The 119,449-nt window shown below is 39.5% G+C and overlaps 6 protein-coding genes across 9 annotated transcripts in view; 2 read left to right on the top strand and 4 right to left on the bottom strand.

The window, feature by feature from the left end:
* Window positions 1–1,434: 1,434 nt before the first annotated feature.
* On the bottom strand, window positions 1,435–3,581 carry LOC140944036 (N(G),N(G)-dimethylarginine dimethylaminohydrolase 1-like). Its single transcript, XM_073393141.1, has one exon. It carries the CDS (start codon window positions 3,526–3,528, stop codon window positions 2,710–2,712), a length of 819 nt encoding a protein of 272 aa, XP_073249242.1. The 5' UTR covers window positions 3,529–3,581; the 3' UTR covers window positions 1,435–2,709.
* A 7,543-nt stretch (window positions 3,582–11,124) lies between these two features.
* On the bottom strand, window positions 11,125–23,630 carry LOC140943479 (uncharacterized). 2 transcript variants are annotated; one of them, XM_073392570.1, is made up of 7 exons: window positions 23,551–23,630; window positions 23,408–23,480; window positions 23,035–23,128; window positions 14,620–14,733; window positions 13,766–13,877; window positions 13,304–13,449; window positions 11,125–12,814 (listed from the first exon to the last, which is right to left on the bottom strand). In XM_073392570.1, the coding sequence occupies exons 1-7, from the start codon at window positions 23,590–23,592 to the stop codon at window positions 12,703–12,705; spliced, it is 693 nt and encodes a 230-aa protein (XP_073248671.1). In that variant the 5' UTR covers window positions 23,593–23,630; the 3' UTR covers window positions 11,125–12,702. The 2 variants fall into 2 exon arrangements, with proteins under 2 accessions (XP_073248671.1, XP_073248673.1); XM_073392572.1 differs by lacking the exon at window positions 14,620–14,733.
* A 1,687-nt stretch (window positions 23,631–25,317) lies between these two features.
* LOC140944866 (uncharacterized) lies at window positions 25,318–32,867 on the top strand. The gene is made up of 5 exons (XM_073393970.1): window positions 25,318–25,540; window positions 27,046–28,379; window positions 28,865–29,074; window positions 31,039–31,331; window positions 32,085–32,867. The coding sequence occupies exons 1-5, from the start codon at window positions 25,318–25,320 to the stop codon at window positions 32,800–32,802; spliced, it is 2,778 nt and encodes a 925-aa protein (XP_073250071.1). The 3' UTR covers window positions 32,803–32,867.
* Window positions 32,868–33,196: 329 nt separating this feature from the next.
* Window positions 33,197–51,027, bottom strand: LOC140944249 (tubulinyl-Tyr carboxypeptidase 2-like). The gene is made up of 11 exons (XM_073393382.1): window positions 50,612–51,027; window positions 40,962–41,050; window positions 40,328–40,384; window positions 39,899–39,973; window positions 39,475–39,552; window positions 37,290–37,383; window positions 36,286–36,331; window positions 36,087–36,166; window positions 34,710–34,793; window positions 34,140–34,231; window positions 33,197–33,539 (listed from the first exon to the last, which is right to left on the bottom strand). The coding sequence occupies exons 1-11, from the start codon at window positions 50,846–50,848 to the stop codon at window positions 33,482–33,484; spliced, it is 990 nt and encodes a 329-aa protein (XP_073249483.1). The 5' UTR covers window positions 50,849–51,027; the 3' UTR covers window positions 33,197–33,481.
* A 106-nt stretch (window positions 51,028–51,133) lies between these two features.
* Window positions 51,134–69,450, top strand: LOC140944248 (uncharacterized). 3 transcript variants are annotated; one of them, XM_073393381.1, is made up of 17 exons: window positions 51,134–51,354; window positions 51,657–51,733; window positions 53,789–53,899; window positions 54,350–54,535; window positions 56,017–56,215; window positions 57,547–58,212; window positions 59,056–59,099; window positions 61,245–65,171; window positions 65,459–65,580; window positions 65,740–65,903; window positions 66,002–66,105; window positions 66,182–66,281; window positions 67,104–67,185; window positions 67,810–67,924; window positions 68,224–68,325; window positions 68,405–68,694; window positions 69,202–69,450. In XM_073393381.1, the coding sequence occupies exons 1-17, from the start codon at window positions 51,237–51,239 to the stop codon at window positions 69,323–69,325; spliced, it is 6,531 nt and encodes a 2,176-aa protein (XP_073249482.1). In that variant the 5' UTR covers window positions 51,134–51,236; the 3' UTR covers window positions 69,326–69,450. The 3 variants fall into 3 exon arrangements, with proteins under 3 accessions (XP_073249482.1, XP_073249480.1, XP_073249481.1); XM_073393379.1 differs by having other exon boundaries at window positions 59,056–59,159; XM_073393380.1 differs by having other exon boundaries at window positions 51,135–51,354; window positions 59,056–59,159; window positions 69,205–69,450.
* A 1,522-nt stretch (window positions 69,451–70,972) lies between these two features.
* Window positions 70,973–119,449, bottom strand: part of LOC140942823 (tRNA (32-2'-O)-methyltransferase regulator THADA-like) — an 86,337-nt gene continuing 37,860 nt past the window's right edge. Inside the window, exons 11-46 of the mRNA XM_073391829.1 lie at window positions 117,412–117,494; window positions 115,413–115,492; window positions 115,015–115,080; window positions 112,441–112,561; window positions 112,098–112,167; window positions 111,557–111,747; window positions 110,814–110,897; window positions 110,658–110,726; window positions 95,147–95,222; window positions 94,540–94,712; window positions 93,759–93,914; window positions 92,957–93,064; window positions 92,207–92,336; window positions 91,841–91,998; window positions 90,386–90,756; window positions 87,724–87,857; window positions 87,434–87,621; window positions 86,741–86,850; window positions 85,442–85,574; window positions 84,997–85,057; window positions 84,373–84,437; window positions 83,470–83,592; window positions 82,607–82,698; window positions 82,181–82,270; window positions 81,686–81,811; window positions 81,318–81,437; window positions 80,829–80,877; window positions 80,406–80,521; window positions 79,636–79,721; window positions 78,539–79,017; window positions 76,865–76,948; window positions 75,648–75,691; window positions 75,119–75,200; window positions 74,018–74,183; window positions 72,812–72,937; window positions 70,973–72,205 (exon numbers count right to left, since the gene is read on the bottom strand). Of these exons, the coding sequence (XP_073247930.1) occupies window positions 71,586–72,205; window positions 72,812–72,937; window positions 74,018–74,183; window positions 75,119–75,200; window positions 75,648–75,691; window positions 76,865–76,948; window positions 78,539–79,017; window positions 79,636–79,721; window positions 80,406–80,521; window positions 80,829–80,877; window positions 81,318–81,437; window positions 81,686–81,811; window positions 82,181–82,270; window positions 82,607–82,698; window positions 83,470–83,592; window positions 84,373–84,437; window positions 84,997–85,057; window positions 85,442–85,574; window positions 86,741–86,850; window positions 87,434–87,621; window positions 87,724–87,857; window positions 90,386–90,756; window positions 91,841–91,998; window positions 92,207–92,336; window positions 92,957–93,064; window positions 93,759–93,914; window positions 94,540–94,712; window positions 95,147–95,222; window positions 110,658–110,726; window positions 110,814–110,897; window positions 111,557–111,747; window positions 112,098–112,167; window positions 112,441–112,561; window positions 115,015–115,080; window positions 115,413–115,492; window positions 117,412–117,494 (5,030 nt within the window). The 3' untranslated portion in view covers window positions 70,973–71,585. The remainder of the gene's footprint in view (window positions 72,206–72,811; window positions 72,938–74,017; window positions 74,184–75,118; window positions 75,201–75,647; window positions 75,692–76,864; window positions 76,949–78,538; window positions 79,018–79,635; window positions 79,722–80,405; window positions 80,522–80,828; window positions 80,878–81,317; window positions 81,438–81,685; window positions 81,812–82,180; window positions 82,271–82,606; window positions 82,699–83,469; window positions 83,593–84,372; window positions 84,438–84,996; window positions 85,058–85,441; window positions 85,575–86,740; window positions 86,851–87,433; window positions 87,622–87,723; window positions 87,858–90,385; window positions 90,757–91,840; window positions 91,999–92,206; window positions 92,337–92,956; window positions 93,065–93,758; window positions 93,915–94,539; window positions 94,713–95,146; window positions 95,223–110,657; window positions 110,727–110,813; window positions 110,898–111,556; window positions 111,748–112,097; window positions 112,168–112,440; window positions 112,562–115,014; window positions 115,081–115,412; window positions 115,493–117,411; window positions 117,495–119,449) is intronic.

Below are 119,449 nucleotides of genomic sequence, written 5' to 3'. Positions count from 1 at the left end.
CCAGATTTTGGCAGTCAAATACCTTTTGATAAGCAACCATCTTCCACTGCTAAATTTGTATCTTCCAACTATCAAATCTTAATTTAAGCACATAGTTTAGATAGGCTGCCCCTGTAAGCAACTACACGTATTAATCACAAAATTGTGTCATGCAGCATTTTGAGCTTCACCAGAAAGAGAGCAGGATTACAGGTTAGCTATGTAGATGTTGTGGTTCAATTTTATCCTTGGTTTAATTTTTATTTCCCTTTTTTTCAAACTCATTATCATATATTACCATGCCCAAAAACAAAGGAAAATAAAAATTAAACCACGGATAAAATTGAACCACAACATAGACCTAAATGTTGACAAATAATAGGCCACTTGCACTAAGAGGTCACGTGACCAATGTTTCCTTTAAACAACGAGTTGGAATCTTGCTGATGCCAAAAATTGACAGAGCACATAGGAATTATCTTACACCCGAAATTTGAGGGGAAACGCATTTAAGGCAGATATTTTATGGCACTTTGATTTTTCAACAAAGTAGTATGATTTGTATTGGCCGCCATGTTGGAGGGCATACTCTTGCCCTCCAACATGGCGGCCAAAACTTCTTTTTGCTTAGATCTTGTTAAACGTTTGATAGTTACGCTCAGATGTGCTAAAAACGTTCCCACATCAACTTTTCAACATTCTCCTTGAAGTTTAAGAGCAAAAGTTGTGTTCAGAAAGGGTTAATTCACAATTTCAAAAATCACATTTTGGTCACGTGACCAACTACGAACTTACTCATTTTAAGAAAATGGTGCAGGTTTGAAGAACAAAATCACTGTTATTTTGTTCAAGACATGACCCACTAATCGTTTTTTTGAAGAAAAAAATCATATAACTTTCACTTTCATAAAAATGATGTCACATGACCTCTTAGTGCAAATGGCCTATTGTACCTTAAAAACAGGCTACTGGAAACCATGGGGGACACACAAATTGGGGCAGCCTAGTGAGTTGAGTCAGTGAAGAAAACCTTCAAAAGCTTATGATTTACCAGCCTGAGTAAACAGCTGATATTTCATGATGCCACCACTGATTTCCCCACAGAATGATGTCTGAGGAGCAAGTAGAGAAATTCTATACCAGATCTGGGTAGTGTTTCTGATTGGTCATGCCACAAGAGAAATTTCCTTCAACCATTTAGAAGCACCACCCAGATATGGGTAGTGACACATCATGCATCCATATGGAATTTCTGTGCTTGTTCCTCAGATGTCATTTTGTGGGGAAACCAGAGTTATAGTTACAAAATGCAAGCTGTTATATCAGCCTAGTAGTTTACATAACTGGTTTCACCACAAATTAGTGAAAAAAAAAAACAGAGTCCAATGGCAGTGACAATATCACTTGATTCAACTTGTGTTCTTTCATACTTCCTCAAATGAAAGAAAATTTTCTTGACTTCTTGAGTGAATGTGTTACTTATCATGCATAATGGTAAAAATGTCTCTTATCTAAATGGTTATTCTTGGTTTTCACACGACATCACCAAAATTCAAACTAAGAAACTATCACTTCTTTTGAGTTTCTACTTTCATGTGGTATTACAGCACCTTAAAACCTATATACAAACAAATTTTCGGTTCAAAAGGGTTCTTCGTTTTGTGATACAGGACACTTGAATTTCCAGGCTTTCGCGTGACGCGGCATTTAGCTGACGGCAAGGAAAGCTCTTATGTGGGTTGAAAACATTACCAATTCCTTGTCTCAGACTTCAATCGTTATAGGTTCCTCAAGCAAGGAATTCACGCATTAGTAGGAAAACTCAAAGCAGATGTTTCTGTTGGTTTCTGGCGGCCATATTTGTGCCCCTGAAAGGGACACAAACATATTGTCTCTACATACAAAGCTTTATAAATTTGGGTAAAACGTTTTTCCAAGTATCTCACATTAGAAATATTGCACAGACCTGATTCTTGGCGAGGCTTTTTGTACATTTATCTTCTTTCACTTCCCAGATTCTAGACTTTCTGTATCAAAAGGTTTCCCATTTTATTTTTGATTGTCTGACAGTGAAAACCACCAATTGGCAGCCCTGATTTCAGCATTGACAGGACAAGGTGGTCTGTTTTTATATGGTTTAAAGATTATCCTTTGGTCTTTGACCATAGATTGTGAGAAATAAACAAATAAATAAATGCAAAGGAACTTGCTTCATGCGTGTAACTGGACAGTATGCACAGTTACACAAGCTATAATAGGAGGGTTGCCCATAAGTGGGTCCTTTTTCTTTCATGTCTAGGATCTTCTGTTTTAATCAAAAATAAATTAATAATCACCAATTTTGTCTCAGTTATGATAAACTGGTAAGAGATCTTGGTGTCATGATTAAACAAATTGGAATTTCGTTTTGCAATCGTCTGAGTTTGTTTAATCACTCATATGAGTCTTGGCTTGCAACCACGTGACAAGGTGGCCATGTTGGTGGTGTGTTTTTGGTTAATACAGTAGAATATTTTCTCATAGAGTTTACATGAAAATAGGGTTTAGTTCCCAGAGGAGAGAAATACTTTTGTTCTTAACCCTAACACACCACCAACATGGCCGCCGTGACGTCATGTGCAAACCAGCAAATTTTGTTAAATCAACAGCTTTCTTGAAACCTTGGCCTAATGACACTATTTTCAAGTCGAATATAAACTTTAAACTTTGAAAAGAGGATTGGGATCAAGTTCAGATCAGTATAGACAAACAAGTTAAACCGCCGTCAACTTTATGCAGTTCAGAATTTTCCACCTCAATCTTTGGATCGGGAAGTTGCTTGAATACTTCATAACTTCTTGGAATTTCTGCTGAGGTCAAATGGAACAGCGTTCCATTAACAAACAGACAATTCGCGGCTTTATCCTCAGGAACAGTAAGCTTTTCATACTTGAACTTCGCTTTTTTCTCAACTTCATTCCAAACGTCGTCTGCTTCACTACTTCCTCCAACCAAGACAGTGTCAGGTCCAGCCATCGACATCAAGGATTTGAGATGCAGGTGATTCGAAACTGAAATGGCTGTCACAGGATAGTCACCGAACGTTTTCGCTAAGATGTGTACTCCTTGCTGATTCGTTCTCTCAGATAATCCCACTAAGAATTCTTTACCTGTAAAGAGGACGTCCCCTCCATCTAGAGTAGCAGGGTGTTCCATTTCTTCCACACTCAAACCAAGCTCCTGTAGCACAGTTTTCATCCTGGCGGACTCGCCACGTCTGGTTGGGTGACCCAACCTACAAACTAAAGCAATGTCACCACACACCACTGCAGCATCTTCAACAAATACACAGTCTGGGTACTGTTCGTCCGCTGTAAGCTCTATGACTTTCAATCCCATATTTTTCAAAGCTCGAACGTAGTTAGCATGTTGGTTTAATGCTTTGCTCAAGTTAACCGGCTCCAGGCAACCACTCTGTCTTTGTGCAGCAGCAGGCAGCGATGAAGGTATCCCACAGACTATGGCCTTGTCATATCGAAATTTTGACAAATCTTTACCAGTCATGTTCATCACAAGTCTAGAAACAGCCTCGATCGACCGAACCAAACAAAACCTAGGTATCCCTCTTCGGTTTGCGGTCGGTGTTTGCAAAGAGTACATGCAAACCTTCAGGGCGGAAAACCGTTATGAGCATGCGTGAACTTTTTTGCCCAGATCCCCTGGCCGGGTTTGAAAAAATGGCGGGATTTCAAATATTTTATTGCCAAAAAATAAAATGTTTCCTCTCATAACCTGGAAAGAACAGGCAATTTGTCTTCAAAGGTTGCAAGCTGTGGTTATAACCTTGTCGTTACTTAATTTTCTCAAAGAATACCTCATAGTAAAACGGACTTTAACGACATCAATTTCCTTGCGTTGTACTGGAAATCTGCATGCGTAGGTCCGATTTTTTTCAAGATGCACTCACAAAATGTGTTCATATAAGGAAGTTCCTGGATATATAAGGTTCGGAGCTCCACTGTGGACACAAAAACAACATATCTTTGGACAGTGATTTGCCCAAAAAAATTAACGCTTGCCCTCAATGTGTTTGAAGTCACTGAACTTTGTCGCACTCGAGCTGATATTTTTAAATCCTCGCTCGATCGGACACTCGTAGTTTCGCAGACCACTAATGTAGAAGTTATTGCGTTGATATGTGGGCAGAAAAAAGGTCGATCTTTATCTAGTAAAACCTTCCCAAAAATCGGTTTTGAAGCAACTATAGTTTTTTAAACTTGCTCGTTTCGCTTTCGCGCAGATATATAAATTTTGCTTTGTGTTGTCAAGTTGAACACGCATAACATCTGTCAAAATCCTACGCGTAAGAAGGATTTCCTTTAAACAAAGTTAAAGTTACATTATTTCAAAAACTTCTTGCTGACAATGAAAAAATGAATTTTCTGTACGAAAACAACCTGCCGAAAGATCTTAAAAGCAAAAGATCAGTTGCAACTTGGCAGCCAAGTCATGATTCACAGTGATTCAGCATTTAGCTATTTCAAGCTTACCTGGTCCATGCGAGGGTCTTTGTTTACGCAAATTAAACTCAGCCGATCATTAGAAAATACAGAAAATTACCCATAAGGGTATTTGTTTTGCTCGCCTCAGACAAATCCAGCTCCAGCAATTGTTATCGGGCAGAGTTAATTGTTTTGAAGTTTAACTCTGCCGGCAGTTGTTGTTCTCTACTTCACAGCGGGTGAAAAGGAAAATTTGCGTACAGAAAGTTATTTCTTATAAAGAACAGAAACTTTCACGGTGCACTGAAAAATAAAACTATGTAATTAAAAGTGAAGAAAACTCTGACTAATATTACTTGAGCAACAGAAGAATGATCGAAGCAGTCTTTTCTTCTCGAGTAAGTTTACTGGCCTTCTATTTCCGAGAAAGTTTTACGGCGCACAAAAGGATTGTTTGACTGAAGAGAAGGATAAAGCTGGTTCTGCAAAGGAAATACAACTGGGCATGTGAAAAAGTATTTACTAATAAAAAAAAAAGCGGGTTTTAATTCAGCCCGGCGAAAAGAAGGCGAAATCTCAGGAAATCTACTCACAAATAAATCGAATGAACAATCAGAAAAATACTCGCCTCTTTGGAAATGTTCAAAACTTTTATTCCACCTCAGACTGACGGAATGATCCGTTTTTCCTTTAACATTGGTTGTTCCGAGTCTAAAGTAATTTTCAAGTGACGAAAAACAAAAACCACACAAAAGTAAAAGGGCTTTTCGAGAAGCAAACGTTCACACCTTGTGCATTTCATTCAGAACTCTCTCAGTGACAAACAAACAAACACAGAACTGCCAACACAGAAAAAGCCCGCCTTCCAACACTTTTTTTCTATACTTAACAACCACAGGTAGCCCAAGCTCGAAATATGAGCATCGGCGAGCATCGGCATTGTTGCGTAACATTCAAAATATAAGGATTTGTATGGGAAAAAAAACTTTCGTTTCTGTAACCTACGAAAATGAAAGGATTTCAAAAAAAAACAGCTTACCTTACTTAAAATGTGTGTTCAATCTCTCCTGTGTGGTCCACGGGCCGATTTATGGCCGTTTTATGGGTTTTTATGTTAACGGTTTTCTCTCTATATAAAGGTTTACCAAGGTTGGGCACTCCAGCGAAGCGGCTCGACTGATCCACCGAAGGAAAACGGCCGTAAATTCGCTCCAACTGTTCCAATCGCCTCCAAATTCCGCCTAGGTAACACACGATAGTTCTCCTTTCCATTCGTTACCTTGCTTCAAGACGCCTTTGCACCGAGAGCGAATCAAAGGTCGCCAATCTCTGCAAACCTTCCCGATTGAAGCCATCGACAGAGGCTCGGGATGAGCTCCGCGTTACCCAAACGGTTGAAAGATAGCTTAGCGACCCGGCCTGAGATTCAAATTACTCACACTCGGGGTGGGAGACAGTCTCTTGCTCCCGTTCACATAAATACCCTTGGGCCCGACCCTCGCAAAGGCTAACTTGCACGCATTGTTCTCATTGACCAATCGGAGCTCAAACTGGCGAAATTTGAATTTCAAAACAAAGTACGGAATCGGAATCGTACAGATTCTGTAGTTTGCGAAATGAAAATCTGTAGTTGTAGGAAAAATGGGGGACTACTCGTAGTCTATTCTCGTTGCGTCTACTCGGATATTCTAAACAGAAAATTCCCCCAAAAAAGCTGTTTCGCCCAGAAAAGTTTAACTTAAGCTCAGGTGCTCAAGTTAAGCCCTGTCAGTCGGGGTTACGAACTGGATGGGTGACCCACCGCGAAGATTGTCTTAAAGGTCCATACGTTGTTCTTTTTTTTTTCTTCTTCTTTTTTGCGTATTATGTGGTGTTATTGTTAACAGCGTATTGAAAAGCAGATTTAGCATTTAGCGTCCGGATTTAGAAAAACAAAAAAACAAAGAACAATATGGCCCGGTGGGGTTCGCCCGAAAATTATTATTCTTCGGGCCGTAATACAGAGCTGGAACTTTGCCGACTTTGATCTATATATCGGCGGGGAAGCCGGCAAACTAAGAAAACTGGGTTTTCGACAGTGGAAAACGATCATAATGCCTCTGATTCCAATCTCCTATTCCTCCATCTGTCTCTTGTTGTCGGCGTTGCCTTTGCTGTGCTAACAGTGCTAAGCGATGTTTCTTCTGCTCCGCGGTTTCTTGTTGACGTCTTCTCCTTCGTTGTTCACGCTGAATTTGAAGTCGGCATTCTCCAGAGTATTTTCATTTCGCAAACTACAGATTTTCATTTCGCAAACTACAGATTTTCATTTCGTAAACTACAGAATCTGTACGATTCCGATTCCGTACTTTGTTTTGAAATTCAAATTTCGCCAGTTTGAGCTCCGATTGGTCAATGAGAACAATGCGTGCAAGTTAGCCTTTGCGAGGGTAGGGCCCAAGGGTATTGATGTGAACGGGAGCAAGAGACTGTCTCCCACCCCGAGTGTGAGTAATTTGAATCTCAGGCCGGGTCGCTAAGCTATCTTTCAACCGTTTGGGTAACGCGGAGCTCATCCCGAGCCTCTGTCGATGGCTTCAATCGGGAAGGTTTGCAGAGATTGGCGACCTTTGATTCGCTCTCGGTGCAAAGGCGTCTTGAAGCAAGGTAACGAATGGAAAGGAGAACTATCGTGTGTTACCTAGGCGGAATTTGGAGGCGATTGGAACAGTTGGAGCGAATTTACGGCCGTTTTCCTTCGGTGGATCAGTCGAGCCGCTTCGCTGGAGTGCCCAACCTTGGTAAACCTTTATATAGAGAGAAAACCGTTAACATAAAAACCCATAAAACGGCCATAAATCGGCCCGTGGACCACACAGGAGAGATTGAACACACATTTTAAGTAAGGTAAGCTGTTTTTTTTTGAAATCCTTTCATTTTCGTAGGTTACAGAAACGAAAGTTTTTTTTCCCATACAAATCCTTATATTTTGAATGTTACGCAACAATGCCGATGCTCGCCGATGCTCATATTTCGAGCTTGGGCTACCTGTGTAACAACGTACATATTTATCACATCCAATAAAAGTACTACGTTTTTCCGCCCTGAAATGCAAACCAGTGCCTATGGGTTATTCGTTCCCAGGCGTCTCTCTGTGTTTTTACTCGGCAATACTCTAGAGGGTCTGAATGGTGAAGAAAGGGGTTACATGTCGGTAAAAATTTCGTTAGAAAAGTGATGGGGAGGATTTTCAGTTTGCAGCAAACACCCTCTACTGGAATTATATTTGGGCGGAGAAACATTTTCAACACTTTTTTTCTATACTTAACAACGTACATATTTATCACATCCAATAAAAGTACTACGTGTATTTTCCTGCAGCTACATGTGTAGTGATTTTTAAAGAATAATGTAAGTTAAAAAAACTGGAAAATCGTTTCTCTCTATTCTTGCATTTGTGCTTCACAATTTTAAAACAGATATAGAGGATATTACATGGCCGCGCGGAGATACGAAATTTCTCTTCGAGTGTTGAAATATATTTATATAAACACCAACGAAATACCAAACCATGTCACTTAAAAATAGTTTTTTGGTGTGAAAGGTGCGATTTATTATGTAGCCATAGCAACAGTGATATTTTTCACATGTGAAGATATCAAGTTTTAGCGCGAAAGCTCACTTGGTATTTCACTGGTGTTTATATAATAAAAAAGGATACACTACACTACACAGACAACACAACAACTCTAATTTAACAGGTTTTCCTGGATGTATACCATGTGGGAGAGGAGGATACCATTTGGAGTGGAAGACTTCCCCGTGCAAACTTGTAATCCCTAGCCTCTGTTATTCCTCTCCCACAACCATCATAAAAAAATAAACGTTGGTTTGGTATATATTGTTCATTGAATTAAGGTACGGCAATAAAGCATATGATAGATGAATATGAAATAAATCATATAAGAACTACGGAAATGAAATGAAATGAAGAATGATCCTCGCAGCTGTGAACGCAATTTATGCAATTGCGTTCACAACTGCGATGATCATTCTTCATTCGAATAAAGCATATAACATACAATATGTACATTTGCCTCACTATGAAGTCATTTCGGACATCCATACTCGCGTTATTCATTGGATTATGGGATTGACTGAACTCATATCAACTCATTTTACACCTGATGGTTGACATGGATCCAAGGACTGTTGAGGGTCTGGGTGGAGAGGGGTTGGGTGGGTTACTCGCTTATATCACTTTCTGTCAGGCAGTTTGGCTCTATTATCACCTGTTGTTATACCTTGAAGGTTCACTCTCTTTCTGCAACATTTTTCAGCTTTGGCTGGCTTGCAACTTGGCGTCCATGATTTTGTTGTTGTTGTTGTTGTTTTCCCCTCATCATGCACTTATCTAACGGTCTGTCCCTTACTTCATCGGTTGTTGGTAAAATCTCGGATACTCCGTAAAAACCTAAGATCTTCACATTCATAATTTAAGCCTAAGGCGGCATTATCGTAAGAGAGTCTTAAGTTAAAGAGCCTTTAAGACGTTGACCATCTTAAGTTTTAGATGTGTACGCTCTTACTTTTCTGTAAGATGTTTCCCGTTATGAAATAAGAAATCACAAACGTATGAAATTAACATTCTTACGAGCCTTTTCGCAGATAAAACTTAAGCTATCCTTAACCTTGCTTTCGTCTCCTCAAATGAAACCCGTAAATCAAATAACTAGTTATCATTGTTTATAGGGAATGATAGCTGTACTTGTACTTTTTGTTTTCTTAAGTCCCCTTTTTCATGTGTTCCCCTATCTACAAATTTGACTGTTCCTTTTTTTTTTCTTCTCCACCTCCAGTTTCCTTATATTTGCGAATAAATTTGCGAACTCGATAGCTTTCTCGGGTTCCAAATAATTTAACCCTATCTGCCCATTTTAATAAATCGTCAAGGTCCCGCTGCATCGACGACCAAAAGAAACACTTATACCTAGAGGAGATCTTAATGCCATAGTTTGTAAGGAAAGAATTGGGCCAAACTTGGTGCCTTATGGAACCCCGGAATTCACTGGAGTCCACTTAGATAGAAGCTTGAAGGGACTTTGAAGGGACAGTGTCCCGATTGTGCGCACACGCACAAAAGACAATAGAACTGTCATATTGACTCGACAAGATTTCCTTCCGGACCGCACCGCCGACGGAGATTTGTTGTTTACATTCTCAAGTAATATTTTAGACTTTCGAAGAAGTTTTCGTCTTCTTTAAAATTTGGCTCGCGGCAAGAAGACTCATCGCAATTTTGTCGCTAGCAGGGGCGCCTCGCGACCCGAAAATCTCGTTACGCTCGCTTTAAAAAAAGCTTTTCTAATGTGAAACTCGTGTCAGAGGTCAATTGTTCCAAGTTCAGTAATATTTGCCTGATTTGCTCGCGTTCTAGCCTCAAACGTTTGAAAGATATCAATAAAAATGCAATCTCAGCGCGATGAATTATCGCAGAGGTTAGTCAAAAATTATATTATGATTTCATTGCACTAGTTTTTCTACACATGTAGCGCCTGTTTGTTCTTGATTTTGTAGGCCGTCGGGAGGTTCATTTAAAAGTTTACTAACGCGTCGTTGCAAAAAATTCTGCTTCACGAAGCTTAATTCCACAAGATCTCCTCAGTCACATTCATGTCTTAATGGTTTCTTTCTTACAGTCTATTGTTGCTGTTTCATTTCTGCGTATTCCTTTCACAATTGTCTGAGCTTGTATGGAAGCTGGCAGAACAATAAGCCTTCAATCGGCATAAAAGCGCTTCCTATCTTTTGGTCATCCGGCCAACGGCAATAAAAGCAACTCCAAAAAATTCCTATTTCGCTCAAATCGAAACTCAACAGGAACAATATATCATTGATCTGTAATCCTGAGAAGTTTTAGTGTAGTACCGAACTCGGCAAAGCGCGATGTAAACGGATTTTTCAAGGTTCTCTTACTCTCCTCGCATCTATTAATTTCGCGACATCCTGTCCAAAAATCAAAGTTTGGTGCATGCGCAGTAACGGAATACTGTTCCTTTAACCGCTTAATAACACTGCACCTAATCCCTATCTCCGACAGCTTGAAGTGTGTGAGATTTATTGCGGCGACAAAATCTGTTGTAGAGACAAATATTTTCACAAAAGGTTCTCCAGTACACACGAAGCGATTTGCCGCTGAGAGACGCGCCGCCGACCTGACCTGTACACACGGAGCGATCTATCGCCGCAACGTGTTGCTGCAACTTGTCGCCTAGTGTGTTCCGACCTTAAAACTTTGTTTTAACAAAAGTCTAATGTTGGGTTTCATTTAACTAGCCCCAGGATCTTTAAAAACAAATAGTAAGATCGTGCTGGTCTCAGTTCAGATGATAATTTCATTGGGTGGCGGTATTAAGCCGTTGGCCATGTCTCCTTCTTCCTTTCTTTCTTTTTCCTTAACAGACTACGACGGTAACGGCAACGGGAACGGGAACATGAACGTGTAAACTACTTCAAAATAATAGCAGTAAACAGAACAACAACTCTGCATGTGTATCACGCTTTTTTTGCGAATTTCGTTGTGGTATCTGCACGACTAGGGTGAGAATTAACCAAATTTTAAGTTTCCTCGACAAAGCGAACGCACCAGGGTCCTGCACGGCTGCGACAAAACTGCAAAAAAACCCACGAATTTATTCATTTTTATTATTTTTAAAGTAAAAGCACAAGGGGCTGACATGAAAATCTTTCTTAAATGGACCGTATATGTAGATGACGACTAGTCCTCAGGAAAAATACAACAAGTGAAATACCAGAGGAAATGCGTGAGGATTAAAGCACCGTGTCCGGCACCCACGATGAAGATGACTGCATATTATCCCTGACCAAATAAGAGACTATTTGTAGTCTATAAAATATTGTCCCAGCTATTGAAATTAAGTTGCATTGGCACATGAGATATTTACAAGTTTTCTGTTATTCTTTGTAAAAATACAATAATTATAGCCATTTATCCATTATCTTTACAATCATACTACCGCATCAAATCGGAAGGAACAAAAACAAAACAGAAGACTTTAACTTTTCTAAGAAATTAGAAAGGCTGTCAAAGAGGGAAAACTTGCCTTGAACATATTCCATATCGACATATCCTGGCAGATAACAAGGTTGGCGCATACTTTATTACAGGAATTAACGCTTCATGAAATTAACGTGAATTTCAAAAATTCGCCTTAATTTTTGTTCGGCGACCGTAATTTCCATTATTTTGGCTCCAAATTCACGATTCACTTTTGAGATTCTTGACACCTAAGAAAGAGAAGTATTTTAACAGGGTGAGATCCACCAGTATCAGGGAAACTGTCAAGAACCCTCGAAGTGGTCAGTTTTTTTTTCGCTTCTTCCCCTTCGTGTGTTAATTTAGGTTAAGTACCACGAACAAAGTTTCCATTTAGGATGATACGTTTAACTTTGTTCCTGTTGTCTGAACAAGTTTTCTTTCTTTGTCAACGTCGCGTTAATTTCCTTCATTTTAATGTTAACCCCTCTTTTGCGTCCATTTCCTTTATTTGAAAGCCGTTTTCTGTTAAATTCGACTTGAATTAAGTCGCGTAAATTTCCTATAATAAAGTACACTATGAAACTTCAATAGACCCTTCCCTCCCTTACACATATTTTCATATTTTGAACAGAAACAATAGTTGGCGAATATCCATCATTGCCGCTTAAGAAGCACCCTAAAAAAAGTGAATATGCCAAGTTTTTCAAAGTGATACGTGAAGATATTGCTCTGTAAAATCTCCAAATTTTATGGTGGAAGGCACGAACTTGCAGAATCACTTCGATCTTACCTTCATCTGACCAACTTGTCTAGGAAGATTGAAGGAGACTCTGTTCGTAGGGTAGAACTTGCCCGTCACCAAACAAACATCTGTAAAAATTTTGCGGCCTTTGCAGAGCTTTATATTCCTTAGTTTTTAACAAATCAGCGGTGTCAAAGGGTTTTCGCTCACTGGTCTACGTCAAAAAAGAAAAAAATACGGGGCTATTGACCCATCTGGCAAAGCAATTCTAGCTCAATATCTACGAAAACTCACCGCACATTTAGTACTATGAGACACAAATGGAGCAGTAAAAAGGTATATTATTAAAAATAAGTTCCCTACTCTTGCCAATAATAAACAGAAAAGTAGACTCTGCCAGCAGGGAAAAATAAGTAAAATATTTTGGGCAATCAGAGTCTATCAAATAGTTATTATTATTTTCACGAGTCATAATCATCATCTTCATCATGTAATGAGTTTCCCATCATGCCTGCAGTAGACATTTGGTTAAGCTGCTGCGGCATGTCCATAGAAACAGATGGTGCTTTAGATCTGACAACAAATACAGACATTCTGATGAATAATACAATAAAGGAACACACACACACATACACACACGGTTCTGTGCGCCATAACATGATAAAACTATCAGTTAATAAAACAAAATGAAGTAGTTTGCTAGCCAGGACCCGTGCTCTTATTCTTTACACTTCGATTTGAATGTATGTTTTCGGGCTCGAAAAGTTACCGGGACTTTCGAGAAACGGGCCCCTGGTCTTTTACAAAAAGATCTGTTTAAACTCTGGAGGCCCCTATTTCAAGGTCCCACCCAGAAGGCTCAAATGAATTCAGTTATTCCAAGATCAACTTTTCTACCATGCATGAAAATAGCTAATCAGTGAACTGAACACAATAACACATGCTTTGTTACAAAATGAAAGAATCTAACATGGACAAACACAAAACCCTAATTTTAGTATTAGTATACGATATTGAGACCCCACTGTTTTATTCAAAATAACATTGGAAAAGGACACTTACTGTTGATTACAAGTATCATCTGTACTGGGTCTCGTTAGTGTAATAGAAGGTACTGACAATGGTAAAGGTGTACTTCTGGAAGAGTTGAATGTGGTATTTGTAGCACTGTTATGATTACTTGTTCCTTCAGATGATGACTCTTCTTCCTGGTCATCAAACAAACAATCACGTGAATGTTTTCGTTTTTAAGCTCTGTACAAATGGAACTAGCTTATTGGTCCAACTTCATCCAGTATTGTTGGCCATGATATGTTTGAGTGGGTATTGCTGGATAAGGTTTAAATTACTTCAAACTATTGATCCATCATTTCGTTTGTTCTCCTGTACTATGAACCATTTCTCAAAATGATGGTGGTTTATGCAATGCAACCTTCAATTTAATGACTTTGTGCCCATAAGGCTTTGCAGCACTGTTCATATTGTACATAGTGAACAACACAAAATTAACTTAAATATTTGTACCTCAGAATCAAGTTCCTCTTCAGAGTCATCTGACACTGTGGTAGCTTGAGGTTTTCTTTTCTCTGATTTCTTCCTTTCTTTTTTTTGGGTGGGAGGTTTAGGAGTCCTTTTTCTGAAAGTATTACAGTAACCATAACTTTAAACATTTTAATGACCTGGTGACAATCCAAATATTGTGGTCAGCATTACACTGTATAGAAGTCAGCAGCAGCTGTAGCTGGTCAAACTGTTGAGTAGTTCCAATTCATTGGAGTGTTATTTAAGACTCATTGCGGTTATACATGTAAGGCTCAAATTTGGCATGGCCAAAATAAATTTATAAAACAATAAATATTTGAGGCTCAAGTTCAGATTACAATCATTGCTATGGCAACACGAATGATTTAAAACACAATCTAAGTTTTGAATTAAGTAGGTTTACCCAAAAATATTATCCAGTTATTTAGATTTCCTTATGAATTTCAACACAGCTTACTTAATACAATATTATTTGTAATCCTTATTTTTTAAAAACAGTTTGACCAAACTAAAAAACAGTTCTTGAAATGTTTCAGAAATAAGCTGTTAGTGAAATTGTACCAACCCAGTTTGCACCTGATTAGTCCATTTAACAACCTTGCTGAGAGAAAACCAATCAAGGTTGGCATGCTAGCAATGACTTATGAAAATGTTCAATGTCAGTTATTGTCAGGTAAGTATATGGTCAATATCCAGTGAAGAGTCAAACAAGTCACTGTTTGGACAATATTTTATTGTATGATGAATGATTATTAAAACTTTAAGCTACAGTTGTATGATACTCTTCTGTTTCAACATGAGGTACATGTACTTCACACACACCAGATATTCCATACCTTTTTGGCTTTGGTTCTCCATCTCTTTCTTCTTCATTGGAAGGGAGATCTGGAACATTTGCCACTAAATCTTTCAAAAAGTCAAATTGGTTTTCTGATGTAATGCACCGCTTCCTGTAGAGATGGGACAAAACAGAAGCATATAACCCTAAAGCGTATAGAGAACTCTGTTCCAATGCAGGTTTTTTTTGGAGAACCAATCAAAATTTACTTCCTTTTTATATGAAATTATTCATACATGGGATTGTTGCATGAGTGCTTTGGAAATCCTCGGGGGCAATTACAGTATTACGTAGTGAAATTGAACCAAACTCAGAATATTATTGCCAAAATGCCAGGATTGACTTCTTCCAGACAATACAAAGTCAAATACACGTGATTGTATCTTACAGGCTTGATGAAGGCTAGCCCAAGCTCAAAAGCACAACATTATGCAACTTTTCTTTTTATCTCCTAGTTTTCTAAGTTTGCTATCTTAGCATCAAGAAATGCACATATACAGAGGCCATTCAAAATAAAAAGTAAAAGGACTTACAATGTCCTCTGAGATGGAAAACTACTTATCAAGCAAGAAAATTTATTTACAAAAAGTTCTTACTTTGCAAATTATTCGTACACACCATAGCGCAGCTTAGCATGTGCAAATGACAACACACTCGCCAGCTTCACTAACCGTAAATGTAAATTTTTTTACCTGTTGTTTATGTCATATAACATTTAAATGTAAATGGCTCAGCCTATACCATTAAGTCATGGCAAGAGAGAATAATCTAAGAGAGCAAATTCCCCATGCATGACCTTCCCAAATAAATTATTTAAAATCTATTCTTGGTTCTGTGTCATACTGCATGACTCTTGTAAGGATGATACCTCAATAGTTGGTAAGAATGGCATCATGTTATTTTAAACTTGGTGGGTAATTCATTTCACTGCCGATCATGCACAGCAGGAGGGCTGCGCACAGCAAGCAACATGACGGGTGAACTTGATGTTTTGCTGCCCAACATTATTTTAAATTTCTAACAGCGTTAGACGAATGTTTAAGTGCAATGTAAGGGACTGTTTAGCAGCTTGAAGCATTTGACCTTACTTGTGTTCGCACAGCAGAATTCCTCGCAAGTATTTAGATGTTAAGAAGACAATATTGACTTTAAAACTCCAAAGAATAATAACTATTCTTTGGAGTGCATTTAAGAACTATTCTTAAATGCACTTGTGCTGTGTCTGAATGAGGAATATTCCTGGAAAGAGAGAAAAAATATCTTGCACATTAACATAAACGACTGAAGCCAGCCCCCTACTAAGGGTTTTGTATTTCACATGTGAACTATTTGCCTTTGAATGTTTACATGACGGTGTGTGAGCATATAACATTCGTTACTTCAAATGAGCTACCGTTAGAAAATCCCAATCTTTAATTTATTAAAGTGAAATTTTGACTCCAATACTGCAATCTTTTCTAAATAAAATTCATTGGTATAAAATAATGATGGGAACTCGCTAATAAGAAAAATGTCAACAACATAAATCTTTGGTGCAATAATTGCTATAATGGTTGTCAAACTTCAAATGTTTGGCTGTGAAACATGTCACGTTCAGTGAAACTAGACTGTGCAGGTCACAAAAACAACTGACAAAAACAACCTTCACGGCACACAAATTTTACATACAACTTTACATAGATTTCAAATAATTATTATGGCGCATAGGGATACCCTCTCTTAGATTATTCTCTCTTGGTTATGGACATACTTGAAGGACTGATAAGGACTGAAAAACATGCTGTTAGCTATCTTTTTAGACAGGGATTGACAGGGATGACTCTCAAGCCAAATAAGGGAAATTTAGATGCTTCAGGGTTACATGCTTTTGGGCAAAATCATACATCTTAGTTTTCACTAATTTTTCAACTTCTTATAGTCTATCTTTTGAAAAGATGATCCTTCTAATATACTGACAAAGTGCAATGATCATTCAAACCGCATTCACAACAGTTTCTTGCCAGTTGATGTTTTAAAAAATGTTTGTTAGTTAAGTAAATAATTAACAATTATTGGACGAGGTTGAGCAAAATATAGTAATTTGTCAGATCTATTATTTGCCGAAGCTGAAGGCTTCGGCAAATAATTGATGTGCGAGACACTGGCAAATCACAATATTTTGTGATAACCGAGTTCAATAATTGTTTTATCATTCGATCACCAAGTTTGTTTTTCAATGAATATCTTCGGGAAGCGAAGCGATCTGCCTTTTTTCACACAAGAATGTAACGCATGAGCAAAATATTATTTGCAGCCAAACACAGTTGGATGACATTGTGCATGAGCAGACCGTTATTTGTAGGCAGTTATTGGCAGGTCACGTGGTGAGCTTTCAGCCAATGAAAAGGAAGAAAAATTTGCTTCGAATGATAATTAAAATTGTTCATCAAAATTATGACCAATATATAGCTAGTATTTGAGTTACTTGTACACCTCATTAAAACCTAACACAAATAAACTTAATAGATGATCTAGTAGCTTGCGTAGCAAGTGTTGCCACGCGAGGTCGTCTAGAAAGTTGGGACGAGAGCAAAAAAAAGGAATGACCGGGGAGGGGGAGGGGGAGGGGAAAGAAGGAAACGCTTGCCCGCAAACCCCATGTTTTTGAAAAAGTGCGTTCACCCACAAACGCAGCTTCTGATTGGTGTGGTGCTGGTAGTGTTGATTACTTAGCACTCGAAACATCAATCAAACCAGGTATGCTTTGTTTACATGCGTCACAGATCTGGTCTCATCTTATTGTGGTCGCAGATTACAAATGCTTTGGACTGATATTTATTTGAATCAAGTTTGTTTCATGGTTTATGAGATCAGAGTCTTCAAAGTATAATGGGAGATCGAGCAGTACGGTGGAGACAAGGGAAGGCCAGATTATTGGGAATAAGGGCGTGCGGATCTGACTGGAAAAAAATGGACTGGTTGTTTGAGATAACATCAACCAGGGTTTTCAACAGTTCTTGAAGTAGGAGTTGCGTTTATTTGAGTAGGAGTTGCAAGGCCCGGAGGGCCTTGCTCTCTAGGGGGGTCTGGGGGCATGCCCCGCCAGGAAATTTTGAATTTCTAGACTCTTGGAGGCGCATTTTCCCGCATTTTGAGACGCAGAACTAGCAAATTTTAGATATCGAAAATACTGATAAATTTTGATGCTTTTAGTAACTTTATTAACCACAATATTAGGGTACGCTTTAACCACATTATTACCCGCAGCATCCTTTTTCTTTTTCTTGTTTGTCACTGTCAGCGACCACATCTCCCGTAAACCACGCTGTCGCTTTTCTGCCATTCTGCCGTGTTCTTGGAGACGAAATGTGGCGTTTTATATAGAGTCGCTTCAGAAACCGCTAACTACAATGTTCCCTGTAACTGAGACCCAGTCTTCGACTCGTCCTCAACGTTACGCAGAGAACGTATTGTAAAAGCAGACTCAAGATGTTTTGGCGAAATTCTCCAGAAAAATTTCAAGTTTGCTTGCTCGCAACAGCTTTGTGAACACTTACCACTTTTTATCAAAAGTTTTATTTGTCATATAGTTTACCTAAGGGAAAGTAGGCGTCGCAAATCAAAAAGTTGCCGTCGGATGCGACGGCCGACGGCTGATTTTGAAAACACTGTCAACGTAAATCAGAACATTGGTACTTGACACTAGCTAAAGCTGCCATGGACCAGCGATTTGCAGTGTTCTCCCTTAATTTTAGCTTAGCAGGTAAGGGACCATTCTTGACTGGTAAGGCCAAAATATGCACCAGAGGTGCACTCTCCCGACAGGAGAGGGGCTTCGCGTTCATGAAAGCTTTTATTTTCGAGCATCCTGTCAAATTGACTGAAAAGTATTTTAAACACCTCAAAACAAAGAATTTTGTGAATGAAGGCTGCCTTTGCCTCTAGGTCCAAGGCTGTGCTCTAAGGAAAATATCAGGGAGCCCTTCGGGATCCCAAGCATTTTAACTAAGGCGCCCAGACCTCAAAGTTGGTCACCTAAATAAAAATTTCAGGGAGCCCTTCGGGCTACCAACCATTCCAGCTGGGGTGCCCAGGCCTCCAAGTTGGTCACCCAATCACATTTTCTGTAGGGTTTAGTAAACTCTGACTCAACAAGCCAACACTGGTATGGTTAATTTTTCTGCCCACTTAACTGAACACTGCACTAGAAGCAAGAGTGCCCCGCCGGGTGACCGGGAATTTTTTTTCAGTCGTCCGCAGCTAAATGTTAGTTGCCTCAGACAACCGGGCGCCATTAGAGCACAGCCTTGAGGTCAATTTAGTAACACAAGTCGCAGAAGTTGCGAACTTTTCCTGCTGGTCGAAAAAGCTTAGAATTGGGACAGACGCCCACAAAAAAAATTGTGAGCCTGCAGTGCTTTGAAAGGTGCCAGTCAGCATTTAAATAAAGTAATTAGGGAGAACAGCTGTGTATACTTTTTGTTTTTCCATATTTACTTCCTTTTCTTGCGGGGATCGGCTTGGATCACAACTTGCATATTTTTTTAAAAAATTTATTGGATTTTAATAACACTTCAAGAGGTTGCAGGCGGTAAGAAGTGTTGTTTCAAGCGGTAAATTTTACCGGTTACCGCCTGATAAGGAGAACACTGGATTTGTAAGCTTTTTGAAATGAAAAGATTCTTTTTGTTTATTGGACATTTAGTGGCATGTATTGTAGAGAACGTTTCGACACGGGCTGAAGAGCAGCCACTCTGCAAAACTTATACCCAGCAGAGTGAATTGCCCGGAAAAATCATTTTTGACATTTCAACAAGATTTCAGATGAGATAAAGCCACATAATAAAAAAACAAGAAATTCGGCAGCAATCTCTCAAAGTTTTAACCTTCTTTTATCGTAAACCTTTTTTATTACAGTTTCTGCAATCGCCTGGAACGTGTTCTATTAGAGAACAAATTAATTTTACAAATCTGGTAATCCAGGGGTAATCTGTTCGTTTTATCTTCTATTTTGATGAGCTGTCAATTTACAAATGAACCAAACTGTAAAATATCAAGCGGCGTTTTCCAGAATCGTGGGGTTTGCAGGCAAGCGTTTCCTCTTTTCCCCTCCCCTCCCCCTTCCACCTTTTTGATTTCTGCTCCCGCTCTAACCTTCGCGCAATAACTCGATGAGAAACTCTTGCTATGCAGGCTAATGATCTAGCTTCCACCTTCGGTTGCATCTAAGCATGTACATGCGACAAGCATGACATGTTCATGACATGTTCTTATTGGGTGCAAACATGACAGATTTTGCCGCCAAACATTCCAAGGAAAGTGTTTGACAATTTTATTGTTCACACGCAAAGTAGGCGACAGTTTATCAGAATGAAGAATCTGACTTGATTTGTGTTTAGTTTTAAAACAAAATATTTATTCACCTAAAGAATTTAAGATATTAACAAAGAGGAAGTTTGAGAGTTTAAAAAACTCCAAGGAATAATAATAATTATTATTACATTGAAGCCCTTGGGAAAAAAACACATTTTAATACGGTGCCAAACATGACACGTTTCACAACAGAGCAATTAAAGTTTGACACACGTTAAGGCAACTGTTGTAAGTTATTCATTTGTCAGGAATGGATTGCATTATTGGAGTAAAAATTCCTTTGTCTGATCAAAAGATGGAAATTTTCTAATGATCACTTCTTTCAAAGTAATGAATGTTCATTGACACACCATTAGCACAAAACTTCACACGTGAAATACAAAACACTTAGTGACTGTTGGCTCCATTTGTTTGCATCATTGTGCGAGACCATTTTCTTCACCTTAGGGAATATTTTTCATTCAGGAATGGCATGCTTGCTTTTAAGAATAATGATAATTTTTGACCTTAAGAACAAGTTCTGAAGCTGTAAAACTCCCAGGAATAATAATTTGGAGTTCTTTTGTTACTGGAGCAAGTAACCATAAAAATGAAATAACATCTATTACATTTATAGAAAAAATGGTTGATGCTGGTTATTGAACCTGGTACCTCTGCTCCGGAGGTTAAATAGTAATGCAGCGTGCTACAAGGAAACCTTTTTTCAAATGGTAAAATTCAATAATTCAGTGGTTTGTTTCACCCACCCACTTTGTTTTGTTGTTGTTTTTGTTTTCAATACGTTTGTTTCCTGTTTCCTATGTTTATATTGTTCTAAAAAGTATTTCAATAAATAAGGGAGTTGGAGTAAACTTGAGAAAACCTTGACTCATTTCGGTATGCCGTTGGTCTAACTTAGCTGTTTGTGAAGTCTTTTAAACTGTAGCACCAGGCGTGGATCCACACTGATTTCCACTGTTTTATGGAAATTGGTCAGATTTTTCACAATAACATATTTTTAATTAAACCAAAAAATTTTCCTGGTTGAAATCTGTCATACAGTTTTGGCAGACAGTAAATATCCTGTCTGAATGACTCAAAAGACTTTTGGGAGTTGAAATCCCAAAAAAAATTTTAGGGGAAGCATGCGCCAGACCCCCCTAGAAGCTTCCTTTTTTGGCGCTCGTTTAGGAAATCAGTCAGTATTTATCCTAGATCGTCGCCTGAGTAAACTTATAGTTCCCATTTTTTTAGTGTTTGCATCCTGATATCTCATGCACTTTTTTAACGCAAAAAAATAGAAAAAATTGCATTAAAAAAAGAGCATGAGATCAAGCTTGAAACACTAATGATAATGACATTTTTTAAAGCTTAAAAGGAAAAATGCAGGGCTAGCAAAGTCCTCAAAAAAAGGCACCAACAAGTATCAAATTCAGATCTTGATTGTAACTTACTAACTGTTTAAAAACTTAATTCTTTTCATCTAATTATCTTCAAAATGATCAATGTACTTGTACAATACAAATAATATTAAATTGTTGGGCTTAAAAAAAAGGAAAAAATGACCATATTAAATTCATCCAAAAAAATGAGCACTAGCATGTATTAAACCTCCGGTGATGGGCTAAAATTGTCATCAAGTTGACATAGAGGCGCCAACTCCGCACAGAAAATAATTTTTTTAAGCGGGACAAATCTATCGAATTTCACTTTATTTTGGTCCTCAACACTATTTGTCTTTTGCTCAGTTGATACAAGTATGGGTAAATAAAGGTGACAATTAACTTCTTTCCCTGGTCACTTAAATGCAACGTGCTGAAATGCACTTTTCAGGAACCCTAAAATAAAATTTTTCCAGGGGAGGCTCCCATTCTCCCTCACTGAAAGGGGTTTGCTCCCTTACCATACCTATTCCTGCACACAATCACGCAATGTGAAAGATGCACCTTTTGATCTTATCAGTTGCTGCCTACTCAATGTTTTTCTCCTTTTCAAATTTTCTGGAGAATGCTGCATTAATGTCGTGTGCTATGAGGACAATAGAATGAGACTTACGGACTTATACAGATGTTGACATAATGGGTACTGGCTATAGGCCAGAAAAAATAAAAAGTTTGCCACTTCCTCTGAAGTTTCAGATCTTGAACCCTCAAAACCAGTTGACATTCATTGAGTGGTAGTTTTGCATATTCTTGTTATCATTTTTAATCACTACAGGAAGCCCGATATTTCTCGTAGCTGCAGACTCTTTCACCATTTTTCTGAGTTCTGCAAAACCAGAACAGCTAAGCTGCTGCACTGTAGTCTTGCATGATGTCAACCATGGATAATCTTCAATTATTCCACCACTGACATCAACATTAGAATAATCATTGTAATCATCTTCCGAATTTGGTTAGTGCTAGCAGGTTATGAGAAACTGGATGGGGATTTAAAGCCAGTCAGAAATGGAGAGGTATTTTGCATGAAAAAAATATTATCAATTGACGTTCCACTATATAGCCTTAATAATTTTGCCTTGTTCAAAATGATCCTGACAGTTACCTTACAGCTCCACAGTTAACAAAAAGACATAACAAATCATAACATTACAGCTAACTACGTGTAAAGTGATGTCTAGACAGGCGTGTTAAACAAAATAACAACTGAAGGAATGTATTGTCTCAGTACTGACAATAGAAATAAAATATTGATGATTCAAGAGTAGCAAGAATTTACTAGTATAACGATTGATTTATCATTTTAGAATTTGGTTTTAAAGTGAAATAGTTCCATGTACAGAGTTGAAAGTAAGTGTTTAAATACAAACCTCCTTAAACTCGAGAGGTTAAACAGAAATCCAGACATTCCAAATAGATCAGATGGAACATTGATCTTAAAAGCTTTGTGTCAAGAAATATTACTATTGTTAAAATTTATGTGACCTAATTATAGCTGTCAGAAATAAAGCTGGAACAAAACAGCATAAAAAGATCACGGAAACGCAAAAATAGCACTTAAAATGTCAGAAGCAGTTCCTTTGGAATAGGTTAAGTATTAAGCATATGTAGAAGAGAGAACATAAGAAATAAAAATGACTCACAGATGTTGTGTAGTCATCGTCTTGGCATTCCTGGCTCTTGTATATTCACTCGCCCTTTCTACCAGGGACTGTACAAACATCTCGAGTGCTTTAGCTGAGGAATGAAACAATTAAGGAAAAAACGTAGAACACACTAGAAGTCTTCATGGGTAAAGTAGGCAAGAATGAATTTCCTCTTCCAACCGAGTTTTGTAAAAATAGTGATAGCATAGTCCAGCTAATGAATCTTTTCACTTGTTATTATGTTATATCTCATGTGCATTTATTATGTTATATCTCATGTGCATTTAAAAAAGGAAACAGGGAATACTAAAATCTGAACGAAGTTCGGTTTCAAATAAGTCAAAAGTTTTGTTTCTACAAGCTAGGATACAAATAATCACAGGTACTGCAGCTGCAACCTTTCCAACGTCTTCGTCGGTTTGCATTATTTTCTTGATCCGCGCCTTTAAAAGCAAAAACGAAAGATTAGATTATGCACCTAAGTAAGAAAACATAGTAGAAAGACGAATTTACCGGTGGAAATCGGGCATTAAACTTTTTCTTTTTGCTCGGCATCTTGGAGATCTTGAATGCTATCTTTAACTCCCGCGGTACCAAACAAAGATTGGTCAGTATGGAATAACACAGCGCATGAGCAATTAGTGCATTAAGCCCAGTCTCCACTCCAATAGTAGTCGAGATGCTGTGGCCTTAGCACGAGATTTTGAAGAAGGGTTGGAGCGCCGAACGCCGAAGGCGCTCCAAACTAGGTGGACAAGGGGCATAATCCTCCAGAAAATTTTTAAATTCATGGTCTCGGAAATGCTATTTCCAGCGTTTTCCTCAGTACTTTTTCAGAAAACAAAAACGAAGGGAAAGCTGCGAGGGGGCAAAGATGGGTAATTTTTTTTCGTTTTTCACCACACTATTCTGATAACGATTTTTGCCGTCCGTTTATGGAATAATAAAATGAAAACTATAAAGGAAATACTAAAACTAAGAGATAACTCTCATTCCGTTTTAATGATAAAATGGACAAAATGCCTTCAGAAAATAAAAAAATACATATTTTTTCCACATTTCAGCTGTACGCACGGGCGTATGTGCGTGTATGGACGCTACGTGCTCCTGGATATTACTAGTAAACTTGAAGGTTATAATTAGTCTTTACATCACAATATGTTACGCCTCGTGAACAGTAGTGTTAATGTGAATTCCTCATACCAGGGGCACTCAACGACGGTTTCCTCCTAAATACATTGAAAACTTTAAGGTTATCCAGAGTTCTTTTAGATCTTTGGTAATGCATTCTATTGAGTGGTGCTATGAAATTTGTATCTGTTCGGTCATCCTAGGGGAACTTGAGTCTTTTCGAAATTACAAGGGCTTCAGTATTATTTTCCCGAAAATTTTAGATGCAATTTAACGTTTAACGAAAGTGAGATTTTTTCTTAATCCTCTCTCACTCACATTTTTGAATCCGAAAATTTGAGGTTTCCTTTTTCTACGAAAATTAGCTCAACATGGGGAGTAACTTGTAAGTAGTTAAACTTCAGAAAATCGAAGGGAAGTTATTAGATAATCTTCGAAAATTGTACCTGAATGGAACGGTCATCAAGAACTCAAGCAATAGGAAATTCTAGGCAATATTTGCTTCTCCGAACAGATAATTCACAGAAAACAGTCGTTGGGTGCCCCTGTCATACGGTCCCTTGTAGAAGGAGTAAAGATTCAACACAAATTAATGTCTCCGATGATAAAATATGCAACAGTAGTCCAATGCGTGCAGAAACACGCTTTTGGGTACTTCCACTTGTGTAGTTGGGCTGTGCTAGACTGTAGTGTAATTTACAAGTCGTTTATATGCGATTCCATTTGAAAGCGACATTGACCGGCTTCAGGAAATTATAGACAATATAGTTTCACACTGGAGTTTACAGTGTTAAACAGTGATATGAACTCTTTTGTTCTTGGTCAAAGTTGGCGAAGTAATGATCCAATTTCCATAGTGAGCGTGAAGAGCTACTTCCAATTAAGTAGAATTTCCATAGCAACACCTCAAAAGTCGTATTATGAGGGTTTACATGTGAATTAGTTTACGTCACATTGTTTGAATTCTGTCTGTGCTGTGTGTTAGTTCTTTAGTATTATTTGAATTATTGTACACAAAAAAACAATAGCTTGGCCTCTTGGGATCTGATGTTGCCTGGCACTATTCGAAGTCATTTGTTTGCACTTAAGGTTAGTTTTGCCGGGCCGTGTAGATGAACTACCTTGCGCCTATTTATAAGTTTTATCAAAATGACAGTTGGTCTTACGGATTTGCTTGATTTGGCCATCAGTCCCCAAATCGGACCAGTCAATTTCTTTCACTTAAGGAATCTCCTTCATACTATAGTTGAGCACTTTGGAATCGGTGAAGTAGAAGCACAGCAAGCAGAGGTTAGAGGACCACAGTCGCTAAGATCTTCATCAGAAGCTTCTAGCACTGCTAAAGATTCTTCCGATAGCGAAGATGATGAAGGTATGTGTGCATCAATTTTTTTTCAAGGGGGCCAGTTAATGTTTCTTCCTCAATCTTTAGTGAACGTGAATCAGACCGCGGAATGAAGGGTTTAAATTGAAAAGGGACCTTTAGATTATTGGGTACAAGTGTAACTTTAATCAATTATTGCAACAATTTTATCCTTTAATTTTCTTTATGTGCCAGTCAGAAACTGGAAAGAGTGAGTAAGTTTAAGTCACACTCACAGTCGAAGCTGGGATCTTGTTCTCTTGGTAAATCTAAAGGACGCTAAATTATGTAAGCCCACGTCCCAATTCATACCAAGTTTTTGCCCTTTGTACGGGAACTGATATAAAGTTTGTTCTCTTCAGTACTATTCCTCTATGCCATCTTTCAAAAAAAGAAATGCAGCAAACCGTGAGCGGAGCACCTTCCGTGTTTTTCTGCTCTCTGAGCCTCGTGAGTTCGTTCTTTTGTTTGTATTCATAACGATTTGAGCACTTAAATCAAAAGTTCGATTACTGTATTAGTTGTCCGAAACAAACAAAGTGGCAAGTACTTTATTTTGAGTCTGTATTCAACGTCAAATGTTTAACATGAACATTTTTTTTATTTAATAACTTCCTTTTATTGCTTATTTGTTATTTCCAAACAAAGTAAGCTGATAGCATTGTCTTGAATTTACGAGTTAAAACTTTTAAAAATTCATTCGATCAAAGTCGAAAGCGCAATGATTGCATTTATCTAATTAACTTTGTAGCCTCAAATACCGATGGTCGCCTTTATAAGAAACAGGTATTTTAGTGTCATATCAAGTTATATCGAGTCTTTAAAACAAGTATTGAATAATTACGTTCTCATACCGAAAAAAGAAAGTCCTAAAGGACCTAAGTTTACTCACATGTAGGATCGATAAATGTAGCTGCCTTTTTCCTATTTATGTTTAAGAGGCGTTTGAATTTCGTAATTCATTATTATAACACAAGACCTTCAGAGCGTTTTCTGTTAAAAGTGAAAAAAAGAAAGAAAAAAGCCACTCAAGTGCGCGCGTTGGTGCGTATAGAGGATTTTGTAATAGTTATGAATAGAGAAGGACATGCACTTATGTTGCTCTGAAAAATGTATCTGGCATGGCGTATAATGCTGGAAAAAATCTTACACCGTTATATGTCAAGGAAAAAAAAAATCTCCACAACTTCGGGAAAAAAAGATTCTTACCCAAACGAAATCACCCATACACCACCCCCCCCCCCCCCCCTTCGCCCTGAAAAAGTCAACCTATACACTGAATCAGTTTTCTTGCTTGCGTCTGTTATGGTAAAGATAAATTCGGTGAAGTCTTGGTGGAGTAAAGGCCTCCATTTGCCCAGTGCTGGACTACTAGTCCAAACTCGGAAAAAATTCAAAGAAACGGAAAAGAAAAAATTCACGATTCACGATTCAGTTGTTTGCGACAAAGCTCTGTTTTTTCTAAAAAAAAAATCAAAATTTTAATTTTTTCCCAAATAAATTTATTTTTTCAGAAAGCGAGACTGAGTCTGCAGATGATGGTCATGTCAGCGAGGAAGAAGTAACACAGACTATAGTGGATGAAAATGGAGAAGAAAAGACCGTCACGGTCATGGTTCAAAAACCACCCAAACCGAAAAAACGCCAGTCTGAACTCAGCGAAAAAGACGGAAATGAAAGGGACGGAGAGGATAGAAAAAAACGGAAGGACAAAGAGAAATCGAGACATAAATCAGACAAGGACAGTTCGAAAGAGAAAGAAAGAAAAATATCAAAGCACGATAAGGAAGGTGACGATAAGGATGACAAGAAGAAAAGGCGAGATAAAGACCGAAGCAGTTCATATGGCTCCGACTCAGTGTACGGTAAGAAAGATGACAAGAAAAGGGAACGCAAAATGACGATGGAGTCCTTGTCTGAATCGCCAGAGCTGATCAACATTAATCGCAGACTAGAAGCTGCTGAAAATGGAATCAAAGGATTGAGAAATATCATCGACTCCATGGTAAACCAGGTGGATTTTGGAGATGAGGTGGGAGGAATATTGAAAGCCCAACTCGATCAAGTTCAACAGCAACTCAATAAAGTTGAACTTGTACCTGAAGGCGAGGCCGCTAAAAAGGAAAAGAAAAGAAAAGGATCCAAAGCTAAAGGATCTCAGGAAGTACCTAAGGAAGGGCTAATTACTGAAGGATCCACACAGCAAGCCCAGGCTGTTAATGCTCAGCCGATGAATGTAATTCCTCAGGTTATCCCACCCCCCGACAGGAGCTCACAGGATATGCCCAAACTACAGCCAGGTCGTCTGCCATCGCGCAAAGATGAAAAACGAAAGATAAGCTTGCCAATGAAAGGTGAGCGACCACCTAGTCAGGGAGATAAAACACCGATACGAAGACGTACAACACTGGAGGATTTGAAGCTACGAAAAAAGGCTCGTGAAGAAGGCGTCACTATAGAAGAGATAGAAGCACGCGAAGCTTCCCAGGAGACGAAGAAAGAGAAAAAGGATAAAGAAAAAGAAAAAGGAAAAGAGGATGAGAAAGAAAAGGCTGACAAAAAGAAAGGCGAGGATTCAAGTTCTGATGAGGAGTCACTTGACTCGGAGGAAGAGAGAGAAGCAATGCAAGAGATGATAATGGAGGAGATAGAAGCAGCGCTGGAGAACTCCGATGATCCAGAGGCCCAAGCTTATGCCCTGCGACTTAGCATTGAGCAGATGAATAACATGCGTAAAAGCTTTGCACAATCGCAGGAAGAGTTTAGGAAGGAAATGGAGAAAAATAAGAGAGCCATTGATTTGATCGCCAAGGACTTGGCTGCCTTCCGCTCAGCAAGAAAAGCCCAGGTTGGTACACTGTATATTAGTAACTAATTTGTGACTGAAATTTGTTTGACACAGAACGTTTGAGTTTAGACGGGTACGGTATTCCTTTGAAAGGCAGTAAACGCTTTACATCTTGATAGCTTGTGTTATTTTAAAAGCTGTTTTGGTATTTGTTTTATGCAATGTTGTCAGAAAACTCAGAAACTGTGATAAGCCTTCATTATGAAGGATCGTAAAGTCGAAAAAGAAGTAAAGAAAAATAAAAATGAAACAAAACAAAAATTTCATGAATTTACTCTATCGTTGAATTAATGAATCTTTATTGACCAATTTCTTTCAGTTTAGATGATTTTATATTTATATACAATATTTCAATCCAATATTCATCCATTTTGCTTTCGACTTGTGGCGTGATATCTTCAATTTTAATCTCGACTAGTAAACAGAAGTGGAGGAGTCGTAATAAACTTGCTGATTATTGATGGTAACGTTCAACTTTCTCGCAGGATGCGGAAGGCTTCAACGCAGTGCATCACGTACATAGTATGGTGCTTGAACTGCAAAGCAAACATGAGAAGCTAGTCCAGACCACCGCGGAGCTGGTGAATGAATACAACAGGCGAGAGAAGAGCCTTGAAGAACTATATAACTCTGTTGATCGACTAGAACAGAACAAGGCTGATAAGGAACATGTCAATCAAGAAATTGGTATCAAGGTAAGAAAAGACAAAACGATCAACTCTGATGCACCGCTCTCACAGAGTTTACTGCCATTTTGTAGCATGATACCCAGTCTGAGATTACGATTTTTCCTCATAATGACCATAATATAATCACCGTTCAACTCAAACTCTTACCAATGGCAAAATGAATTCAAAACAACGTATGTAATTGAAAGGGAACAAACAACAAACGGCTGTTGCTTCTGCAAATATCTAAATGTCGGAACCATTCATCAGTTGGACGCCTAGAATGTGTGCAATTCGCCAATTTATTTCGGCTCCATCATGATCCTATACTAATAGAACATTTTACGAAGAACCACCTATAATATGAGCTCATTTAGTGGCAGGGTGTAGCACTAAAGTAAAATCAGATTGGCTTGCTGGAGCTCTGAAACCTATCTAAAGGTTTTGCGTGAATTAAGCTACCAATTCTCCAACGTTTTCATCCATTCTATTCCATATCAATAACTGTTTTCTTCAAATGATTGACTTTGAAATCATGGAGCGGTCGCTAAAGATTGCTTGGATAAAGCGTATTGCTGAATCAAGTAACGCTTCGTGGAAAAAAATCCCAAATCAAGCTCTTAACCAATACGGAGGTCTAGAGTTCCTCATCGAATGCGACTACGATCCTAAGCTACTCAACTTAGAGAATCTTCCGGAGTTTTACCACACCATTTTAAATTACTGGCATGACTTCAGAAGACTAACCTGTGACAAGCAAATTTCCATAAAAAAACAAATAATTTGGAATAACCGTAACATATGTATTGATGGAAAACCTATTTATATTAAATCCTGGTGTACAAGTGGAATTCGTTGCATCGAAGACCTTCTAAATGTTAACCTTAAATTTCTTACCTTATCAGAAATGAAAGAGAAATATAACTTTGAATTTCCTTTTACCACTTATTACGGCCTTTTAAGAGCCATACCAACTGAATGGAAAAGTGCACTACGAGTTAAAGCAGGCGTGCATGATGAATCTGAAAAGTGCGAAACATCCTTGAAGCTTTTTTCCACAAAAGAAGCCTATTCTTCCATACTTGATAAAAGCTTCTCAGCACCCACTGCTGAAGGCAGAATTCTAGATCATGGGTTCACCAAAGAGGAAATTCCTTACATCTACATGCTCCCGTTTAAAATCTTGAAAGAACCAAAACTGATCATGTTCCAAGTCTAAATTATTCACAACATTTTACCTACCCAATCTAGCCTCTTCCGCGCGCGCATAACTGATACTGATGTTTGTCCTTTATGCAACCTTGAAAGTCAATCTCTAAAACATATGTTAATTACCTGTAGTGTATCCTCTTCGTTTTGGACTTGTTTTTCTAACTGGTGGCACAAAAACTTTAATCACAAACTGACTTTATCTGAAAGCACTATTCTATATGGTTGGCACAAAGAGTCAAATAACTGGGAAGTGCTTAATTACTGTTTGATCGTCGCCAAATATAATGTTTTTGCTACAAGCGTACGCAACGGCGTCCTGGACTTTGACAGTTTTCTACTGCGTCTCAACAACAAAATTGATATTCTTCGCACCATAGCTTTTAGATCTAACTGCCTATCGCAATTCAAAAAAACATGGGACAAACTTCTTTAGATACGTGAATGCTAGTGTCATTTCCTTCAAGCTACACTTTACTGCTATACTGTTTCACTTATCAGGTTTGCGTCTTTTTCCTTTGAATTTAGTTTGTTTGTTTGTTTGTTTTTTTTTTCCTTTACAAATTTAGTTTGTTTTTTGCCATATAGATATATATATTATTTTTCATAGTTAAAATAACAAGTATTTGTAATTAATTTTTTTCTTGTCAATTAAAAAAATAAAAAATAAAAAAAAAATAACTGTTTTCTTCTCTTGCACTTTTCCATGCATACTTAATCCATCTGTTTTCAAGACCCGCACTCGAACTAGTTCTAAAACTCTTCTTATTTCATTTCCTTAGGCTGACAAGGGAGACTTGGAGTCGAAAGTAAGCTTGAACCAGTTTGACGAAAGTTTCAACCTCCTGGATCGTGGGCTCAGTGATGCGCTGGAGAAAATGGAAAGCCAAATGAGTATTGAAGATGCATTAAAAGAAACTTTGATGGAGTTGCAAAGCAAGCTGCACCTCAAGTTGGATCGACAGGAGCTGGACGCTTTACGAGATCAGCTGGAGTCGCGCATTAGAGAAGTACAGGTTGTACGAGCTACAATTAAGGAGAAGCAAGACGACGGAGAACCAGCTGGTTTTAGAAGGTATCTATGGTTATAAGTGATTTAATTACAGAGTCATTAGAGAGCTTTAGATTTGAGGACGAGAACGATTGTGAGTACGAGATTTAACTTAGAGCTTTTGCGCCTGTTCTAAAAAAAGGAAACCACGGAAAGCTTCATTTTACATTTTTTCACCCAAAAAGTTAGGACTGTTATTCATACTAAAGGAGGTTAATAAGAGTCCACTCCCGATGGCAAAATGATAAAACTTCTTACATTTGATAACTAGTTTCTGCCACTAGACTTTTATTCTCGTCCCCAAATCCCGTCGTTTCTTGGTCAAGTGGTCTTGAAACGAGGGGCTCGGCCACTGGTTGATTCGTTACAAATTAAGCCGAGTGGCTCTGGGGACGAGAATGGAAAGTCTCGTACTCGTTGTTGTCCTCGTACTCGAATCTAAAGCTCTCTATTATCTAATCCTCTGTGACTATTTCCTGTAACAATACACCTTACTCCAAAACGGCGGCATTGCTTTTATATGTTTACGTTAATTGGCCCTCCTTGTCTCAATTCCGTCTGCAGTATTCAAAACCGAGAACTTTATCCTTCAAAGGGGGTATTGAGGACCAATAGATGTAAATGTTAAATAAATGTTACGGAGTGGGATAAAACTGTTATTAACAAATGTTTAAGGCATGAACAAGAAAGGAGAGTTGAAAAAAGCCATGCCACATTGTCTGGTTACGGTGTCTTTAACATGTTAATCTGAAAGTTAATCGTTTGTTGTCTTTGTAGAAATAAGACGGAGAAAGTTCACTGTATTTCATGTGACCGACCCTTAGAAGTTCAACCGGGAGGGATTGGGCCCAACATGCCAAAGATACAAGGATTGCCGGGACAAAAGTCTTCCAAACCGTACACAACATTTGAACTGGAACACATCAGACAACACCAGAAGATGAATATCACCAAAAAGCCGCCAGTAATAGGAGCTGACCTCGGATATCAAGCACAAAAGCTGAAAAATGAAGTGGTAGCCATGACTGGTCTGGTTGATCTTATAGAGCTTCCTCCTTCACAAAGATACTGTGGAGGATCGCACACCATCATGCATCCATTCCGGCGCTCGTTTAAGACGACAGGCTCCCATTTGAACCAATACGTGGTCATACGTGAGGATAGTGATTCTGCGGTGGCGTTACCTCGCAGAGAGTTTATAGTACCGCGTGACAATAATTTAAAGCGTTACATGAAGCCTAAACTACCCGCTATTGGGCAGTCGAATACACGAGAACCATCCCCACCCCCAGAGTTCATGGCCGAGTACAACGAGCGACCACAAAGCGCACCTGCTACTCCCTCAGTTGGTCACAGGTCCCAGCGTCAGCTCAGCTCTCCTCAGGCTCGCGATGAATCAGCAGATCAATCGCCACCTCTTAACGAGGCTGCATCACCCGTGGAAATGGACACGATAGCGGTCACAATTCCATCACCCACAGAGGAGGCCGCTTAACTTTAATTTTTAGGCTTTTAGCCGAGATACTTAGAGTTTTTTGTGAGGAATGACATAAGTAAATTGTAAATAGAACTTAAAGTCTTTGGAATTTCTCTAGCGCCACACTGTAAGCAAGGCTGGACGGGCTTACTTTTTGGTTCCAAAGCAATGTGCTAAACATAAAAAGCTAAAAGCAAAATAATTGTATGTATAAATGAACGTGTGTAAATTCTACTGTACAGTGGTTCTTCTGCTCAAGTGACAGAAACTTAAAGGTCTTACAAATCCAAACCAAACCCAGGTGAAACTGTCCTGAATTTTAATCAGGTTTTAAGATGTGACTTCATTTGAGACCTTTCAATAATCCGGTGTAATAAAATGAGTGAACTGACAAACATCTTGTAGTGTTATTTATTTCAAACAGTAATATCTACGATAAAAAAGTAAAGGTTTGCTGGCTTAAAAAATCGTTGTTCAGCTATTGTAATATTCCTGTTTTTGTGGTGATGCTATATTACAGGTTTCAACGGATTGCACTTTCATATTAGTCATGCGGAAAGCCACACGAAGATAAATATACGTAGCGCATGTCTCCGATTTGCGCTCCTGGACAACACATCTCCTGTGATGCTGTACGACTGTAACGATCTCGACTGGCACCTTAAAAAATCGCGATGTTCGCCAACAACATTCGGCATCAGACTCTCAATTGGTAACCTTTTGATGGGCTGCTTTGTTTGGAGTCATCCTTCCGTCTGTTCGGGGAAACAAGACAAAAAATAACTGTCTTAGTCTTACTTAGGCGTCGCGTGTCACCCAAAGAAAGGAATGGCGTAGTTTGTAACGATCATTTGCAATCGAGAGTTCATGTCGAGTTCATTTAGGTCAAAATATATATTTTAAAAAGGTGGAAATGGAAAGAGAGTTTTTTTGCAATGGCCACTTTTTCGAAAAAGCTGACCATAATCAGCTGTTTTTCGTGGAGGCTCAGTTTCCACTCCAATCTCCTTTTCTAACATGGTAGAACGTCTAGCTTGCCGACGTAGCTTGTTCAGTGAATATAAGTAATCCGGAAACAAAAGTAAATTAGTCTTCTGACCAACGAACACAGGACAAGTATGTTTTAGCTGATGTTGGCACTGATGTAACAACAACCACAACGACAACAACAGAACAAATATTTAATATTTGTTCTGTTGCGATCGTTGCACCTTAAAAGGTATTTTTCGAAACCCTCTCTGGACTAAGAAAAAAAGCTTCACTCTTGTTCCAGGGAAAAGTTTGCTGTCCTTGCGCTGCCAGTGATATGATGAAACAATATACCTAACTAAAGAAGAAGCGAACTCAAAGCTTACGGTGAAAGTTGTGCAGGACCACGAGTTTTCTCTGGCGCCAAGCCACTTTGATTATCAACTTTTCTTGGCGAACTCATCTGATAGGGATGAAACTGTAGAAAAATAAGTTACAATTACACAAGTCAAACTTTTGGTGATTTTGATAACATCCTCTTTAGGTAGCGAGCCGAAGGCGAAAACTAGATGAAGTAAGTATCCTTGCATTTCTATCGTTTATTTTTTAATAGTCAGAAATTCAGCTATTACGTTTTCGGATAGCCGAGAACGCCATTTTTTTTTAAGTTCACTATTGCTCGAGCAGCCTAGTTTCCCGGCAAACATACCATGGGTCAAACTCGTTTCCAATACCATCGAATCGATGCCATATTGCTCCCATTTTCCAAATATGGTAAGCGCCAGTTGGTTATGAAGAATTAGCCGGGGGATAGGAGTCAATCAGAAACGGCGAAATATTTTGATTGAACAAAAAGTGTGGAAAAGCCTAGCGCATAGCCTGCGTACCTAGCATATAAACTAATGATGAAACGGACCATAAAATCCAGTGAATTTCACATAACACATGCATCTTACCGCGACTCTGATCTCTCTTGTGAATTTGTCCAATAACTTTTTCATGTCCAGTTGACATGTCTTGAGAGGGCTTAAAGTCAGATACTACAACACAAACACAAAATACAACAATGGGTTCCATGCAGTCTAACGGTAAACTACAACTATATTTGCTGACCATACATGTCGGTAGGACGACACGGGTGAGGTATAAGACTAAAGGAAATGAAAAATTGTGGTAGATTTGTCCTGGGTAGGGGGTACACCTGGGAATTCTTGGTGGGGGTGTGCCGCCCTGTTTCCAAAACCCTGACCGTATTTCAGACCAAAAAGTGTCCTTTCCACACCTGTTTTCTGTTCTGGTTACTAAGAAATAGCCTGCAGTGCAGGCGTTTTTTGGGTGTGCGAAACCTTGTTCGTGTTCGTAATATTGTTGTAGCCGCCATCTTTGATTTTATGACAGTGGAAGATTGGGGAGAGTAGAAATAGTAACCCTTACGGTAGGTGCGAGGGCGAAAGAAGGAAAGGGGGGGAGGGGGGGGGAGAAAAAAAATTTTCTCTTCTCTCTCCCCGCCCCCTCCCCGCTCCCTTTGACTCGCCCCATCTCCTCCTCTCTTCGGGAAGTCTCAACATGGCGCTTTCGCAAGCAAATTGCGCGCTCAAAGAAAACGCCAGCACTGCAGGCTATCTAAGAAATTGTGTCTTCAATTTACTTAGATGAGAACGCCAACATTCTTTAAATCTATTTCGCATTCGCATATTACTCTTTCTTTCTTATTCATTTGGAATTTTGAAACAACAAATCCCGTAGTTTTGTCGAAAACATACCCAATTCCAAACCAAAATTGGTGAAAGTAAAGTCTAAAGCCCGTTTTCATACCTAAACAGCGTAAAAACAATACCGTTTAGGGTGGTACATACCAAAATGGCATACCGTATTTATTCGATTAACCGCCCTGGGCCCTTATTAAATTTTTGGACCTTGAGAGTGGGCGCTAATTCGAGGTAGGCGCTTATTCGAGGCTGGGCGCTTATTAAAATTTTCAACATTTTCAGCTAGTGTAGTATGTTTATTTTGCAACAAAACAATAAATGGTGATAACAAAATGTGAAGATGTAACAAAGCAAGGTTCCTGTAAAATACTTTTTCGGGGAAGTCTCTTATTAGTTTTAGTACTTATTCAATTTTTTGGGGGTGGGGTGGGCATGGTGGCTTATTTGAGTTCGAGTGGGAAGGGGGTGGGGTGGGCGCTTATTCGAGGCTGGGCGCTTATTAACTTTTTCTGCCTTTAGGATGGGCGCTTATTCAAGGTGGGCGCTAATTCGAGGTTGGGTGCTTATTCGAATAAATACGGTATATAAGGAGGAGTACCCCACCAGGAGATTTGTTAGTTTTACCTTCCACTGAATTCTCTCACAGCTATGTACGTCATGAACCACTGGCAAACTCAGTTTGATTTTCTTTACAGTATGATGATCTGAAGTAAGATGCAACAGTCACAATGTAACTATAACAACTACAGAAAACATCAATATGGGCTGTCCAATAAGAAACAGAAAATAGTCTGTATTTACAGTACTTGGTGCTGACACGTACAATTGTTGTATGACATGGTGAAATCATTGAGAAGGTCCCATAGGCTCTGTTGAAAAAGAAATTAACAATGTGAGGAGAAACTAGATGATATTATTTCTACCATCATCAGTAGGGCTGCTAAGATCATCAACACTCTTTCCTCCTCCTCCTCATCACAACCACCTACATGTATCTGAATCACTACAGATACATGTATCTTCCTACCTACACCCCCTCCCCCCGCTAATTACAATTAATGTCAACGCAAATGCATCACAACCATTTTTAATCTTATTGTAACCACTGTTACCAGTGGGGTAATGTACTCCCTACAAAGCAAACAGGACTTAAACATTTATAGTTATTAGCATGAACCTTCTTAAAATGGAGACAATCCGAGGAAATTGGTGTCATATTTTCCCTTGGCAGATTTGTCACCAAATTAAAATCAGGAAGAAATCTCCCCAAAAAGAAGCCAGGAATCTAATAATAATTATAGTTGTGTCAGTTATTAGCGTAAGCTTTCCTAAAAGCGTGATGATCCAAGGAAACAGGTGGAGTTTTTTCCTTCAGGAGATTTGCAGCTAAAATCAGGAAAATAAAAACAACGGTACATCACAATAGCATGAGCAGTGTTGTTTGCAAGTATGATTTTCACAAAACTCACGCAATCTGATGAAAGAAGTTACGATTGATTTCATTTGCTAGTAAATTCCATGAGAAAACTCACGCATGCACAATAGAAAAAAAAAGGGTTGATGGGAGAGCCTGCTTTTTGCCCGCCAGCTCACACTGCAAAAATCTAGCCTCTGCTGGAAGGGTAATCACCAGCAGCATCATCTTGATTATCTTTACTCTATTTTTTACCATCATTTTACCAACTGTCATCATCATTATCATCCTCATCACCACCGCCAACTCTTATAATCTACATCACCCTGTAAAGTATCACCACACTCAGATTACCATGTCTTTACAAAGGCTACACTCCAACCTTTTGCTGTACCCTTAAGCTTGTAACTGACCTTGAATTTCAGTGGCTTGAACATCAGGTCCTCTCGCCTACTTAGTCCCAGAGTTCCAAACCTGCCATTATGATGCACCCCAAGAACCACATGCCTATCAAACAGATTCATGTACAACCTTGTTATGAACTGTGTCATTAAAATAATTCAGGGCCATGTTCCATCACTGCTTTCTCCTCAGAGGCATTGGTGTTCCTGTGCAGTATTCAATACAGTGTAACCTTGATGTAACAAAGGGCCAAGGGACTGGCAAAATTTGTTCACTAAAAGGAGGTTTTGTTTTATTGAGGTTCTTTTTCATATATTTTACTGTTACTCGGGTAAAGATAATCATGCATTATATATTGAGGACTTCGTTATACAGAGGTTTCAGCCAATTATTTTGAAATAAGGGTGATGAGAAAGCTAATGATTTCAAAATAAGGATTAATGTCACCAGTATAAAACTTATTAGTAAATACACACTCAGTGATCTTGATGATTTAAGCAATCTGATTGGTTCGCTATCTCAGACTATTCAACAATATTCACCTCCTAGCGAGTGGATAATGTGTGAGCTCTGTGTTTTTCCCATTTTTTTAGAGAATGATCTTTTAAAAGTCGACAAAATCCTAGGGCTGACTTTTTTTAAGGCAAGAAAAGACTTGGAAGGATTCAATACGGCGTTTTACAATTTACTGTAGCTGAGTTTTGTGCTGGATGGATTGTTTACAACTAAAGTGCATTCGCGTAGAAGAAGCCGTTTCGTGACCTCAGCATTTTCTAACAGGAAAATTTTGGCTCAAAAATCCAAGTTTATTTATCACAAACAAATTTAAAAGGAAATGTTTGCAGAAATTCTACGTTTCAAGGAAACAGGAAACAGGAAAAAGAATGATACAGGAAGACGATGTCTTACCTCGAGCAACCGAGCCGCCATTTTTGTCAGCACTTCATGCGAAGAACGACACAACAAACCCTTTTGGCTATACACTTGGCTAGTCAACAGAAAACAACAAAGCTCTACTTTTCTTCTCAGGTAAGGAAACAGTTCAAACTTTTAGCGGTTCCTTTTAAGCCCGTACGCTGTTGTTTGCGAAATGATAAACTTGTGAATTGCCATGTTTGAAAATTCTGCAAAGATCTATTTTAAAACTTACGCGTGATTTTATCTGTCAATCAAATCGTACTTTTGAATGGTTTCCTCTCTGATTTTGGTGAGATCACTTCGTGTGTATATACTAAAACAATTATTCTTTTCAATCTCGGTGAATAGTGGCTTTGGGAATATTAACCTCGCCGCTTTCGCGGCTCGGTAAATATTTGGCCACTATTCACCTTGATTTCAAAGAATAATTGTTAAATATGATACTCAAAGTAGGATAATGACTTCAAAATAAGGCTTAATGTTGCCCATATAAAATCACCCAGCCTCATGCTCATTTTTGGCCATTTTCCAAATCTATTTGTCTTCTGATACAGTGCAAGGATAATCACCTTGAACTGGTAGTTCTTGACAGCCCAGGAGTGGGGGAGGGGGGGGAGGGGACTACTCCAGAGTTTTAACTCTGTCACTTCGAAAAGTGACAGGGATGATCAAAGGATTTTTGGGTTTGAAATTTTTCATTCTGGGAATTTTTTCGGGTGGAAAATTTGGGCAAGTATTTTTTGGGTCCTTGATTTAAAAAGGGATGTTATCCCATATTCAAGACAATTTGAAGAATGGTGTAGTGCCCCAGGCATATATCAGGAGCATAGTTCTATCAGATAAAGTACAACTAAATATGTTTGTGGTTGTTTTAAAAATTTAAATAAATCATTACTCAAGGTTATACCATTGGTACCATTGTTGTAGCTAATCCTCCAAATCCCTTCCATTTTCCCTTTTAAGTACTTCTGTCATCAAAATTCATCAACATAGGCACTTGTTGACAGTTAAAACAGCCGCAAAAATGACCAAGTTTGCTGTGGTTTTGTTTACTTGCAGTTTGTTACTAGGTAACTGTGGACACCATGCAGATATATTTATAACCAACTCATGTTTCTACCTTGCTAAAAAAAATATGCATTCCACGCTTGATAATAATTCTGACAAAAATATTAATAATAAACCTGAGCATATGCTTTGGCCCTAATGCTTTCCAAGGAATTAATACTAAGCTACTACCCTGTAAGAGTACATGTAACATGTGAGTTATAAAAATACCTATAGTAGTGTCCATTGAACTGAGTTTTGAAGCTTATGGTAAATCTCTGCACTTCATGAAATCCACAAGTGAGATACCTTAAATCATTAGGTTAAGGAGTATCTGTTATTGAACTAAACCTTCTCAAAATACAAGTAGGAAATAGGACACAGTAATCACACCAGGTTGAAACAATATTATTATTGTTCACTGACTTGCTCACACAGAGTTCCTACTGATCTCACCTGCAGTATGGTTAGCCTGGCGGAGTCACAGCATTTGCTCCTGTGCATGTATTGGTCTTGGTTTTAACTTCCTTGTTTTTGTCCTTCCTGTTTCTTAGTAGTGATCATAAAGTGGTTTGGTTTGTGAACAACACATCCTATATTCTGTAGGAGATGTACTTGTAGAATGAGTGCAATAGCTTCTTTTTGTAAAGGATACAATCCAACAATAACAGCCTCCAGACATTTGATAGGTAAAGACTCCTTTATCATTTCCCTTGCTGTGTCCATTAATCTAATAAACAAAATACACACATATAAATTTCTATCACTATTCATGACATTCAATGCAAGTGCCCGCCTTTAAACATCATTATTATATAATATTAAAATTTCAGGAAAGGTGCTGCTAATTTTGTTCTTATGCTGTAACAAAGAATTTAATATGCCAAGTTTAAAATCAGACGATACTGAGACATCTTTGGCTAAATTTTCTGCCAGACAATTAAAATGCCAATTAATCCAAACCGATGATCTTCACTAGGTGGCTGATGCCCTGCAGTACTGAAAAAAAGATCTTTGGCTACAAGTTTGTACAGTCAACACAAGAATTTTGACTTGAAGTAAAAGAAGTCAATAATACAATCACCCTGAAAGTGGCCTCCATTTTTTAATTTCGAAAAACTGAGTCCCTGTATGGTTATACCTGCATCACAGTGTCAAGGAGAAAATCATGAGTGTAAACACACTACATGTACCACTTGAAACACCAATGATTTAAATGTATAATGCTGGAATAGCAGTGATACATGTATGAATACAAAAACCAAAGGCTTTTTTTGGAGCATTTACACATAAATATTTCTGTTTCTTCATCGAGAAATTACCTCAGAACCTACTGGACCATAGGAAATGATACTGTTCTCTAGACTTAACTGGGGTATGTGTAACTCATACATGTATAAATCTTAAACAGGGCATTCTACAATACATTAGATTTTACTTTAGACCATATTTTGAGAAAAACAGGGTAGTACTAAGAACAGGCATAGCTATCTATATATAAAAACTGAGTAATAAGAGCAGTAAAATAATTTACCGTATCTGCTTTTTATGTAACTAAAATAATGCTTAATTTTTCTTCAGGCAGTTTTAAAAACTAACCAGCAGCTTTTCCCATATTTTCCCAATATGATATACAAATCTAAGTTTCCAAAAACAATTCTTTTTTTAGAAAAACAGAATTAGGCTGCCAGGCAAATAAAGTTTTCTTTAGAGGATACTGTAGCTGCTGTAAATAGCTCTGAATCAGTCCCAGCTTCTCTTCCACTGACATGACTGCAGTAAACACTGGTGCTGCTACATATGGTACCTACAAATAAAATGACATTAATTTTAGGACTTCTTAGGAACTGTCATTACAAATTGAGCTGCAATTTGTGGGTTAACAATAATGTTTGTAACCTCCCACAGCAACTCCATGGTCAGGTTATGTCTACATGTCTTGGCAAGCTAACTCACAGGAAAGTAAATCATTGCCTGCATGTGTATGTATTATCTTGCCTACCACTTTGTCTAACTTGCCTACAGCTACTCTGGCTACATCCTCGGAGACCCAGGGGCAGATAGTGGGGGCGAGGGAAAATCTAAACAGGACGAAAAATATGGCACAAAAGAAAAGTAAAGAACAGCCAGAAGAGCCTCTGTGGAAAATTTCTTATCAGACCAGTTCCAAACGGTCGCCGCCGTTCTGGCTTCTGATTGGTGCCAGAAAAACACAAGTCACCATTGTCACCATTGTCACCGTTGTCACGGTTGCCACAGTTGTCACAGTTGTCGCCATTGTCACTGTTGTCACCGTTGTCACCGTTGTCAGTGTTGTCACCGTTGTCAAAGTTGTCACCGTTGTCACAGTTGTCAGTGTTGTCACCGTTGTCACTGTTGTCACCGTTGTCACCGTTGTAACCGTTGTCACCGTTGTCGCCGTTGTCGCCGTTGTCACTCTTGTCACTGTTGTCACGCTTGTCACTGTTGTCAGTGTTGTCACCGTTGTCAGTGTTGTCACCATTGTCACCGTTGTCCCTGTTGTCGCCGTTCTCACTGTTGTCACCGTTGTCACCGTTATCACTGTTGTCACAGTTGTCACAGTTGTCGCCGTTGTCACCGTTGTCAGTGTTGTCACTGTTGTCACCGTTGTCAGTGTTGTCACGGTTGTCAAAGTTGTCACCGTTGTCACTGTTGTCACCGTTGTCACTGTTGTCACCGTTGTCACCGTTGTCAGTGTTGTCACCATTGTCACCGTTGTCCCTGTTGTCGCCGTTCTCACTGTTGTCACCGTTATCACTGTTGTCACAGTTGTCACAGTTGTCACAGTTGTCGCCGTTGTCACCGTTGTCAGTGTTGTCACTGTTGTCACCGTTGTCAGTGTTGTCACCGTTGTCACGGTTGTGAAAGTTGTCACCATTGTCAGTGTTGTCACCGTTGTCACTGTTGTCACCGTTGTCACCATTGCCACCGTTGTCAGTGTTGTCACCGTTGCCACCATTGTCGCCGTTGTCACTCTTGTCACCGTTGTCACGCTTGTCACCGTTGTCAGTGTTGTCCCCGTTGTCACTGTTGTCACCGTTCTCACCCTTGTCACCGTTGTCACCGTTGTCACTGTTGTCACCGTTGTCAGTGTTGTCACTGTTGTCACTGTTGTCACCGTTATCACTGTTGTCACTGTTGTCGCCGTTGTCGCCATTGTCACCGTTGTCACCATTCTCACCATTGTCACTGTTGTCGCCGTTGTCACTCTTGTCTCCGTTGTCAGCGTTATCAGTGTTGTCACAGTTGTCACTGTTGTCACCATTCTCACCGTTGTCACTGTTATCACTGTTGTCATTGTTTTCACCGTTGTCAGTGTTGTTACTGTATAACCGTTGTCACTGTTGTCACTTTTGTCACCGTTGTTAGTGTTGTCACCGTTGTCACTGTTTTCACCGTTGTCAGTATTGTTACTGTATAACCGTTGTCAGTGTTGTCACCGTTGTCACTTTTGTCACCGTTGTCAGTGTTGTCAGCGTTGTCACTGTAAGTTGTCACTGTTGTCACCGTTGTCACTGTTGTCGCCGTTGTCACCGTTGTGGCCGTTATCACTGTTGTCACCGTTGTCACGGTTGTCACAGTTGTCACCGTTGTCACTGTTCTCACCGTTGTCACTGTTGTCAGTGTTGTCACCGTTGTCACCGTTGTCAGTGTTGTCATGGTTGTCATAGTTGTCACTGTTGTCAGTGTTGTCACCGTTGTCAGTGTTGTCACCATTGTCACCGTTGTCCCTGTTGTCGCCGTTCTCACTGTTGTCACCGTTGTCACCGTTATCACTGTTGTCACAGTTGTCGCCGTTGTCACCGTTGTCACTGTTGTCACCGTTGTCAGTGTTGTCACGGTTGTCAAAGTTGTCACCGTTGTCAGTGTTGTCACCGTTGTCACTGTTGTCACCGTTGTCACCGTTGTAACCGTTGCCACCGTTGTAACCGTTGCCACCGTTGTCAGTGTTGTCACCGTTGCCACCATTGTCGCCGTTGTCACTCTTGTCAAAGTTGTCACGCTTGTCACCGTTGTCAGTGTTGTCCCCGTTGTCACTGTTGTCACCGTTCTCACCCTTGTCACCGTTGTCACTCTTGTCACCGTTGTCAGTGTTGTCACTGTTGTCACTGTTGTCACCGTTGTCACCATTGCCACCGTTGTCAGTGTTGTCACCGTTGTGACAGTTGTCACCGTTGTCACTGTTGTCACCGTTGCCACCGTTGTCACCCTTGTCAGTGTTGTCACCATTATCAGTGTTGCCACCGTTATCAGTGTTGTCACCGTTGTCACTGTTGTCACCATTGTCGCCATTGTCACTCTTGTCACCGTTGTCACCGTTGTCAGTGTCGTCACCATTGTCACCGTTGTCCCTGTTGTCGCCGTTCTCACTGTTGTCACCGTTGTCACCGTTGTCACCGTTATCACTGTTGTCACAGTTGTCACAGTTGTCGCCGTTGTCACCGTTGTAAGTGTTGTCACTGTTGTCACCGTTGTCAGTGTTGTCACCGTTGTCAGTGTTGTCACCGTTGTCACGGTTGTCAAAGTTGTCACCGTTGTCAGTGTTGTCACCGTTGTCAGTGTTGTCACCGTTGTCACCGTTGCCACCGTTGTCAGTGTTGTCACCGTTGCCACCATTGTCGCCGTTGTCAGTCTTGTCACCGTTGTCACGCTTGTCACCGTTGTCAGTGTTGTCCCCGTTGTCACTGTTGTCACCGTTCTCACCCTTGTCACCGTTGTCACTCTTGTCACCGTTGTCACTGTTGTCACTGTTGTCACCGTTATCACTGTTGTCACTGTTGTCGCCGTTGTCGCCATTGTCACCGTTGTCACCTTTGTCACCATTGTCACTGTTGTTGCCGTTGTCACTCTTGTCTCCGTTGTCAGCGTTATCAGTGTTGTCACAGTTGTCACTGTTGTCACCATTCTCACCGTTGTCACTGTTATCACTGTTGTCACTGTTTTCACCGTTGTCAGTGTTGTTACTGTATAACCGTTGTCACTGTTGTCACCGTTGTCACTTTTGTCACCGTTGTTAGTGTTGTCACCGTTGTCACTGTTGTCACCGTTGTCACTGTTGTCACTGTTTTCACCGTTGTCAGTATTGTTACTGTATAACCGTTGTCAGTGTTGTCACCGTTGTCACTTTTGTCACCGTTGTCAGTGTTGTCAGCGTTGTCACTGTAAGTTGTCACTGTTGTCACCGTTGTCACTGTTGTCGCCGTTGTCACCGTTGTGGCCGTTATCACTGTTGTCACCGTTGTCACGGTTGTCACAGTTGTCACCGTTGTCACTGTTCTCACCGTTGTCACTGTTGTCAGTGTTGTCACCGTTGTCACCGTTGTCAGTGTTGTCATGGTTGTCACAGTTGTCACTGTTGTCAGTGTTGTCACCGTTGTCAGTGTTGTCACCATTGTCACCGTTGTCCCTGTTGTCGCCGTTCTCACTGTTGTCACCGTTGTCCCCGTTATCACTGTTGTCACAGTTGTCACTGTTGTCGCCGTTGTCACCGTTGTCAGTGTTGTCACTGTTGTCACCGTTGTCAGTGTTGTCACCGTTGTCACTGTTGTCACCGTTGTCACCGTTGTCAGTGTTGTCACCATTGTCACCGTTGTCCCTGTTGTCGCCGTTCTCACTGTTGTCACCGTTGTCACCGTTATCACTGTTGTCACAGTTGCCACCATTGTCGCCGTTGTCACTCTTGTCACCGTTGTCACGCTTGTCACCGTTGTCAGTGTTGTCCCCGTTGTCACTGTTGTCACCGTTCTCACCCTTGTCACCGTTGTCACCGTTGTCACTCTTGTCACCGTTGTCACTGTTGTCACTGTTGTCACCGTTATCACTGTTGTCACTGTTGTCGCCGTTGTCGCCATTGTCACCGTTGTCACCTTTGTCACCATTGTCACTGTTGTTGCCGTTGTCACTCTTGTCTCCGTTGTCAGCGTTATCAGTGTTGTCACAGTTGTCACTGTTGTCACCATTCTCACCGTTGTCACTGTTATCACTGTTGTCACTGTTTTCACCGTTGTCAGTGTTGTTACTGTATAACCGTTGTCACTGTTGTCACGGTTGTCACTTTTGTCACCGTTGTTAGTGTTGTCACCGTTGTCACTGTTGTCACTGTTTTCACCGTTGTCAGTATTGTTACTGTATAACCGTTGTCACTGTTGTCACCGTTGTCACTTTTGTCACCGTTGTCAGTGTTGTCAGCATTGTCACTGTAAGTTGTCACTGTTGTCACCGTTGTCACTGTTGTCGCCGTTGTCACCGTTGTGGCCATTATCACTGTTGTCACCGTTGTCACGGTTGTCACAGTTGTCACCGTTGTCACTGTTCTCACCGTTGTCACTGTTGTCAGTGTTGTCACCGTTGTCATGGTTGTCACAGTTGTCACTGTTGTCAGTGTTGTCACCGTTGTCAGTGTTGTCACCATTGTCACCGTTGTCCCTGTTGTCGCCGTTCTCACTGTTGTCACCGTTGTCACCGTTATCACTGTTGTCACAGTTGTCACAGTTGTCGCCGTTGTCACCGTTGTCAGTGTTGTCACTGTTGTCACCGTTGTCAGTGTTGTCACGGTTGTCACCGTTGTCAGTGTTGTCACCGTTGTCACTGTTGTCACCGTTGTCACCGTTGTCAGTGTTGTCACCATTGTCACCGTTGTCCCTGTTGTCGCCGTTCTCACTGTTGTCACCGTTGTCACCGTTATCACTGTTGTCACAGTTGTCACAGTTGTCACAGTTGTCGCCGTTGTCACCGTTGTCAGTGTTGTCCCCGTTGTCACTGTTGTCACCGTTCTCACCCTTGTCACCGTTGTCACTGTTGTCACTGTTATCACTGTTGTCACTGTTGTCGCCGTTGTCGCCATTGTCACCGTTGTCACCTTTGTCACCATTGTCACTGTTGTCGCCGTTGTCACTCTTGTCTCCGTTGTCAGCGTTATCAGTGTTGTCACAGTTGTCACTGTTGTCACCATTCTCACCGTTGTCACTGTTATCACTGTTGTCACTGTTTTCACCGTTGTCAGTGTTGTTACTGTATAACCGTTGTCACTGTTGTCACCGTTGTCACTTTTGTCACCGTTGTCAGTGTTGTCACCGTTGTCACCGTTGTCACTGTTGTCACTGTTTTCACCGTTGTCAGTATTGTTACTGTATAACCGTTGATACTGTTGTCACCGTTGTCACTTTTGTCACCGTTGTCAGTGTTGTCAGCGTTGTCACTGTAAGTTGTCACTGTTGTCACCGTTGTCGCCGTTGTCACCGTTGTGGCCGTTATCACTGTTGTCACCGTTGTCACGGTTGTCACAGTTGTCACCGTTGTCACTGTTCTCACCGTTGTCACTGTTGTCAGTGTTGTCACCGTTGTCAGTGTTGTCATGGTTGTCACAGTTGTCACTGTTGTCAGTGTTGTCACCGTTGTCAGTGTTGTCACCGTTGTCACTGTGGTCACCGTTGTCAGTTTTGTCACTGTTGTCACCGTTGTCACTGTCGTCAGTGTTGTCACGGTTGTCACCGTTGCCACCGTCGTCACTGTTGTCACGGTTGTCACCTTTGTCCCCGTTGTCACGGTTGTCACAGTTGTCACAGTTGTCACGGTTGTCACCGTTGTCAGTGTTGTCACTGTTGTCAGTGTTGTCACCGTTGTCACGGTTGTCACCGTTGTCACTGTTGTCACCATTGTCACCGTTGTCACCGTTGTCAGTGTTGTCACCATTGTCACCGTTATCACTGTTGTTACTGTTGTCGCTGTTGGCACCGTTGTCACCGTTGTCACTGTTGTTGCCGTTGTCACCGTTGTCACTGTTGTCTCCATTGTCACCGTTGTCAGTGTTGTCACTGTTGTCACCATTGTCACTGTTGTCACCATTCTCACCGTTGTCACTGTTATCACTGTTGTCACCGTTGTCAGTGTTGTTACTGTATAACCGTTGTCACCATTGTCACTGTTGTCACTTTGTCACCGTTGTCAGTGTTGTCACCGTTGTCACTGTTGTCACCATTGTCACCGTTGTCATTTTTGTCACTCTTATCACGGTTGTCACAGTTGTCACCATTGTCACTGTTGTCGCCGTTGTCAGTGTTGTCACCGTTGTCACGGTTGTCACAGTTGTCACCGTTGTCACTTTTGTCAGTGTTGTCACCGTTGTCACTGTGGTCACCGTTGTCACCGTTGTCACGGTTGTCACCGTTGTAACTGTTGTCACCGTTGCCACCGCTGTTGCCCATATTACCATCTTCACTCTCAACTTGTCATGCAACAAATTTCAATGTTGAAAGTTGCAGCTCTTTAAGAAAATCACGCATTGTGATTGGTCAACAGTGTGTTTTTGTGTCAGCGAACAAAATGGCTTGTTGACCTTCTGTGGTTTCTTTTTTTACTTCCCTTGTCAATGCCGTTCTAAGGCTATGTAGTTGTTTTGTAAGACAGTTAGGTGAAATGTTAAATTTTTGTCATAACTCATCCAGAGCTCTTGACCTTCGTGGCTTGTTTTTATACTCTGGTCCACAAGTTTCCCACAGACATGGGTGCTTTTCAAGTTCTTTTCACAAATCTTTTTTTTGGGGCCTCTAACATTTTTTCACTAATAAATTCACAATCTTGGGTCTCAACTTTCTCAACCTCCACAACCTCGGCCATGTTTACCTCCTGCCCAAATCGGATATGCCTGAGGTCAAGAGCGCGCTTACTCCCCATCTTTCCCACGTTTTTGGTCCGGGAAAATTGACCAATCACAAGTGTTGTGAAGTGAAGCAAGTTGTGATGCAAATGATAAAATTGAAAGTTTGTTGCAAAAAGTAGAACTCAGGTCTGCTTTGCGCAACATGTTGCTACAACTTGCAACATTGAAATTTGTTGCGCGACAAGTTGAGTGCGAGGGTAGTAATATGGGCAACAATGCTTTTCAACTTGCAATGCAACAATGTTGCGCGACAAGTTGAGCGAAAATGTTGCCCGTATTACTTGACCTTAAAGATCTTCTTACAATCACGCGCGATTATGCAGGGTGGTTGCTTTGACATTTTAATGTATGCTTTTAAGATGAGGTTTTCGCTTTTTCATAATCTGCTATTATCTATAGATATCAGAAATCTCCGTGAGATATTACCAGTAATGATCTTCATTGATTAACCAAATCAATCAATACTAATCCATTTGATTATTAATTTTATTCATTGCAATCGATGATTGATTTCTACTGATTATTATGGTTGGACACATAAACCAAAAAAGGTAAGATTTCTGCGCAGCCCTATAAATTCTATCCTATAAACTCTATTCATATAATTGATTATTTCTGTGAAACATGAGAAATACTAACAAAAGTACACATTGAAATACTGTGGAATCCCGATTTTTTGGGTTATTGCTGGAGTCTGTTCTGCAGAACAAAGTCAAAAGAAGGGACACAAAATTGAGCCTGTTCAATGATTGTAACTCCCTTCCAAAACCCCTGTCCCCCCCCCCCGCCCCCCCTCTGGGATGTAATAAAAATTAATGATCACTCCCTAACACAACTAGACTCTAAACATGGTTAGGAACTGTGTAGTGCTGATTAGTTGATTACAATTAAAATTTGTCTTTGTGTTAGTAGCGCTAAAATGTTTGAAAATTCAGACGTTTCGGGACTACTGTCCCTTTATCAGTGGAAGATGCCGTTACAACGTTTTAAATTTTTAAGGTGACTCGACCCAGTTTTTTTGGGGGGATACCATCCCTCTTTGAAGCTCTCTGGTATCCCCACCTTTACTTTTATCGTAAGTCTAACACATAGAATGGATAACATATAGATCAATCTACAATATAACATAAAATTTTTGGCGATCGGAGTAAATGTCACGTGGTAAAAATGCCACGCCCCTTTGAGGTCTGAGTCGAAAATCTGCTGTTGCCGGCATTTTTTCGTGAAAATCTCTCGGCTACATATAGTGCGCATTAGTGCCTTGCGCTGAACAGAGTTTCACCAAAATCGCAAAGACCCAATTCAAGAAATTCAGTGGTTTCCAAATTTAGGTCATAATTTATGCGAAAATGATAAGCAAACTTTACACGGATTATATCTAATAAACTATGAGATTCATCTCTGTATTTTGGGCATCCTTATAACAGATGGGTCCTTGCAAGTCAGCAAAACAATTTAGGGCCTTGTAAATGCGCGATTTCGAGCAAAGCAAACATTTAGAAATTATAGTTTTCGCTATTTGTTGACGTTTTTCAGCGTTTAAGAGTCAATCTCACGAAAAAAGCATTTTCTTAAAAATTCGTAGTTTTTTTTCCTTCAAATTTTTTCAGGGCCACAATTGATTAACTAACAACCCGGACTCTGAATTTCATGGTCATTGAAAAACTGTGACATTATCTTCTATAAGCCCAAACTTGAGTAAACATTGAAGATTTTTAACGTTTTGGCTGAGTTTGTGCTTTGGGAGTTGTCTATTGTTTCTAGTCTGTCATTATACAGCATTCTTGTTTAGCACGCGTGCAATGACCGCGCTTGGCTGACTCTATATGTTTGCTTTGCTCGAAATTGCGTGCATATACAAGGCCCTAAATTGTTTTGCTGACTTGCAAGGACCCATCTGTTATAAGGATGCCCAAAATACAGAGATGAATCTCATAGTTTATTAGATATAATCCGTGTAAAGTTTGCTTATCATTTTCGCATAAATTATGACCTAAATTTGGAAACTGCTGAATTTCTCAAATTGGGTCTTTGCAATTTTGGTGAAACTCTGTTCAGCACAAGGCACTAATGCGCACTATGTGTAGCCGAGAGATTTTCACGAAAAAATGCTGGCGACAGCAGATTTTCGACTCAGACCTCAAAGGGGCGTGGCATTATAACCACGTGACATTTACTCCAATCGCCAAAAATTTTATGTTATATTGTAGATTGATCTATATGTTATCCATTCTATGTGTTATACTTACGATAAAAGTAAAGGTGGGGATACCAGAGAGCTTCAAAGTAGGGTGGTACCCCCTAAAAAAAACTGGGTCGAGTCACCTTAAATGCAAAACTCTACAGCCGCGCGGCATAAACATTGACTTCAATTTTATTTGAGCGAACTCTTCCAGCGCGCTTCAAATGTTGCCACATTTGAATAAAATGACGCGCGCTCAGTGTAACGGCATCTTCCACTGATGAAGGGATAGTAGTCCCGAAACGTCTGGATTTTCAAACATTTTAGCGCTACGAACACAAAGACAAATTTTAATTGTAAACAACTAGACTCTGACTGCTTCGCTCATGTCGCATTGATTTTATACAAGTTTCTGGTGTGGTAGAGTCACCTTTCCTGCGAGTAGTCTGCATGTGGGAAAACAAACGCTAACTGCATCTCCTTCAGCTAGCTATCCAGCATCCTACCTTCTCTAGGTGTTGGCACTGTCTTATTCCCTGCACCATTTGACTTCCTTTAGGATGTATTTTCTCAACATGATGCCACATCCTTTCCCATGTTTTCTTTTTGATAGGGAAACCATCCTTATTTACGTAAAACAGTACACCACTTTCATCTTCATTTGGCAAGTCGTTAGTTTGCTCGTCATCTCGACTATAAAGGTTGTCAAATCCGTCACATTGGACAGTAGCTGGTTGATCCATGGTTTGCAAACTTAAGATTCAACCATGTCTTTGCTCATTTCAGGGGCTGATTTAATGATGCGGTGGCACAATATCAAACGCAATGATCCTTAATGTCAACGACGTGGCTGACTCCATCTATCCAGCGAATTTCTAGGGAAATTTTGATAAAAACGCGTACTGCAGCACCCATCTTCCACCTTCAAACGTTAATGCCTCAGGTTGCTATGCGACCTAGCCCTGTCCATGGGGATGTACGCTGCCTAATAGCGGTCTCAAGTCAAGTAGAACCCAACATGGCGGATCAAATTGGCCAATCAGAGAAGACGTAATAGACTGCCACATCACCCATCTTTTCTTTGCAGACATAAACTTGCACAAACTTTTCCCATTGCATTTTAGCACCAAAATGTCTTCCTGGTTAAGCAGTAATCTGACAGGCAGTTTATCTAGTATTTCTAATTTAACTGGACAGATTTCGTCATTTACCCGCGAAATCTTGACGGAGGGAGCAGAAGAAGTATCTGGTAAGATTTATCATTAACCTTCCCTGTAGTTAGGTTTACTGTGTTTTATTTTTGATTACAGAGCTTGTTTGGTACTGTTGTGTTTAGCAAATGAACCTGAAATTCATCAAAGCAAGAAATCTGATGATATTCCCGTTCAAATTAAATAATACAAGCTGAAGATAAAATTATTGTCATTGTAAATACATTACTATTGTCCTTCGTAGATTTTAGTTACATAGCAGGGAAACAGCTGATTGCTCACTCTCATATAGGTTAAGATTAATAACAGCTGTAAGCTTTTTGTGTGTTTTTCTATACAGACCCCTCAGCAGAACTTCAAGTTGCACAAGCCCGGATTAAAGAACTTGAAGCACATCTATTAACACAAAAGGCTGAGGTAATACTTGAACCCAAGGGGTGTCACCCAAGTGCTTAAAGAGAGTATTTGTTCCTTTCAATAAAGGCTACTACTTTTCTTCATGTGCCATGGCCAGTGTAAATTAATGATTCCTTGTGCATATTTTTGTCAAAATTTTGTGCTGCATGATCACATAGCAAGGCAGAAACACGAGTTAACTCTATTTCTATATATCTGTTGATGTCTGCAATGACATCATCAACCGACAAACTTGGTCTGTTGTTTTTGTGGCCTTTGTGATAATCAAGAATGCTTTTGCTGATCAATTTCCACGACAGAAGTTATTTGCAGAGAAAATTGACACATTAAACCATCTTTGAAGTAGGAGCAATAATCAAGATTAAAGAACCTGGGTGATTTCAGAAAATATCCATACCATACCATGGACGGCCTCCACATTTTAACTCCCCCCTGCTTTTGTACTTTCCAAAAAGCATTCTTCTCCCATGTCCTCAGATAATCGTTACCCCCCTCTCCTGTTCAGATTTTCCGCCTTTTTGTCAAACCCTTTGGAATTACCAGCAGTTTTTTGTAAATAAGGCTCCTACAATTTGGCTTATTTTGCACCAAATTATTTCTAAAGACTATTTTTGTTCAGTATGGCTGATTACAGAGGGAGATTACATGTATGTCTCCAGAAATTCTGGTAAGAATGAAAATGAAGTCGTTAATGCTGTTCAACAGATGAAACCTACTACTTTAACTTTAAATTGCCCCAAACTGTTACAGAACATTGAGATAGGAATGTCTTGTGTAAAATGTGTTTTCACTCTGAAGATATTGCGATTGAGTGTATTTTCATTTCTACCATCTTGAATTTGAGTCTTAAGGGTCAGCAGTCACTCCCAATCCTACGAGAGCTTCAAAAACGGCATCCTCAGTCAAAAGGCCATGTTCGCTCTGAATGGAGATTTTTAATGGAGCTTGACGTACAACGCATGTTTTTTGCTTTGCAATACACATTTAAGAATAAAACAGGACAATATAAAAAGAAAAAGAAGGCGGAGAAAATAAAGAAAGTGGTAGGGTCTTTATGGCAGGATTGTGGTATCACCCATCCAGTGCCTAAACTTATCTAACACGGCATAGCTTGAGTGGGGCTATTAAAACTGGGTTTTATGAGACACATACATTGTCCATGTATTTCTAATTTAATTTACTGACGTTATTTCCAGAGTTGAAGGTACATCGCTGTACATGTACATGTGCTGCTCTATGCTCAAGGAAGGTGTTGAGAACCTGGAAGTTGTAGTGACCAGATTTATTTTCACTTTCTTTTAGGTGGTCAAAATTATATTACACTGTGTTTCATTATTATAAGTGTCACTAGCTGTACTATAAACAGGGTTCGTACAGGTCATGGAAGACCTGGAAAGTCATAGAATTTAAGCATAGTATTTCCCAGGCCTAGAAAATCATGGAATTTAATAATTAAATTCCATGTTGCCCCTGGAAAGTCATGGAAAATTGAAGTTTTGTTTGATAGATAAGTGAAGCAGATGACGAGGCAAGGACATTGTAGGATAAAGGGAGGTAATCAGCCAGCACAAACGGCTCACATTTTAGTGGACACCAACGTTTGTGTCTGTTGAACTGTTCAAGGTCCAAAAATACCTTACAACATGGAAAGTTTTTAAAATTTTTGTAAGTGAGAGCTAAACCTAAGGTCTTGGAAAACTTAAAAAGCTCATGGAATTTGAAGAGCTTAAAAGAGTATGAACCTTGTATAAAGATTTATTTGTGTAAGTGGCACTCTTACATCTACAGTGTACATTCAAGCCAAACTTCAAACTGTGCGCTACGCGTAATATGACTCTTCCTGTTCTGTATGAAAGTTACATATATTTAGCAAAATGTTGACAAATTGTAGTATTTGTAAATTCCTTTTACATGTGCGATGTCAACATTTTCATTATGGTACTGGGTCTGGTCATATTCATGTAGGATGTTAAGAAAACAGTTGCTGTTAACTCAAAGCAGTGGTATGCCTTTTCCTTTTGGTTCTAATAATAAAGCTTGTTCTTAATTTCTTAGTATGAAAGAGTGAGGCAAAATAGTGAGGAGCTCCATGTGAGACTAGAAGCTTCAGAACTTCAGGTCAATAATTTATCCAAAGAGTACAGGACACAACTCCACAACAAAGAGGTAACCTTTGAAGCCAAGTGTCATCATTGGTGCAGCATGGTACAGCTGCACATGCCATAACTAATATGATATAACTGAGATAATAATATTTGTTTTTAGTTTGTCGGGTTTACATTTGTACATATTTATGTATTACCGGTATGTAGACATCAGAGAGTCAAAGTTCATGTAGAAAAACTTGATATCAACCTTCTATATGTACTGTGCACAGTATGTGTCATTATTTTCAAAGAAAAATTGATTCTATCATTGTTATGAAATTTAGAATTGTAACATATTATTTAAATTGTCACATATATAAGCAGAAGGAAATGGAACATTGAATTAAGTTGGTGAAGACATGAGAGTCATGCTGAAATATGTCTTTAAAAAGTGGGATGGTGTGTTTTAAAGTTATTTCTAGATTATCATCTTTTTTCTCTGATATTTATTTTTTTGTTATTTGAGTAGCAGGAACTGGTAAAACTGCGGGAGCTCAGCAAAAGTCAAGAGGAACATGCCCATAGTTTTGGAAGAAGAGAACGACATGATTCTAGTGAAAGTATTGAAGACTCCTTGGAGGCTAAACGGCTGCGCAGTGAAATTTCAAAACTTCAAGCTGAATGTCAGCATTGGAAATCCATAGCACATGGGGCAGTGAGTATACTAGTTTGCAGGGCACATAGCTCAATATCAGTGTACGGTCAAACCCTGCTTTATCGACACCCGCTTACATGGACAGTTTACCTTGTCCTAGCCTTTACATTTTCTCTAAATTCAACCCACTTAATACCGACACCCAGTTAATACGAAGACTTTCTGTGGCCCCCTTAGTGTCCCTGTTAATGGGGTTTGACTGTAGCTTTACACACACTTGAATCTACACTGACACATAATGGGGACTGTCAGGACAGCATTTAGTGCAGGCTTATATGCAGAGGTTGTCAGTGTGTCATTTGATCTTTTCACAAAAGAATAAGATGTTAATGTTTTTAGCTACCAAATAATGATTCCTATTGTCCAGAGCACCTAATATTGCATTTTCTATAAAGACATCATCCTTTGTTAGAGGTTATTTTAAGTGGATGTTTTGTGGGGTTTTGAAAGTGAAGTGTTTGTGTTTGTTATTGTGTGCAGGTGGCCATTACATGCTACTACAGCAAAATTAATGTACACTCTATGTTTACATTGTATATCATTGTGGTGGCCATTTTGTACTATATGTAGTATCTGCAAGAAAATGGAATTTCCGGCATTTGAGTGGATACGAATTAGCTGGAAATGAAATATTTCTGCAGCACGGGAGCATTGGGGACTGGGGCGGTTTCAGTTGAAGTACAGTATGGATAGAATGGAGTGCTATAAAAGGGATGCTTATCACGTGGGAAAGAGTCCTAGGCCTGCACCCAGGGTTTTCATTAAGAATTCTTGTTGTAGGAGAAAGATGTAACATTACAGGAGAATATTTTGAAAGAGGCTCCATGTCTGAATAAAAAATAGTCATAAGCTACGGAACATTAGCCGGAGAATTCAGTGTAATAACCGGAGAACTCTCCAATCTCCAATGTCTAACGAACACCCTGGACACCTTGTGGAGCCCAAGTTTTTTATTTATTTATTTATTTATTATATATTTGGTTTATTAAGTGACAGATTGAGTTTCGTGACTATTTTAGCTTGTTTTCATTTTTTTTGTTTGTTTTCAAATAATTATTTTGTATTTAATGTGCTTTTTGGGAATACATGCCCGGTTAATATGGGCAGAGACCTTTGAGCTATGTAGCCTTCGTAGGATAGGCTTTTTGGAGCATGAGCCATGGATCATACCCAGATATCCTGCCATGTTTTTTCTCCATTGGGTTTTTTTCCAGCAGGTTTTTCTGGCCTCTGTTCTGACAGTATTCTTTGTAAACTGTCGCTCAGCTCTGTTCTAAATGTAGTTTATATACCGCGTGTTTGGTTGTAATAGAAGTTGTAGCATAACATATCTCTCAGTGCTTGGCTGAAACAACCAAAATAAACCTAATAGTTTTTTATTAGGTTGTACTGTGTAGTGGAGTTGAAATAGTGCTGTACATGCACATCACTTTCTTGTTTTTTTTTTTTTTAACACTAGAATAAATTATTAATTCTTGTAGGACAATCAGGATAAACTGCACAGAGAAACTGACCAGTATCAGCATGAATTGACTGCTTTACAGAGCAGCTACTCGCAAAAGATCTCAGCTCTTAACAAGAAACATAAACAGGAATTGCAGAAATGGCAGGCTGAGAAAGAGGAATATGTTCAGAAAATTGAAGAGTTAGAGGAACAGCTCCTTAATCCTCAGCAAAAAGGTACATTATCTTTTTATCTTGTCACGTTCACCTAAAATTGCCAATGCATTTTTTATTCCACTGTCACAGAAACCTTTTTGATATTTGTAATCTGCATGGCTGCCATAAAGTGCTAAATGTATGTGAACACATCGGTCGTAATAAAATAAATATAGCACCTATAGTTTTCAGTGCTAAGCAGTTGTACATATGTACTTGAGACAAACAAAATTAAATAAATAATCAGTCTATTGTGTGTGGCACAAAATTTTTGCTTTTTTGCAATTTTTCCAGTGATCTGCCAAAATAAGTTCCCACAAAGAAAAATTACCACAAACATTTTCCCACAATAATTTACTCCGGAGTAAATATCCTCTGACTTAAATTCGCTAACCAAAAATACAGAAATCGTGTCTGTTCAATTACAACCTGTCTCTTTCGTTCAGAAACAAAGAGGTATACAAGGAAACAAATACTGATTTTACATAGGGTATACATACTGTAGTATTGTTTGAAAATATCTATCAATGCTGGATACTGAGTACTGGGTACTTTCTCAAAATCACAAAAATTAATTCCCAGCAGGAAAAAGTCAATCTGTCCTAATCGCAAAAATTAGTTTTTGCAGTTGTGAAAAGAAAAGCCTGAAAAAGCCTGAATTTTTTCAGGCTTTTTTTTTCGCAACTGTAAATGTTGTGTCTATAACTGGGATGATCTTCTTTTATATAATTCTTCACCCCGCAGCTCTCATATATAATTTTCATATATTCAAAACTTCATAAATACATCTTTCAACAAGTCATTGTGAAATGAAATCATTTTTGTCTTCTCTACCTCTTCCTAAATGTTATGATCCAATCTGATTTTAAAAGGATTTGTATGGAGTCATATGAGAATAACAGTGCTTATATCTCCCACCAATTATCCATAACAGGCTGATTTTTGGCAAGGGGTCTTTTTTCATCTAGTTCTTTCTGAATACGCCAACCAATCCCATGATTTCCCAAATTTGAATGTTTGTGATGTCACACTTGTCCTCTCCATTAAGGAGGGGGATTGACTGGAAGTGAACTGGCAATTATTGTGGACAAATTAAATATTTTCCTTGAGCTCTGTAATCATGTCCATGTGTACTACATTTTGGCCCAACAATGAAATGTTCCATTATTCACCTGTGACCCATGAGTGACCAACAGAAATTAGTTCAGTGCAGTACTTGCAACTCGAATCTTAAATCTTGGTGCTGGGCAACCTTGACTCTGTGATTATGGTTTGTTGACATAAGTTTGCCTTTAGATGACATGATCAAAGGCTTGAAGAATGGGCTTGTAATTTTTTTTCCCTACCTATAGATGAAGATGTTGTAAACCATGTTGAGATGAATGCTGGCCAAACTCATGAGTCCACTGCTGTTACAACATCTTTGAAGAACCAGTTAGCAGCTGCAGAGAAATCCATGGCACAGCTGAAGAAACAGGCAGATATTCAGGAGGACAAAATAAATGCATTGAATGCTGAGCTTCAAGAAAAGAATGCAGTTATCACTGCAATGCAAAAGGATTTAGAGAATGCCCAAGCAAATCTTGAGGAATCAACCAAAACACATAAACAAGTTGTGTCTGCTTCTGAAAGTAAGTTGAATGAAAGCACAAGACAGCTGGAAATACTTCAAAGTCAGCTAGAGGATCAAAACAAAGAACTGAGTGTGCTGAAGACTGACTATGAGTGCTTAAGCACTTTAGAGGAACAGTTTCACATAGTAGCTACAGAAAATGCTGAGTTAAAGGAACATCTAAGTTGTGCCCAATCAGAGGAAAGAAGGTTGCATCGCTGTGTTGAGGAAGTAAAGTCTGAACTTGAACAGTTGAGCTGTTCAACCATGGATTTAATGGAAGAGTTACAAATATCACAGGGTCTCCAAAAAGAGCAGAAAATTGAAATGGAGAGTTTAAAGAAGGTGAAATACATCAAAGGAGAAGCAAAGGAGGAGATGAGCAAGCTTAGGGGTGCTTTGGCAGGTTGGTGAATGATCAAATGATCACCTCTTATTTACTGCTATCCTTAGATTAATAATTATTATCAAAGTAGTTGTTATTTTATGTTAATTTCTCATGAACACTGGCAGAGATCCATATTCGCAGTCATCCCAGATGACTACAACCCCACTCGGACGATTAAGATAACTCCGTAAGTCGTCCTTTGGACGTGTGAGGTTTGGCTCAACCACAAAATCTTTCAAAAAATTAATTCTTATATGATTTTATCATGTACATTTTACCTACGTTCTGATTACTTCTCATCCACTTAAGACTTTTAAAATAATGGGCCATGTGCAGAAAACATGACAGTACTCATCAAGGTGTGGTGTTTTTTAAAAGGTGTTTCACTGCCTCCAGCAAAAAAACAAACAATCAGACAAAACAAACAAAAAAGTGAAGCAGGTGCCTCTGCCTTTTACGAGGAAAAACGCAAGACCTAGCTCCTTCTTGCCTTCATAGCAAACTAACAGACAGTGGCTTGTCTTGGTGCCCAAACAGAATGCATCCTAGTCATCAACTGACATCACTGGGAGTCTCAGTCTACATCCTTAACAGCTATATCAGCTGGCAAAATGCTTAGCGAGTTCAGTCAAAAAGCTTCCAGAACAATGTTTGCAACGTTTGCAGAGGGCTGCATTCTTTTTATAATCCTGCACTTTTCTGGGCAAACCAAATTGTAACCAGGCAAGTATGCCATTATGCTTACTTGTCTGGCTGACAACGCTGATAAAAAATGAATATGGATCCTTGACATTGGGGACTTTTAAAAAAGTTTATGACAAATGCATTAAAAACTCACAGTGAAATACTTTTGCTTTTCAGCTTTGTGGGAACGTCATTTATGCCTGGTTCAGCTATACCAGCAGGTCAGACAAGAGTTGCACAACAGTAACGCCAGGCTTGTAGCCATGTTCCAGTCTCGACATGTAATGCATTTCGTGACAGGTTGCTGTGCAGGGTGACATGGCAAAGGAAGCTTAGCTGCTGCCATGCTCATCTGTTGTGGGAATTGTGTAATAATAACATTTTTAATAGCTAATGGATAAGTGCAGTCATAATCTCAAAGATTGCTATTTCTGCCTTTTATACATACAAACAGTGTTATAAGTGTCCTGTCACAAAATAAATAGCACCATATTGTATGGTTCTTCAGATCTTATGAAAACTTTATCAAATGGAAATTTAATTATTCATTTGAAGCAATTCACACTTCAAAATGTCCTTAGCTCAACCAATGTTAATTTCCTTTTTCTTCATTTATCTTTTCCTTAGCAAATTCAGGGTATAAAGGGATGTTTTGTCTAGCAAATAGCACTTGTCCTCTGTCGAGTTGTATTTTGCTATTCTTGCTATGTTTTTAGGCAGACGTTTGGCAATTTTTTTCTTTGCAAAACGTGAAATTTTCTACAATTTTCCCCAGCTCTACAAAATACAGCCTCGTCCCCAGAGCTTCTTGGTTGCTATTACTTTTTCTGGCAATAGCCTGTACTAATTGATGTCATCTTATCAGATATTGAAATGACTGCTAAATTTGGCAAACACTAGCTAGTTATCAAGAATTAGCTGGGGGATTTGAGCCAATCAGAAATGGAGAAATATGTTAAGTGAATTATACTCATCTTTATTTTTTTGAATGGTTAAGTTTTATAATACGGAACCCATCAAAGATGTTGAAAAAATGTGAAACCTGTCCAAGTCGTATGACAACAGAAGCAAAAATTAATCTTTCCTGTTATTTTGATTCAAGCTAGGGAGATCTGCACATTTACGGAAGGAATAAGATGTAATCATAAGCCATCAAAAGCAGTTTGAAGCCATTATACTTAGGCACAGAATTTAACAATGTTTTGTCCAAGTTGGCTTTAGCTAACATGTACAAGTTAGTAATGCTAGCGGGCTATTTCACCAGGCTTCCCATGGCTAATGTTACCTTGCACAGCTACCTAAACTGGTCATACGTGTTTTTAAACTTGTTGTGTGTTACAAACTTTAAATTTGCAATTTGTACTAGTGTTTTATGTATGTAGTCTAAATATGCACATGCCACTTGCATTTAGTAAAGTTAAGTTAAAGTTAAAAACCCACTCAAAAACTCATGCTTTAGTCGGGACACCTTTGGGAGTCTCAAAATTTGACTTTTCCGGCAATTTTGTGTCCAGGAATTCAGCACAGATACAAAACTTCACGAGGTGGCACTGCAGAGGGGTAAACTTGGTAGACTGTAGTGTGTTATGTATTGAGCGGAATTCTAAAAGAGCGCTTTTGTGAAAAGATATGAGGTTATTTCAGGGATGGCAGATTTTGCTCATTTAAACGATTATATCTTGCTGGCACTCCTTAAATTGCAAAATCTGCTCAATACATAACAAACTAGAGTTTTTGACCGATCATTTATTAGTAAAATCACAGAGTGCTGTCTTCCATTATTTCCGCAAACTTGGACACAAAATCACGATTTCCCCTTTTTGGTACAACTGTGGCTTAAAGCATCGCTGTAAAGCACAGTCTACCAAATAATAACCAACGCTCCTAAACTTCTATCATTTCACAGTGTCTCTGTAAAATTTTATCTAAATCGCCTCTAAAACAGCCGAGATATAAGCGTTTTTTAAAAGATGTAACCCAAGCAAAATTTTGCCTTATAAATTTATTCATAGATGGGTGTTCCCCGCGGCCGTAAAATCCCGGTTTTAAGCTTCCCTCCTTAGTTATAGGCTCATCTGTATAAATCTATCTACATGTTCCGGTTACAGTTAAGTTAGTTTTTAAACTGTTTCCTTATCAGCTTGTGTATTCCGTTTATAAGCCGTCCCCCTGATATAATCCCCACCCCCGCCCCCCTCGATGTAAGCCCATCAATCCCCTTGTTATGCAAGCCCAGGGCTTATGACCAGAAATTTGTGTCGAATTCTGGTAGATATGTTGGAGCACTGTAAACTTACGTCTTTCGTCACAGCCCATTTGTCTTTTGTGTCTCAGATAATTTCAATGGTTTCCTTTGATTTTCACAGCTTAGTACCAGTGCGGCACGTGAAGACTTACAAGAACTTCAGCAACGACTGAGTAAACGAAGTCAGGCGAAATTAGATCATGTGATGGAAGAAAAAGATGCCTTGATTGGAAGATCTGCAGAGCTACGGGTGACTGTAGAGGACTTAGAGGGTGCTGTGATGGACTTACAATCAGACAATGAACAAGTGGGACAAGAAACAAAGTATTGTGTGACAGAGATTGGAAGACAGCAAGGTATTGATGAGGAGGAAGGTAGTGATATTGTTGGTGCGCTGCATGCAGAAAAAGCCGTCCTAGAAAGTACTATTGTTGGGCTGGAACATAAGGTGCAGGATCTACAGGAGCTCGTCAATACACTACAGAGTCAGAGAGAATGGGGCGAGAATATGGAGTCTACTGAGGAACAACCCAGTCCATCAGAATCAGCAGAGAGCTTAACAGAGAGCGCAGTTAACGAAGCTGAACCTGAAATAACACCGGATACTGAAGTGTCGTTAGAAGGAGCAACAAACACGATTAGTCAAGAACTTCTTCAGCAGCACCTACAAGATTACCAGCAACAGGTCGAGGAGCTGGAATTAGCGCAAAGAGACTGGGAAGGAGAAAAAGAAGCTCTTGAAGGCGTGGTGCTGAGTCTTAGGCGGCAAGTAAAAGAAATGCAAAGCCTGCTGGGAAATACCTCTTCTGAACAGCAAGAAGAGATAACAAGAATACAAAAAGAAAATTCTCAGATTATGTCGGAGAAAGAGCGTATTCTTGAAGCATGGAAATCTATAGAGGAAGATTTAGTTTCTTTTGAAATAAGTAGTCCCCGCCTAGAAAATGATACCAAGATCAATGAAGAACGAATGGATGAACTGCGGTCTGATCTTTGTAAATGGGCAGTTAGCAAAACAAGAGTAAACTCGCTTAACAGGAACGATATGGAGCAAGTCAGCACCGAAGACAGTATGAACCAAGGCTCCCAGACCGATGAAGGCTTTCAACTCTATTTAAATAAGCTTCAAGAACTAGAGAAAGATAATTCTCTGTTACGAGAGGAAACCGAACGACTTATTCAAGAAATTGAGGCGAAAACTTCAACCGTCTCTGACGTCCAAAATGAACTGCAAATAAAAAGTGTGGAAATTGAAGGCATCTTGAATGAAAAACATGACTTAGTGGTAATGATTAACGAACGAGATGAAAGAATATGTGAATTGGAAGAGAGTTTTAATGCTCATCTACTGGAGTTAACCACTTCTAAGGATAATGAGATAAGTTTGCTTCAAAGCGGCCAAGAAGATGTGGTCAAACTTCTGGAGGAAAACAGACAGGAGTGTAGTTTGTTGAAAACAAAAAACAATGAGTTGCTGGATGTGATGGGAAAGAATCAACGAACCTGTGACGAACTTGACGAAAAGAACCAGAATTTGGTAACCCAGTTATCTGAAATTGAAAAACATCTTGAAAGGTTGAAGGGAGAAAAGGTCAAATTGGAAACAACGATTCAAGATAAGGAACAAGCGAACGCAAGACTTACCGCTGAAAACAACAGTTTGTTGATGGAAAAAGAAGTGCTGCAAAGTTTGGTTGAAGAGTACGAAAACAAAGTGAAAGTCTTGCGTAACCAAACCACTGAAATGTCCAGGCTGGAAGGACAAATTGAGCTACTGAACCAACAAGTTCAAATTAACGAGAAACGATGCAAGGATCTAGAGACACAGAACCTAACCCTGTCACAAGAAAAGACCAATCTTGAGCTCGAGCTGCAACAGAGAAGTTCTGAGTTGGATAATTCTGTTTTTGAACTCAAAGAAAAGTTTTCTGAGATTGAAATACTAAAGGTGGAAAAGACCAAGCTTAGCGATACTGTTCAGAATCATTTATCGGTATGTAATGACTTGGAACAAAAACTCACCGAAAGCGGGAGGGAAAAAGAAGAGGTGAGCAACTTATTAGGTATGAAGGACTTGCAGGTTGATAAACTAGAGCTTGACCTGAGAGAGAAAGGAGCTGAGATAGATCTGCTAAGGCTGGAAATGGCAAAAGTGACAAAAGCATTGAAGGAGAAGGAACAATTGATTCACGCTCAAGTTGTGAATGCTTCTAGTTCGGATGATGTTCAGTATCATCAAGCACAATTATTGAGATTGTTAGACGAAAAGGATCAAGAAATAGCAGCTCTTAAACAGAAAGATGCTTCATTGGTAGAGCTTGTGAGTAGGACTGACCAGTCTACACATAGAGCGCAGGAAGCTTATGAAGGCAAATTACAACAACTGAGGGAGGAGAGGGATAGGCTGTTAGCGGATTTGAGCCTGCGGGATGAGGAGTTATTGAATGCAGAGGACAGATTAGAGGCCATGAGAGAGAAGGTGCAAGGGAAGGACCAAGCCTCTCATTTACTTCATACTGAGCATGCGCGACTGCTTGCTTTGAACGAGTCTCAAGCTAATGAGATGGGAAAACTGAGAGAAAAACACTCTTCATTACAGAAACTACTTGAGGAACGCAACAAGAGCAAAAGTACCGAAGAACAAAAATTACAGCAAGAAAATTCCCAGTTGAGACGACAAATAAATTCTCTTCAAGTTGAGCACGAAACTTTAACTACGCTTATACACGAGAAGGACAAACAAATTGCTACCCTTGCTCAGCTGGGAAGTTTTAGCACTCCCGACCCCTCCCTGCATGAGGTAGATGTGCAGGTTAAAATACTTAGAGAGGAAAGAGATGTGTTACTGAAGGAAAGAAACTCAGTCATGAGAGACAAGGAGATGAAAGATAAAGAAATTTACCAATTGCAGGAGGAAATCGGGTCTCTTAGACAAATGATTCAAGAGAAAAGTGATTTAACTGCCAAATTATCGGCTGAAAATGAAGAGCTCTGTAAACAGCTCGGCAGTCTTAAGTCACAAGTGAACACATTGTCTTCGGACAAAGCTAATATAGTTAGAAATGACAACAGAATCAAAGAGTTAGAAGATGAAATCACTTCTTTCAAGCGCACTATAGAGAGCAAGGACAATGAACTGAAGCAGCTTTTAGAAAATAGTCGAAATGAAAAAAGTATAATATTGGTAGAACTTGACAATATCAAAACTGAAAGAGACGATATTTTAGAAGAAAAAGATATCGAAACTAGAGAGCTAAAGAAGAAAATTTCACAGCTGGTGAATTTAATGACGGACTCAGAGTCCGGGGAAAGTGAAAATGTCGATGATATTGACAGGAACTTTCAAAAATTGTTTCAGTCAGTTAAAAACCGGAGAAATAATGTTCTTCGACAGCGAGACAACGAAATTCAGACTTTACGTGAACAGCTGTCAAATGTAACGCTACTAAATAAAGCTGTTGAAGATCGAGACTCCGGTTTAGAAGAAGTGCTCCGTGAAAAAGAAGAGCTAAATCGCTTGTTATTTCAAGCACGCCATGAAAAGGAAGACGTCTTACTCGAGAAGGAGTCCATAGTCGCAGATTTGCAAGATCAGATTGTTAGCCTCAGTAAGGCAGTCAGTGAAAAAGAGCGCTCCTCGTATCAGGATTTGCAGCGTGTTATCCAGGAAAAGGAGCGAATTGTAAAGGAACTTGATCAAGCACAGCTACGCACAGAGGAAATAAACATTGCCAGCTCTCAATGGCAGGCTGAGGTAAGCAGGCTACAAGCGGAGCTACAGGAGATGACAGGAACTGTGTCCCAGCAACGTGAAAGCATCAGCAGTCTATACAACGATGTTGAACAGCACAAGTTGGCAATACAGGAAAAAGAAAGGATTGTTAAGGAGCTAGTGATGGAAAGAGAACAGCTGGTCAGAACATCAGAGCAGCTTCGTAGCCGGGTACAGCAGCTGCAGGAGGAACTGTCTGCTGCAAACAGTGGGCAGAAAGTGGCGGAGACTAAGATGGAACAGGAATTAGAGAGGCTTAGGAATCACCTTGTACAGGTATCAAATCTGAAATCAATTTACGGTTGCCAAATTACTGAATTAGATAACATCGAATTGTTTGTTTAAGAGTTCTGTATGCCTCCCGTCGAAAAACTCCTTTTTATGAAAACAACTTCTACTAGTGATCAATATTACTGTTCTGTTCCATGAGCTTAGGCGTGAAAATCATGCGTTTGGAGAGAATCTAAAACTAGTAACAGCTGATGCTTTTCAAATGGATTAAGTATATTGCCAAGCATGAGGAAAATTCGGAATTGCTGAACATATTAATATGGCGTCTCTAGGTTGAAGAAAGCTACACGCGTGAGGCCCTCGAGGCAGAGGAACGAGAAAAAGAACTAAGGATGAAACTAGCGCGCGCAGAAGAACAACTGCTGTCCAGTTCCTACTCTATGCAGGACAGAGAGTAAGTGATTCTTTGCTTTTTTTTTTTCAATAATCAACGACCTAATTATATGGAAGGGCCTTCAAACCCTTGAACTCAAGACAAATAAAGTACATAACTAGTGCTTTCAGCTGAATGCCGTATCTATATGCTAAGAGGTTGTTGTGATGTCAATTGTAGTCGTCAAGCCTCAGCGCAGATTGAAAACCTTCAGGAACAACTCCAGAGCATCGCAGCTCAACGTGACCGAGCAGTCCTGGATTTAGCTTCATCCCAAGAGCAGGCGGACCAGTACCAGACTTCTCTCAACAATCTGCAGCTTGTTCTCGAGCAGTTTCAGCGAGGTGGGTTTGATAAAAAACTCTCTTTGCTGACGTTATTATGTTTACCATTGATCAGTCACATACTTCGCTGGTGTTGATCTGGATGATGTTAATTTCAGAGCGTGAATCACAGCTGAAAGTCGCTCAGGAACAAGCACAGAGAGAAGTAATCAAGGCCTGGGACCAAGTTAGAGAACTACAACGGAGGGAAAATCAGCTGAAGGTTAGTGAAGTGAACGCGATATAAACAAAGCTTGAAACATTTACTTAATAGTTGTGCCTTGTGGTTTTACCTTTAGAGCCAACTTGAAATGGCTGCTCGTGTAACACAAGAGTTAGTGAACATGCGAGGCCAGCTTCAGGGTAAAGAAGAAGAACTACTTAAACATAAACAAGAAGGTAGGGCCACTAATTTAATTAATTATACATTGTACTCAAGATCTGTCTTCTCATTGGCTAAGAGAGTACAGTTAATTTTGGAAATCAGTGCAACTTACAGATTAGTTAGTTATCTGCCAGCAGATTACTGACTTATCTGTAGGTTGTGCGCAATGCATGATTACCAAGAATATGTCAATCTGTTTTCCGTGCAAACATACTCATAAGCAGTCTCCTCTATTAACTATTGTGCGAAGGCGTGTTGGTCGTTATTTTCTAACAAACAATGTATAATATAACAATTATTGCATTCGGTTTTTGTGATATCCGGAGCCATCAAAGTCTCGGTAATTGTTACTAGCCACGGCCATAAATTTCCGTAAATCACAAAAACCGAATCGTTATTGTTTATCATTTTTGATTGTTCAAGTACATCATACCGGTTTTGTTCGTCAGTAGCTTCGTAGTTTTGTTGTCTTTTAGTAACACAAGCCATTTTCCTCCTCAGGAAAAATCCTGCAAAGTGTAGAACAGTTAACAGATAAAGCCCTTTTAGCGGCTCGAAAATCATAAGATTCGGCTGGGGCTGCGATATTCTCCTACAACGACGAGTTAAGGAAAGTGTCTCCACATGAGACTTGTCTGGAATTAAGAAAACCATCTTTTGCCCTTTTATGGAGTTTTGGAGGGAAATGGCTTCATTGTTAGATGTCATGTCATCATTTTTTGTCGCGGCATCATTAAAATGAGTTTTTTATTTAGAAACATTTATGTGACTTATTTATCGGATGTAAGTATGTGTTGGGATAAGTAAAAGTAACATGGTGGTTGCGTTCTTGTTAGTTGCCCGGCTAGACGAAGAGTTACGAATCAGTCAGGAGCGAATCAAGAACCTCAACAGCATATCAGACAGCAAAGTTGAAAAGTAAGTCCATCTAAATGGTTAATTGAAGTCACTTTGATGTCCACGAAAGGTTGTCAACTTAAACTTCATGTTAGGCCAAAATTTACAAATAGCTTCTCTTCTAGGAATATATTCCTCGAGCTGAGGAAATCTTCTAGGCCTTTGCTCAGGGACCCAGTGTTTTGAACCCTAAAAAAGGTCTTAAAGAAAACATTCTCAAACGTGGGTGAAAATTCTCAGCCTGGGATAAGGCGCGCTAACCTGTTTGGTAAGCGGGACCCAGAGCTCCATGGTTCTATTTACAATTTACGTCACGCGTAGGTGTGGTAATGGACTTAAATTATAGGGTCAGATCGCGGTGTTTTAGTTAATTACAATCCTTACACCTCAGACTGAGAAACAATTCTTATTGCCAAAATCATAGTCCAGAAACAAACGAAAAAGAAAGGGAAAAAAACCAAGTGGTGGGCAAAAGAGAGTATTGAATACAGAACTTGGTAATAAACGGAAGAATCGGCCGTGACCTGCCAAGATTGGACACTCCCAAATTATACTCATGCCCAGGGTGAGTTAGTCTGTGGGGACTCTGTTTCATGAATGTTGATATTGTGTAGCCTCACTCGTTTGGTTTGCTTTTGTTTTAAGATCTCTTGTGAAAAACATGTTGATAACATATTTCAATACAACTGAAAGCAAACGAGCTGATGTAGTTCGAGTTATTGGAAGTTTGCTTGGCTTCACCCATGAAGAACTGGAGAAGGTATGTCTATAAACAAAACGATTTAAGTAGTGAAGTGAGGGCTGGATATGTGTCACGTTGGTCCTTGAATAACCCCTTACGGGTCTTGAACATTTTATCGTTTGGAATTTCCATGTATAAATCCTTCTGTTAGAACTCTGATGTGTTTCAAGCCGTAAGCTCAGTAGATTCCCATTTTTGAGAAGCAAAATAATCTGCAGGGTTGAATGATTACTTATAACCTTGCATTTAGCACCATTTAATTGGCTTATTTGTAAACGCGTTAAGGCGAATAACTCACGTGATAATGTTGCTGTCAGGTGGGTACAGGATCGTCTGCTCCTAAAGGATCATGGATCTCCAGTTTAAACCCGTTTGGTGCACCCAAGACTCCCACGAGAACTACAGCGGCAATAGAGAAGGTAATCTTGACTTAGACAAGGCAGTCTTCAAGACAATTTTTTTAATCCCTGATTGAAATTCTTGTCTTTTTTATTTTAGTCGTTTTCAGAGCTGTTTGTAAGTTTCCTTGAGAGCGAATCGGAAGCGATGCTGCCCGTGGGTCAAGGAAGCAGACTGAGTAACATAAACAATCCTCTTCTGTCAGGCTTGTCACCACAACAATCTGCTGCTACTCACCATAGACTACCGTCGGGTCCCACAGGGCAGCCTATAGCTACTTCAACTCCTGTGGGTACCCCTGCTAGGAGTAACATGCCTTCCTTGCCTCCGTCTTCTATTTCACGACCTCTGTCCGGATCAACGTTAAGTGCAACAGATGGATCAACTAGGTACGTTTAACAGACAGTGCCCCAAAACGTCCAATCTAGTGTACCTCATTATTCACCTTCATGCCTTTTTTGAGTTTACATCGTTCACACTGCACGACTTGTGTTACAGTGGCATTGTTTTGCTTAGAACCCACAATCAACAGTTGTTAGGTCTATGTAAACGTGGCGGAAAGAGAAATAATTGGCAATGAACCAATCGTTTATATTTACGTTGCATATCACGAAGTGTGACATAGCTTGTAGTTTTTACTTGTATCTTGATCGTTTAGTCTTTTTGAGATCGTCGTAACTTTTTTATTATTTTATCAGTTTAGTGAGTGAAGACCTCTGTGAAAACCAAGTAATGTGACTGGAGCTTCCTCAGGCTATAAAGATTATCATTATTGTAATACTGAGATGCAATCCGCTGCGTTAAGCAATGCATGTGCTCTGAGATTCATTTAACTGTAGTTTTTTATAAGCCTGAAAATCAAAGTTTTGTTTAACTCGCTGATAATCGTTTCCCAGCAGAGCCAATATTCCCAGCACCAATGGTAACCCTTTATTGGTGGGTTCACTCACTCCAGTACAACAACTACCAGCTATAACCAGCTCCAATTCATTACGGACATTACTTGAAGGACATACATGACGGTGCTTGCCTAGGATGGCTGCAACCGCTGGACTCCGGATACGGATCTTCTAAAGTTCGTCATAATAGTTGGCTGCGTAACACAGTGAAGTTCATTCCCGGTTTAACGAAGAATCTCCACATGACATACGTGCAGTGTATTTAACATTTGACTCGTTTATGGGTTTTAATTCGTGAATTGTCGGTGACTCGCAAGGTTGCAAAAACTTTCAACTTTTAACTGCAACTTGAAAGGTGTAGTGCGAATCAGAATTTCAAAACAATTGTATATTTTTATTTATGGGAACTAATAAATGAACCCCAATCTTAAAAATAATCTATAATTTTAAAAACTTGTTGCGTTTTGTAGAACTCTGATTGTATTTGTGTATATTAGTGATAGCGGACTTGATAACTGAATACCTCGTTATCTGTTTATCATAATGCATGTTCACGTCAAAATTACTATGACAACCGATGACAACCCTCTCAGGGCGACTCCTCTTCGCGTCTTCTGGAAATCTCTCTTTTTATTTGTCTACAGGAGACTGTAAAGAGAGAGACTGGGAAAAAGGTTGACCATGCGAGTTCGAAATCGAGTTTTAAAAATATCCAATGTTTCAGGCAAATAAACAAAAAGCTTTCTTCAACATGCAGTCTATTTGTTTGTCTAGGTATTTACCACGCGCATTTTGTGTTTGTTCATAATGGAATCGTAATAACTCTCGTGTACTCTGTTATTTGGCGATTCAATAGACTGCAAAACGCTCGCCTTTTTTTTCAAGGCGTGAAGTGCGCGATCCTCACACACCCATAAGGCGGCGTATGAGCCGAGAAAAAAAAAACGCCTGTCAGTCTTCCATGCAACGAATGAAAAAGCAGGTAAAAAAGGAGGAGGAGGTCCCAAAATTTCGTCGAGCTGCCACAAGCCTGTTGACAGCTTAACCTTTTTAGTGGAATTGATATATTCTATGGCGCGTGTAGGTAGCTTCAGATATTTTAAAATACGGGGGCGTTTAATAGATTAATTGATTGATCGATTTATTTGTTTTTGTCACATTACAGGTTAAATATACTGAAACAATATAGAAAAAGATGGTGACGGGGAAGCCTGGGGCTTTTACAGGGTCCAGGATCCCCCCTGGGTTAGTTTAAGTTGACATATTAACAGAGGAAAGACGACGCTATTTTACAAAATAAACCACAATATCAACAGGAATGCATACAGGAATGCATACAGGAAAAAAGAGGAATAATACAACCTAATTACATACAAAAATTACTTACAAAATAGGAGGGTAAGGGTGATGACATATTTAAACTAGAATATTTCGATAAAAGTTCAAATTTAAGGGAAAATTTAACATTAGCTAGACTAGTCATGGTCGTTAAATGTTTGTTTAGAGGGTTCCAAAAGAGTGGGCCTTGGTAGGAAATACTTAACGGTTCAGTTTAAGGTTGTGGGAGACTTATGCGGTCGAAGGTTCTGAGCTAATCGATTATTGTAATTATGTCATGAGCAAGAGAAAAGATGTGAAAAGATTGTCGAAGGCCAAAGGCAGTAGATGGTTACAATACGAAAACATAAAAATATCGGTTGGTAAAGAATTGATCTGGAAGACCTTTAATACTCATATTTATTCTCATAACTGTAACAAGCTCAACAAAACTAATATACTTAAAGAAAAAATGTAAAGAGAGCCAGTTTAAAGATAGCGGAATCTCCACTCCATCAATTGATACTTCTAGGCTGTCTAGAGATCCATATCGCTCTTTCAAATCCCAACATCAATGTCAGAATCCTCGCTTAGGGTTATTGTGTTACCATCGTTAGTCTATTCTTACTTTAAACTTGACATTGAGCAAGGTGAAATACGCAAAGGCTTGTTGATCAAGCAAGAAACTGAATGAATTGAATAATTTTGCTCCTTTTTTCTTATTCCTAGTATTTTAGAGTAATTCCCATAGGGTCGTCTATTAGACAGAGGGCATTTAATAGTGAGGGGCGTCTAATACAATTTTAGCAGCGTAGAGGGGGCGTTTATCAGATAAGAGGCGTTTATTTGGAAGTGGGCGTTTATTGGGTCATTTACGGTATTTAAATTCCCCTGCAAATGCATCTGGTTTCTTGTGCGTGATGTTACGTGGTGTGTAGGCCAAGGTAAGAGTTGAATGAGCGCTTACAAGAAAACACTTATCTTACAGGGTTTAAAAGGAAATTGAACACACTCATAAAAATTTCAATTGGATGCTTGGTTACGAGTGAGAAATAGGAATTTGCTTACAAGAACATCAATGCATGCAATTCTTTCATGCACTCAATTATCATTGGATGACGAGAAAGTCCGTCAGTATCAGAAGGTGTTTTTAGGGTACGTGTAATCGCACTGATGCGGCTTGCGAAGGAAGACATGTCTCCGTTAACCTTTTGAGTTAGCATTACTGTAACAGCAAGTCCAGCCATAGCTCTGTAAAAAAGACTAAAACAATTCCTATTCGAAATCAACTTCGTCAATAAAAGACTCTCGAGGAAACAAATGCACCTTTCTAATTCCTTTGTGAGTAATTCAATTAATCCTGTCTTGTGTTCTTTGTTCGTGAGAACAGCTAATACGTTATTCATCTCAATCCCTTGTTCTACAGTCTTCCAAGCTGCACGTGTTATAATACAATCTTCTGCGTAGAGGTTTAGAGGGCCTTTTTCAAACAATCGATCCACATCTGAAAGTTCATCTGTCTGGTCATGCGTCTGGCGACTGAGGTCCCCCCGGATCCACTCCAGCATCCATGACACACAAGCCAGTGGTGATCGGTCAATAAAGATGCTCCAAACACAAAGCAAGGCAGATTCTAATGACAGGGGGGCCACCATAGCAAAGCCTTCCAAAGATAAACCAGCAACTACAAAAGCAAATGAAAGACAAATACAGATATGTGTTATTCCTAGTCACATAAACTAATCTCCCAAGAAGCCATAATTTGTGTCGTCTCGTCTCGTTCTTTATCGAGATCACATAACTTCGGAGAAGAGCGTTGCCTCACATTCCGAATAACAGCCCAAGTGATAGACTAGCCATTAACGGCAGAACCTAAGCCAAGACTTTCTGAATGTCCAAAGGAATTTAATTACCCGCTCGGGCAATTACCAGCTTTCACGGGCCTGATGACACGGCGGCCATGCTGGTGGGCAAGACAAGAGTGTTTCCCTAAGCCGGGAACTTAAACTCTTTTTTTCATTCAAATTCCGTGAAAAATGCTTTGTATTGTTTAGCACCTTGTCGCGTGGTAACATACCAAGAAAAGATCTGCAAGCGCAGTATAACACATGTGAAAGAATTTGAATACAACTCATCCGCAGCTGGGGTAATGAGATGCAAGTGAACATGACTCTTTTGAATTATCGGAGAAAACTGAAATGTCTGGCAAAAGTCCGACTGAAAAGCATCCAGCAAATCATGACCAAACTAGGTAATTAACGGTCGATAAATCATGAATAAGTATACTTACCAAGCCATGACGACTGAATGCGCTTTAACAATGAAGCAAATCCAAGCGCCATTCGCTCTCTCACCACAGGTTCATCATCGTAAAGAAGCTTAACCAGTACAGACCATAGAACAAAGGGAACATCACCTAAAATAAACCAGGAGGAATACCTCATCTTAGGCTACACTACAATAACACTAGTTTGGTATATGCCGTGATAGCTAGACTCCGCTGATTCGCAGGTTTTAAGAGGCAGTAGTATGAATGGGATGAAATTAACCCTTTTTTGAGTGGGAATCTCATTGTCCATAAGCGAAGGGCTTTGCAAATGATTCCACCAACTAAAATAGTAAATCACCCACACAACTCACAGTATCAATGTAAAATTATCTAAAAACCTGTCAAAGCGGTTATACTGGCCACAATATAAAAGTAGGTAACATTACCCATGCCTTATGAAGTGCTAATTCATGACGTCATCAACGTTGATTTGCTGCGAAAATTGACCAAATATACTACCCATAAAAGGTAAAATTCATCCCGATTATACTACTCTGGTTATTGAACCATTTGCCTCGCAAGTCATTTCTTAGATGCTTGCAATAATAATGCCGACGTCATGGTCTTAACGGTTGCTTTTTAAGTGGCACTTCTAAAAGTCAAATGTTATTTACCTACTCGTGAGTGAGTTTGTTAAGATCACTTTGGAGGTCAATTTATTTCCTTTGACTTGCAATTAGAAAAAAAATTAAGCAAGGGACTCTCATATTTCTAAACTCCATGGGATGTAATTGCCAGGTTGTTTTCTTAACTAATTGAATATTATCATTGTCGTTTGAAGTCTACGTCCAAAAGTGTAATACAGAATCTTAATATAGAATAAATGTAATGTACAGAATATGCTATGTCCTCCTGGCTGAGGACTGATTTCGTGAGAGTCGTTTGTCCCCGTAAACGAAATAAGGCCTCAGCCGTTTTCGAACACTAAAAAAAAGAACGGGCACTATTCACTTATCAGGGACGAGTTTATACTTATTGATCGAGACCAACACTGGTACTTTGGTCTGGTACAGTAAAGAACAATTGTCACATCCAAGGTCACCCAAACTACATATTAAAGGAAGGAAAGGAACTGAGACATCAAAAGCCTGGATACCACAGAGGACCGCTACGGGAACCGAGTTAACGTAAGGCGGTAGGGTCTGTGTAAGAAAATTTTGTACGTACCTAATGTTCCTTGTCTATCAACCATCAGACCAGTAACATGAGTAGAACCCAAGACTTGTGCAGTACAAAGCCTTAGCTCCTCACTTTCACTTGGTGAACTGGTTTCAAGGGTTATTCGAGAGAAATCCGATAGCGCTTCCATGGCTTGTGTAGCAGTGGAAGTGTCCTGAAAATATATACATACAAGGAGCCAATCAACATTGCTAGAAATCACGCTCTGCTCTGATTAGCTGAATTTCTGTGCCTGACAGTTTATTCAATGAGAGAGAGAGAGGAACGATTCAGCGCTTTAAAAGGGCTGCTTGGGGCATTACTTTGTCAGCAAAAGTTGCAATGAGCGTCACCTCAAGTTAAAGACTAAAAGCCTGCCGGGATTATGTTCAGAGGTGATGAATGCTGCTTCACTACGTCAGAATGCCCTGCTTTCTTTTGGGAGATTGTAAATGGTGGTTCAACAATACGTAAGTACAGTTTAAGATACAGCTTGTAGCTTTAGCGTTTGGCCAGTGCGTTAAACTACAGCACTAAGTCTCCCCGGGGCCTCTGCCAAAACAACTGACAGTTATAGTTACGGCTATATGACAAAGAAATAATTTTCAAAAAGTGATTGATAATTCATGAAGAAAAAATAAAAAAAAAATTAATGTTTAATGAGTGTCTTTATATTTGATAAAGACACGGCTTAACTTAACGTCGAATTGTTTAGACCAAAATAACCTCAAATCTAAATATTAGTGCAAGAATGAGTTGATTTATATCAGAGATTTTGAAGCCGTTCAAAAAACTCGCAGTCGTGCATACAATACACAATACACTATGCAATACACTCCTGCTCGTTTTTTAAACAGTACCTGTGGAATATCAAGCATATAGTACTATGATTAAATTTTTTTACCGACAATATTGCTCCAGCTTTTTCTTCACTATTCAAGTTCGCGGCACCGCTTTGAGTTAGTATTGGTATAGATTAGAAATGATCAATTTTGTGCTTGGCTATCAAAACCTTTCCAACTCGAGAACTAAAATCCCGTATTATATAATGTAGATGCATGGCAGAGATTAACCTAGAGTTGGTTCGAGCAAGTTTACGGCAGACTTTACCTGGCCATTGCTGTTGATGATGCCGTACATTACAAAAGCTACACGTGATAGAAAGCTCAGCGATGCAGCCTTGAGTGAATCTCTGCATGAGAGATAAAGATTATATGCAATTCAGAACAATCCTTTTCAATAGCATACTAACAAACTCAACAGCACCAACTCTAAGGGTGATGGATTTCGCGACACCAACAAATATTCATTTTGTACACTTGGTTAAGGTGCGGGAAAACGGGAGTGCACATAAATTTGTACCTACGACTTTTACAAACAATTGGCAACAAAATTAGTGGTAACACTTAGTCCTGAACGTCGTCTCGTGTCCACATCATCTACTTCAGGAAGGAAAAAGCAAGCTTTCCCTACCCTTATTCCTCCTAAATAAGGTTGCGCCTCTGCTCTAGCTACCTGCAGGGTGGAGAGGCTTCGATTGTTTTGTTTTCCTAATATAACAAATTGACGACAGTGTCTTAACAATTTTGTTGCCGACTGAAGCTTCTACTAGAACAAGTTTCTCTTGGAATTTTCTTACCTTTGACTAGGGGCAGAGACAAGGTCTGCTACAAACGTCCAGCACTATAGAACGAGAAAATATTGTTTGTGTTAAGGTTTGACGGCTAAACTGTGGAATTAAGTAAAGACAATCAAACGAGTGCAAACTATATGAAGTGGGTCAGTATGATACCTTGTTCGTACCCCTGGTAAAGGAGTTGTGTGTCTGAGATCAATATAATATCACTCGAATAGTCTAAGTGCAATATCGTATTGGCTCTGTCAATTTCACCCCGCCCCCCTTCCTTTTGACTTTTGTCGGGCATTTGTCATCTTGTTGGTCCCGGCAGTGGGGAATTTGTCAGAAATCCACTACCCGTGGTGGGCATTCAAAATATGCCTATTTTGATAACTACAGATTTTCTGTAAAGATTATTTTTAATCCGTATGCTTTAAAAATATTCGTCTGGTTTTCGCTCCATTACCACCCTTCTCCACAGTATTTTTTGCATCCATCTAAGAAATTGCTTCCCGCCATCGTGATCAGTTCGCACATGGAGGAAAACGATCAGTACATCGTTTGAGGAGTTTAAGGGAAAAGACACTGTCTTTGTGAGCGAATGGTTGAGACACAAAGGACTAGGAAAAATTTAAGAGATATTTGAAAGCTAATATAAACTTCGTATATTGTACGATCAATGTGACAATTAATACGTTGACGGAAAGGTTCCATCGTGATGAAAAAATACTCATAATTATAACTAGCGACTAGAAGCGATTTTCGTAAGGTGCTTGAGACGGGTTTTGATCAGATTATTTCACAGATTTCCTATGAAATGGCATTTGTAGCTTGATGACTGGAAAATGCAGTTTTGGTGTTGCCCCGGGGTAGGGTATTTGCAGCCTTGTTTTAAGCTCCACATTGGGGTTTTGTACGAACCGCCCGGCCCCCACCGTGGGACATTTGCAGCTTTTCCAAAACAAAATGAAAAAAGCCCGGGGGTCTAGGCATTCTTGGAATTGACTGAACCATAAAATTCCGAAACTAAGCTCCTGGTATATACTTTACACATATCATTAATATTGAAAAGAAATAAGTGACAATGAACCATAAAGTGACTCATCTTTAAGAATATCGGCAAACATGTTCCAAATTTGGGCAACTGTAGCTGCTCATGACGAAATAGCCGGGGGAATTAAGCCAATAAGAACAGGAAAAATATTTTGAATGCATAATAAAAGTATAAATGTACACACCTGGAATGCGGAAATTTGATTTCCCGATGAAAGTATCCAAGGGAAGGATAAAGCATCTGAAAGTAGGTATAAGGCTTGAAAAACCTGCAGGGAAGGGACAGTAGAAAAAATACAAGACAAAAAATATATTCAAAATATAAATTAGTTCAAAAATTTGTATAATAGGGGATGGGGAGAAGACAACTAAATAGAAATCGTCTTAGACTACTGCAGCTTCATTATCATCGGCATCAAAGCCCTGGACTGAACGCCAGTATGACCTGGGTGCGGTGGGATTTCGTTACAAATATGCACCTAACGCGAACGTAAGCTACCTCGTGGCAATAAGAGGGAGTATAGGGATATCGCGACGGCGCCAGCAGCGAGAGCGTCAAACGAGCAACAGGTGCGCTTAAACTAGAACTTTTCCCCAAAACTCCACTTGGGGAAATCACTTGGGTTGGGTTGGCTCTGGGTTTTGATCACTTTCATTTTTGCGAATACACGCCAAAAAATTACGCGAAAGGGAGAAAATCCCGAACACGTTTTCACATTACACCGCAAATGTTTTCGACCATTTTCACCCTTTGAACATCCTCGGAGACCCAGGGGCAGTTAGTCGGGTCGATAAAATGTTCGTGGTGAAAGTTTTCTGTAAGATCGAGACGAGCTAAACTTTCACCACGAACATTTTATCGACCCGACTAACTGCCCCTGGGTCTCCGAGGATGCCCTTTGAATAAAACCTACACATCAGTTACGCTTAGTAATAGCAGCGCTTAAAAACTGAGACAAACTGCTGTTTGAAAGTCAAAGTACGGGTCCACAAAATCGGTTCTTAAGGAATGTATTATTGACTACTGATGTAAAGGAAGCTTCCCAGTGTTCCAAGATGCTTTTGAATTTATTCAACGTAAAAGCATTGGCAGCAGCGACTAGAACATGAAAATGCCTAATTCTACGTTTTATGGAGGACGTAAACAACCGAAGACAACATTTTCTATCTCTTTCTGAACTTGGATATGGCTTTTAGGGATTTGTCTCCAGGTGAGTTTGCTTACATTTGACAAAGAGAGTTGGGTTAATCGCGATGAAGATTGAGAGAACGTAAATTCATTTTTAAGTGACGTTTTCGCTGTCGTCGCCGTCCTGGTATCTTATACTCTCTGCTGTCACTGCTAAGAGACCGTAAAAGCTGCACGTTGAGCCAATGAGAAATCATAGCACCTAGGAGTACTGCTCTCTCCCTCCCCCTCCCCAGCCCCCCGGATGGAATGCTAGTCAATCGTAGGGTTACCCCCAGCAGTATGTTGCTGGTACTTATTTATACACCTGGATGCAAAGGGACAATGTGGAGCAAAGCTTCCCTTGTCTAAGGAAACAGGTGGCGATAACAACACCACAGCTCAAACCTGGAAAGTCAGACAAGGCGAACTTCGACGCGCACAACACTGGAAACCACGCCTTTACCAACAGAAAAAAAACCCCAACTACAATCGAAAGTATAATTGTGTTGGATTGTCAGTTACTACTCGCCTTAATTTCTTCTTTGCTGTCCCTACGCCTTTAGAGCTTTAAGTGGAACAAACCTTTGTCAAATCATTTAATACCTCAAAAGTTTTAAACTTGTTCCACATATTGTGTGGAGTTTTGTATCCTTGTTATTAACAGTAAACATAGGAAACTAAGAGTTACCTTGACTAAGCACTCTGCATGGTGCTCCTCTTCCATTGCCATTGTAAATAGCTCGCTCTTTACGCGTGAGTCCAGTTTGCCGAATACCCAAGAATCAGTTCTGCTGTATTCTGTACTCTGCCGAAGATCAACTTCATAGTCACGACTAATGTTCGTATCAGAGGGTAAGTGAAAGATGATAAATTCGAGAACAGCCAATCGAACTTCATATTCTGAAGACCGCAACAGAGTTAATATGACGTCAGAGCAACTGGTAGTTTTTTCTGCTTCGTCTGGAGGTGTCAAGCACGTGACATCTACTGGTGGAAATTCTTCACACACTTTTAGACACATTTCAGCTAATGCCTTTCTCACAAATACCTCTCCAATGAGAGCAGGGCAAGACTGTCCGTTTGTGGTTTCTTCAATTGCCATTTTTTCAAAGCTTTGTTTAAGAGACTGCAAATTGCGTTCTGCTAACACAATCAACTCTGAATTATCTGAAAAAAAAAAACACAAACACAGAAAACATAACTCACATTTCAAACAACATGATCTTCGTAATTAAGAGAACACTGAGCTATGAATGAAAATGTCCAAAACTTTAGGTAAAAATGTTGCGATGTATGAATTTTTACAACAAAACTAACAAGTCTCCATTTACGTTTAATTCCTCGAGAGTAGCAAGTTAATTGACTTAAAAAATGGACAATCGCATATTTTGATACACAAATCCCTTCTCATAAAAACGTTTTGCAGATTTGTAGGCTTTAGCCAAACGACCGGACAAGACTGGCGCCAGACAACCATAATTCCAACACTGAGAAACAGAGTTTTTGAAAACGTTTGTTTGCATCTGAAAAAAAAGTTGATTGGAATGACCTTTATCCTGCCTGGCACAATGAATATGCAAGGGAGAGAAGCAAGACGAAGGGATAGTTGATGAACACTGGTATGAATTAATTTTTCAAACCGCGACCTTTCTCCTACAATCCATTGGATCTCTCGTATTCAAACGAGAATTAAACTATATACTGTACTAGGAAATAAAACGACTCTCACAGCCAAGATATAACAAGATACAATGAAAATTTAACACAGGAAATATATGGAAATACCTGTATGTCCGAGCCAAGACTGATCCACAACAAAATTTAGGACAATGTTTAGGAACACTGATCGAGAGAGCGCACACGGATTGGACCTAATTAGTAACATAGAACAAACATTGTACTCTTTACATGATTTTCAGTTGCGTTTAATGGGGCACGGGGGACTATCATTGAAAATATTTACAATTAAAAAGTATTCCCCACATCATACTACGTTCAGTTCATTTCTGAAGAAAACAAATATGGTCTGTAGCTGCTGACCGTCCACATCAAATATGAGTTAATCTCTCACGCGATTGTTTTCATCCGGGTACTCTTTTGCTTCAAAATGCATAATTTTCCGTATCCTGCAGACAAGCTCTATATTTGGCATTATAACTGAGGAGGTGCGCACTCAGACGTTTTCCATGTTAACTTTTCAGAAACTTTACCAGCAATCAGATGACGGCCAACTTATGTCAGAAAGGCAGGACCGATCAAAAAACAGGGGAAGGGGGATCGGAGGTAACGTGTATGGAAAACCGTGGTGTGCTACATAGCTATCAGCGACTAAAAAGTAAAATGGCCATCTCTAAACTAAAATTTTCAATGTGAAAATAAGTGTTGGCTTTGGAGCTTGAACATGGCGTTTGCAACAAGAGCTACAACTAAACTCGTACTGAGAACGGCACGGGAATTGAGAGTGCATAACTTTAGTTATAGCGACTTCTGAAACAATCAATCTTCAAACATAAACAAAATGTTTTCTTCGAATGATGTATAAATATGAATCATACCTGGTGCCAATCCATGCTGATTGGCTGAGCAGTGGAATCACCTCGGTTACAATCTGTTTGATGACAGTACTTGACATAGTTGTGTCATGCACATGGCCATTCAGCAAATGATAAATCTGTAACAATAATTACACATCTCCTTAGCCTCCCAAATAAATAAATAAGATCGCATTTCTTATCAGTCATTTGGAGATCTAAAAAGTAATTGATTTCCTCTATTACTTAGAAAGTTACGGCACATAATGTCATGCCATTTATCATGTCTTGCATAGATTCATCTCTACTAGATAATAAATCTCTCATCAACGGAAGTAACCATTCCATCATCCAACTAGTACTCACCATAATAACAAGAAATAAACCCTCTCGGGAAAAGATTTCTACCTCTATTTTATTGAAATTGCTGTAATCGTGTATACTTACATGAAGTAGAGTCCCGTGGATCTCATTTTGTCTTACTTCATTTGATGAGCTGCAAGTTTGACAAAACTAAAATCAGTGATACCATACATAAGGTGTCACGTTAAAAAAAAAGGCCTAGCGGATAACGGAGGCTACGTTTAGTCTAGCAGGCTCACTTGCGGGAGTCTAGACTAGATGGGGATATCACATTGCAGATGGCAGCTCAAAAATCATTTACGGTTAAATGAAAGGAATGTGTGTCCTAGAAGGTTCTTCCATTACTATAGGATTTACATGTGTAATAAAGCCGAAACAAATTCTGAAAATGACGACAGTTTAGGCATCTCGCTGCTCAACAGGTACAACTTATAGATATTTCCAGCAACCTGAACAACCTTCCGTCTGTCCCATTCGAATTAAATGAATATAGAAGGGGAATCTCAAAGTTTGCACATTCATACGTGCATATAACACATGCGTGCTACATCATAGCATGGTCATTTGACTCACCAGACGGGCAGAGACTGCAGTAACTTCTGAAGTGTTTTAATAAGAGAATCACCCGTCACAAGAGGAACAACAGCTCGTGCAGACATCATTCGAGTTTTCATCACCATGCTTTTTCTACAGCTGAAAATTAAACAAGGAAAAAAGGAACAGCTGTAAAACAGGATTTGCTCTTTTTTTTGTACCACGGACTATAAAACACAGTTCATCTGTTTTTTGTTTTTTTTTTCGAAAAAAAGAGTATTTGAGGAGGATAATTAAACAATGCGAAGTGAACTGCGTAAGGAGTTAAGGAACACCCACAAAAATTTGATATAGTTTTCCAAAAGTACAAATAACTAAATGTACACATCAAATGGTAAAAACGTTACCTGATAACAAATGGCACAAACGTTGCAATATTGAGTGCTGAGTCAACTCCGTCCATTGTTGAAGGGTAGAGACGGCATAGTATTACTAACACAGGGTACAGACTAGGGTCAGGGGTGGTATTGTCTCTGTAAAGATATGAATAATCATCGGGAAAATTCAAATAATCTTAACTGACAGACATGTATGTCATGGGTTATTCACTCGAAAGGCGTGTTAAGATAAAACTAGCGGCACTGGCGTAAGAAAGTTAAAAAAAAGAAAAAAAAAAAACAGGGTATACAACACCAGAGCAGTGTGTGATGGTAGACCACTGCCATTAAACAAGAAAATTAAAAATTAATGGCCTGCAGAAGCAGAGTTGAAAGATATATAAGTCGAAGTCTAAGGAAGGTACTTGGTTACAGTTGCCAGAGAAGCACATCTATTAGGGATCTAACGATTACGTGAGGAAATACACAAAAAAAAAAGGTGAACATTCCAAAAATCAGATTAACCTGTCAATTCCTTGACATGCAGCCTGCAGTTGACTTAAGAGGAATGAGTGAAGTTCCGGAAATCTGGAGAAGAATTCTCTTCCTGTCATGCTGCGAGAAAAATTACAGAGGAAAATGAGTTGGGCGGAAACAAAAAAATCGACTGTGTTGTCACTGTGTTGTATTCGGAACGGTTATAAATGCAATAATTTGCTTAAAATAACTCACAGAGACATGGTTTCAGCATTTTCAATTTGTTATTTTGAGAACATATTTTTGTCATGGGGAATGAAAACAATAATAGCAAATTTTCCACTGTCAGTAAAGCAAGACGAACTGAATGACCGTTTTAAGCCTACGTGTTACCATAACACGTGAATATTCGGAAGATCGCCGCAGATGACTGCAGTACTGTTCGGCAGTAACAAAGCTAACAGAAGTTGTTACCAGTTGCTCTTGGAATGTTCGTCCTTTGTTCGCTTGACTCCAAAGACTCTTGTTACCAATGCACTGAACAGCAACGTAGACGAGTTGCGCATCTGATGTACAGCCACAAACAACAATCATTTACCATGGAATTTTCATTATAAATGAATTTAAATATTAGCGGGAAAACTGGCTTATGATGCAACAATAAGGGAAAGCTCTGTCCCATAAAGGTGCATTTTTTTCCCAGAGAATCTCAGGCTGACCTAACATAAGAAGTTTATTAAGAAAATTAAAAAAACGCATTATTAATGCATAAAGAGAAAACAAGAGACATTAATGTTTAATGAATGTCTTTTTATCTGATAAAGACACGGCTAAACTTTACGTCTATTTTTTTAGATCAAAATAGCCCCAAATCTAAATATTAGTGCAAGAATGAGTTGATCTACATCAAAGATTTTGAAGCCGTTCAAAAAACTCAGTCGTGTATTATCATCTTTAAAAACTCTCGGCTGACAATACACACGCTTGTTTTTTACAGCACAACTTTCTCACACTTACGTAAAGAGGACTGGGGGTAGCCGACACCTTCTATAATTGCCCACTAAAGAAAATATCATATCACATGCCATAAGGCTCTTTGTTTATCACCCCAAAATTTTGTGGCCCCACGAGAAACTGAAAACGATGCTTTGTGACAAACAAAGAGCATTATGGTATGTTATGGTATTTTCTGTAGTGGCCAATAGGACTAATTGGGGAGTGAGCTGAACAGAGAGTTAAGACTAAAAAAATTAATTCTTGGTAGAAATAATATTGAGGTAGTTGATGAGTTTGTAGAATGGCTGAATATATAGTTTACCCAGGAACTGGCTACTTACTGCCCAGCTGTTGGAATGGAATCCAGTAATAGCCACAACTACTCCATCAGAAACAAAAGGAAAGACATCTTCACCAAGTTTGGTTTCACGGTACAAGGCACGAAGAATATTACACGCATGAACCTGTACAAGACCAAAACATAGTTTTATTATAACTCTTAGTCCGCCCACGCTCAACATCCGATTCGTTAATTTAATGATTCGTACTTTAGTGGAGAGTCTAGCTGTGTTATTTTCGCCTAATTCAAACGAAGAAATAACCTTCATAAATATTTGAAAGAATATTTATACCCCTTATAAACCTGGATTTTTCAGTCAGACCGTAAGTTATGGAAACTAATTTTCTCCTTCTGATTTACGGCCTTTTGGCCTTTGTGACTGAATTACACGATCAAAGGGAGAAACCTCGGCCCGTAATTTACAATGTGGATCAAAAAAACTTGATAGGTAAGAGGTGAAGTTATACTTCACAGCTCATGAACAAGTCTATCACTTGAAGGCGAAAAGTTCGCTATTCCCGCTCATGAAGAGCAGTCATCTGCCTGCAGTGATGCTGATGATCAGGCTGCAGCTGATGGTGGTCCATTGTTTCTATTGTTTATTGTTTTCTCACCTAATCCTCTTAGCTGTTTTAGGGGCTTTCAGGAGGCCCGATTGAGGATACTGTCCTGTCTCCCAATGGAGACAGGACCGCCACTCCTACTTACCATGTACAGGCCAATCCCTTTGCAGGGTAAAGACAAAATATATTCTTCCTCTTCAGTTATTATAAGGCCCTGAGGATTGGTCTGGTCCCGGAAATCAAACCTATGACTCTAGAGTGGCTCTAGAGGCCAGTGCTGTACCTAATAACCTAACCCTGCCATTTTGTGTCCTACTTGACCTTATTCTACAAATTCATACCTGAGGTAGAGTCGAATCACGGAGCCTGGTTTCCTCGATAGGTTGAGAAGCAATTTCCAGTAGCTCTAATAGATAATAACAAAAACAAACTTCATCTACCCTCTTCCATTTTATCCTCCTTTTTATGGGCTTATTTGGCCGAGCAAATAAACCAAACAAAACAGGTCTAAATATCCCAACTGGTATTATATAGGAAGCAAGTCATTTTGCTATTTACAAGTGACGCCGAGGGGCTGAACTAGGAACTACCAAGAAACAAAGTCAGAGTGGTCAGAGCGGATTTTGAATTTGGGTACTCCGGGTCACAAAATCCAGCACTTTGACCCACTGTTCTACACCCAAGAAAGGTTACAAAATATTGTCCCCTTTGATGATAATAAAACGTAAATATGTTTACCACTACCAAAAATATATATATTCAATTTGCTTTCCCTTTATTCCTTATATCTTAACTAATTTCATTTACAACAGGCTTCACGGTGACAGGCTTTGGTTTACCAGTGGATATTGTAAAATGTAAAATTTCATCTTCGTTAACATTTGGTCTGGGCACTTTTTTGAAGGGAATTCCTACTATGGAACTGAAACTTGAGTTGGTATATAGCTCACACAGGGGTTTCTTACTTTTCATGACTTGTTTAAAAGACGCTCTTCCAGCAGCAGGCGGTTCAGTTGTAACAATAGCCTATGGAAGAATTACAGAGCAGTCTCGATTAATTTTAGAACGCTCTGTTGCGCTTCGCTTGAGTCCTCAGGACACTGTTTGCCCCACAATTACGTGGTCAATTTTGCAAGACCAATTTGCAGGGCAAAAAATCGCAAACTTAAAACCGCAAATATTTTGTGCAAACATGGGAATTTATAAGGCTTCAGGAGCAATATAGAGCCTGGATGCAATCAACAATTTGGTTACCCTAAACGAAAAAATTGTTTCTGAGAATAAGACGAAGCTAATTTTTTATTGTAAATGGTACAAAAGACAGAGTGGAAAGTTTTTTCAGCAAAACCAAGGCAACACTCTTCTTAAAGCTGTGTTTTTTCCCTGAATAAATTGACAGTTTAAGTTAACCTGAATGAAGAAAGGAACACCAGCGCTCCTTCTTGTGCCGCACAATTGCTCTGATGGGGTGTCACTTGTGAGGTCATCTAACAGAGAATGCAGCCACTTCTCTGGTAACTGACGGAAATCTTTATCTACACTTCTGAAAGAGAAAAAAGAAGAACTCAAGCAATGATGACTTTTAACGTTTTCTAATCGGAAATTTCAAGTAACACCAAAAGCTGCTGCCTAATCATCAGTATCACTGCTAAATGTAGCAATCTCCACATTATACGTCTCATCATCAGCATCATTACCATAACCATCAAATCATCAGTCTTATAATCAGCCTTATTTCTAACCGTTGATAACTTGTTCCCGCCACAACGACATCTAAACCGTAGTAGAATGACGACAGCACGTTTCCCCGCCAACCTTAAGCTGGTTCCTGTGCGCGCACTACTTAGTACAGTTAAACCCCGTTAATACGGACAATGAGGGGGCCATAAAAAGCGTCCATATTAACGGGGTGTCCGTTTAAAGCGGGTCATGTTATTAAAGTAAAAAGAAAAACACTATTTATTAGACCAAAATACTAAAGAAATATAACAGGACATAAGCATCGTCAAATTATTCATCTCCATCCCACACAAAGCCGTCATTCGGCGGACTGGCGAACTAAATCCTTTAGAAACACTCAAAAAGCACCACCGCCCTGTTAGCTCAATTGGATGAGCGCCGGTCTGCCGACCGGGAGGTCGCGGGATCAAACCCTGGCCGGACCAACACTCAGGGTCTTAAAATAACTGAGGGTTAAGCGGGTTAAATTTAGAAAAAATATCAGGGCTTTCCTCAGGGACAAAGAAAACTGTCAGTATAAAGCGGGTGCCCGTAAAGCGGGGTTTAAACTGTATTGAAAAACCTCGTCTTAGAATTTAAAGGTCTCTTATATCATCAATATCACCATCAGTGGCTTCATCATCAGCATCACTGGCCGTCATTGGCATGATGATCACCAGAGCAGCCTCATCATCGCCATCATGCATTATTATAAGCATCACCATCAACACAACACCGTCCCTAACAGCAGTTTTGCCATTGCCATCATTTTATTACTAGGAATTCGTTTCTCGCAAAAACCTCGCGAAGGTGTAATGAACATCATCACTATCGGCAGCAGCATTGTCTTAATTATTGCTCGTACTTTTCACAGTAATTAAGTGCAATGGTCGAGTGCTATTAGTAGACAGTAAGTGAACCACCTGAGTACTAATGCTTTTGAGTAAACATCCCAACCTAAAAAAGACAAATGGGCCATTGGCGTCGTACCTCCACATAACAGCACAAAGTTTAGCAAATCCAGTGTATGCTAGCTCGAAAGCACCTCTATGTTTCGAATTAAGCAGTACTTTGATGAAGAATGCACCGATGTTATGTAACTGAAAACAAAAATATAAAAAAGGGCATTTAACAAAAACAGCCAGCTACGAGTTTGAATTATAAGAGGTAATTTACACTTTTTAAAGGTGTTTACATGTAGATTAAATGTTTAACCTAAGGAAAAATCATCAAACTTTGTCAGTAGAAAATGAGTTAATGTAATCTACCTACACGTCGCTCTTTACACTCAAAACATAGATGATGTTTAATTAAACAGTTGAAGGTTGTGGCCACTTTTATTGTTTTATTTATTTGCATTTACAGTACCTCCAGGTAATTATTACTCCCCTTACTAAGTGGCCATTAAATACTTTCAGTCCAACTCTGCACAACTTTAATTTGTTGTGAACATTTATGATTCAAACTATTTGCCGACACAGAGGTATTTAAGCCTCAATTTTCGGACAATATGGCTCAAGATAGATTAGATCATTCGGCCATAACACGCCAACAACTGACTGATTAAGGGTGCAGTTTAAGGTGAAAACGTTTCTTTATTGTTCATCATATCGCCAGAAAATAAGCATTTATCTTCCCAACACTGTTTATAACGGGAAGGGAGAATTTGTACTGTAACGTTACCTGTTTGGCAGTTAACAAACCATGTTTGCTGTTGCCAACTTGCAATGGAGCGTTCTCAGATAGCTCTCCTAACAACAGTGCCACCTCTTTCATAGTCCTCCAACAACAAACTAGCAGCAGCTGAGAGGCAGGCGCCTTGATGACATCATCTAAAGTATCAGGGATCTCAACAATGTCTTCGTCTGCTCCTACAATTTATAAAGGTGTCTGTTGTAAACAACACATGATATTAATGATATTTTTGCGCCTTGAAAAGTCAACTACTGGGCAACCTTAGTCATTTAGGTTACCTGGAATATCATCTGCCATACAGCCTTCAGGAGAATCACTAGTTATCACCGGAGCTACAATGTCTGCTGTGCAAAGACACTCACTCACAAGAATCGACATAAGATTCTGCCAATGTTCATCATCAGCGACAGAGCTAAGGATTAAGAAACACACCATGAGAATTGCACGCTACGGTTATGACGATTATTGAAGGGGTCTAAGCATTTAATATATCCATTTTGAAATCACTGGCCGAATTTATACTAGAGACGAATTATCCGTTTAGACGGATTATCCGTCTGAGACGGATAATGGCTGTAATGAGTGGAGTGCAATTTTGGTCTGAAATCATACTTGTGATTTCAAATCGAACTCGCTTAAATTGCGCATATGATTTCAGACCAAATTGCACTCCCCTCAGTTCAATTACCATTATAAAAAGAATCATTAGACAAGGCCAGCATTTAATACATAGGCAGTATAGCACGACGATTAGTATCTCAGGTGCCTATAATTGCGAGACTTTCACTGCTCCACTTCTCCTGTAGTGGTGTGCTAATCATCGTTTATAATCGATTATTGATCGAAAACGATCCGATCCGATGCGATAATCGATTGTGGAAAATGTTCGATCGATTATCACGGAAAAATAAAATATAAACATATCGTTAACAATGATGAAGCCGACTTTGGTATTTTCTTTTAAATGGACTCAACATGCGGCTATAATCCATTGATAACCCTTTTCTGAAATAGCAGTATGCTTTTGTCTTGTTCTTATCATGGCAATATCACTAGTAAACAACACCAAACCGATCAGTGAACTAGAAAACGGTACCGGTAAGGGTAATGATTTAGGCCAGTTTAGGCAACAAAAATCCAAACCATTGAGGTGAGTAAAGCGTATTTCTACGTTATACATGTATGTCTACGTTCAGAGCTTTAAGTCTGACTGTAGTGACCGTAATGAATTTCCCACAGTACCACAAGCCTCAACGTTCTGTCTGTCAGTCAGTATGTCTGTCTGCCTGTCTGTCCGTTTGTTTGCCTGTCTGTCTGTCAGTCAGTCAGTCTGTCTGTCTGCCTGTCTGTCTATAAATCGTTCGTTTCGTAGCCCAACTGCGTCACAAACATAATCTAACCTTGCAAGTAACGTTAAACCAGAGCCCGGTTTAGTTTCGTCTGAGTCGCAAGCAAAAGTTTCGTGACGCGGTTATAAAAACTACCGTAATGTAGGCTAAGCGTGCTGATACCAAGCTTGGGCCGCCTGTGTGTAGTAGCGGCGTCAGTAGAGACCTTAAGAAACTTCGACGGCGATGCCGCAACGGCAACTTCAAGAGCAATAGCGCTTTCTACTATTACTAAAAATAGGTTTTGTCAGCTTAGACCACCCGCGTGACTCTGACAAACTTTGCATTTTACTCCGAGGCTTTGTATGGGAAACATACGTTTCCGACACGAAAATTGTTCATAAAATTCGCAGTGAGCGTTTTTAAAATGTTTTTTGAGCATAATTCCAATATGTAAAAGGCACTACTGCTATTGGGAGCAAAACCTGGTCCAGTAACTCAAATAATGGTTAAAATCAGAAAATAAAGCGACTCGATCGAAGAAGGCTACTGAAATCGGATCCCTAGCTCTGTGTCTTGGGCAGAAAGCACCGCTATGCACTGAAACATGACATAACATTATTGGCTGTGCAATACTCCAAAACCGAAATTGCTAAAGAGAAAATCGAGTTTGGATGTGCTTCTCGCAAGCCTGTGACAGAATATCTAAGGTGAAAAGCACACCAACATTAGCACAAGCCGGAAATTGTATAAGTTTGTTCTGTTGTAAGTGCGGCCAGGTAGACCTTATGAATCCGGGACGAATACTTTAGTACTTTATATCCTGTAGTACTAAGTACACTCGACAAAAAATTGCGCAACCTTTGCCTATAAATTTAACCAAATGCACCGTTTCACACACAGCTATGAAGCCTTGCTCTCCACACATTTTAACATAATTTTACCCACAGCATTATGACGCCGCATAAGAAATAAAACCACTCATCTGTACAGTTTTTTCCACGTTTAACGCTGTCTTGGCACACGTTTATTATCTTCAAGATATTTATTATCGAAACCAAGCTGGATTTTGTTTCCTTTACCGATAAACGTCTTCAAAGACGACGAAAATTTGTTGCCGAACGTGACTTTCCCATACTAAACTCTTACACTGGTCAGGTTTAAAGTCTGAGTCACAGCAGGGACCAGAAATTTGTGACGTCATTAGTAGAAAGCGCTTTAGCGAAACATCAACCCTGCAAGTGCATCACGCTTTTTTGTGCATTTCTTTGCCGTCCCTGCACGACTACGACGTGAAATGACCAAATTTTAAGTTTGTTTGAGGACGTGAGCGGCAAGGCGATAAATTCTACCGTCTCTGTCTGAACTTGGGCGCGGCCCCCTCTCTTCAGCTCCAACATAGATTCCCTTCTTTTAAGTAACTAGGCGTCTTTGGATAATCTCGAAATGGTTTGAAAGGAAGCGGAGCCTATTTTTCAGGGAATTTTTCATGGACGTCGCCGTTTTCGGATCGTATGATCCCTAGTATCAACCCCGCGCCACACATCTACAATTTTTACTTAAAAAATGGGAAAGAAATGTCGTGAAATAATGTTAAGAGTTTTGATGGTACCTGAGAGAAGTGTGGCCGATGATAGATCGCAGACAATACAGGACACCATGCATTGGGGCTTGGATACCAATCAAGGATAAATTCCTTGAAGCAGTTGAGGAATGTGTCTTGAGTAAATCAACTAAGTGACTTAAAACTCTGAAGGACTGGGGACAAGGTATATGATCCAACTTGAACGAATTGCACTCTGGTTCACTTTCTTGAACGTCACTTGCTGGTATAGCACCATTAGGCTTTTGAAATGTCAGTGGCAAGCGGCATCGCTCCACAAACAATCTAAGAAACATGGAAGCACTTGACGAATCAACTGCTCGAGGGCTTGAAACTAATCTCTCAATCATGTTGAGCCAATGTAGACAGCTAGCCTCTTCCTATGCCACATAAGTTACAAAATTACAAAAGCTTCTAAATAAAACAAATTGTTGTAGAATCTTGAGCACATAAAAGCCACGTGTCATCCACATTGAAACACATTGAAAATTCAGGGACACTTCATCATCAACGGTAGGGGAAAATAAAAAGTTACACCAATTAACAAAATCTTTAGCCTAAAGCAACAATGGCCGTTTTTAAACTAGAGGACGCATTACCCGTCTGGAAGAACTTGGGCAAACATATGTAGTTCATCTGGTTATGCGTCTCAAGTATAAAGACGGGCAAAAGACGCATTATGCGTCTGGACGAACATTCCTTCGAAATACGTCTTGGACGACGCACTACGAAAGGTAGTTCGTCTGGACGCATAATGCGTCTCGTACCCGTCTTTATACTTGAGACGCATAACCCAGACAAACTACAATGTTTGCTCAAGTACGTCCAGACGGATAATGCGTCCTTAGAATAAAAATGGCCAATGCGATGGTCGTGGATGGCTTTAATGGACAAAGACACCGTCTTATCTTTTTTGGGCCAAGTCTTTTAAGTTCTTTCAAGTTCAGGTTTCCTTGTACCTGACATGAACTCAGATAGTAATTTATTCCACCTCAATATTTCTTTCAAAAATTCATTAATAATTCATAAAGAAAAAAACAAAAGAAATAAATGTTTAATGAGTGTCTTTATGTCTGATAAAGGCACGGCTTAACTTCATGTCCAATTTTTTAGACCAAAATAACCCTGAATCTAAATATAAGTGCAAGAATGAGTTGATCTATATCAGAGATTTTGAAGCCGTTCAAAAAACTCGCAGTCGTGTATTTATCAGGTGTAAAAACTCTCGGCTTCGCATCTATCTTCAAAATCTTTCAAAATTGACGGATAGACAGATGGATAAAGTCAGGCGGATTGTTCATCCGAAATTAAAACCGCTCCATTTTCAAATTAAGACGTATTATTTGTCTGACATTAATTATCCAACCGATAATCCGTCTCTTGTGTGAATACAGCCATTGTTGCACATACGAGGCAGCTGTATCTGACGGATGCACATTAGTGTAAACACGGAGGTTACTTTACCTGGAATGGAAGCTGTTCAGAAGGCAGAGCCAATATTATGTCATATGCCATTGTCTTGTTAACATCATATGAATCACTCAAACAATCCAAAAGAATAAACACGTTATCTGTTGTTATGGCTTCATTGCAATTAAACCTGTCCACGTCAGGAATAGCAGCTAGAAAAGTAATTTTTATTGGTATTAAATTTCAGCCTAACCTGTTAAAAGAGGTTCCTATTGACCAGTTTCTTACTGTGTTGGAAGATAATTTAAGGCAGGGGACAAGTTAATAAAACTTTTAAAGTGTGAGCTTCTCTCATCAGAGAATATCACCTTATCTAATGAAAAACAAAAGACCAATGGGCATTGTTGAGAACGCACATACCACTGTTTGAATCAAAGCCAAAAACCTGCCTCATCAACATCAGATTGCACAGAGCTGTTGTGCGACGGGTAATTGATGCACCAGGAAACAATGAGTCAAACTGAGACGAACAAAACCATCGCAGAAATTCCTGAAAGAAACAGATTAATTACTGGCACAACTATACCGAAACTAATTAAGTATAAAGTACTCAAGTATACCATAATTAACTACGATATAAAAGATTTTCCGACATCGAAATGAAATATTCATTCCACATCCTTTTTTGAATGACTTGACACCATTTAAAAGGAGGGCTACCTCATTGGTTTGCAGGAAACAATGGAGAAAGGATCTAACACTACGTTCCTATTAACAACAGGAGATGCAGGTGAAAAAGGGACCAACTAGAAAAGCGATCATCCCCATCTTCGTTTAATTCGCGCAGACGTTGAAAACTTCGTTTTAATTATGCAATTTCGTTGGGTAATCAATAAACGTTATGGGTTGTATCGAGAAGCAAAAGCTGTCAGGCCATCGGTCGGTACATAACGACAAAATCAGGCCTTTGGTGGATATTCGAAGACTGAAACATTGGTAGAAAACTTGAGTTTCTCACGCCTGCAAACCCAAGGTGTCTCAAAAGAGTTGAAATATGCACAGTTAATAATGACCTGTTTCGTTATTTTCTACTGAAACATGGATGTTAGAAAAAAAAACAGATATGAAGTACTCTTGATGCCACAATAGCGGTAAAAAGTGATGACTTACCCTATAAAGAGTAAGTTGGTGTTGATAAAACGGAATGTCTGTATTCCTTTTGTCTTGTTTGAGATTTTTGATGGATATCCGAAGGCATTCCTTTAATCTTAATAAGAACTATAAAAAAACTTAAAATATTAGTAAAACCTTGGGTGGCGCGATAAGACAGTCATTAACTAATATAGTCCTAAAGGTATATAAAACAACTTTTCCTTCGTATTGTCGCTCTTAAAATCAATGATGATTTTGTTACAAACAGTTATGTTGAATCCTGGGCCTCATCTTGAACAAATCCGTCGTAAATGGATGATGTAACCAGACAGTTTTTAACAACAACACTCGGAATTACAGTATTCTGGAATCAAAATACAGTCCTTCTTTTCTAACATTTTCAGATCAATCGCTCAATCTTTGCGTCGCACATGACGCATGTCACGGACTATTTTGCATCTTTGGGGATTTTTGTACGTCAGGGATGCAGGAATTAGAGATAACAGAAATGTTGGTTAAATTCTACTTAACTCAATTTGGAAGCAAAAGTGCATCTTTACAAAAATTAACAAAACAACGAACACCACATTTCCAAGTGCAAGCTAAAAATAGTTTTCTAAATTCGAAATCCTAATATCTGATATCTTGAACAGAGGCCGAAGAATCACCAGTATTTATAACAGGAGCATCTAAAAGTTGTTATAAGCTAACAAGTGCCCTAAGTAAACCTATCGCATACCTGTGCTGCATTTCCCACACATTCTCAACAGGGAAGCCCTAAAATAAAAGTCAGTCGGAAAGGGCTTTTTTTATGCAATACCTTTTTAAAATGTGCTCCCGCTTGCTGTCGAAACGAGGGAGACTGATTATTCATATTTAAAGGCCAAAATAATTGTAACAGTTGTAAATCCACTTCGGTGACTGATTCAGTAGTTTTTGTAGAATCACAAAGTAACCCAAAGGCAGCGAGTCGAATCTGCAAATCATAGCAAAGTTACGTATTAAAAGAGAGGACAAAAGTTAACTTAACATTCGGAAGGAAATAACAAAGATGGTTCACCCATGTTGTCTCATCTTTCACGACATTAGTTTGGAAAAAAAGAAATTAGCAGTATTTTAAGGTAAAAGTCAAGCTAGTTTTCAAGTTGTTTGATATTAAGGAAAAAAAGGCCAATTTTGTTTTCCAAGAGGAAACTTTTTCCCGAAGGATCGCACACTAGATTTTCTGGGACAGAAGACAACTTCAACACACTGTGTTACGTTTCAGCAACAGTTGCAGAATCGTATACCTGAAATGCAGGATACAATTCAATCAAGCTGCCACAATGTGTACACCACTCAGCCTTGACAGTCGTAGTTAGGATCTAAGGACCATGCAAGTGTATAAACCTGCAAATGATAATAACGGTTTGTCGGAGTCCCTATCGAGATTCCAGAACCCGCTCGAGCGCTTAGAAGCCAATGCGCTTGTCGGGACACATTCAGGGGCAACTAGGCCATTGACTACGTTTAAGTGTGATACGCGTCCCGCACGTCTTTAGGATCCGCAATGTTCAGAGCGTACTGTGTAGAGATGAATATTCTAAAACAATAAAATTTACCTGATCATCCAAATGACACAGTGCTTTCTTCATCAGTTCCACAGGCACCACTCCACACCACATACACACATTTTCTCCAGGGCTAAGAGTGTTCTTATTCAAGCTCATTAATCCTGCGGAACGAGCTGTCTTCAAACATGTAATTAATGTTCCAAGGTCTCTTGAATTTGGTACTGTAACACCATCAATGCAAACCAAAAAAGAACAATTAAAACTTGCCAGGAAGGAAAATAGAACATTCCTACTCTTTTCCTTATCTACACAGGGCGGAGGTCACAAGGCTGTTTGGAGGGCGCTATCCCCTTTCTTCCACTTAAACAATTATGTTCAGATAAACACTGTTGACTATCTTGAGTTACAATCCAAGTAATCTACAGGCCCAAACAAGTTTCTATTTAGTCTGCTAACAGTCCCCTGGGTTCTGAAAGAGAAACACCTTAATAAACACCTTATGATTAATGTCATCTCACATCCTATATCCCCCCGCACCTCTAGAATGATACTGTAACAGTACGGAGGGGATTTTCTCAGACAAAAATTCTGCTATGTCTAATTGATGTGAATGGTTCAATGAGGCAAACACAAAACTAGCAAAAACAACGCTCACCATTGCTGCCTTGAAGATTCTTTATAAGATACTGAAGGCTTTTGGGACAACATTTAAGAAGCTTTGGAAGGCAATACTGTAAAAACAACAAGGATAAAAGGTTTGCATTAAATGGGAATTGGCATGGGATTTTTTGCAATAAGTTTTTTATGGCTACAAACACGTTAAGAAGCACATTTTAGGTTTATAATTGGAATGGAGGCAAACAAGTGTTGTTTTAGCGAGTTTCAGGGCGCTGCTTGCCCTCTCAGTCATTGATATGATCGCTATTTGCACATAAAAAATAAGTAATTCGGAAACAGAACAATTATTTATCTGCAAAGGACAATGAAAGCAGAAAGAAACAAAACAGGCGACGTTACATTAAACCATGTCAAACCGTTAACACCAGGCACAACCTAAACCTGTCATAAGATACCTCTTTATGACGTTAACTTTTTCCCCCAAAAAATTTTTGAGATTTCCCCGCCACAACGGTTAATGCTGTCCCTATTATACTACTAGTGTAGTCAGCTGGAAATTCTTTGTTCAAATTGTTACAATAACAGCTTGAGTTTTGTAAACTTAGGTTACAATAACCCTTCAAATGAAACTTTGGTCAATTATTCTTTACGAAGGATGAGCTAATTGCAAAAATGGACAGAAGCAGTTTATGATATTATAATTAGTACAAACAAACAACACAATGCATAATGTCAGAAATAATTCAATCTCATTGCCTAACGTTCTCAGTATGCATTGGGCGATAGAAAGTGTGTAGCAAGCCGGTGTTCGGAGAAATAACATTTAAGACAATTCCAGCTTCTTCAACAAATCCTTTTTGCAGTACTTCTGGGGAAGAATTATATAACCCAGTTAATGATGCTATCCCAGAGAAAAACTAAGACTGTCATAAACATGGTATTAAAGAGGTAAAAATTTAGTTGTTTGTTTGCGACAAACAACATTCTCGTGAATTCGAGTTGTGCAAACAAGATCTAAAACGTGCTAGAAATAAATCATCACTGCCTGGAAACAATAACAAGATCATATTCATTTAGTCGATTTATCAGTAAGGTATGTCTCATGTACTATCGTAAGTTAGTGTCCAATTTGGATGAAATGAATAATAATTACGATATTACTGCTAAAAACAAACGACGTTTTGGAGTCGTCAGTAGTATATTGATCGTCTATCCAGCACTCAAAGGATGCCGCCGCCTGTGAATCAAAGAATCCAAGATGGCGGCCGGAGGCCGCCAGTCCTCAAAGGAAGTCGCTTGTCAATCATGTTACGTCACCATCCAAGATGGCGACCATCCAAGACTCAAAGGAGGCCGCTTGTCAATCATGTGACATCACCATCCACGATGGCGGATTCAAAATGGCGGACGATCTCAGTTGCTAAGGTGAGAACAGATACTAAGAGACTAGTAGAAGGTGTCGACTTTATATAGGAGAACAACAAAACGTTTAAAAACGTTTTCTAAGGGTTTATCGAGTGTGTAGAATGTATACAAAGTATAATCATACCATAGTTATAATAAAACAACTGTTTTTTTTTCATTGTAATATAAATGTTTAAAAATTCTCTCGCGTCACTTCATTGTACTGGAAGAAAGGAGAGCAGTCTCACTATACCTGGGTGAAAAATCTCAACCGACTACTTTCCAGAAGCAAGTCTCATCAAAGTCAAACTTATTTCTGCGAACGCTGTTTCCAAGGATTAATCTCTGACTCGAGCTCACAAAGCCACTGACTAAGAAAAGCAAAGAAAGATGTTGAAATTACAGTCACCTAACGTTTTAAACTAAAAGAAAATGTTTTAGACAGATCTTTTACTTCTTCACAGTTTGCTTGAGGCAGGTTTAAACTCCGTTTAAAAGTCTCTTGCAATTCCAGTAAAGCATCAGGGTAATCATAAATGTTCCTTACACCCACAACAGAAGTTCGCGGGACAAGGATTGGTACAGCAATCTGTTCCTCAGTCATTTGATCACATGCGTAAAACACAAAATGCTCAGGATGTCTGCTTGTTTCACCACATGATAGTTGCGATGAATATACTGTAAACTGATAGGATTTTCCAATTGCTTGTTCAGGCGAGCAGCGGCTTGCTTGGTAATAGGAATCGCTTCTCCCAGTTGTTGATGTGTTAATGGCTTAACAGTAGTGCTTCTTGGATGACAAGGAGGAATCAGTACTTCCATATTCAAACAATAATGTCTTGCTAACTTTTCTGCTTCTAAATCAACGCCAAGCGCACCGCCTGAAATCACAGTCAAGGTTGTGGACCGAAGCATCTTGATGTGTGTTCACTTGCAGAGTGCAGCGTTTGTTAAATAGAGAACCAATGACGTCATTCCCCCCACATGTTTAAATCCCATAGGACCTGATCTTTGAACTTGCATGCATCTCATAGTAAGAAATCACGTTCTGACAAAACGTGTCAAACAATTCTTTGTTAAAGTCCAATAAATAATTCTTCACTGTGTTAAAATTAAGATGGTAATGACAGATGCCTTGGATAATCACTTCTTGCATAAACGTTTTGTAACCTTGCAAAGTGGAAGGATCCACATGTTCTAAAAGTTGATCTAGACTGTTGCAGGGTTCCTTCATGAATGAGTTAGTTCCTGCCCATGCTTGCTTTTAACCTCATGAATTAGGTCCATCCAGTATTACATCAGGTCGCCTGTTAGTCAATAACTTAAAAACGGCGGTGGTTTCTCGGTTCAGTTAAGTAAATATTTCTTTGTTCAAAGCATACAAGTCGTAATTCAATACATCAAAGGTAAAGTTCGTGTTGGCCAGCGCTTCAATCAGTAATGCACGCATAAATTCTTCGTAGGAAGAAAATTTGCCAGGATCCATGCATCGTAACAGCAATTCCAATTTAGTGGACTGTGTCGTAGCCATGTTGTTCCTGCAGTTCTTTTACCACTGTCTTGAGTCAAGTGACTTCCTCTTGTGTCTTTTGCAAGGTTTCCTTGAGATCTTTGAGCTGCTGTAACAATTGAGCGCAATAGCCCAAGGATTTACTAGCAGCGTTGATCTACTCAATCTCACTCATTGCGATGTGACATCAACAGAGTCCGTGCTTATATGGGCAGGTCATGGTCTACTGACTCTTCAATCCTAATGTATTTCCTCTGGGACTTTTCCAGTTTCTTTTTAAAAAACAGGGTCACAATAACGGGACTATCTTGATTGAAGTCCGGTATACTTTTCTTCCATTCTGTCAAGGTTACTTCCGAAATGTCCACCAAATGACTTCGCCGAGAATAAAATTGAAGTGGGTTACATTCAATCAAGGCTTTTTCGTTATTATAAGCGACAGTCTTCATGATAGTGTTGTTGCCATATACACTTTTGGTTAAATTAAAAGACAGAAACAGAGGTCGTGTGTTGACTTGTCCGTGATTTTTGGGGGTGGTGGAAGCTTTCTTGTCTCCTGTACTGGTAGTAACGGTCTCTGTCGTTGTGTGGGTGGTGTGTATCACTGGGTGATCATCGTACACATCGGGTACGTGTTCCACATGACCTTCCACCCCATACAGAACTAAAAAAGTGTTGTCTTGCAATTCATCCGGGTATTTAGCAAGCAGTGGATACCCAATTTCAAACTTGATATTCAGTGTAGCATTGTCACGGACAGATTTGGTGAATTGAATTGTAAGGGTGTGATAATAAATCAAATGAGTCTTGTTCTGCTCATGAGTATGTTTTTGAACCGTCAAATAATTGACTTCCAAACCCGTTCCTTCAGCCGAAAAGTTGGAAGGATCAAACAACCACGCATCGTTTTGGTACCATTCTAAGGCCATGGTATAGGTTTTGTTTTGGGTTAAGGAGCTCATATCAATCTCCAGTTCACCATTGTATTCGCCTTTGGACACACCACCCACAATTTTGACCCCTTCCAATAAAGATACACTGAGAGTCGTGGGTTTCCAATAATGGGGAGACACAGGGAGGTCCACAAAGGAGTCATCCAAGTCCAGTCCGGAGGCTGTTTTCCATAACTTGAGATTGGTCATCCAGGGTTTAAAGACATTGCTTTCTGTTTTAGGGGTTTCATAGGGTTGACATCCAGAAGTGTGTGACAAATGGGGATAGTTAAAATGTCATTGCTTGCTGATTCCTAAAATGCGATTCAGTAAAACCGCCAGAAACCTGAACAAAGTCTTCTTAACCTGTGGAGCTTCTGCTACAGCAGATTCTCGCTGCAAGTATTTTCAGTGGATCCACACATCACATTGCGGGCTGTTTCTTTGATCCAACACATCCGTTGAGCTAGCAGAAGATTGATGGCGAAATAGGGTACACTTTTTTGGTTAGTGGAGTCAATATTCGTAAAACGTAACAACCAGGTCGTGTAATTGTCTTCAGCGATAATCGTCATTCGCCAACAGTCAGGAGGACCTGTATAAGCAAACCCCGTGGGTAATTGTTGGTTTAAATCCTGCTCCATCCAGCGAAAGACTTTGCCCATAAATTCAAAACCATTGGGGGCATCTTGCACATCTGATTTTCTGAGTTTGGGCAAAATCTCTTTCCACTGGTTGTTGCTGAACGCTTTGGCATATTGTTGAAATAAAATATCGGTATTGCTACCTTTGAAGAGATGAAGTAAAGATCGGTAAGAAAAAGGTTTGGTGGGTCGTTGTTCTGCTTCATGGTGTAGGGTGAGAGAGGGACTCGTATGAGACGTAACGACATGAGGAATAGGATTGAGAGCCCCAGGTAAAAACACATTAGCTAACCCCACTTTCCATTTGCCTGGTAACCACTGTGGAGCTTCTGCTACAGCTTCTGCTACAGCAGATTCTCGCTGCAAGTATTTTCAGTGGATCCACACACCACTCTTTTATGAGAGGAGACCCATCCAGCAGCTCAAGTTTGCTACGAAACAGACCCAGACAGAGTGGTTACAACAAGCGGAAAAGAATGTGGAAAAGTGGAAACGCCAACAAGAATGGCTGGATCAGTTTGCTGAATCCACCCAAAAGCAAAACGAACAATGGGAAGCTCAGACAAAACCAAGCAATCCGTGGAAGAAAACTCTACCAAGTACCTTTTATTGGAGTTCAGAAATTACCCAAACCTACAAGAAAACCGAAGGGTGGAAAGTAGTTCAGAGTATTGCCAAAAGCGAGTTTGAAGCCACCCTCAATCGTACCAAGCAGAAATGGGGCAAAGTACCAGCCAGTGGTATGAGTTAAGCGGTTTATTTACAAAAGCAGGGAGCCAAAGGCAAGCCCCTATCTCCCGCTGATGAAAAGTTTTTAAATGCCTGTCAGCCCAACAAACCTAAACAGGACAAGTGGAAACTTCCCCCAGCGGCAGAAAAGAATGAAGAAGCCAACAAGAAACAAGAGCGGTGGAACGAGGTCAACAACATTGCCAACCACCAATTTCAAGCAGCTATTAAAGGTCTGAAACATGACGAGTGGAAACCTCCCCCAGGCGCGGAAACGTATGAGAAGAACGAAGCAGCTATCGCTAAATCTGTCTATGGTCCTTGGCCTTTTGACGACTTGCCTGAAAAAGTCTGCAGTTTAGCCTCCTATTGCCGTAAAAGAAAACAGAAGGGATTGCCTTTAACCGCAGCTCAGGAACGATTTGTTGCCCAATTAGTGAATGTGTATCATGAACCTGAACTGCCTAAGTGTCATGAACAATTTCTAGAAGGACTCAAACAAGGAGCTACCATAAGATCTGTTCATTTTTAATGGAAATAAAAACGTTTTACAAATCGCAAATTGGTTATATTTCTTGGTTTAGGGTTAGGGGTTAGGTCTATTTTTAGATGTTGACGTCATCGTATTCATGTATAAAGGGGTGATTTGTTTTAAAGTCAGTCATACAACCATGGGTAATCTACAGTATAGAAGCCATGTGTGGATCTCCCCGCAATTGTGTCAAGACTCTGTCATCTCTCAAAACATTTTACATGCATGATGAACCGACAAGCGTGGTGATTTACATGACCTGGTGGGACCAACAGTTTCCTTCCCAAGGTTGTATCGTGTTTCGCTATTTAAAGACTCACTATCCCGTCTGGATGTATTCATTTCCATACTTAGTCGGGCAATATCTATTGTATCATGTCGCAAAAACAATCAACAGCCTATGTCGATCCCTCAGAGCCAGGATCGTTGGGAGGCGTGAATGCGTTTGCCAAAGCCCACAAGATACCCCAAGCCCAAGCGAAACAAGAACTGGAACAGCTTCTGAGTTATACGCTGCATAAGCCTCGACGTTGACGTTTTCCTACTTTACCCACCAAGGTGTTTAGTATCAACGAACAATTTGTCATGGATTTGGTGGATCTTCAAACATTAACCAAATACAACAAGGGCTACAAATATTTACTCACCGTGATTGATGTGTTCTCCAAATACGCGTGGGTTGAACCGTTAAAGAGTAAACGTGCCACCGCCTTGGTCGAAGCCTTAGAAAGACTATGGACAAGGTTAGGTCCTCGCCAACCTCAGAAAGTACAGACGGATTCTGGCGGTGAATTTTATAACGCGAAAGTGAAAGCGTTTTTCAAGAAACAGGGTGTGAATCATTTTTCTACACATGGTGACCCACATGGCTCAGTGGTTGAACGTTGGAATCGAACGTTGAAAACGAAAATGTTTCGCTATTTTACGGCGAAAAACACGTTGAACTATATCGATGTGTCACCCGCTCTCGTCAAAACCTACAATCATTCGTTTCATCGTAGTATTCAAGAGAAACCGGTCAATGTCACTGCTAAAAACGAACATGAGATTTGGTATCGTTTGTATGGTACAAAAAAGGGTACGCAAGTGAAAAAACCCAAATGTAAAGTAGCGGATAAAGAGTAAGATTGAATAAAAAATTTCGTCCGTTTAAGAAAGGCTATTTACCTGGGTGGACCGAAGAAGTGTTTTTAGTGCAACAGATTTATACCACTCAACCTGTGGTCACGTATAAACTGACGGAATGGAACGGGACCCCTATAAAAGGCACATTTTACGAAGAGGATGTTCAAAATGTCTCGGTGCCAGATGATGCGTTATTTCGCACTGATCAAGTGTTAAAACGCAAAGGCAAACGAGTATTTGTCTCTTGGAAAGGGTGGCCTAAAGAGTACAATAGTTGGGTGTGGAAAAAAGATTTGCAAGTGCCATGAAGGAATTTCGTATCACGTTGATCAGTGATCCCACGGATGAATACCCCCACAATAAAAAACAACAATTTTAAAGTACGTTTACCCGTTCGACTCAATTTAGAAGGCAACCAATGCTAAGCCAGTTTGTGGAGTATGTCTGTCGCGGATGTGGGTCATAGTCCCGCCGTCATTAACACCAATAACGACGCCACGTTACTCAAATACCGTTTACCTTCACCTCACGTTATCAAGACAGTTCGAATGATTGGTTGATTGGTTTTCAAGCCAGACAAAACCATGACTCTCAAAGAAGTCATGGGAACCTCGTATCCTGTCACCTCAGGCATTCAATTATGGCACAATATTGTGACTCATATGGAACAAACCATGATGGAAGATTTAAATGCTTCGTCGGCGGCCTGGAAAGCCTCCAAAAATAATGCAGCCACCATCTCCTTGAAATCCACTTGGAAACCGACCTTTGAATGGAAAGAAGACACGCTTATTTTGAAAGGGGTGCCTCATGAAGATGTGTATGCCCATGATGCTCAGTTAAATGTCCAACCTTTATCCTCTGTAGGTATTCATGTGGATTTGGCCGAAAAGTTTGGACTCTTATTCAAAGACAAAAAGAACCAATACCAATTAGGACCGAATTTTGACTTTGTCTTACCCACAGTCACTTATAACGCATCCACCCCACCGACCAGAAGCAATCAACGGGTTTCAATGGTTAGGAGAGCATTTTGTCGGTATTAAACCGCGCGATTTATTAGGAGGGAACGCGTTATTCAAAGTCAAAATAGAGAATGGGCAATCCTATCTCTATCTCACCCGTTATGTGGATTGGCATTTTCAAAACCTCAATGCCTTGTTTAATACCCATGTAGGTGCTGTCAAACAAACCATGATGGTGTATTGCGATGCAGTGGAATGCACGATTGTTGGAGCTCAAAAACATTCTTTGTTAAGAAAAGTGGAATTAGAACGGAAAGGGGAAGGAACAGCGACCATAGAACCCCTTCATCTTGAATAGATTCGAGTGAGAAATCAACATATTGAAAGCATTGAAGTGTCCTTGGCTACCCCACATGGTAATTTGTTGGTGTTACCACCCGGCAAAACACTGATCGCGCTGGGGTTTCGACAAATATAAAAGACTGTTTTTCTGTTTGACCTACACACAAAAACAATCACCATGTTGGGAGGTTCACTCACACGGTATCATACCCCTACGTTGACAGGAAAAGGGTTTACCCAAGAGTTAGTTAAATTAGCAGGACCTTTCTTATTACGCTCGATTGGTCATGGTCTACAGGCCTATGAAAAAGGGGCCTCAGCCTCAGATGCATTAAAAAATTCTGGGGAAGTCTTAAAACGAGGTCTCAAACGCAAATTACCGGCTGTGGTAAGGCTTGCGGTGAAAACAAAAGCCAAACGAAGCTATAAAAAGAAACGACAGCGTGTCAAAGACATTTAAGGGGTTTAATCCTGCGGCGTGGACAGAAATCACAATCCCGTGTAAGACATCAGCGATCTATTGGTCGTTACCACTCACCCTATCAGCATGGAGGCACCATTTTTACCCTAGGAATCCCTGGGCTGTGACCTCCTATCAACCTTATGGGGTAGATCCTGATACTTCGTTCCCTTAGACAAAGAGCGAAACAAAAAGGAGGGAAATTGCATAAAGTGACCTATCCTTGGATGATTAAAGGCCGAAAACCTATAAAAAGTCAACGCAAACGACTTTAAGCTACCAGTCTGTCAATATGTCGCTGAATCTGTTTGACGTTCCTGACATTGACTATAGGTATGAAGCCAAACAGTGGATTCCTTTCAAACCTGCCAATACCGCAAGACGCCCTATTCTCTTTACAGTTCCCTCCAGTGATGATTATTATGATCTCAATGAAACCAAGCTAGAAGTGAAAGTACGAATGAACACCACAGGGACCAATGGTCTTTCCGCTGATGAAACAGGACCCTCTGATGCCAATAACACCAAATACGTGTTTTGTGTCAACAGTTTTGGTCATTCTCTCTTCAATCAAATGAACGTGTCCTTCAATGGGGTCTTAATGACAGAACAAAGCAATGCGTATCACCTTTGTATTATTAGTCTTCGTCTTCTAAGACTTCTGAGACTTTGACTTGTTTCTTCTTCTTCTCTTCTACTATGGGCTGAATATAGCAGTCATGATTCACATCGGTGACTTTTTGGCAGTTGGGACATCTGGATTGATAGCAGCGATGTTTCTTCTTGCCTGGTAGACATTACAACATTCCAAACAGTTACGGAACCGTTCACAAACACTTTTCCCACCTCGCGGTTTTTGCCGATGTGCCTCAAAACATTCTGGCCCATAAAACATAACATGACACCTGTCACAACACACTTCCGGGGTGAACCATGTCGCAAAATTAGGACAAGCCTTACTACCTCTACGACAAGCTCTGCAGTTCTGCCCCATACAGTTATGCTGTTTCGAGGTCTCATGATTGTAGCCTTTCTCGCAGTGTCGGCAGAAATAGCTTCAGTTTGGAAGTGCTGGTATGCTGGTCACTGCATGGTAGTGTTTCTCTACTTTCAGCGGGTAAGGACGTTCGTAGCCTGATCATACTGCTTGTCTTTGAACACAATCGTTCCTCTAGGCCCTTCAAATACAATCACTTGATACTCGGCTCCAAGGAACTCTTGAAATTTCTTTAACTTGGACCTTCCACAACACCTGCTTCGCGATGTAATTTTCCAGATAAAAACCCTTGCACACCACGACCTTGCGTGATGTTTCGATACTCAGGGTGCTTATCCACTGTGGCTTTGAGGGTCACTATTGCACGAGCACAACACAGTTCATCCTTGTTCTTGATCTGAATAATGCAACCTCTTTTCTTCAGCAACTTTTCATACGACATCCACCCAGGATTATCCTTCTTCCCACCATTCTTTCCACCACATCCAGAACTTTTAATAAATGTCACCTCTACATAAAATTCACCCTCGGTGGCATCCAAATCCTCAGCTGAATTCACCTGTTTCGCCAGCTTCTCCAACCATTATCGAGACCTCTGGTTATTATCAAGCCAATCTGTCAGTGGAATATTGGGACTTCGAGTCCACAAATGATTACCACTGCTGTGATGAACCGCAAATTGCATCGAATAATCAGCAGGCACATAACCCCGTTCACGTACCACATCATGGTAACCTTGTCTAAACGCCTCAGCAATGGCCTCCCCCAACAAATCGTCCTCGGGCACTCTCAGTTGCCGAAGTGTCAACCGCATTCGTTCCTGCTCCACAGTTCCATCACCCCACCGTCGTGGAGCCCCAACCCTCTCTACATCTACACCAAATAAGGGGTTTCCTCCTTGTTGTTCCGACCTACGCGCCTCGATTAAACAGCGCCTCTTCTTGGCTACTTGTCATGAGCTCATCGCCCTGGCTAGCGGACCACTCGGTCATATCATCTAAAAGAAATTTACCCCCAAATTATAAGTTTGTTTTTGTTTTCTCAGAGGTCCGTATATTATAATTTTTCCTTCGTTGCAGTAAAACACTGCAAGTTACATTTCTTAAATGCAGACTTTTTATGCACATTCCCATACATTTGTTTGTAAATGCAAGTAAAACCGCTTCATCGTAAACGATTCCATTATAGTTCAATTACCGTTACTTCCAATAGTTTGTTCGAATAACGCTTCATCTATAGAGTCATTCATCAAGTCATTTCCATCCATTGACAACCAAGGACTTTCTTCCATAGAGCCCGAAGACTCCATCGCGGACAAACAGTAAAGACTGAATGAATCTCAAACGCTAATATGCTATACTAAGTCACGTTGAACCCGGTTGAAACCGCTTGAAACCGGTTCACCACGTGTACAGCATGACTAAATATAGCTTTAGATCAAGGTCAGTGAAGGTCATCACGTGCGCAGATAAAATCATACGTGCTTGGGTTAAGGTTGTTCAAGGTTGCCTGACCTTGTTTTTCTGACTCAGCAAAATTTGCATGTGTTTTCTAGTGAACGTTATTAGCATACAAAACCACTGACTAGAACAATTAATTTTAGTCTGAGTGTTCATTCGATTACTAAACTAATTTCCCACCCCTGTCTGAGTGTTCATTTGACAACACAGCCCATAAAATTATTTCCCAGGACACAATAAATATAACACGCAACGTTTCTTTATTAATAAACCTAGAACAGCCGCTAGGGACGTATTAGATTTTCTAATAAAATCTGCCCTTTTCATCTGCTTTTTCAAAAACCTAATTTACAAAGTAGGACATGTGAGAATCATTATTCGATCTCGCCTAACCAGTCAAACATATCAAAAAATTCCACATACATTTCTCTACATTGTTCTCTCGCTTGCAGTCGATATCTTGGTGTGGCATGCAAAAAGTAAAAATAACCTGAATTGTGATAATGGTCAATAATGAGTTCAGTTGAGGCTAATCTCAAACAGCGCGAGCATAAAAATTCATTGTAATAGGTATTGACCCACTTTACAAAGTTACAGATTGATCTTTGCTGTAATTCAGCCAAACAAGATCTGAAACATAAACAATAAAAAATCTAATCATCGGCTATCCAAAATTTAAGATCGACATAGCGGGTAAACGCATTTCCATGACCACGCCAAAAATATAACAAGTCTTCAATCCAACGTATCTCAAATCCTAGAACTTTTCCGATTTCTTTTATCACACCAAGACAGCATCTACAATAAAAAATCATAGAAACAGAAACGGCATGTCTTCTCTTAAATGTGCGTATGTACTTTCAAAACGATCAAGTACTTCCTCAATGTTTTCAATAAACGGTTGTTGTAATAAACATAAATCATCAATCATTACATGAAGTAAACCAATTCATGTCCTACAGGTACACTGTTCCTCAGAATATATCCATTCTGTGAACCCACAGATAGGTAAAGATCGAATATCTTGCAGACATTTTCTAAAATTGAAAAGAAATTTTACGTAACACACTTTTACCCGCAAACAAATCAAAAATTCACTGTCTTTCAAGTTCAAAATCTACTTCGAGATATCTCTCTAACCAGGATTGTCCCTCAACGGTAACCCCTTCCACCGTGAGTCTCATGCAATGGGTACATACAGTATGAACCCAGAAAGCAGAACGGCACACCTTGCGAATTTTCATCGCTCGTAAGGTTTTTCTATAAGAAAGTAATAATAAAAACAAGTGGGTCTACGTTTTAACTAAAACTGTAAATGACAGCGGGATTGGCTAAAATATAATTGCCTCATCTTCGCTTCCTCTTGATTTTTATCAACAAACTGTCGCTTCATTTTTAACCTAATTCCGTCGAGAGTCGAATTTGTACGAATTCTTGGACACTGAAGACAGGAATACTTTTCATACTGAACATGCACCCATTTGGTTTTTCGGCAATACGATAATTCTTTTAGCTGCTTGATTTGGTTTCCAACATTTCTAAAAGCAAGAAAAGATATGTCTAAGACTAACATTCAACAAGCGTGTCTAAAAACACGTTTACAACAACATAAGATAAACTTTGGTCTTAACACTCAACCACTCTAGATCTTTGATCCAAAACAGCGTGTCCAATACTTGTCTAAAAACGAAACATTGCTTGGGTAAATGTTTTGGTCAGAATACCATGCTTGAATAAAACGAAATCCTTCACAAACATACCTGAAGTGGACGCGATGTTGTTCGCGAAACTTGTTTCGTTGTTCTTCGTAATTGCGAGCTTCCAGCTTCTGAGCAAGTGGGTACCACGGAACTAAGAAGGTTCGTGCCATCAGTGCGGGATCGGGAAAGGCTTGTAGCGCAAGGTCTTGTAGAGTCTTCATTGTAAAATCGGCTGGCTAGAAAGTGCTTCTGCTTCGTTCGAAGGTTGTCGAATGACTGGTGAAAAAGCACGTGTAAAGTCTTACCTTAAACATGACGCAATAAGCGGTGATTGGTGCGGTTCGAGGTAGGATTAATCTAATTGCAAATAAGCCGCTTTTCGCTCCCTCATTGCTGACTTCCAATTAATTTCTTCGCTCCCTCATTGTCGGCTTCAAATTAATTACTTCACTGCCTTTTGACTTTGATGAAACATGGTCGCACGTTTCATGTTTTGCGAAAGCACGGTTTTAAAAATGTTGAAAAAATTTTTTCCATTTTCAACGATGGCTACCCCGTTTGAAACAGAGGATATGATTCTCACTCAAGTGCAAGCTGATCATATTAACGAGAGACATGTTTACATTACCGAACATCCGCGATCGTCAAAATTTTGGTTAACATTTAACTTATTGTCAACTTTGGCCGATTTATCGCAGCGAACCTGGGAAGAAGACGATGAAGATGTCCAACTGTTAGAATAAGGTTGGAAAGAAGGTCACCGAAATTATTACCTATACGTGTTTGCTGTCCACGAGATTGGTAGGGACGCTCAAGGTTTTCCCGCAAAACATATCGCGATATATTACTCCGAAAAACGCGAGGGTAATAAATGGGAAATTATAAGTGCTTATCCCTTTACGCGAGCGTACCACACTTATCTTTTAAGTAAACGGAAACCATGGTTATGTTAGTTCTTCATTGTGAGAACTCAAAACCAAACAACAAACGGCTCTTTTAGGAGCGCACACCTGAATAAAAGTCATGACCAATACTCAGAAAGTCTCGGTAGTATAGTGGCTTAGTATCTCTGCTTGTCGAGCAGAAGACCGGGGTTTGATTCCCCATCGCGACGTTTTAGTCGAAGTTGTGTATGTTATTCAATATCATACACTTCTTTGACTTTTTTAATTTTCCTTCTTTCGGTATGTCGAATTTACATCCGCTTTGTCTTTTTCTAGTGAACATCATTAGCATACAAAAACATTGACTGGAACGGTGAGCGTATAAAAGTTGAACGCTTCTAACGCACTTTATTTTATTGTACAGATACAAACTGAATATGTCTCAAGTTCTTTACACCTCTAAAGGAAAAGCTTTCAACCACTGATGATGCCTGAAGAGTCTAACACTAATTAGTGACAATGTCCAAGTCGATTCTGGGGCAAAGTATTTCCAATGACAAAAGCAATGATAATCAGGTTATACCTGGATTCTGACATAGACATTAGAGAAATTCTACAAGACGGTATGGTTCTACCCTCGGTTCCAATGACAGTCGTCAAAGCCTTTAAACAGGTACACATTCAAACCGAAGGATTTTGTTACCGCTACAAACACTATAGTGTACATCCAGAGTTATATTACGAAAGAGCCTTCGAACCAAGTGGTTTGATACATCCGCTGTATGCCTGCTGCTGCCGATTTTGCACTCAGAAAGAGTTCTTTTAAGAACCCACAGAAACCAAACGGCTCTTTTAGGAGCCACCACCTGAATAAAAGTCATGACCATTATTACCGTTTAGTCGAGGATTCTTCCTCGATCATTTTTTAATTTTATTTTTCCCTTCTTCTTTCGCCGTAAACATGTTTAGCACAAAGGGCTGACATAGTAGTGTCGCAATTTATTTAAATTCGAAGCTAACTGGCTCAAATCCTCTCGTTTCTCTTTCAGGTAAAAATTTTTATTTTCTTTTTAATATCACGGCACGGTAGCGAAGTGGATATCGCGTCGGTCTCATAAACCGAAGGCCCGAGGATCAAAACCTCGCTATGCCTTCTTTTTAACATGACAATGACTCTATGGCCGAATGGATATTAAAGGTGCCTGACTACGAATCAGGAGATTTCAGGTTCAAGTCTTGATAGAGTCGATTCTTTTTTTTTCTTTTCTTCGTCCACCATTTTGAACCCACCATCTTGGATGGTGACGTAACATGATTGACAAGCGACTTGCTTTGAGGACTGGCGGCCTCCGGCCGCCATCTTGGATTCTTTGATTGACAGATGGAGGCATCCTTTGAGTGCTGGATACTAATGTCGTCATCACACCTTTTATCAGGTCCAAAATAATTATAGTAAATTGTGAGATTATGAAATAGTTCGCTGAAGATTTACATAATAATTCTGGAATATTTCATAATCTCACAGTTATTGTAATCATTTTGAACTTGATGAGTAAGTCAAGACGATTCTGAAACGTCGTTCGTTTTTAGCGTAAATTTTTTCTTGCTAATGTATTAGTAAACCTCTGGGCCGGGTTGTTCAAAGCTGGGTTAAGATATCCCAGGGTTAATGTGCAATTTGAATTCAGTTTAATTATTTTTGTCTACACACTGATGATCACATACTCTAAAAAGAATAGACAAAAATTATCTGAGAAATGCGTTTGAAAAAAAAAGAAACCCAGATGAAAATTTAACCCCGAGTTTGCGTTGATCAGCCTTCGAACAACTGGGCCATGCTTATAATTATTGATAATTAGCTGACCTGAGCTAGGTGTTCTCTCATCAGTTTACAGCCATGATGAACATGGTAAAGCAGTGGAGCCATCCAAGTCTACCCAAAGCACGAGAAACAAGGCAATATTAAAACAAAACAAAGTTCACAGAAGTAGAAAAAAAATTAAATAACACGATGACAAACCTTTTCCCATGATTCAATATCTTCTCCAGCGTCTTTTAGCTCCTGTTTGTGGCAATTTGCCATTTTCTCCACCAAGTCCATCACCTAAAATTTGCATCAATCAAACAGAATAACCTATAATTATCTGGTAATTACAATCTTTATTTTCAATGGAAAATACCATCAAGAATAACCCCAATTTATCCTCAGGTACATGTAAATCAAGGAGGGTTCTTGAAGGTGCAGGTACCAGACTTGACTATGATCTACCCCCCCCCCCCCCCCCCCTCCGTAGTCTTCAATATCAAATTTCAAATGCTCCTTGTTCAGCAATGTAGCTTTTTAATAAAAACAACAACAGCTAACTTACAAAGTCTCTCACAAGAAAGATGCAACCAACCCTCCTCCACTCTTGGTCTTTAGGTTAAAACAGATTTTGTTGTTTCAAAGGGTCCAATATCAATAGTTGGTGCAATTCTACTTCAGGGAATTTACCTAATATTCTATTTCTCATCAAGATTTTAGGACCTTAGTGAAACTACTACTAAACAAGACTGATTACTTCAAAAGAAAAACGGCGGGGTCCAAGACGACTGACTGACTGTAATTTATGTGTTGCCACAGTTTTTTCTCCTGGATTTGGTGTCTAGCGAATGATCTTACACGATCTGATAGAATTCCTTTCACGGGTGCAGGTAAAGTGACAGTCATACCTCACAAAGAACTTGATCATGCATAAACTATAGTAAACAGTTTTGGCTTACATGTGGTACAAGGCATCTATCTCTCATCAAAGGATAAATTTCCTGAGAAACTGTTGGAAACCAAAGCAGTATCTTTTTAGCTCCCACAACTGACGCTATGCAGCACAATGCAGCATACTTTCCCCTCACATGCCAGCCAACTTTGAGAAGAGACTCGGTCAGATCCTTCAAAAATGCTTCTTTATGGGAATCTAGAAGATGTGGACACAGTTTACACTTTACGGTGTTTCACAATTTTGTCAGTAGTTATTCTTATAAGTTTGCTGGGTGTTACACTGATAAGAGATTACCAAAATACATCAGTTTCCCCTAAAGCGATTAATCAGTGGGCACAAAAGTAGAGATGTGTGTTGAGGTCATTTTCTTAGCATCTAGACTTGAAGTTAATGAGAGAGGTTGTCAAGCCAAAGCTACATGGACAGTCCATAGTTTTGCTGTACACAATACTGAAAAAATGGAATGCACACAACTAGCCCCAAACCATCAAAGTCTTAATTACAATACGTATGTTTAGTTATACATTATTAACACTTCTACAAACCATTTTGGGAAACTATTAAGTGGAGGTTGACAACATGCTCACAAATGACTTTGGTTTGGTATCGTACTCCCTGAAAATAGTAATACGCATAAATTGAGTAACTCACAGCTTACTCAGACAAGTACATCAATGAAGTAATGTTCCAAAGACAAGAATTGTTGTGTAATGGGAAACGCAAAGTAGCATGGGGAAAGAGTTGTACTAATGGAAAAGCAGAAGCCTGTGAACAAATATAAACTATGAAAATGTCAATATCTGATAAATGAACATAAACGGACAAATACTGGTGGAAATAGCAAAGAAGACCGTTTGGCTTCGTACGGCAAGTAACAATCACAATCACCTCTATGGGATGGTCCCAGTGACTCCACACATAGCTTAGAAGTTTGGTTGAAATAGGTGAGGTTCCATTCAATTTATCTTTCAACCAAGAACTATCATAACGGCCAGTTGAAGCAATTTGCCTGAAAGGAAACACAACAAGCTGTACACCATTCGGCAAACATATTTGTTTGCTGTGGAAGGCAATAACAAAATCAAAAATTCCTCTTATCAACAGCAATGAAAAAAAAAACTAGCAACAGTGAATTCCAAATTTTTTGACGGCAAATGTCCTTCTCGTTGACAGAATCTCCTTGGCTTCAAGGGACATGACCAAGAAAACAAAGTGACCTTGACCTTGGAAACAGTGGTCTAGGTGAAAATAAAGCGATTCCATTATTGAAGATCCTCAAACAAAGGACAAGACAGGTACTTAGTGAACGTGGTGACCTCAGATGGTCCTTCACTGAGTGTGAAACCACAGACAAGGCGGATAGGCGATGACATGCAAGGCAAGGAAAAAAATTAACCGTCCCTCCCAAAGCTGTGAGGCACCACCCTATTTGCAGGGGCTTACAGAAGAAATTAAAGAGAACATTTGCAAAACACAATGTCTAGGTCCAAGGTACACCATTTGCAATGCCTCAATAGACTCAATAAGACCCAAAGACCCTTTGGATCCAAGTGAAAAATACGGTGTGGTCTATGAAGTGGCCTGCAAGCAATGTGACCAAGCATATGTAGCAGAAACGAAACGATCGTTAAGGAAAAGGGTTGAACAGGGCCGTAGCAAAGTATTTTTTTTAACGGGGGTGGGGGGGGGGGGGGGGGGCGTTATTGAGAGTGCAGGCGTTATCGAGAGTGCCAAGGACAGGAAGCTTGTAGGGGGGTCTGGGGGTAGAAAATTTTCAGATTTGGAGGCTCCGAAACATTATTTACAATTAAGCACTTGCCATGACATATATCTCCGAAAATCGACCTAGAAGCAAGCAGGTGTTCTTCTAAGAAGAGCATCAGATTGCTTTGTGGCAATATCATCCACAATCGGGCTGTGTGGAAACAAGGACTACATTGGACACCGTCCAGTAATTTATGAAGAGCCCAATAAGATTCAAGGAAAGAAGAAACAAGGATGAATTTATAGACAGTTAATCAACGCTGGTTTGAACTGTATTGAGGGATGGGGCATAACTGACATGCTTTTCCCCTAATCAGACGGGAGGCAAGAATGATGACATGTAGCCTTGTCTTCACCTTGGCTCCAGTTCCCAAGGTCGAGATCACTTTGCGATCACTGAGGTGATCCTATGAACAAGACGGGCAGTTGCCGACGAAAAATTTGGGATTACGGTCAAACCCCGTTTTACAGAGACTGGCTTAATATGGACACCTCATGAACAGTTTTCCTTGCCCCTGGAGAAAGCCCTCCCACTTCCTCTGAATTCAACCCACTTAATACGGACACCCATTAATGCAAACAACAGACAGTTGTTTCTTGACCAATCAACAGATTCTCAGAGAAAGTCAACCTCACTAATGCAGACTGCTGTAGTAGCAGTAGTATTTATTTATTTCTCCATAGATTAAACAAGTTTACAGAAACGAATAATTAATTAAGAAATAACTTAAGAGAAAAAGGGCAAAAATGGTAAAACTAATACATCAAGAGTGATACAACGAAAAAATGCTTATAGAGAAAAACAAAAAAGATAACATACAATAAGCAAATAAGATATAACTGGTCAGAACATAAGCACACACATACACACACGTGAAAGTAATCTATACATTAAGTATGAATTGATAAAGCAACCAAGTCAATCTAGCATTTATTTGGTATTGGGATAAGTAATGACGGACGAGGGAATTCTTAAATAGTGCTGTGATAAGCCTTTCCTTTTTGAAGGTGAAAAAAACTTTGGGTGAGAACATGTCGATATTTCCAACCCTACAGTACACCGGAAAGGATGAGTTGTAGACGTCAATTTCAGACCATTCTGGCATCAAACGAGTTATGCAGGTAACGGTTATTGATTGAGTAACAAAAAAATGGGTGGCTTTGAAGTGCTTCCGCGGAATGACAGCTTTTATGACGGTTATATTTGTTCAATTGGACGATGCTAATGTCCTGATTTATTTACTATTTGCCCCCACAGTGTCCGCATCAACAGGGTGTGGCTGTCACTACTATGCTGAACTATTACGCTCCATTATAATGACACATAAAACTACACTTTTTGCAATATTTTTCACACATGACTGTTGAATAAGGAGGAAGTTGATAATGTTGTAGAACTGGAGCTGCTGAAAGTATTGTATTTGTAACCAGGCGTTCTTAAAAGGTGGTACACTGGTCGGTAGGTTTTATAAGACACAAAGGTTCCAAGAAATGATGCACTATTATTCCAACACAATGCTCTATTCTTTTCCGTACTGTTATTCTCAAAATTATGCCTGACCCTAGTGAACATTACGAAAAATAGCTACAGACTAGACCTTGGCTTTTTTACTAGCAACATCATTGTCACGTCACTTAAACTATCATAGAATATCCATTTTCTATATAAATTTACCAATCCAAGATACCCAGCCATACCTTGCTTGACTTGCCCATAACGTCAGAGTGCGAAAGGCGAAAAGACATGAACTTGAATCCTTCAGGCTTAAAAAATAGAAAATATTGTCAAAGTACAATCAACTTATGAATACCTAATAAGATATAATAATTATGGCGAATTGCCAGGGTACCGCAAGGCATGCACAATCATAAGTTCACTTGTCTTACAAAATACTGACATGAGGATTCATGCAACACAGCAGGTTCTTGCTTGTATTGAAAAAATCACATAATAAAGTATAACCGATAATGGAATAATGTGACACGATGTGGTGCCAAGTTAAAATCTGAAACTTAGCAACCTCCTACTCATTGTAATAACAATGGTTTCAAGGGTAGCCAATAGGTGAGCTACATTTATGCTGCCGCAGACCTACCCATCACAAAGACAACACAAATCTGGAAACAATGCATCAAACATCAACGTGCCATTTGTTAGTTCGCCATTTACAATTATCTGTTGAGATACAACAGTAACAACCATTTCAAGGAAAAACATTTAACAGTGCTTTTTATGCCCTCTTTCTCTCTAATAAGGAAACAAGAAAACGTTAAGAAGGCATATAACTAAACTATATCAATGAACTAAATAGTCATATTTCTTCACTGGCAGAAGAGGAAACTTATGACCGAGCAGACGCATTAATGTTACAGTACAAAATTGCTACGTTCTTCGGCATTTGTGCAAAACCCATTCAACAGAAATGAAGCCTAGGAAAGCCCAAAGAAAACGGATCAAAACATGGGGATGAGCAGCATGCTAAAGTAAGTAAAGAAGGCAAGGGGAGTTTCAGAATGTAACAAAAGATTGGGATAAAATGTTTGAGCAACTTCAGACAGCTCTTTTCGGCAAAAAGGTTAAGGGAAATGAGTTAATGTATTATATTTCACTGCTTTCAAGTAGCTTAAAGAATCCATATGGTTTTAATGCTCAAATTGTTCACTAAAATACGAATGTCAGGCTAATGTGGAGACAAAATAACTCTGGATACTTCATTAATTTTAACCAGAAACCGATAAGGGGCTTGAAACGTGTAACTCGCGTTCAATGCTTGTGAATATTCATTTTGACCATATTTGGAAATCTTAGTCACAGATATCCATGTTCAACAAAATGGCTCGTGCGCGATCACCATGCAGCTGTTTTAAGACAAGAGTTCTGCATTTCAAGGTGAAAAATACACCGTTAAAAGACAAAAAATGGAAAGAGAAAGTTCAAAAGAATGCTCAGCTTTAGTTTTGTGGAGAAAGGGAAGCTTTTCATCAAGACATTGTCCTTCGAAGAATTCAACCTTGTTTTCTTCACGGCAGAGCCCATGGTCTGTTTTGAAATATAACCAAGTCAGCGAAGTTTTTGCTGAATTTTCAGGTACATTTTGCACTCTATGGCCAAGACAATGACGTTTTGGAAAGGGAATTCATGTATTTTTAAAAGTTTCATAGACGTTTTAAAAATTTTTCTCTTCGGCGCTAAAGAAAAATTACAAAATGTGCTCTGATTTGAAATGGGTTTTGTGTTGAATTTTGCCATGTGCTTAGCCGATGTCACTTGCGTGAACGGGTCCACGATCCAGGTAGTGTTTTCCGAATTGCTTTAAAGGATTAACTTTTTGGACTTTGAATAAAAATTTTCAAGAAACGGCTTCTCTGTCTATTGTTTTGAGTTTGTTCATTCATAAAATGAGCTCAAAACACGATCGTGACTACAACATCTAAGTTTAATTTAAGCTTTTAAAATACTTCTCACATTCATTACAAGCATCACTTTTTGCAAAGATGTCAGGTTCAGGTTTTGGACACTTTCGATACGCAGCTAATGAATTTTATTCGAGAATATTTTTCACTGTTTATTCTAGACTACATAAGAATTTTAAAAGCCTATTTGCAGTATAGGTTTACTGTGCAGAGGGTCCACGAGGCATCGTTTTTTGAAATGACAACTTCAAGAAGTTGTGAGGCCGTCAATGGGTTTCATAATGTTACGTTTGGCCCGGGTGGTAAAGCAATAATATCCTGCTCAGTGTTTCGGTAATATTCCTGGTTTCAACCTTTGAAAGCTTTCTCGGCTTTCGGCAGTTTTTTCCCCGTTTGTCGGCCATTTTTTAAGCGGGCGCGGGAACCTGAAGGAAAATTACGCCAAGTTGTTTACGAAGTTTGATTGGTCAGTTATCTCTTCTTCTCGTTCCAAATATGGTACTTTCGAAAATGAATAATCAGGAACTTCGGACAAAGCAAACATATGAGTTACACGTTTCAACCCCTTATGAGTTTCTGTTTTAACTCAAATAAGTCTTAAAGGGAACCTTCAGGTCCTTACTGTTTGTGTAATTTGCCTGAGGCCAGTGCATTAAGTTAAGTGATATTCAATGGTTATACCTCTGTTAATTGAACCAAAGCCTGTGGTGATACCATCGTCAACACGCCATTGCAAAGACACAAATGAGAAAAGCTCACTACGTCTGTAACAAAATGCAAGGATATAAAATAACCATTAATAAAACTTTTTGTCTATGCTTACCAAAGCTACGGAACTGACGGGAACATATGGGAGACTTTCCACACAACTGTTTGGTGGAGATGGTATTTGAATTTGGGAATGACGGTTTAAGTGACTTATTAAGACTGTCAGTCTGAGAGCAAAGGGCTCCATCAAAACCAGTGATTGGCACAATTTGCAATCATTAATATGGGTCAGGTTAAGTGGTGAATTAGTTACAAAATAGAACGTAGACAGGAAAATTTCCATAGAACATTTACATGCCAAGTCATTTAAAGACAAGGTATCAATTTAAATTTTATGTAACATTCAACATGGTTTTTGACACGCTAGTCTTAGTTTCAGTTTAGTTAGTTTCAGCTTCAAACAGTGCAGTTCAATGTTAAAAAACCGTCAAAGCTGATAAGGGTGGATTTACTAGCATTTGCAGCAGTTTGCATTTTACTTCATATTCTGTTTCATATAAAATGCATTGCCAAAGCCCCAGAAACTACCCGTTTGAGATGCCCATTGTACTTTGACTTTGGTAACATGCACCATCATGGTGAGATGAGCAGCATTGAGTGGAGCAGCTTTCATCCTCTTGTTGTAGCATAAATATTTATGCTGGATGAAGTGAATATTGTAGTTATAACTTTTTTATTTCAGCTACTTTTTCTTTTTCTTTTGTTTTTGGGTATGGTAATGCTAATGAGGTTGAAACAAAAGAAAATTAAAATTACCTGAGATAAAAAAATAACTACAAACATAACCCAAGTCATATTTGTTTGTAGCCTCCCACCGAGCTCCCCTAAGAACGCCTGCGTGGGAGGCTAATTTGTTTGTATTGCATTTGGGTCATGGATTTAGGGTAAAATATTAGTCAACCGGGTATCGATTAATCACATTCAGTGACAGGATAATCAGTGACTTGCAGCAATCGCAAGATGTCACGTTTTCAAATTCTCTGACAGCAGACAAATGGCAAGCCATTTGTACAAACTTGACAAGTTCTCTCATCAACAAGATCCCGCAAAATAACCATGTACATGCACCGGCTTTTTCTTTGTAGTGAGGCTTCTATGAGACTTTGGTCTAAATGGCAGAGTTTTTGAGTCAAGACATCATAACGGCCTTTATAGAAATATTGCTGATAAGCTTTTCCTCCGGTCCTACAGAAGCTGGGTTAAGCTGATTGTCATGTGGGCTTTGGACCTGTGTGCTCCTTCATTTTATCTTTACCTTAAATAGATTGTCTGAGCCTTTTGGAGGTGGCTGTCATCTTTTAGTCGCTCATCACATCAGTTGAGGAGTTTTTTAATCATAACGGCTAAGCTTGAAAAACAGGATCTCTTAGGTTAAGTTCACTACGTTGGTACGAGTAGAAAAGGCTTGGGACTTGAAACCAATTCCATGAATCGAGAAGTCTTAAAGGAGGTAAACTAATTAACAAGTCAAGCGACACGTCTCGGATGGAAGAGTTGTTAAATTCAAAAGGTGTCTAATGGCTACACAGACAAGTGCACACTAAGAATTGTTTCATTGCTCCAACGGTAAACTACTACACTGAGCAAGCTAGATGAAGGGCCATGACTATTCTGTGCAGTGTTTTCAGTAGTGCAACTTGCCGGTAAAGCTGACTCCTTTCTACTGAGGCAGGCAATTTAAGGTTGTGGGAAGAATAGACAGAAGTAGACGGAAAGCTGTTCGGCTGGTTGAACAGATTGAAGAAAGAGAGAAATGGATATTGGTAGGTGGTGCAAAACTCAAGGAGAAGACGTAATTATATGGTTTACAATAGTAATGAATTCTCACTGGGAGCCCCCACTTCCAAACGCCCCAAGGTTGGGATGAGTTATGGGAAGAGGCGAGCCCTACGGCCGCCACTTCCCGAGAGCTTAGGGCAAAATATCAACTCCAAGCTACCACAATAAACCA

This window comes from Porites lutea, chromosome 7 (assembly GCF_958299795.1).
Source record: "Porites lutea chromosome 7, jaPorLute2.1, whole genome shotgun sequence".
In the NCBI taxonomy this organism is placed as follows: domain Eukaryota; kingdom Metazoa; phylum Cnidaria; class Anthozoa; order Scleractinia; family Poritidae; genus Porites; species Porites lutea.
Note: the sequence above shows the minus strand (reverse complement) of the source record. Positions and strands in the feature narration are given on the sequence as shown.

Coding starts and splice junctions, on each gene's coding strand:
- LOC140944866 (XM_073393970.1), top strand. CDS start 25,318: ATGACAGTTGGTCTTACGGATTTGCTTGATTTGGCCATCAGTCCCCAA. Junction 25,541..27,045: donor CGATAGCGAAGATGATGAAG/GTATGTGTGCAT, acceptor TTATTTTTTCAG/AAAGCGAGACTGAGTCTGCA. Junction 31,332..32,084: donor GAACCAGCTGGTTTTAGAAG/GTATCTATGGTT, acceptor TTGTCTTTGTAG/AAATAAGACGGAGAAAGTTC.
- LOC140943479 (XM_073392570.1), bottom strand. CDS start 23,592: ATGCCGAGCAAAAAGAAAAAGTTTAATGCCCGATTTCCACCG. Junction 14,734..23,034: donor ACGATGACTACACAACATCT/GTGAGTCATTTT, acceptor CCATCTCTACAG/GAAGCGGTGCATTACATCAG. Junction 12,815..13,303: donor GATGATACTTGTAATCAACA/GTAAGTGTCCTT, acceptor ATTTGTTGTCAG/ATCTAAAGCACCATCTGTTT.
- LOC140944249 (XM_073393382.1), bottom strand. CDS start 50,848: ATGGATCAACCAGCTACTGTCCAATGTGACGGATTTGACAACCTTTAT. Junction 39,974..40,327: donor AAATGGAGGCCACTTTCAGG/GTGATTGTATTA, acceptor TTTGTTTATTAG/ATTAATGGACACAGCAAGGG. Junction 34,232..34,709: donor CAAGAGAGATCAGAGTCGCG/GTAAGATGCATG, acceptor ATTTTTCTACAG/TTTCATCCCTATCAGATGAG.
- LOC140944248 (XM_073393379.1), top strand. CDS start 51,237: ATGTCTTCCTGGTTAAGCAGTAATCTGACAGGCAGTTTATCTAGTATT. Junction 65,581..65,739: donor TACTCTATGCAGGACAGAGA/GTAAGTGATTCT, acceptor TGTCAATTGTAG/TCGTCAAGCCTCAGCGCAGA. Junction 67,925..68,223: donor CCCATGAAGAACTGGAGAAG/GTATGTCTATAA, acceptor TGTTGCTGTCAG/GTGGGTACAGGATCGTCTGC.
- LOC140944036 (XM_073393141.1), bottom strand. CDS start 3,528: ATGAACATGACTGGTAAAGATTTGTCAAAATTTCGATATGACAAGGCC.